At 46.1% G+C, this 123762-nt stretch overlaps 1 protein-coding gene across 3 annotated transcripts; it reads left to right on the forward strand.

The window, feature by feature from the left end:
- Window positions 1–30647: 30647 nt before the first annotated feature.
- Window positions 30648–93432, forward strand: MANF (mesencephalic astrocyte derived neurotrophic factor). Of its 3 annotated transcripts, none has more exons than XM_029599547.1 (4): window positions 30648–30746; window positions 59137–59264; window positions 72927–73068; window positions 92933–93431. In XM_029599547.1, exons 1-4 carry the CDS (start codon window positions 30743–30745, stop codon window positions 93115–93117), a joined length of 459 nt encoding a protein of 152 aa, XP_029455407.1. In that variant the 5' UTR covers window positions 30648–30742; the 3' UTR covers window positions 93118–93431. The 3 variants fall into 3 exon arrangements, with proteins under 3 accessions (XP_029455407.1, XP_029455405.1, XP_029455406.1); XM_029599545.1 differs by lacking the exon at window positions 30648–30746 and adding an exon at window positions 30779–31018 and having other exon boundaries at window positions 92933–93430; XM_029599546.1 differs by lacking the exon at window positions 30648–30746 and adding an exon at window positions 31143–31266 and having other exon boundaries at window positions 92933–93432.
- Window positions 93433–123762: the final 30330 nt, after the last annotated feature.

The following is a 123762-nucleotide window of genomic DNA, read 5'->3' on the forward strand; positions in this document are numbered from 1 at the left end:
AACTTTCTTGAGAATTGCACCACCTTCCGGACCTCTGCTCCTGGCTCAAACAGCAGTCATGATGAAGTAAGCCCTGCCCCCCCCAATTGGAAGCCCAGAGGGGGGGTGGGCGCTCACAAGCCTTGAGCACAGGCTTGGTCCCCACACTTACTTCCCTGGGAGGATTACTACTGGAGCCAGGAGCCAAGCTCTATGGGAACAGTGGCCGCAGGCTTGCGGGATGGCAGGGCATTTATGGGACCCAGCCACCCTCCTCCTCCCAGCGCACACACAAATCCTGCTGGCCTAGGGACAGCCCTAGGAGGCTGGTGCTTAAATCTAGGCCTAAACTTGTGACATACTGTGGCTTCTCCAAGAATCCTGAGGCTTCAGGTCAGTTTCAGATGCCCTATCGGGTTCCCTGCACTGGCTGGGAACCCAAAGGTTCCCTTTATACACCAGACATAGAATCACAGACAAAATGACATTTGCTTTTCTCAGAGTCTGCAAAACAAAAAAAAATTCACATGAGATGTTAAAACTATAAATTGATTTCATTCATCTTATTACTTACTTATTAATTGTTATTCCCCCCACCAAATCTGTCACAGCCATGCGTCTGCTTACTGCTGTTGCTCATATATATCTAGCAGGCCGATGCAATAAAGTGTGCCCAGTCTAGCGTATAGATTAATGAGCATTTGGATGCACATCCATAACCCCCGATGCAGTAAGGGGATCAGCACTTCCAAAACACACGTCCAAACAAAGGCATTGCTAATAGTGCTCGTTACATGTAAATGCCATGTAGATGAGGCTATTAGCTATTACCTCGCTATGCAAAAAATTGCCATGCGCCCAAGATGCACTTTATAGCCCATCAAATGTTATGCAAACAAAAAAAATACTGCTTTTCTGTGGTTCCTCCTACCTAGTATCATTGCGATACAAGTAGGATGATCCACAGAACGCAGCATCCTGAAAAAAATAAAAAGCCTTGATGGAAAAAATACAAATTCCCGGCATACAATAAACATGCACAATATACATGCTCCAGGACATGTATATTGTGCGTGTTTATTGGGCCGGTAAATTCACTGCCGCGGGATAAAACGGATGTTCATAAATTGAGCGTCAGTTTTGGTAACCTGCACACAGCCATGTCGCCTAGGCACCTGATGCCAAGAATGCACTAGGGACACACAATTTATCTCTAGCGCATCTTGTTTTAGTGCGGCAGCTTATTTACCTATTGCATTGGGCGCCCAAGAGAAGTGACTCTGCGTGCGTTAAAAAAACAGGCACCCAGTTTGGATGCATGTTTTATACACACACTTTATTTCATTGGCCTCAAAATGTGCAGACAGCATCTGAGTAGTGCAGTATTACTGACTTGGAGATGGTGAGAGCAGTGCTATGGGCCTTCATCACTTTCCTTTCATACCTGTACTTAAGAAATCCATCAATGGAAGTGCCAGACCTGCAGGTAAGATTTTTCTTAACCTCCAAGACTGGAACTGGTATGGCTAACGCTGCAATCCTGAAGCAGAATTTGTATACACAGATGCCTCCTAAATAAGATAGACCTTCACATTCTCAATCTGGAGACTAAAATTCATGACAACTACCATGCTGGGTCAGACCAATGGTCCATCAAGACCAGGATCCTGCCTCTGACAGTGATCAGTCCAGATCACTAGAAAGTACCCAGCAGATCCTAATGGGGAAATTCCTTCCCTTTTGCAATACCTAAGTCTGCCTAGCTAATAATTGTTAATGGACCTGTCCAAACCTTTTTTAAAGCCATACTACTGACCTTGACCATATCTTCCGGAAATAAATTCCACAATTCTAGTTTTTGCCAACTAACCTCCTTCAACTACTGGGTTTCAGCCTAATCTGAACCTGCTTTAATCCAATTCACTACCATTTACAGCAGACATATCTGAAATTGAGACACTACTGGCTTCTATTCACAGCAGCAAAGGGTTTTCTACCCTCTAGTCTCTCCCCTTCACTTCCTCTTTACTAGCCTGGCATCACAGTGGTGATCCTCTGGCCAGAGATCACCAACCGCAGCATTCTTCAGTGTGCCCTTGAATTGAGATGAGTAGAAATCCTAGCTGTCAGCCAAAACACCCTCCCAGAAGCTATAAGTGTTACCTCTATCACACTTTCAGCCTCTACCATCCCTAGGACTCATGTTAAGAACCGGACTCCTGGATAGAAAGTTCTATCTGTATCAGACCAGAACATGGAAAACCAGACTAAATTTCAATCCATGCAGACTCCAGTTCAGCTTTGTCCGTGACTGACAGGAAGTCAGGTCAGAGATGAACAGAAAAAGTTGTTCAGAATCCTGTGGCTGTTTTTAGATTTTTTTTTTTTAATTTAGAATTTTATATTCTGCTTTTTGCACTTTTTTTCAGCACTTCAAAGCGGATTACAATCAGGTACTGTAGGTATTTCCCTATCCCCAGAGGGCTCAAAATCTAAGTTTGTACCTGGGGCAATGGAGGGTAAAATGACTTATCCAAGGTCACAAGGAGTGACAGTGGGACTTGAACGCTGGTCTCCTAGGTTCATAGCCTGCTGCTCTAACCACTAGGCTACTCCTACACAAGGCCCAAAATCCTATGGCAAACATCAGGACTTTCCAGTAAGTTGAGAGATACTGGCTTTGTTTCATCAACAAAGCTGTAGCCATCAACTCTTAACCTCTGTTATTATATTTATGCCAGTCCCCTCAGCTCCACTCTTACTTTAAACCAGGAAACAGTAGTACATCCATCTTCCAGTGAAGAGCACACCAGTTCAGCTTCATTTACTGTTAGAAACATTTGCTACTGTAAAAAGATTACAAAAAATGGCATTGCCCAGCCTTCCAGCTGCCTTTCACGTTTCTTTGGAAAGACAAGAAGAGGAAGAAGAAAATTCACGATAATTCCTTCACCTTTGGTTGGGGCACTAGGTCTTTAAACAATCATCATGAGAATATTCTACATAAAGACAATTTTTCTGTCCTTTCCTCCTCTCCTGGCAGAGATACACATTGAATATAGTTGTTTGAATCAGGCCGTAATTAGGAACTGCTTTGGCTGAACCATATATGACAAGATGAAAGTACTTAAAAAAAAAAAATCTCTTTGTGTGAAAATTGGAGACCCATTTCTAGGGAAGAATCTTGCCCACTTAGGAACTCCAACTAGATAATTAAGAAGAGAAGGCAAAAATGTGGATTGTTTGACATGCCCATTCAATCATTTTGCTACTGTGTAAATATCCCACCTATGAATGCTGTGTATTTGTACAGGAAACTGAGCAAAAAATGTATAGATTGTGGCGTTCGCCTTGTATTCTCTCCTGTAAAAGGTGTTTTAACCTCTGCTATTATGTGACTATTTAAAAAAAAAAGAGAAAAGGCTAAAACCTAAGCTTCTTTTTTGTGTATCCATGTTTTAAAAGAAGGTATCTTTAAGGCACAGAAAATTTGAAAGAATTTGTACATGTAACCTAAGGGTATTTTATTGTATATATTGTGATAGCATGTTTCTGGCTTACAACAAACAAAAGTAATGTGGATTTTAGATGTAAATATCCGCTGTTTGTTTGGTTTAGGGTTTTCTCCCATTTTCCCATTCACTCATCAACTGTGATGTGGAATTAAAGATTAATACCAGAACAGAAATATCTGACGTGGACACATTTTGATTACCGAGCGGCTTTAGGTCTTCATCATAAGTTAAGAGAACTAGATCAGCTTCTCCTTACTTCCTATTCACAAGGGGAAAGCAATGTTTCACTTAGCCCAGTGCTTCCCAATGTTTTCATGCCCAAGGTACACCTACATTAGCAAAAATGCTGTGTGGCACACCAACTCCATAGAGCAGGCAGTGTGGATATGAAGAGGATCATGTGGCCAAAAGAAGAACTAGGAAAGCACTGAAAGCCCCACCAGTATCTCTTCCAAATTTTGAAACAAAGGAAAAGAAATGTGAAGACATGCATGAATCCATCACAATGCATCAGCTCCCTCCAAGAAGGGAGAAGTCAGTGTGTTGTGATCAGCCAACTCCGTTACCTTGGCTGTCACGTGAAGATGCCAGAGCTCCTACACATCTGCTGCTACCAACACACAGAGTGAGAAACATCCAGTGCTGTACTCTTCTCATTCAAGGGGTATAGCATTGGCTGGAAGGACTCAAAACTGAGGAAGATGAGGAGGTCCTATGTCCACTGTGTGTGCTGCCCAAAGTGGATCTCAGCTATCCATGCTGCCTATTAACTACCTGTAGCTAGGAAGAAGAGGCATGCATGATTACACAAGTTCAAGAGCCATTGTTGGTGTTTTGTTGTTGCAAGATGCTGATAGCAGAGCCCGGGTGTTAGTCTGGATTAAGCATCAGTCAGTGGTGACTTTTCTGTGGCACACCTGACCAGAGCTGAAAGCACACTGGTTGGGAAATACTGGCTTAGCCCATAAGTCAACTATACTCTGCGTGACTTGTCAGTTTTCCAAGGAAATAACTTGTTTAAAAGAAGAACATTTTTCCTGTTGTTTCTTAGTGCTGGGAATCTAGCTGGTAGTTTGGTGTATGCTGCAATCAGTAAGAAAGTAGCTTACAAAATGTGATTTTCTTGATAAGCCACATCAATGACAGCCATATGCTACCCCCTGAAATTACCCAAAAATGCTTTTAATTTTTTTTCTTGTGTATATAGTGTTGTATAATTTTGTAGCACTGCATATCCACTGAGTGAGCTTGTCAACATTCTTGAATCAGTTTTATTCAAATGTTGCTTTAAAATATGCAGCTATGTTGAAATAAAATGATGAGGTTAAAGGTTATGTAATTTCCCAACTGAGAGGAGTCACACTTCCCAACCTGATGAGCCCTGAATTCACTCACAGGGAAGGAAAACATTCTGGGGTTCCATGGAAAGGGGGGAAGAACACTCCTGCAAGGGCACTGAGAATGTAACCAGAAGAAAAAACTTTCCACCCCAGAGTTTGTGCTCCCAACCAAAAAAAAAAAAAAAAGAAATTTCAAATGCAAATTTCAGCAGGCATAAAAAACAGTCCATATGAATCCACAACCAAAAAAAATCTGTTCCTCTAAAACAAGGGCCACAAACCAGTCAGGTTTTCAGAATTTCCAAAATGAATAAGCATGAGATCTATTTGCATGCACTGCATCTACTACAAGCAAATAATTGTTCTAGATGTTCATTATGGTAAACCTGGCTGAGTTGTGGCTCTCAAGGAACAAGTTTGTGGACTCCTGCTGCTCTAAAATCTTCAAACTCACTTTCACATGCACAGGTCTTATGCAGTCTTTTCAATCCCCTAAACTCTACTCTTATTGTGACAGTGTGAACTGCTGGTGATTATAACTGCCTGGAACAGCCACCACCAATTCAGGTTGAGCCCTCAGGTTCTGGTGGCTGGCAGGACTCAGTGGACAAAAGTGCAAGGCAGGACTACAGGGTGTCCACAAAACAAAACAAAACAAATGGTGCACCACAAGATGCATGACAGGCAGGCAAACAGACAAAACAAGAACATGACCAGACTAAATACAAGAAGACCACTGACTTGTGCCAGTACACCCAAGGCTAGAATAAGAACTAGGAGTAGGAGTCACGTGATGTGGTGATCTGGGTAAGACGTTTCTAGCCCAGCTCTAGGTGCCAGTCCCTGCATCCTTGCATTTATTCAGCCAACTGAACTTCATCAGCTGCTTACCGACTCTGGAGGACTTTGCTTATGAATATCAATCAATATATGAATAAATCACCTAGCACGATGCCTGCCAAATTGGCTAAAAAAGATAAAGAGAAAACGAAGCCTACCAAGGACAAAATGGCGGCCGGAACAGCTAAACTTGCATCGAGCCTGCCAGATGGAGTGGCGATCGCAGCTCTTACTGAGGCAGTAACGGCAGCACTCTCTGGTAAGCTAGACAAAATATCAGAGCAAATAACAGATTTAAAGTCCGCATTCGCTGAACTTCACCCCTGCCTGGTTGCTCTGGAAGTGTGTGTCTCTGCAACGGAAGATGAGGCCTTGTTGGTGGAGCGCAGGATTTATAAGTTAGAACAACTGGTCAGCACGCAAGATGATAAATTGGACGAGATGGAAAATCGATCACGGCGCAACAACCTCCGTTTTGTCGGTTTACCGGAGACTATTCCCGATTCTGATCTTACTGACCAAATCACACAGTGGTTGCCTGACGCCCTCGGCTTCGCCAACCAGCTGAGATCCTTGAAAACTGAGCGGGCTCATCGCCTAGGTGCCCGCTCCACACAGAACCAGAGACCGCGGATTGTACTGGCACGCTTTCTTGATTTTGCGGATCGCCAGCGGATCTGGCAGGCGTTGCGGAAAATTCAAACGCTTGCTTTCAAGGACAAACCGGTAAGAGTCTTTCAGGACTTTTTGGCTCGGGTAGCGGCGAAGAGGAAGGAATTCGGGCCATTATGCACTCAATTGGCGGCAAAACAAGTGCGCTTTGTGCTCCAATATCCTGCTAAGTTACGTATATGGCATAACGGGCAGGCACAAGCTTTTGATTCACTACCCAACGCTCAAAAATATGTTCAGGACGCTGTCCTTGCATCAGGGGAGTGAACATTGGGTGGAATCCTCACCGGCGAAATTAGTGTCTGGTGGCACTGCAACCTTCTTGCCTATTTGGCTGACTTTTTCGCTACTGGCTTAAAATCTACAGCTTTTTCGTACAATCTGGTAAATTGGACTTTTAGCACCATATATACCGCTCTCGCGCTGTTTTCTATGGATGGCTGGATCTATTTCCTCACTTGTAAATCGCTTTTTTACTTGCCATCCCTGAACTATGCCATCAAGTCTCTCATTCGAGGACTGACACCTGATCACATCCTTATGGCTCCGGCTCTTCATTGGAGGAGCGCTTTTAGGAGAGAGAATGGACGGATTCGAGGGGTCTGTTTAAGGGATGGGGTTAGGGTGGGGGGAGGGGGAAATTCACCTACGGCATAGATTGAGATAAAAGGTATTTTTCTGAACATGTTTATGTTATGGATGATCTGTATGGGTTGGATATATGCTGACAGCAACTGTAAGGTACTTTCCTGGCAATGCTGCTGTATAAGCGAACACTATTTAGAGTTTTGGATATTACTGCAGATAATTTTTCTATGCTCAATCCTCTGTTTAAGGGTCTGTTGCAGCTGGTTAGCTGTTATCCCAGTGTTGCTAATGGTTTTCCCTCTGCTAGTGTGCAGGGGGCACCCAAACCAGCACTTATTGGGAATCATGGATCCTAAAGTTAAGTACATGACCTGGAATGTAGCAGGTCTGGGATTTCCCGTGAAGCGGGAGAAGGTGCTATCTCACTGTCATCGGTCTAAAGGGGACATTGTGTTTCTACAAGAGACACACATGTTAGATGGTGAACACCTTAAACTGAAAAACAAACGAGGTTACAATCAGGTTTATTTCTCATCCGGTACTCATAAACGTAACGGGGTCACTGTACTAATTCATAAATCTTTCTCTTTCCACCTAGAAACCCAGTGGACAGACACTGAGGGCCGTATTATAATTATTAAAGGTTCTCTTCATGGTACATCTATAATCCTTGCATCTGTGTACTGCCCCAATAAGTATGACCACCCTTTTTTCACTAAACTCATTACCCAACTATCTGAGTTTGGTCCCTTTCCAACTGTGGTAGCTGGGGACTTTAATTGTGTAATGGACCCCACCTTAGATAGATGTCCAAACTCCCTACCACAGATAATGGGACCAGGAAAAGGGGTTTCCCTCTTATGTAAAACATTACAACTCCTAGATGTTTGGCGGGTGTTACACCCGATGGAAAAAGATTACACCCACTATGCGAGGGCTCACCCAGTTAAGTCTAGAATTGACTATATATTTATCTCAGAAGCTCTATTTTTGATGGTAGATGCAGCAGACATTGGGCATTTAGTTGTCTCGGACCACTGCCCAGTGTTTTGCAAATTTGGTTCACCCATACAGTTACCTTCACTCTTTCAATGGCGTCTTCCCGAGTGGTTAACCACTGATCCGGAATTTGGGCCTTTTCTTAGACGGCAATGGAACCAGTACGAAGAGTTTAACAAACAACATTCAGATAACCCAGTATTGTATTGGGAGGCAGCTAAGGCTGTTCTCAAAGGTGATATCCTTAAATATACAATTCAGAAGAAGAGACGGCAGAACCATCAGATTCTGACCCTTGAGAAAAAAATGGCCTATTATAAAGCGCAGTGGAATCAGAACAATGTTGATCTTTGGAAAGATAGATTCCGGAAGACACAAGCAGTGTTGAATAATATTTTGCATCAAAAAGCACTGGGGAATATGTTCTCTTTTCGGCACAAATTATTTCTTCATGGTAACAAATCTGGCAGCTTATTAGCTCATTTATCTAAGCTGAAGCAACCATCTAAATATATTAATCATATCAAAAAAAACGGATGGTACATTTGCTGTTTCTACGTCTGAAATAGGTCAGGTTTTCGCACGGTTTTATGAAACACTATATGCCGCTGATCCCTTACATGAACGAAATCAGCAACAATTTTTTACTGATTTGCATCTTCCTAGGGTTACCCCCCAACAATTAGATGGGCTAAATAAACCGATTCTGCCATTAGAAATTTTATCCGTAATATCAGACCTTAAACCCCATAAATCCCCAGGCCCAGATGGTATGACGTCTCTTTTTTACAAATCATTACAGGATCAAGTGACCCCGATGTTATTAGCACTGTTTAATCATATGATTACTAATGTCATGATCCCTGACACTATGAGAGTGGCAGCTATTACCATTCTACCTAAACCGGGTAAGGACCCTGTGGACCCTGGTTCATATAGACCTATCTCTTTGCTTAATCTTAATCTTTGCACTCCCCTTTGTGCACCCCTTCGTGCATCCCGTAGTATTAGCCATTCCCCATGTTCTTTTACATCCCTTGTTAACAATCCCCATATTTAAATGTTTAATGTATTTGACAAAGGTAACGCATGAGTTCCTGCAAATTTTGGTTAAATGTAAACCGATGTGATATGTAAAATCGAACACCAGTATATAAAAATAAATAAATAAAATAAATAAATAATCTAGATATAAAACTTTACGCCAAAATCTTGGCCAACCAGCTGAAATTTATACTGCCGGATTTAATATCACCAGAACAAACTGGTTTTGTATATGGCCAACGACCAGTTATCAATATTCGGCGGTTACTAGTGGCTTTGGAGAGTTGTCAAGTGCTAACATTCGCTACTACAATGTAGCCTGTTTGTTACCTACTATGAGGGAGTGGCTGGGATATGGCCGTACTTCCTCTGTGTTGCAGCTAGAAAGGGATCTGCTACAACCGAGGAGTCTTACCTTCCTGTTACATGCACCCTGTACCGCTCTTCCATCTCATGTTGGAGATAATATTCTAGTTGTTGCACTAGGGGATGTTGGAGATTTTTTAGACACCACTTGCGGCTCCCATGGGATGTGTCATATTGCTTACCTTTAATGGGGAACCCTGATTTTCCTACAGGCCTTTATGGTACGGCAATTCCTGACTTAATGACGTGAGGCACATTTAACTTAGGACCTTTCATCGATCTGCAGACCGGTAAGATGCATTCTTTCTCTTACTGCTGCCAACATCTCCATATATCACCCCGGGATTATCTAGTTGTTATACTCTGGTGGTTTTAGTGTGCCCTTGGGCCTCAGCCCGGACCCAGACCTTCAGGGCCGAGCCGAGGGTTGACGGTGGCTCTGCATGGCTAACGGTCTTACCCTCTGCCAGGCCGGCAAGCTCCCATGGCCAACATCCAAGGATGTTGGAAGTTGAATGGTCCTCCGACCATTCCAAGCCCTTTTGGACCTGCTGCGAACAGCATGGAGCAGCAGGCCTGGCCTGAGGTTGAGGGCAGAAGGCCTTGACACGAAGACATGACAATGATTGATGTGACGGCATCTAGACAAAGACACGGGGTTGATGCAACGGCATCCTTGGACGAAGACACGGGGTTGATGCGACGGCATCCTTGGACGAAGACACATGGCTGATGCGACGGCATCACGGACATGACGAAGACACTGGGTTGATGCAACAGCATCCATGACAAAGAACTTGACATCCAAATAGGCAAAACACAAGGCATGGACATTGGCACTGTCTCTCAGGGCGCCCTACTCAGGCCACCCGCGGGACTGAGTCGCGGACCACCCTGTCCCACTGTGCGCCCTACACAGCCCTTGCAGGCTGGTCACGGACCACAAGGAGAAGGGTCAGCGCAGGAAAGGTCCAGGCAAGGAGGAACTCCAATGACGGAGCCGGTGTCATCCAAAGCGTCCCCCAAGGCTGGCAGGGACGGAGGCTCAGGAGCACAGGGACACTTCCCACCTGCAAGCCACCTCATTCTCGGTAATACTCCATCCGAGAGCACCGGCTTACAGGAACAGAAGGCTCGAGCGCACCAGACGAAGACACGGGAAGAACATTCTGGAAGGAAGGCACATCAGGAGGTGAAGATCATGACGAGACATCAAAACATGGACTGGGACCTCAGGCAGAACACCAAGACATGAAGACATGGAGAAGGCAGACAAGATGAGGAGCTCCACGAAGACAGAAGACCTTACAACTCTGGCAGGCGGGAGCCTCCAGAGGGAAGACACCACGATGCAAGGCCAAGAACAGACTGACGAAGCAGCCCTTTATAGGGCTGAAGCAGGAAGTCCCATCAAAGGTGGGGCCAGCATACTTCCTGTGCCTGGCCCTTTAAATCTTGCAGAAAGGCGCGCGCCGGCGCCTAAGGGAAGCAAGCAGGAAGTTGTGCAGGACAGCGGCCTACACCGACGCGCAAGACAGAGAGAGGCAGGACTGAGCCTGGACGCAGGCTCAGACGTCAGCAGCGGCTCCAGCCACTGCAGGAGGCCCCGGTGGCGGCTCCAGCCGCTACTCCAGCCCGGGGCTGCGGCCTTAGTGCCGCGAAGGTGAAGAGCAATGTCGGAGGCGGTCCCGGGCTACAAAGAAGGCTGGAAAGTCCGTGGCTCCGGCCGCGGTGAAGAGGAGAAGCACGGGCGGCCTCCAGGCTGCATGAGGAAGGAAGGTCCGCAGCTCCTGCCGCGCGTGCGGGGGGGGGGGCCCCGACATCGGCCGCATCGCGCTGCGAAGAAAAGGCAGCATGGGGTTAGTAAGCGGAGCCTGCTCGCGGGGAGACCCGCGGGCAGTGTGTTCATAACAGTACCCCCTCCTCAAAGCCCCCCTCCTCAAACCTCCTATCAGCAGATCGAGGATAAGGGTATCAGTCCATACCGGATGGAGCTATTCGAGGGTCCAAAAAATGGAAGCTGGTAACTCCGGGGACAGTATGAACAGAACAAGCAACAGGAAACCACAAGAACACAGGAGACATGACGAGAGACCAAGAGAAGACAAGACCGCGCGAATGGTGACCACGCGAACGGTGACCATGCGACCGACAACACAAAAACACAAAAGAGGGAACAAGGGAACGGAGAGCAAGGGAACAGAGAGCGAAGGAGCAGAGAGCAAGGGAACAGAGAGCGAAAGAGCAGAGAGCAAGGGAACAGAGAGCGAAGGAGCAGAGAGCAAGGGAGCTGAAAGAGCCAAGAGCGAGAGAGCGGAAAATGAAAGAGCAAAGGAAGGGAAACGAGGGAACTAGGACGGGGAACACACAAGCGGAAAACAAAACAAACGAAGAACAAACAAACAAGCAACCAACAAAGAACAAGACACAACAAGCAACAGACAAGACCCAGACAAGAAGCACCACGAAACACCAAGAAGACCTGGGGGAGGGAACCCAGGGCGGGCAAAGAAAAACCAGCAAAACCAGTAGGGGTGCAGGCAAGCAGGAAGCTGTGCAGGACCGCGGACAGCGGCCTGCACCGACGCACAAGACAGAGAGAGGCAGGACTGAGCCTGGACGCAGGCTCAGACGTTGGCAGCGGCTCCAGCCGCTGCAGGAGGCCCCGGGGGCAGCTCCAGCCACTACTCCAGCCCAGGGCTGCGGCCTTAGCGCCGCGAAGGTGAAGAGCAATGTCGGAGGCGGTCCCGGGCCGCAAAGAAGGCTGGAAAGTCCGCGGCTCCAGCCACGGTGAAGAGGAGAAGCACGGGCGGCCTCCAGGCCACATGAGGAAGGAAAGTCCGCGGCTCCTGCCGCGCAGGGGGTCCCGACATCGGCGGCATCTCGCCGCGAAGAAAAGGCAGCATGGAGTGAGTAAGCGGAGCCTGCTCGCGGGAGACCCGCGGGCAGTGCGTTCATAACACTAGTCTATTTGCAAATCCGCAGTTACTTAACACTACTACACTCCCTTGGTATAGGGGACTTTACTAATGGGCCCTTTCAGCGGTTTTTACGTCTGGGTTCTAAAGGCGCAGTTACCATCTCTATGTATTATAAGTTTCTGCATTTTACAACCCAATATGCAATATATAAAGCCTTAGCGGCCAACTGGTCGGGGGATTTATCTTGGGACATCACAGAGACTCAGCTAAAAAGGAGCAGTCGCCTTCAGCAGGGAGCAATTGTTAGTGTAGCCTTGTGAGAAACACATTTTAAAATTGTGCATAAAATTGTTATTTGGCCACACAAGGCTTTCTTCGCTGGCATTTCTGACTCCGACACTTGTTTTAAGTGTTCTCAGTCGCATGCCTCATTATTACACTGTCTGTGGGACTGTGTTCCAATTCAACAGTTTTGGTCGCAGATTTTATCATCTAGTACTGGCTATGTATAACTGCATACCCTGTCTATTCACCATCTACAGTCTCTTTGCAGCTAAGCAACATTGGAATCGCAGTTCCAGTGTCTGAGGGACTTCAGCCCTGCCGGGCATACCAGCTCACTACTGCCACCTCTGGTGGTTATACTACTTATCTAATAGCATAATTCACCTAATTACCTTCTGTCCAGCTGAGCACCATCTCCAGTACGCCGCTGGTACAGATTGCCAACTCTGCAGTCTACATCATAACATATTGCCATTCCTTAGCAGACCCATAGGAGGCAGTTCACTACAAATTGCTACTCCTTCCCTTGGGGAGGGGATTCTATCAGACTGCTATTCTCATCTGCTAGCTCCTTCCATCCGCATAGCATATCCCACAATAGATTGCTAACTCCTCCTCTCTGGAGGAGCAGATTCTACAGATTACTAACTCCTCCCCTTACAGGAGTATCCAGCAGCAGATCGTAACAGATTGCTACTCCTATCTGATTGCTCCTCCCACCAGACTGATAACATCTGGCTAGAATTTAGATGAATAAATGCCCAAAGTTCATTTGGCCTGATAACTTCTGAGTTTTCCAGCTAAATTCTTTTGAATATGGACCTCATAGAGTCTCTCTTGAAATTTCTCCAGGTACTCACACCTCAATAAATGGCCCCAAGACCAATCTCCTCATTTTCTTCTGGTGGATAGAAGTTCCTGGTTTACTCCTATCTTCCTGTTCAGTAGGGGTGACCAACCTTTTACTTCCTAGAGCCAAAAATTCAGAATGAAGAGTACTGCATTTTTGTAAATACTTTAACACTTAAAATAACAATGGCATTACCTTTTCCTGTCGATAGCAGGGCTGAATTAGCTATGCTGTCATGGGAATGTCCTCCGGGCGCGCGAGGCAGAGCTTGTCAAAGCTGTTACAGAGCTTAGCTCTGTGCGGCTGTGCATGTGTTCCCGCACAGGAAGACAGCTTCTCCTCAGTCTGTTTTTCCCGCGAGCACAAACACATGCGGAGCTGTCTCCTCAGCAGAGTGAATTTACCTCAGCAGTTAAATAAAAAAAAAGAAGACAAAATAAATCTAAGGAGCAACATTGCACAGGTATGCCCTGACCTTTGTGATTTAAACCGTGCGCGTGTGATAAAATCATGTCCATAACCAATGGACATTCGGCATGCTATGTCTGTCTCGGCCCAAATCACGACCAGGTGACATGCAAACATTGTGGCTGCATGTCGCCTAGGGCCCAATGGCAGAGAGCCCAGAAAATTGAAAATGTAAGGCTCGCGGCTCAGGGCTCATATGCCCCCCCCCCCCCTTCTTCACCGGGGCCAGCACCAAAGCAGGCCCACTTAGAAAAAATGGATTGTCTCAAAAAAGGGGCAACAAATCAAAAAATAAACATAGCTATTGCGATGTGCCTTGACATAAGGACTGCTATGCACACCATGAGTCTTGACGCGATCGTCGGCCTTCCGAAGCGTCGGCGCTGGCATCGACACCGAGGCCTTCGATACCTGGAGACATCAACGTGTGCACTACCGCGCATATGCCCTTGATGCAGCCATCATCGGCGTGCCCGTAGACGCAGACGTCATCAATGCAGCCGCCGAAGCAGGAACCAGCAACGCATGCTGTGACGCAATCTTTGGAGTGTTAGCAGGAACCAAAGTAAATTGAAGAAGAGGGTGATAACCCCCCTGATCACACAGTGGTTCCACAGCCTAGACTGCACAAACGCACATTTGAGCACAGAAGCCCAGTTTCAACCAACAGGACAGATGAGGACTTCATTGACATGTCCTCTCGTTCCAACTCTCAGGATTCCTCATCTTCCTCATCCTTGCAGGTCTACTCAGATCTCTCATCCATTTCCTGACAGCATCGTACCTCCACACAGCTCCAAGAACCCCTACATAAGAGGATCAGGGCTTGAGATGACAAATGCCCTCAGCCACAATGCCCGCAGCACTAAATTCAAATATTCTCCTAGCAGCGATTCCACACAAGCGCAGACGGAATCAACTACTTGCTCTGCCTCCCCCAATACCAGCATGGCCCAACAAGCCATAACACAGATCTCTGACGCCCTCACAGGTTTTTTTCTCCTCTCTCCAGACGGGCTACTCGTATCCACAACTAAACCCTCTCAGCCCACATATCTCTCCAACACAGTCATAAGAACATAAGAAATTGCCATGCTGGGTCAGATCAAGCCCAGCAACCTGTTTCCAACAAAGGCCAAACCAGGCCACAAGAACCTGGCAATTACCCAAACACTAAGAAGATCCCATACTACTGATGCAATTAATAGCAATGGCTATTCCCTAAGTAAACTTCATTAATTGCAGTTAATGGACTTCTCCAAGAACTTATCCAAACCTTTTTTGAACCCAGCTACACTAACTGCACTAACCACATTCTTTGGCAACAAATTCCAGGAACACTCACCCTGTCTCTCACCAACAAAGGCCTCTTCTCTCCCAAGGCAACTACCAGCAGAGGGAAATACCTCCCCCTACCCCCGGCTCTCACCAAAATTGTCTCCACAACCAGACTCCTCGCCTTGCTCACCAGGGTCATCCATGGGATACCCTACCCCCGCCTCCAGAAGATCTCTCATATCCCAAATTTATTGAAAAACTGGGCTCCACCCTGAACCTCGAGATCCACAAGTTCTCGGATCCAAGAACAGAAACTTTAGGCATTTTAAAGATATTTGAACTTCCCTCAGAACCAACGGCTCTCCCATCCCACCATGTGTTGGATGCAGTCCTAGAGAAATCTTGGGAAACACCGTTCGCCATGACACCGGTTTCCTGGAAGACCGACTTAAAGTTCCGCATGAAACAATGACCACTCTACACACTACCACCGCTACCACATGCTTCTATAGTGGTTGAGTTGGCCATGCAATGTACGAAAAAGACAAGGTTTCACTCCAACATGCAACTGGGGAAAGACCATCGCTCCCTAGATGAGATTGCGAGGAGATCCTTCCAATCTGCCATGTTGAGCTCTCGGATCCACCAGCACCAATTTTATATCATGCAATATTTGTACGAATGCCTACAGCTCATAAAGGATCTTATGCCAGATTCTGGTCCTTCAGTTTATTTATTTAAAATTATTTATATACCATTTAGCAATAACATATTGAACAAAACTGTTTACAGTGTGCAGTCCCCCCACCACAACCCATCCAGGATATGGAGGAGGGTATACGCCATCTCCTGCGCACAATATATGAAGCATTTGAAACATTGTCCAGGGCATCGACATCTGCGATAGCTGCACAGCGTTTGGCATGGCTTCGAGCCAGTACTATAGACGAAGATGTTCACGAGAAGCTGGCGAACCTCCCCTGTCGAGGAGATAATCTATTCAGCAGCAGGTTATAGGAAACGGTATCCCAATTAAAAGAACAAAGTGTGGCGGTACAATCCCTGACCAACCCAACGATCCACACTGCATTCACCCCATTCCATAGGCAATCGTACCAGAGACAGCCTTATCGGGCCTACCCTCCGTAACGTCCACCCACCTTTCCACTACAATGCCAGTAATCGCAACAGCAGCAACAAAGACGAGGCAGACCCAGATCCCAGGGGCAGCAACCCCCTGCCAACCTGAAGGCACCACCATCTTTTTGAGCTTCGCGTGGCCACCACCCCCTACAGCAGTGGGAGGCAGGATATCATCTGTCTTCAGCGCCTGGTCAGGAGATCGTGCGACATGGTTATCAACTCCATTTTACATCCAGACCCCCCTACCCAACCACACAACCATCAGGGAAATGCGAAACAATCATCTACAGTTAGTGGAAGAAATCTCAGCTCTTCAGCTTCAACACACAATCAAAGTTCTACCCAAATCTCTCTGGAATACGGGTTTTTACTCCCCCTATTTCCTAATACCCAAGAAATCGGGGGGCATTCGTCCAATCTTGGACCTATGAGAGTTAAACATGTGTCTGGTCTGAGAAAAGTTCAAGATGGTCTCGCTCAAGACCATTCTCCCTCTTCTTCAACCCAACGATTAGATGTGCTCCCTAGACTTGAAGGATGCCTACACGCACATCCCAAGGCACCCTTCCCCATGGCAATACCTGTGCTTCCAATTCAATGGCCAGCACTGCCAATACAAAGTTCTCCCCTTCGGCCTGTCTGCCGTTCCCCGAGTCTTCACAAACTACATGGCAGTGGTGGTGGCCCACCTCAGGAAACAAGGAATCCAGTTGTTTCCTTACCTTGATGACTGGCTCCTGGTAGCCTTGGACCCAAGGACTCTACAACACCACCTTCTCCAAACCATCACCTGTCTCCAAGAACTAGGGCTGATCATCAATTACGAGAAATCGAGCCTACAGCCCTCACAAAACCTACAGTTCATTGGTGCGCAACTAAGCACATCCCGGGGCAGAGCCTTCCTCCCCAGGGATTACAGGTTAGAGCTTCACCGGCTGGCAAAACAACTTCGCTCCAACGCAAAACCCTCCGCCCATCAGGTAGTCACCATCTTGGGTCATATGGCAGCAGCCATTCACACATTTCCCCACACCCGACTACACATGCATCGACTTCAGTGGGGACTGAAAAGACAATAGTCGCAATACCGTCACCCACTATCCCGATTAGTCTCCCTAACTCAAGAAATGGCCAAAGACTTGGACTGGTGGCTAAAAGTTCATACACTCACCAGAGGAGCGCTGTTCCATTTGCTACCCCACAATGCAGTCCTCACAACAGATGCATCACACAAGGGATGGGGTGCCCATCTGAACCACCCGCAAACGCAAGGTCAATGGTCCCCTCGAGAACAATCTTACAAAATCAACCTTCTGGAGTTGAGGGCATTCAGAAATGCCCTCCGGACCTTTGTCACTCACTTACAAGGGAAAGGGGTCATAGTATATACCAACAACCAAGTAGCCATGTTCTACATCAATAAGCAAGGAGGGCCCGGTTCATGGAACCTCTGCAGAGAAGCGATCCTCATCTTAAAATGGACATCCCGCCATTCAATCCTTCTGCAAGCAAAGTACCTACCAGGAATCGACAACAATCAAGCAGACAGATTGAGCCAAATATTTCACCCTCATGAGTGGTCGCTACACCAACAGATGGCCGACGACATCTTTGGCCACTGGAGAGTTCTGACCATAGACCTCTTTGCCATGGAGCAGAAAAGGAAGATGCTACGTTTCCGCTTGGTGTTTCCCAGTCCTCTCCGCACAACGCAAGATGCCTTTCTACTTCCTTGGTCGGAAGGACTACTGTATGCCTTTCCCATGATTCCACTCCTTACTCGGACGATTCAGAAGTGCATACAGGAAGTAGTAGACCTAATCCTAATTGCTCTGGCGTGGCCAGGCAACCCTGGTACGCTTATCTCCTATGTTAGTAGATCATAACACCCATTCCACTAGACTACAGGAACGACCTCCTATTCCAAGAAGAGGGCTCCCTCCTGCACCCAATGCAGGGCTCACTGCATTTAACGGCATGGAGATTGAGCGGTCATTACTAAGGCAACAAGGAATCTCCCAAGGTGCTCAGGACGTCCTAATTGCTGCCAGAAAACCCTCTACCAGTTGAAATGGAAGCGATACTCAATCTAGTGCGTAGATCACCACTTGGACCCATTCAGCTGCTCACCAGAAACCCTCCTGGACTACCTACACACACTGTATATGGCAGGACTGGCGACAGCTTCGGTTAGAGTCTACCTCAGTGCCATTGCAGCCTACCACAAACAACATCAAGGTCACCCAATCTCTAACCACCCACTAGTTACATGATTCATTAGGGGCCTCTGTTGTCTTAGACCTCTGAAGTCTAAACTGCTGGTGGCCTGGGATCTCAATCTCATTTTGGAGCAGCTAATGCTGCCACCTTTTGAATCTATGGAGTCCTCGCACTTAAAATACCTCACATGGAAGGAAGATTTTCTTGTAGCAGTCACGTCTGCAAGACGTGTGAGCGAACTGCAGGCGCTAGTACACTATACACCGTATCTACAGTTCTACCACCACAAAGTGGTGCTGTGGACTTATCCCTCCTTCCTACCGAAGGTGGTTTCTGCCTTCCACCTTAATCAGTCCATTGAATTCCCGACATTCTTTCCAAAACCTCACCAGAATGACAGAAAACATCTATTGCACACATTAGACTGTAAAAGAGCGTTAGCCTACTACAAAAGTCAGACTCACTCTGACACTAGAGCATCACAACTATTTGTCACCTTTAACCTGTATGCCCCTGGCTTTCCAGTAGCAAAGCAAATTATTTCCAGCTGGATTTCCCAATGCATCCAGTACTGCGACGGCAAGTGGAAAACTCCACTCCCGGGTAAACCGAATGCTCATCAATTACGAGCGGTTTCCACTTCTGTTGTCCACCTATGGCATGATACCGCCCATGGACATCTGCAAAGCTGCCACATGGCCGTCTCTTCATACCTTTACAGCTCATTACTGTTTGTACCAGCAGACATCTGAAGATGCCAAACTGGAAAGGGCAGTGTTGCAGCATTATACTATGTAAGCAGTCCAGGCTAGCTGTCCATGGCAACTGGGTTATACTCGAGCAGGTAAAGGCGAAGTACAGAACCCCTCGCGAACCTGGGAGCTAGGAACTCCTATGACAGCATAGCTAATTCAGCCCTGCTATCGATGTAGAAAAAGCAAGTTTGCTTACCGTAAACAGTGTTTCCGTAGATAGCAGGATGAATTAGCCATGCTGACCTACACACCTCCCTGGACAGCTGCGCTAGCACATATTAATGTTTCTTTTCTGCTAAATGCAGACTGAGGAGAAGCTGTTTCCTGCGCGGGAACACACGCTCAGCTGCACAGAGCTAAGCTTTGTAACAGCTTTGACAAGCTCCGCCTCGCACGCCTGGAGGACGTCCCCATGACAGCATGGCTTATTCATCCTGCTATCTACGGAAACACCGTTCACGGTAAGCAAACTTGTTGTTTGTTTTTTTTTGCACACACTGCCTTCCTCTTCTTCTGGATGCCAGTGTTCAGTGAAAATGTCTCTCTCCGTTTCTTGTAGGTGCTATGGGTCTGCCACACTCTGCCTCTCTCCACTTCTTGTGGGTTCCAAGGGTCTGCCACACTCTGCCTCTCTCCTCTGTTGGGTACCAGTTTATACCTCAGGAATGTTACAACATAAAATGTCATTTTACACCAACAGCATCAGAAAGTACTGCTCAGCCTTGCAGTCCTCTTACCCAACAAATGCAAAATGACATTTGTAATACTATAAGAGACATGAATTGCAGTATCTAAAAAATGCAGTGTTTCAATCTTCTTCCCCCATGGCAGAAAATGCCTTTCTAATTTGGGAGCCTGCTTGAAGGTGCCACATTATTAGCAGCTATGTGCCAAGCTCTGCTGGAGGCCAGAAGCTTCCAGTTTTCCAGTATGTATGAAGTTCTGAATGAATCAGTAATCAGGTACCCAGGTATCAGGAAGAAGGAATCCCACCCCCAACCTGGTTCTCCTAGTACTAGGCCAAGAGAAAAGGCAACTTACAATTGGGTTCTGTCCAGCTACTGCCAGCCAGCTTCACCCGCAGGATGCTGAGGAAGATGAGCAACAGTAGCAGAGTGGCGCTGTACAGGAACTGTAAGAGAGTAGCATTCCAGGTGCCAGGGGGTGGTGAGCCACAACTTCCCTGCCCCTCCCCACTTATATATAGGGCAAAACATATTGAAGCCTGTGGCTCTTGCCTACTCAGTACTATCCCAGTGCCTGCTGGCAAATAGCCCTTCTGGGGAGACTTCTTCACTCAGCTACAACCTCTCCTGGGTGGCTCCTCAGTTCAGTCTCATCAGCTTCCAGGAGACCCCCATCGTTCAACCACTGTGTCCCCTCCACTCAAACATGGCCGCTCCTCCATTCAGCCACAATCACTCCCGGGTAGCTCCTTTGCTCAGACATGGCAAAAACTGCAGCCAGCAAGACAGCTCGCGATTCTGCATGTGGTGATCCTTCCCCTTAACAGTAGCCAGCTCACAGGTGGAAGTTGTAAATCCTGCTGCTAGCAGGCTGCTGAGGAGGAGGATCCCTCCATACAGAACCTGTATATCTATGTTTGATCCTGCCACCGGGGAGAATCAACACAGATGGGGGAAGCACTTTACACACGGTAAGATTAGTTCCTAGGCCATATCTAAGAGCCACATTTTGACCGTCCAAGAGCCACATGTGGCTCACAAAACACCAGTTGGTCTCCCCTGCCACAGAGGGATCCTTATCCACCACTGAGATATCATAGAAGCCCAGGTTAAGACAAACAATTCCTTGTTGCCCTTTTCTGTCTCCCAGCTTTTTCAATACAATCCTTTGCTACCAAACCCAACTCTCTTGAACTCCAGACTAGAGACTTCTTCCATGTACCTCATGGAGAAGCACCTTTTATACCCGTTCCCTTGTTCCCTTAGGGGGAAAAACCTTCCTGTTTATCACTAAATTGCATACCCCCTGAACAATTTCTGAACCCTCCACTTCTGGAAAATTCACTTGGTTAAAGATTGGAACACTCTAGTGGCCTAGAAGGGGGTTACATTCTTCTCCACCTGCCAAAATAAATTGGTAATTTACATTGAACAATTTTTTCTTTCAAACATTTCCGTATACATATACACACACAGGACAAAATGCAAAAATATCTTTAGAAAACAACATCCAATATAGAATGGAAATCCCACAGGTGTGGAGAAAGCCAGTGAATAAGCATGTGTGTGTTTGAGAGAGAAAATGAACATGTGTGTTTGAGAGAGAGAGAATAAAAATTTGTGCAGCCTCCCCTTCCCCCACTAATCCAGGATAATCTCAGGGTGACTAGAAATCAAATGTTCTTAAGTATGGAGAGTGGAGGATTATTTTTATTCCTATTTTGGTTATTGGATGTATCTGCTGTTTTGAAATATTGTATTGGTGTTTGGTACATTTAAAAAAATTATAATATGAGTTTTAATTATTGGATGTTATTTTATTCATAAACTGTTATGAAATATTATTTTTATTAGTATGGTTAATGTTTATATTTCTTGATTTTATTTTGTTTTATGATGAATGGTGATTCTGATTTTCTATTGTTGCACTGCATACAGATTTTGGCTTCTTGTGGTTTCCAGTTCAGTTTTTGTATACCCTTTTCTATTTATACTTTCTGCTCTGTTTAGTGTATTTGGTGAGAGCATGTCTGTGTTCTGCATGTGTGACCGAGGTCTGAGGTATTCTGCTACCATGTAGTTTTTGTGTAGTGATCTATAGCAGCCTTTTCTGTTTTCCTAATACGTGCATTGGTGTTTTAGGGCCTGGTGTAGTATTTCCAAGTCTAGTGCTGCCTCTTCATAGGAAGGATTGTTACTGTTTGAATCCTTAAGAGTTAGTGTTGTTAAAGTATGAAAGTTTTGCTATATAGGTTCTAATTGTCTTTTTGCTTAGAATTTGATGCCTGGCAGTGTAAGATGTTTGTGCTGCTGTTACAGAGATGACAACAGAATTTAAAATGTTTTTTTTTTGTATGGTGAATTATAAGGGTTACTACTATTACGGTAATTAATAAGCAATAGTAGCTTGTGTTTTATCTAATGTTTGGATACTTGCCAGGTACTTGTGACTTGGATTGGCCACTGTTGGAAACAGGATACTGGGCTTGATGGACCCTTGATCTGACCCAGTATGGCATATTTTATGTTCGTATGTTCTAATATCATGGGTCCATTGCTGGGGGACTTTATTTGAATGCAAATTGTGTTAAAGAATTGGAAGTGCAGGATTTATAGGAAAATTAGTTCTTACCTGTTAATTTTCGTTCCTGTAGTACCACAGATCAGTCCAGACCGTGGGTTGAGCCTCCTGTCCAGCAGATGGAGACAGACCAAAACTGAAAGGGTATCCTATATCAGGACAAAGCCTACCCTGCAGCCCTTCAGTATAACCATTGTCAAAGCAGATAAGAACTAAGATAACCCAGAAAAGAGATCAAGCAAGTAAACAAGACTCAAATGAGTAACAAACGAAACTATTATCAACAAGGAATGGACTCTGTAGAATAGCGCTCTTGCATATCCTTGGTCATCAATAAAGATGCTGTCCTTAAGATAATGATAGGTGACATTTATCCAGAGACTTGTAGGAAAAGCTTTGAGCAGACGGCAGAAAAGGAAAAAAAACAGGGAAGGGCATCTAGACTGATCCGTGGTACTACAGGAACGAAAATTAACAGGTAAGAACTAATTTTCCTTTCCCTGTACGTACCCGGATCAGTCCAGACTGTGGAATGTACCAAAGCTTCCCTAGTCCGGGTGGGACCGAGTTAGTCCCACTTGAAGCACCTGCTGACCAAAAGAACCAAAAACCGGTGCTTGCACATCAAGATGTTAATGTCGAGCAAAGGTATGCAGGGATGTCCATGTAGCGGACCTGCAGATTTCTTGCAGAAAGACCGATTGATTCTCCGCCCACGAAGTAGCCTGAGAACGCAAAGAGTGAGCCTTCAAGCCCTCAGGAACTGTCCGGCCTTGGCAAAGATAGGCCGAGGAAATTGCCTCCTTCAACCACCGAGCAATAGTAGTCTTAGAAGCTTACTTGCCCCTATTGGGACCACTCCAGAGGACAAAAAGATGATCGGAGATTGAAACTCATTGATGACTTGGAGATAACGAAGTAACACGCGTTTCACATCAAGTCGGCGAAGACAGCCCCCAATGGGACCCGCGACTTCCTCCGGAGAGAACGTGGGAAGCTCCACCGACTGATTTACATGGAAGAAAGAAACGACCTTCAGCAAGAATGAAGGAACCATTTTGAGAGAGACCCCTGAATCAGAAAAACGCAGAAAGAGCTCCCGACAGGACAGCGCTTGAATCTCTGAAACCCGACAAGCAGGTTGACCAGATCCGTGAACCACGGCCTGCGGGGCCATTCGGGTGCTACCAGAATGACCGGCCCCCTATGAAGTTCTATTCTTTGTAGAACTTTTCCCACGAGAGGCCATGGAGGACACACGTAGAGGAGGACGTCCGAGGGCCAAGGGAGCGTGAGAGCATCCACTCCCTCCGAACAATGCTCCCTCCAGCGGCTGAAGAACCTGTTGGCCTTGGAATTGCTCAAGGTCGCCATGAGGTCCAGGTGTGGGGGACCCCACCTGCTCATGATCAATTCCATAGCTTCGTCCAAGAGCTCCCACTCCCCGGGTCGAGGCGCTGGTGACTGAGGAAATCGGCTTGCACATTCTCCTTGCCTGCTATGTTGGAGGCCGCCAGGCGATCCAGATGCCGCTCCACCCAGGCAAGTAGACGGCTGGCTTCCAGGGCCACTAGGCGACTCCGAGTGCCCCCCCTGCTGGTTGATATAAGCTACCGTAGTGGAGTTGTCGGAGAGAACCCTCACCGCCTTGCCGCGGAACAGGGGTAGAAACTCCTGTAGGGCCAGGCGAACCACCTGGGCTTCCAGCCGATTGATGTGCCATCGGGATTGGACTGGGGACCAGTAGCCCTGTGTGGTCTGAGACTGACAGACTGCTCCCCAGCCGGAGAGACTGGCATCCGTAGTGACGATGATCCACTGTGGAGTCTGAAGAGGCATTCCCCTCAGAAGATGGGGAAGCGAAAGCCACCACTGTATGTTAGCAATGATAGAGGCGAAAGTGGAAGAACCATTTGGAACTGCTCTGACACCGGCTGCCAGAGGGATAGCAAAGCTCTCTGTAACGGACGCATATGTGCAAAAGCCCAGGGGACTAGGTTGATGGTGGAAGCCATAGTCCCCAGGACTTGTAGGTAGTCCCATGCCGTCGGGAGCGGGAGCAAGGTGAAGTTGCGCACCTGGTCGATGAGCTTGAAGGCCCGAGCACGGAGCAGAAACACCTTGCCGAGCTGAGTATCGAAGCGTGCCACAAGAAAGTCCACCACCTGGGAAGGCTGTAGATTGCTTTTGGGGAAGTTGACTATCCACCCGAGAGAGGTAAGGAGAGCAAGGACCTGGTCGACCACCTGCCGGCAGAGAGTCTCCGACTTGGCCTGCATGAGCCAGTCGTCCAGATAAGGATGGACCAAGATTCCGTCCCGGTGGAGAGCAGCTGCCACCACCACCATGACCTTGGTGAAGGTGCGTGGTGCGGTGGTGAGACCGAAGGGCAGTGCCCGGAACTGAAAGTGCTGGTCCAGAATGTAGAAACGAAGGTACCTTTGGTGTGCAGGGTGAATCAGAATGTGTAGGTACGCCTCCGTTAGGTCGAGAGAGGCCAAGTATTCGCCAGGATGAACAGCTGCTATGACCGCCCTCAGGATCGCCATACGAAAATGGGGAACTTGAGGGCCCGGTTGACCCTCCTGAGGTCTAAGATCGGGTGAAAGGAACCTTCTTTCTTTGGAACTATGAAGTAGATGGAATACTGGCCGTCACCAAGCTCTTCCGCTGGAACTGGGACAATGGTGCCCAGCTGCAGGAGCCTGGTAAGTGTTTTGGCCACCACATCCCGCTTCAGACATCCGCAAGGAGAGACTACAAATAGGTCCGATAGATCTCGAGAAAATTCTAATGCGTAACCGTCTCGGATAATCTCGAGAACCCACTGGTCCGACATGATTTTGATCCATTCCTCGAAAAATAGGGAAAGACGACCCCCGAGATTGGGAACGGAGGAATGGGTCAACCGTATCTCATTGGGAGTTGGGCTTTGGGGTGGTACGCTGAGATGCCCCCTCTCGGAAGGGTTGGTGACCTCGAAAGGGCTGAGACCAGGATTGAGACCTGGAAGCGTAAGCCCTAGACGAAACACCTCGGCCTCGAGCTGTATATCTACGTTGGCCCCGAAAACAGAAACGGGAAGGCACAAACATTCGGGATTGTTTCGGTCGGTCCTCAGCACTTATGAACCTTGTTCTCACCCAAGGAATTAATGAGCTGCTCAAGAGCCTCGCCAAAAAGCAACTTTCCTTTAAAAGGCAGAGTGCCCAACTGCGCCTTGGATGACGGGTCCGCCAACCAATTGTGTAACCAGAGGAGCCTTCTGGCGGAGACTGCCGAGGCCATCGCTTTCGCCTGGATGCGGAGAAGATCGTAGAGAGCATCTGCCCCATACGCAATGACGCCTTCCAATTGTTCAGCCTGCTCCTCCTCAGCAGACGGGAGGTCCTGGGTGCCGAGTAATTGCTGAACCCACCTAAGGCCTGCCCGCTGCATGAGACTGCTGCAAATAGTCACCCGGACTCCCAAGGCCAGCACCTCAAAGATGCTCTTAAGCTGGAATTCGAGCTTGCGATCCTGTACATCCTTCAAGGCTGTAGCACCCACTACCGGAATGGTGGTGTGCTTGGTAATCGCTGAGACTGAAGAATCCACCGTGGGAATTTTCAGCATTTCCAGGCAGTCCTCCGGGAGCGGATAAAGTTTGTCCATGGCTCTCCTGACACGGAACCCCGCCTCAGGAGATTCCCATTCCCGGATGAGCAGCAATTTGTGCATAGGGTGAAAGGGAAAAGCAGAAGCCGGAGCCCTGAGTCCTGCCAGGACCGGGTCCATGTGCTTTGGCAGCGCGGCAGTAAGAGTATCCGACGGGGGTCCCTCAATCCCTAACTCCTGAAGGACAAAAGGAATGATGGGTTCCAACTCCTCTTTCTGAAACAAACAGAGAACCCTGGGATCATCCCCTTCCAGAGGAGGGAGTGTCTCTGCCAAGTCCAGATTTGAATCCGGATCAGGGGTTCCCAGAGGCGCTGGAGGGTCCGAGAAAGGAGGGGCCCCCGGGACCACCCGCATCCTGACAGACTCTTGCGCATCTGGAGCCGCAGGAGCGAGCGGAGGGTCCAACCGCGAGAGTTTGGCCGGCAGGGGACCTGGTGAGGGGGTCGTCCTCCTCCTCCTGCAAGCTGGCCAGATAGGATTTGTGCATGAGGAGCACAAATTCCGATGAAAAACGAGGCCTAGACTTGCCGGAGGGGGGTCAGGGACCATGTCCTGGGGCCGCACGGGGCTCAAATCAGGGGACGACCCCAAAAAATTTGAATCTTCTGCACCGAGCAGCTCTGAATCGGGAGCTCTTGAAACCCCCAAGATGGCCACCGTTCCGCGGTTTGCCGACCCGGGAACAGCCTGACCATGTGTTGAGCAGAGTGACCCCAGGCTTGCTTTGCTAGTGCTACCGGGGAGGGACCTTCCCCACCCGGCAAACATGAGGAACAGAGTCCCTCGATCGTGGCATAATCAATGAAGAGAAGCCGCAATCTGAAGAGAAAATCAGCTGAGAGAGAAAACTTCGCCACCGGGAGGAGCGGAGGCAGAGGAACGAACCCTGCATGCTCCTCTGTCAATCAGACCATGGCTGCTGGCCGAGAAATGAAAAAAGCGCCCAGAAGTAAAACAGATTGGCTTGGGGCTTTTCTGACAGAGCTGTCTCCTAAGACCCCTAGTTCTACTGCTTGTTTTCCAACAGAAAAGGTTCGAGGAACATGCATGATTAAAACCATTAAGGTTTCTGAAGGGTCTGCATTATATCTCTCTCCTGCACCACCTCTGTTCCAGGGTGTACATATTCAGATCCTACAACCTCTCCTTAGTCTTCCGATACAGACCCCTTGCCATTTTCGTCACCTTTCTCTGTACTGCTTCCGTTCTGTCTCTATCCTTTCAGAACTGATCACAGTACTCCAGGTGAGGCCTCACCAAGGGACCTGTACGAGGATCATCACCTTTTTCTTACTGGTTATTCCTCTCTATACAGTACAACATTCTTCTAGCTTTAGCTATCACCTTGTCACATTGCTTCTCCACCTTCAGATCCCCAGACCCTATCACTCCAAGATACCTCTCTTGGCCCTGTCACATTGATCTTTCACCCCCCATCACATAAAGCTGTTTTGGATTACCGCACCTCAGATGCATGACTCCACACTCCTTGGCATTGAATCCCATCTGCCAAGTCCTTGACCACATTTCCAGCTTTGCTAAATCCCTTTTAATTTTCTCTACTCCTTCAGGCGTGTCCACTCTGTTGCAGATCTTAGTATCATCTGCAAATTGACTAACTTTACCTTCTATCCCTTCCACAATGTCGTTCTCAGATATTGAACAGAACTGGTCCAAATACCAATCCCTCACCATGAGAGAATGGTGCTCCATCCAGATTCTCTCTTCAGAGTAGGTTCCATTTACCATTAAACACTGTCTTCTATCAGTCAACCAGTTTGTAGTCCACTCCCCCACCTTGGCGCCGAGTCCCAAGCTTCTCATTTTATTCACGAGCCTCCTATGCGGGACCGCATCCAAAGCTTTGCTGAAATCCAAGTAAATCAGTTTGAGCGCTCTTCCTTGATCCAATTCTCTAGTCGCCCAATCAAAAAAAATCTATCAGATTTGTTTGACAGGGCCTTCCCCTGGTGACTCCGTGCTGCCTCGGGTCCAGCAACCCATCGGATTGTAGATAGTTCACTGTCCTTTCCTTCAGCAGAGTCTCCATTAACTGTCCCACCACCGAGGTGAGGCTAACTGTCCTCTCTGCTCCCACTCTTGTGATTCGGGACCACCACCACTTGTCATTGCTGAATCATGATTTATTGTCTAGAAAAGGAACTTATTTTGCTTATTTGGAAGAAGATTCTTGCTCTTGAGTAAGTAGTGCACTTGGTCATTGAATAGAAAGAAAAGGAGAAAAATAGTTGAGCGATAAGGATGAACCAAGCTAGAAGTTTTTAGTAACCTACATAAGCACATTAATGTTAAAATCAAACTGCCTAATTTGTGCCTAACAATCAGGTTTAACTTACACACCTAGTTTATTATTTTACATTGTTACCGTACTATGATGGCACACGAGTAATTTGTAATCTATACCACCCATATTTCTCTTTATCGTGCCCTTCTGTAAACCGTTGTGATGGTATTTAACTTAACGACGGTATAAACATTTTTTTAAATAAATAAATATATCTTATTTATCACCACTGGAAGGCGGAGGGCTAGAGCAACTTGACCGGTGTTGTGCTTATATCCAAATAGCATTTTACATCTTGAACAATTTGTATTCTGTAGATTATGGATAAGATGGGGATTTTCTTTCCATATGTAAAGGATAGGGCTGCCAGCATTTTCCAAGTCATCCAGAACAGTCCATCCTGGTTTTACCCCATTAAACATGCTGCTTTAAAAAGAAAAGCTGGACTACAAATTAATAGAGGATTATCAGTCCATGAGACCTGGATCCGTCTGGAGCTCATGCAGCTGACGTTTAAATGTCATTAAAATTGCATTGAAACAGAGTTAGACAGCATTTTAATGTTTATATTCTTTTGATTATTCACCTACATCTTTCAGACTGCAGCATAACAGACTTGAGAATTAGCTGTGTGGGAATAATTAGCCTTTGAGAAAATATTTGTGTTGGGTTTTATTCCCCTTTGTAGCTTGTGGGGTAAAACTGCAGGGGACTGGTGTGTGCCAGGCTCTCTCAGCTCGCTCTCCAGCACGGGGTGCATGCTCGGGTAACACTTTTCTGGAAGGCCTGTTAAGAGTCAGAGAGCATTTGGCACTGCCACAACAGGAAACGGTTCAACAAATCACTTTAAAAATTTTGCTTTTAGTGTAAAATGGATATCCCTATTAGTTCCATGTGACAACTGTAAATACCTGTATATACCCTGGATTATTTATTATTTCCCTTAGTTCAACGACATGCCCAAATTTGTTTACTCATAGCAACATAGTAATATTGTCCCTGCTGTTCACTTAGAGTTACAAGACTGTATTCCCTCTTATCGTTCCATCCCCATGCTGTTTATTCTGTTAAACGCTAAGTTATATGTAAAGCCTGTTGCTGAATTTAATGTTTTACTGTAAACCGATCAGATGTTCCAAACGATGAGCGGTATATAAAAACCACAAATAAATAAATAAATAAATAAATAAATAAAAAAAATCATCAGAGCCAATACCTCAAATCTTTCTTTTTTTTTTTTTTTATATGGAACACAGAACAAATTAAAAGTACTTGCTTGATCCTATTAAGGGAAAAGAAACCCAACCTGGAAGAAGAAAAGGGTACCTAGCCCAAATGAGGGAAACCGCAGGGTGAGCTGTACCATCTGCTGGAGCCAGACAAATACTGAAGGGCTGCAGGGTAGGCTCTGTCCTGATATAGGATACCCTTTCAGTTTTGGTCTGTCTCCATCTGCTGGTCAGGAGGCTCAACCCACGGTCTGGACTGATCCGGGAGCATACAGGGAAATTGAGATTCTGTCCTGTCAACCAATTTTTCTATTTGGATAGGAGAGTGAAGATTCAAGTATAGGCTTTAGTCTTTGCTCTTCTAGTCAAGTAGTCTCATTCTACCAATTTTTGTATCAAATAAGTCTAATGGTTGTTTTAGGGGGAGGTTGAAACTGGCTGTTATTTTGTTTTGTTTTTTTTAATTGCCCAGAAGGACCTTGGAATTTTTTCTTATTGTATCTTTTATAAGCACTTTAATGGCAAGAGAGTATGATGTGTATAATTGTCACTTTGGCTTGCCCCCTCTCCCTCCAGCAACTACTTCTGTCTAGAGACGCCACTGAATCTAGGCCAGTACACAAACAGTAGACTTTTAATGTTATATAATAAATACGTTGATTGCAGTGATTTTTAGGGATGATATATAGAGGAGAAACTGGAGTAATATGAGATATGGAAAAAGCCAGTTGCCACCTAAGCCTTCTGTCAACTGGCACCGACTCAGGTAAGAAAACCGACAACAACCAACTTCGCAGCACGAATTATGAGCCGTTTCGTATTCTTTTTGCCCCTTACAAAGATGGCCGACAAACAGGTTCTCTTCTATGTGTTAATAGGTGGGGGATCCGCCTCATTCCTCTGAATTCTTCATTCAATCAGCGTGCGCCAACTAGACCAGATTCCCTACCAGTGGCTAAACCAACCAATGGAAAAGCACAGCGTGGAGTTCTCTTCCGCCGGACGATGACGTTAACCAATGTGTGAGTGTAGCGTCGAGGTAGCGGGTCCTAACAACCAATGGAAGCGGCGGGGAGGTGTGTGTGGTTGCTAGGGGAAGTGCGGTAGAAGCCGGTGAGTGGGAGTCAGTGGAGCTTGAGGCAGAGCCGGGTGCAGTTAGCGTCCCGAGCCGAAACAGCTTTCCGTGCGCGCGCGCCAGCCATGTGGGGAACCGGCGGCCTGCTCGCGGCCGTGGCCGTATTCTTTGTGCTTGTACCTGACAGCGACGGGGCCCTGAGAGAGGGCGAATGTGAAGGTAAGAGGGGAGGAGATGGCTTGGGGCCGGGAGGCTATGACCCAGGGGCGCCGGCAGTAGTAGAGATACTTTAAGTTTTGTCGTGTGGGCGCAGGGGGAAGGGACGTTCTTTCCCCGTACCGCCGCCGCCGCGGGAAAGGAAGCTGAAGAGAAGTCCTTCGCTGTGCATGCTGTAGACGGGTACAGCATGTATGTAGCGTGTTACAGGCGTCCGTGCCATCCCAGACTTCTCTTCCCACCTGATCCCAGTAAGTAATGTCCTGAAGTTTGTGTGTACACCAGAAATTCTCCCGTAGTTACAACTTTACCTAGCTTCCTCTTAATTACCACGATAAAAATGAGCCAGTCTCTGTCTCCTGTGCTTTATACGCGTCCTCTTGGAGCTTTTATTATATAATATATCTAGGTGATGCTAGGACATTTTTTTTTTATATTATTAAGGCTAGCGTACTTAAGATAGTTGGTTAATTTTGTATTTTTCTGCCACGCTTTAATAATTTTTATTTATTTTCATGAAAATTCAACAAACAGTACAACTTAACAACCTTGAGCCTAGGTACCCATCTAGCTTTACACCCTTACCTGGTTTCTGATTTACATCTTTTAATATTTGATCTTCTCTCTCTCTCTACTTATTATAAAAGTCTGCTACTGTTAGCAAAGCTGCTTTTGTGTAGTTTTTGATTCTTCTAGTGGTATCAGAGTAATGTGTTTTGTAATGGAAGCTCTTTTTGCAGTCTCAGACTCTGTGATAAGTCAGAAAATTGTTATAGGTGTAAATGGGACTTAATCAGGGTAGCTAAGTTGGCCTGGTGGCTCAGTGGTAGTACTGTGCACGTGACATGCGGGAGGCCTGGGTTGGACTTCCAGTCCAGGTTTCTGCTACTTAAGCAGGTTGGGAAGCTATAGTTGTCACTGAATGGTGATGCTTGGAGGCCAGACATAAGGTGCATTAGTTGAGTTCTAGAGTGAGTTGTAATAGCCCCCTGCTGATGCCTGTTACTGCAATGGCTAGGTTGAATTGGGAGAGGCAGCATATAAAAACAGGAGGGGTAGGATGGTAGTTTGAATGAAGGCTTATAGATTAAGCTGAAATTTCAAAGAAGTTTCAAGGAAACTGCCAGGTAAAAAACTTAGGTTAGCTTTCATTACAGGTGTTTTCTTGTTTTATGTATGATCACATCACCCCAGCACTTCAGTCTTTGCACTGGCTACCTGTGGCTTCTAGGATAATTTATAAATCTATGACGCTGATACATAGAGATATGCTCTGGTTCACAGATCAACTACAATTCAAAACTTCTTCCCGCCCAACGAGATTCCAGAATTTAGCCAAACTAAAGATCCCAGCACCCAATCTGACTATTTTTATTTATTTATTTATTTAACAATTTTTATATACCGGCATTCGTAGGACACATCATGTCGGTTCACAATTAACTGAGAAAGGAAATTACAATGAACGAGGATAGAGAGAGTCAACGATATTACAATGAACTAGGAACCAGGATAGAGAGAGTCAACGAGCAGGGATACAACTTTGAAAAACGAACTGGATGATGATTATCCATGTTATGAGTAGGTATGCATCAGGATGTTAAGGATGCATTTACACTTAAATTAACATATGAACTTATTTACAAAATTAAAATTAAATGCAGGGGCAGGGAGAAGGGGAGAGGGGGAGCGAGGGGGGGAAAGGAGAGGAGGGGGTAGGGGTATAGGAGGACGTTAAGGCAGTGGCACTTTCAAGGAAAGGCTGTTTGTAGGAAAAGAGGGGAGGGGTAGGGGAGAGGCAGCAAGGTGCTGGGGAAGGGTGGGGGGAGGGAGCAGGGGAGGGTGAGGGAGCTAGAATGGTGAGGGAGAAGGGGGGAGCTGGGAAGGTAAGGGAGCGGGGGGAGTTGAGATGGCGAAAGGGAGGTTGAGGAGGGGGTGTGTAGGCTGAGCGTGAGCTGAGTAAGATCGAGACATGACAATGCCTAGGATTGGGAGGAGTTGGGGTATGCCTGTTTAAAGAGCCATGTCTTGATTCCTTTTTTGAAATGGCTCAGGGACGGTTCTAGGCGGAGTTTAGCAGGAAGGGAGTTCCAGAGGGTGGGACCCGCAATGGAGAAGGCTCTGTCCCGGGTAGTGGTAAGGTGCCCAATTTTGAGTGAAGGGGTTTGAAGTGTGCCAGCGAGGGTGTTTCTGGTGGGGCGATTAGTTTGACGGAAATGTGGCATGTCCTCAAGCCAGGGGGAGTTGTTTTTGTATAATGTGTTATGGAGGATAGTAAGTGTTTTGTATTGGGAACGGTAGGAAATAGGGAGCCAGTGGAGATCCTGTAGTATGGGAGTGATGTGGTCAGTTTTCCTGGTGTTTGTTAAGATTCTAGCCATAGCATTTTGGAGGATTTGGAGGGGTTTAATAGTGGAGGCAGGGAGACCTATGAGAAGGGACTAAACTCTCTAGTACAAAAGAATGATCTTTCATTATTGCTGGATCAACAATATGGAACACCATGCCCTCTGAATTATGCCAGGAACTTTGTCACAAAAAATTTAAACAAAACCTTAAAACATGGTTATTTTAAAAAAGTCTACTATTAATGAACTAAATCTACTACTCTTCCTAATTTCCACAGTCTCTCATTTATTGTTTATATTCTATTAATACAAAGTTATACATGGTATTGTATTCGTTCAGTTACTAAGTTATATTGTAAAGTGCAATGCTGAATTACTGTTTGAATGTAAACCGAGGTGATGTTACTTACGTACTCCGGTATAAAAAAATCTATAAAAAAAATAAATAAAATAAATGTAATAGTTACAGTATTTAAACATTTGCAGCCAAGTGCACTAAGCATTTTTACTATAGACACAAACCTTAATACATGTGACAAAATAGATCCTTGTCCTCGAAAGCTCATGCCTCTTATTGGTTAGTCTATAAATTGCCTTTCACCTCATGTCATTTTTATTAATCCTTAATACAGCAGCTGCAAATATTAGTGCTACATCATGGGTTGGGGGAATGGGAATATTCATGTTTGGGGTCACTAGAAAGATAAGTTCTTCTTGCAAAGGGAGTTCATAAAGAGGACAGTGCCTAGCAGAATGCAAGCTTTTTTTTTCCCTTGCTTTGAGGATAGCTGAATGGTGGTATAAATAGTGCTTAGCATAAGAAGCAAGGAAATAGTTGATATGGAGCTGAGTTGAGTGACATGTGAAGGCCAAAGGAGAGTCTGGGGATTCCTAATGTAGAGTTCCACCTAGGTAGATAAGTAAAAGTGAGTTTAGCAAGTTCATTCTGGCCACTTGCAGCCTCCTAAGTGTAAGGTTATAGTGTGGCTAAGAATAGTTTATTCTAAATCCCTGAGAGCCATACACAAAATATTCAGTCCTGCTAGGGAAGCCCAAAGTGGAGAAATGGCAGAGAATTGGTGTTTGGGGCATTTACTCTGAAAACCTTGGGGTTTAATACTAAAGCTTAACATCTGAAGAGAAGTTTGACCCCCTTTTTTGGTTGAACTGTATTTCACCTATAAAATGATTCTGGTTTCCCCTGCTCCTGCCAGATTCGATCTACCTTTATATATATATTTTTTTTTTTTACTGGGACTGTATCCTGTGTTTTTTTGGTTTTTTTTTTGTGATTTTGCACTTGGACTCTAAACAAAATTTTCTTTGAAACTACAAACTGAAGTGTGGACCCTTGCTTGGTACCCTTGGGCCTACCAGGGAAGACTTATACCAGCTGGTAAACTATAGTGGACTTTACCCCATTGTGGGGCTGCAAAAGTGTTGCTAAACACCACACTAGCTGCCAAAGGTGACCCCCATCTGTTTGGGGTGTTACAATGACATACATATGTTTTGTGCTTTTGAATTGTCATTTCATTTCTTTTTCTGCTGACCTTACCTTATTTGTTGCTGGATTTAATATCAGATCAGATGTTTTCTAAGGGAAGCACTATAGAAACAATAAACTAAGGGCAACCTTTACTATCTCTGCCCTCCCTATCAGGATCCCCTTACAACCCAAGGATTCACTGGGTAGTCGGGGTACAACTCGACCACAGTCTTACAGTGGAAACCACCTTTATCTGTGTCATATTCACCAACTACACAACTACTCAGAAACACAACCTTCCCACCATGATATTCATTCGTCACAAACTGCACAGGCTTTTGTAACTCTCTATTTAGTGGCATCTCACAATGCAACCTTAAAAGCTTCTGCACAGCTGCTAGACTTCTAGGTGCCAAATCAACTGACCATATAAGGCCAATTTTTCTCCAGTTACATTGGCTTTAAATGTATGAATTAATAAGCCCCTGAGTGTATTTCCCAGTGTTTGCTCTCCTACATTCCAAGGGAATTCTGGTCCTCCAAAATTGCTCATCCCCAGCATTGCCAAGATTAACTTGCACAAGACCATATGCATTCAGCTGATCTGCACCCAAAAATGAAACAAGATATGTCTGCCCCACACCTTGAGACTTGTCACTTCCTACCTTATCTTCCAGAAAAAAATCAGGGTTTGGCTTTTCAGCTAAGCCTTCCCCTAAATTTCACAGCAGAGACTTTCTTTAGTGTTGGAGACCATATCTCAGGATAGAAACAGGTTGGAAGCAGTCTGAGACAGGCAACCAAAATAATTTAAGATGAGATTGGAGGACCTACTTATGTGTACCCTGGAGGAAAAGATATATGGGAAATATCTAAATATTTGAAAGATATCAATGATGCACAAGAATCAAACCTTTTCTGATGGAAAGGAAGCTGTAGAACCTGGGGTCATTATCTGAAACTCCAAGGGGGTAGACTCAGAAATAATATCAGCAAATATTTCGTCATGGAAAGGGAAGTGGATGCATGAAATGCCCTCTCAGAAGAGGTAAAATAATACAAAAATGATGGCATAAATGGACCATCCAGTTTGCCCAGTAAACTTCTTATGATAGTACCTGTTGTGCTGTGCAGGTTATCCCCAATGTTTCTCCCAAGAGCAGTAACCTTCGCTCCATGCAACTACCCCAAAGCCCCACGATAACCCACAAAAAATTTACTTCTAGCAACACTTCTCACTGGGTGATGAGCCTTCTTGAAAATTGACAGTGCTACTTGGCCTTAGAAGCAGTCCTGTGTGGTTTTTCCCTTATGTCTATGCATCAGTACCCCAGACTAAAAAAAAAAAAAAAAGTTAATGCTCCATATTGTCTCTGAATCCAATTCCTCTTTTTCTGCTACCCGCTCCTTTCTGTCAAAGCAGAGAGCGATGTTGCAGTTGCATCAAGAATTATTGGTTAAGGGTGGTAATCCTATGCCTTCTGTTAAAGGCGGTAACTGTTGCTCCATGCAGGTTATCCCCATGTTTATCAGTTCCCCAGACCATAAAAATCTAGGCCCTCATTAGTTTGTCTGAATCCAATTCCCCTTTTTCCCCTGCCACTGAAGCGAAAGCAAAATTGGCCTTGCATCAAAGCTTATTGGTTAAGGGTAGTAATTGCCGTAACAGCAAGTTATCCCCATGCACTCTCTTCTTCATTTCAATTCTCTAGCTTTTAGTGATCCAGTGTTTATCCTATACCCTTTTTGAATTCTTTCATTGTTTTTGTCTTCACCACCTTCTCTGGAAGGGCATTTCAGGCATCTACCACCCTGTCTGTGGAAAAACTAATTCCTGGAGTTTCATTTTATGATCCCTGGTTCTACTGATTTCTTTTCAACAGAAAAGGTTTGACATTTGTGTGTCATTAAAACCCTTTAGGTAAATGTCTCTCTACATTATCTGGTAGCTTCTGTAAGTTGGACTGTGTATACTAAGACTTGTTCTGTTTATTCAGCATGTTTATGCGCCGGAAAGAGGAGTTAGTTTAAAAAAAAACCCAAAAAAACCTTTTGAGGTACTTAAATGCCTACATCATATCTCCCCTGCACTTCCTCTCTTCTAGGATATACATATTCAGATCCTTTAGCTTCTCCTCATAAGTCTTCTGATACTAATCCCACACCATTTTGGTCACCCTTCTCTGGAATGCCTCCATCTGATCTCTATCCTTTTTGAGATAAGGGCTCCAAAACTGAACACTGTGCTCCAGGTGAGACCTGTACAAGGACATCTCCACTCTTTTTTTTTTTTTTTTTTTTTTCCCCCTTATCGGTTATTCTTCTCTCTATACAGCTCAGTATTCTTCTTTCTGGCTTTAGCTATCGCCTTGTCACATTGCTTCACCATCTTCAGATCACCAGATGCTATCGCCCCAAGATCTCTCTTGGTCCGTGCACATCAGTTTTTGACCCCCACCCCCAGACATATACAGTTCTTTTGGATTACCGCATTCCAGATGCATGACTGCACATCTTGGCATTGAATCTCCGCTACCAAATCTTTGACCACTATTCACAATATGACATGTGAACAGGAGCTGCAACCCATAACAAATACATGATATTTAACCAGAACACCCTTTATACATGTATCCAAAACCGGGCATGTATCAGCAAGCGAATTCGTATGGCAGTGTGTAAATAACATTGAAAGAAAAAAAAATTCAGTAAGCCATGTGTCTTGGCCTTTTCATATTATAAAGCATGACCCAAAATATATCCCCTCCTCCTTAAGCTTGTAGTGATACAACGGTGGTTGAGTGATAATTAGTCTTGCTACAGATTGATTTCTGTGAACAGATTTACCTTAGGAGAGGTGATGAGTATACCTCAATGTTCTTTGGTATTGTAGAGATTCTCCTACCATAAACAATACACTTTCCAAATGCCCTGGAATCGCCTAAGTTGCTTCCTGGTCCGTGCTGTAATCTCCACAAGCACATAAATGTGTCCCAATTTATCTTGCACTTCAACAGGTTACGGTAGCTGAGAGGATTTCCATTTCTTTGCAATTTCAATCCTAGTGGCTGTACAAATATAATTTACTAATCTATTATAACTTGCTTTACCCTGAATCATGGGTATGCCAAGTAATGCATGCTGCGGAAGCAGGTCTGCCGTAACACCACACAGCCCTTGAATCCATGATTCGATAGCAGCCCATAACGTACAAAGCATGGGGCATTCCTACCACATGTGGAAGAAACTGCCCGTGTCATGGCATCCCCTCCAACACTGGTCTGAGATTTATCGTCATTCGATGCAAACGGGTTGGATAATAGTGCCAGCAAAATAGCAACTTTAGCAAATTCTCAATTAAGAGGACACAATTAACCCCTTACCCATACATGTGAAAATCCCCTCCCATTCCTGTTGAGAAAATGTGGTATGTAAATCATGTTCCCATGCTAACATAGATTTAGATTTCAAAAATGATTCCTTTCCCAACATGGTATACAGCATGGATAACTATTTAGTAGTAAAATCTGCTTTTTGACAATTTCTCAAACTCAGACTTTCCTTGCTGTAAATGCCCACTAATCGAGGTAAACTGTGCAAAATGATGTAATTGCAAATTATAAAATGAGGTCTGACCCCTCGATTATATTTTAGTTGCAGATCAGTAAAAGAAAGGAGACCTTTAGGCCCCCAAATATGCTTCCATACTCTAATACCCCACCTCTGAAATGCCAAGTTCTCATGTCCAGGGAGAAAGTCCTTATTAGCATATAGGTAAGTACAGTGATGGTATTCCCGATTCTCAAGAAATAGGTATTTCCTGGCTGTCCAGAGCCATAAAGATAGTAACATAGTTGGGGGGAGAACATCCTCAGGGTACACAGTCCAAGTCTTCCTGGGCTGCCAAAGTAGACTAGACAGAGGCAGATCACCAAATTAATCCAGGGTTTCGGAATGGTCCGTCTGTGCCAATCAATGATCGTTTTAAATCGGGCCGCCAAAAAGTATCTTTCTAAATTGGGAACACCGAAGCCGCCCTGCTTTCTAGATTTATAAAGAGTGTGGCGAGCGATTCTTGGTCGTTTTCCTCCCCATATATATGTCAACAGTCTCTTCTGCAATTGAGCTAACCTTTGTCGTGGAATGTCGATCGGTAGTGGCTGAAAGAGGTATAACAATTTGGGTAGGATTGTCATTTTGACAGTAGCAATTCTGCCTAGCCATGATATGCTATACCTGTTCCACTTCTCTAGATCTTTAAGAATCGCAGACCACAATTTATCATAGTTAAATTTAAATAGTCTTGAGATGCATTAATAAACACCCCTAAATATTTTAAGTTATTTTGGGCCCATTTAAAGCGGAAATTTGCTTTAAGTAATAATTCTAAGGAGTGGGAGATATTAATATTTAGGATCTCTGACATTTCCCAGTTAAGTCGAAAGCCTGATACCGAAATGCCATGTATTCTAAAGTGAACCTCTGTACTTACTATCCTGAAAAAGCCATCTGCCAACACAAAACTTCTCAAACTACCGTCCCATATCATCTCTCCCTTTCTTGGAAACAGTGACTGAAAATGCCATGTTAAAACAACTTTGAGTTTGATAATTCAATAAGAACATAAATGCCATACTGGGTCAGACCCAAAGGTCCATTAAGCCCAGTATCCTGTTTCCAACAGTGGCCAATCCAAGTCACAAGTATCTGGCAAGTACACAAACATTAAATAGATCCCATGTGTTAATGCTGGCAACAAGCAGTGGCTATTCTCTATTGATAGTTAATGGACTTCTCCTCCAGGAACTTATCCAAACCTTTTTTAAACCCAGCTACACTAACTGCCTTAACTACATCCTCTGGCTATGAATTCCAGAGCTTAATTATGTGTTGCATGAAAGAACTTTCTATGATTTTGTTTTAAGTGTGCTACTTGCAAACTTCATGCAGTGCCCCCTAGCCCTTGTATTATCCAAAAGAGTAACTGATTCACATTTAATCGTTCAAGTCCTTTTATGATTTTATAGACCTCTCATATCCCCCAGGCATCTCTTCTCCAAGCTGAACCGCACTAACTTCTTTAGTCTTTCTTCATAGGGGAACTGTTCCATGCCCTTTATCATTTTGTTTGCCCGTCTCTGTATTTTCTCCAGTGCAACTTAATCTATTTTTTTTTTTTTTTGAGATGCAGTGACCAGAACTGCACACAGTATTCAAAGTATGGTCTAACTATGGAGAGAGAGGCATTATGACATCCTCTGTTTTATTTGTCCTTCCCTTCCTAATAATTCCTAACATTGTTTGCTTTTTTGACTGCTACAGCATACTGAGCTAACGATTTCAATGTAATAACTGATGCCCAGATCTTTTTTCCTAGGTAGTAACTCCTAATGTGGAACCGGACAACGTGTAACATGAGTTATTTTTCCCTATATGCATCACCTTGCACTTATCCACATTATATTTCATCTGCCATATGGACTCCCAATCTTGCAAGTTCCTCCTGCAATATATGGTCAGCATCAGTTTGGATTCGTGAACACCACAGTACTGAGACACACACACACACTGGGACAAAGTATATGTTAATCTTACTCAACATTTCATCAGCTTTTGATATGGTGAATCATATTTTGCTTTCTTGCCTTTACAAACTAGTCTCTGTAATAGTCCAATAAATCTGAATACACTGAGAAGTTGCATTTTGTTATACTATGTTCATGGAAAACATCTGAGTTCTGCCCTTTCAGCAAAACCTGTTTTAATATCTAATAGCACCCCATGTAGATTATTAACAGTGAATGTTTCTTACAAAGTCTATGCAGATGATATACAATTCTTTTTCCAACTTAAATCATCTTGGCAGATCACATTTTACTTTACTACCGCATACCTATCAGCAATTAGAAGTACGGTAGTTACATCATAATTCTCTCAGTATTGATGATAGGAAATTACTTAGAATCAGAATTTCTATATGTTGGATACCCCTTCAATTGTTATAAACATCTTTTAATCTGTGTGAAATTTAGGTTTTCTACTAGATTCATCACGTTCCAAGAGACCACAAATTAAATCTGTTAAATCTTCTTTTGCTAAACCACGGTTATTACATCTCAAACCAGTGCTTGAGCCTATGAAATTTCACACAGTGTTCCAATCAATAATCACCAGAATAGACTGTAACTCTATAGTGGACTTCTTGATAACACACTATGCCTCTTACAGATTATACAGAACACGTGGCACGTAACTTAAACAGTAATTCTCCCAGGACAAGCAGGATGGTAGTCCTCACATTTGGGTGACATCATCAGGATAGAGCCCTATCACAGAACACTCTTGTCAAAGTTTCTAGAACTTTGACTGGCTCACTGAGCATGCCACCAACCCTGCATCCAGCAGGGGTCCTCCTTCAGTCTCTCTTTTTTTTTTCCCCACGCAGCAGTTGCCTCGTGGTTTTCAGGAGCTCTGTGAGAATTCCTCACAACATTTTTCCTCACGGAACTTTTCAAAACGTTTCCCCATCCCGGGGTCCCCCCATCGACCGACATCCGCTAGCATTGATAAGTTTATACCTCGTTGTTTGCGGTCTGTACCCAACGGTACTCTCATCGATGCCAGACAACTACAGACCGCATACCACGTTTATTTTTCAAAAAATGGCGACCGCTTTTTGGAAGTGCCCTGAGTATCCGAGGACTGTCCATTACGGACCCGCTTGATGTCTGCATTTTATGCTTGGGGCCTTCCCGTGATGTCCAGCTGTGCACCAGTTGCGCCCGAAGGGCCACCGGGTCCGCTTAGAGAAAATGGAACACCTATTTAAATCTAAGCGCTTGACCCCCGTCTACTCCAGCCCAGAGTGCACAGAGTTGAAAGCAGTCTTCATCATTGACTCAGTCGCCATTGATGTCTCAATACCATTGAGACACTGGTGACCGCCAGTCACTGACATCTTCGTGCTGAAAGGCATCGCATCCTCATTCTTTGTGCCGGAGAAGGACCGGGCCGAGCATCGAGAAAAGCACCGGTCCTCTCTTGGTATGCCGATAAAGCTGTCCTAAGGGGGGGGCATCATTTCTTATGTAGTTCATAGGCACAAGGTATTGGACAAGCGTCTTCTGGCCCTGAGCACTCAATTGAGGCATGCTAAGGAACGATTGGCACGTTTTAATTCTATCTCAAACAGAGAATTACCTTACTCTCCAATGGGCCTTAAATTCATTAATCCATCAAAGGGCTAAAAAGAGCATTCTCTATTACCATTACAGATTATACCAGTTTAGCAATAAATCGGGGAAATTATTGGCTAACTTAATTAGAGCGGCTCGTAGCCCACGGCATATTGCGGCTATCTGAACCCCATCTCGACTATTCTGGCCCAGTTCAATTTTACTCTGATCTTTACGCTACTGACGGTTGGGATGAAGCATGTGAACGCTTTTGTGCCCGAATTGACTTACCCTGCCTGTCAGACACAAAGGTGAATGGCTGAATCGTCTACTTGGGGTTGAGGAGGTCCAATTGGCTATCCAGCAGGCTAAGCGTTTTAAAGCCCCGGGTCCCGACGGCTTTATGGCTGAATTTTATAAGTGTCTGGTAGACCCCTTGGGACCCTTACTGGCCCATACTTTTTCAGGGCTAATACGAACAGGCTCCTTCCCAGCACATGTTAATACTGCTCATAATACTCTTATTGCAAAACCAGGGAAGGATCCTCATACCCCGGCCTCGTATCATCCTATATCATTACTTAATTTTGATCAGAAATTACTAGCCAAAATTATGGCAGATCGATTGGTGGCAGTTCTGCCTTCCTTGATGGGCCAGGACAGGTGGGCTTTGTCCGACATCACTATGCCCTGACTAATATTCGGAAGATCCTGGCGGTTATGGCTATGTGTAGGCCAACAGATTTCCCCCTATCTGGTGATCAGTTTTGATGCTGAAAAAGCATTTGAAAGGGTGGAGTGGAAATACCTATTTCATATTTTGCAAGCAATGGGGTTTAATGGCCATTTTTTATGATGCTGTTCAATTGTTATATCATGATCCTTCTGCCCTTATTGTTGCTAATCGCTCACAATCTGAGACATTCTCTGTCTCCCGGGGTACGAGGCAAGGCTGTCCACTATCTCCCCTTTTATTTTTGCTGCAGCTTGAGCCCCTTCTTTTGGCAATACAGTGTGCCCAGGCAATAAGGGGGAGGGGGGGGGGGGTAAAGCTGCAGAAGGATGTTTAAGTATGCGGCCTTTGCAGATGACATTTTTTGGCCTTTTTGATGGACCCCGCTCGTTCCCTCCCAGCTCTGATGCAATTACTTTGGGAGTTTGGACTTTTCTCCGGCCTCCGCCTTAACATGGACAAATCGGAGGCCTTGGCGTTTCCAGACTCTCTTCAGGAGCAATGTGATGAGACCTTTCCTTTGCAGTGGGCTAAGGGGTCCATCCAATATTTGGGGATTATGCTTCCCTGTTCTCCAGATCTTCTATATAAATGTAATGTCCCACCCTTGATTCAGAATTCCCTGGAAAGGCTGCATACTTGGAAGGCTTTGCCTCTCTCATTAGGAGGTCGAGTGAACTTGTTTAAGGTGGTTCTCCTCCCGAAGTGGCTTTACATTTTGCAAAATGTACCCCTTTCTTTTACATGCAAAGATCTGGTAAATTTGGATAAAGCGGTGCACACCTACTTGTGGAAAGGTGGGAAAGCTAGAATACCTCTGTCTGGCTTGCAGGAGAGGTGGGGGGAAGGGGGGCTGGGAATGCCAGATTTGGGTGCATATAACTTGGCTGGGAATTTATGCCTTATTAGAGACTGGCTCGTGAACCAATGGCCCTACGTTAGGGTTGGTCACTCCCTTGGATTTGAAATTTGTACTGCAGTCACCCTCAGACAAACTTCCGACCTTTTTGACTATCTCCCTCGATAGCGTCTCTTCGGAAAACATGGCAAGTGGTCACCAAGATGTTGCAGATACCATGGATGTGTTCTTATCTGCTACCCATTACGGGAAACCTGGATTTTCCACCGGGCTCTCAGACAGCGGGGTTTTGCTTGTGGGAGTCTAAAGGTATTACTTGGTTGGGTCATTTACTTAATGTGGAAGGTCAAATATTGTTCACTGACATGCAAGCAATGTATCAGTTGCAGCTGACCCAGGTATTTCCCTACCTCCAGATTCAACATTATATTAAATCCTTGTCTCCCAAATCCATGCATCCTAGAGTTTTTCACTCTTTGGATGCCTTATTTTTGTTTGACAGGTCGCAGCCTCCCTCCTTTCTTGTTATAAAATTCTCAAAAAACTTATACGATAAGACCCATATTCGATACTTGTGGCTAGATGGAATGGAGATGGGGTGTTTGTTCTTTCTGTCCCTATCCTTAAGGCCTGCTTTAAACGAGCGTCCCAACTAGCAGCTAGTATGTACTATAGGGAAATGCAATACAAACTTTTATGAAGGGCATATGTCGGCTCATATTGTGTACCGCTTGCAAATTTCTTCCTCCGACTTGTGTGTTAGCGTGCCTGTAGCTTGCTTACCTTTATCTCATTCTTTTTTGGCCTGCCCTCTTATCAGACGATTCTGAGGTCTTATTGCAAATTATATCAAAAACTTAATGGGGTTCTCTCTTCCCTTGTTCCCGCTATTTTTTCTGTTTGAACATTTTCCTCCGCTGCTGATTAAAGGCACTGGTTCCTGCTTATTCGTCGTGAAAGCCTGTTTAGTGCGCAAAAAAGTGATATTACATTGGAGGGATCCAGATGCCCCTTCCTATTGGGCCTGGCGGAACCATCTCCACCATATGATGCGCATGGATGATTTGAACGCTCGTTGCTCTCCTCTACAACACCGGATGTTTTTGTCGATATGGGATCCGTACGTCCAGGCCCTACCGCACAGATCCAGGAGTTTGATTCTCAATGACTGACTTACTGGATCCAGACCCTGGCCTAACTTGTATGTGGTGCTAGGACACACAGTATGGACTTATGGGTGGCTGTTCTGGTTTGTACAATGTGGGGGGGGGGGGGAAGGGGTTGAGAACCTATGTCTTTTATTCGTTCTCTTGTCACTTGTCCCATGATGTTAACTGTACCAACATCACTGGGCCGTTATGTTGTAAGCTTTATTCAAATAATAAATGTTTCAAACAAAAATCATGAGCTCTAGAACGGGTAAATGTGAATCGGTTTTTTACTCTTTCAGATAATAGACTAGGGGACCCTCCATGAAGTTAGCATGTGGCACATTTAAAACTAATCGGAGAAAGTTCTTTTTCACTCAACGCACAATTAAACTCTGGAATTTGCGGAAGATATGGTTAGTGCAGTTAGTATAGTTGTGTTTAAAAAAGGATTGGATAAGTTCTTGGAGGAGAAGTCCATTACCTGCTATTAATTAAGTTGACTTAGATAACTGCTATTACTAGCAACGGTAACATGGAATAGACTTAGTTTTTGGGTACTTGCCGGGTTCTTATGGCCTGGATTGGCCACTGTTGGAAACGGGATGCTGGGCTTGATGGACCCTTGGTCTGACCCAGTATGGCATGTTCTTAGGACATCATGGCTAATTCAGCCCTGCTATCGACGGGAAAAAACAAGTTTGCTTACCGAAAAACGGTGTTTCCGTAGATAGGATGAATTAGCCATGCTGACCCACCCACCTCCCTGATCAGTCAACATCAACTCTACGACCACGCTTGCTTTATCACAGACTGAGCAGAGTCGTTAGCGCGGGAAACCACGCACAGCCTCAGAGCAAAGCTCTGATATCAGTTAGGAAGCTCCCAGGCCTGACTGACGGTTCCCATGATAGCATGGCTAATTCATCCTGCTATCTACGGAAACACCGTTTACGGTAAGCAAACTTGCTTCTCTCTGCCTCTCACGCTGGAAGGCTGCTTCTCTTGTACTTCCATCAGCTCTGGTTCTGTTTCCTCTCCATAATCCACCCCTCCCCCCTTCAGCTTCTTCTCAATGTACGTCACACTTGGCCCTCCCTGCTGGTTCTCTAGGACCCCAGAGCCTTTGGGCTTGATTCCTCCCACCTCCATGCCACCCTGCCTCAGCAAAGGGGAACCTAAGACATCTAGTACTGCAGGATTGTTTCTAATACTTTGGTTTCCTCTGTCTTGCTCTCTTACTTTGCCTCAGTAGCTGGGTAGGGACAGCAGGGCCTCCACTACAATACCCCTGCATTGACAGCCTGCCAATATTCTCAGTCTCCAGCAGATGGTGAACGTGCAGCTCCCTACTGGGGGTTGCTAAAAATAAAGTAAGTTTAGAAAGAAAAAGAAGGAAAATTTAATTCACCCCACTCTCCTGTGGTGATATCTTTATGGTCCCTTTCTCCATCGAGTTTTCCTGAGGTGATATCTGTGGATCCTTCCCTCGATAGAGTGCCTCGGTCCGGTAGCTGGTTTTCCAGCATGGACATAGCTGTAGAGAGACCAACTGAGAGGGTAGCGGGTGCAGGAAGGCCTTTGCCCTTTCCCCTCGCAGCCGGCAACTGACTCTGTACTTGGCCAGGACAGGCTGAGCTCAGGTAAAGAGTAAATATAGAAAAAGGAGTTAATTTTAGGGATTCCATTCCCCTTCTCATCTACCAGCTTGGCGCGCCGATTCCGGCATCCATTTCCATCTCCAGGGAGCTTGGGCAGTCATGGCAACTTGGTCTGAGTAGCCTTTTTGCCTAGGCCCAGCTTTTAGGCTTCGCTTAGATGCTGCGTAGTAGGCCGCAATGGTGTTCATGTACTTTTTTTTTTTTTTTAAACATGGATTGTTTATTGAATTAAAGCTTTAAATACAAGAGAACATTTCAACATGTAATATAGGACATTATCCAATACATCTGGTACATATGTAAAAGATGCCATAAATCCCCTCCCCCCCCCCCTCCAAGTCTCCATAAAACATACTTTGTATTATTGATCAGAATCACATAACTGTCTAGGGGACACAAACCCCCAGACATGTACATTAAACTAACCATCACCCATTCAGGGATCAATACCGGAACTCTCATCTTCCATCTTGAAAGCTGGGGAAGTGAGTAACTGACATTACAAATCGCGTGCTTTTTTTTTTTTTTTAATTCACAAATTTGCTACGAAACAGTGTCTGACATCTGTTCGCGCTTGCATGCCTGGTTGGTCGCTCAGGTGGGTGCCTACCTGGACTGCACATTGGATGCCTACATTTGGGTGTCCATAGTGTGCACTTATTGGCCTGAGCTTGTTTTTTGAGATCTCTACCTGGTCTCGCTTGTGGGGGCGTGCAGCTAGGCCCACAGTTGTAAACTGTTGTGATGGCGAAACTGAACGGCAGTATATAAAACTCGATAAGTAAAGATGCTTTTGGTAGCATTCTATCAGGTGTTATCCATGGTGCTGGTAGCGAAAAAAAAAAAAAAAAAAGCCTAAGCGCCTTATCCTTTGTGCTGCTTGCCATATTCGGGCATCACAGCCTGGCATCCCATCTAACTTGTGTCAGTGCTGCTTGGAGGCTCAGAGAGAGTTGTCTCCCAACTGATTTTGCTAAGCCCAGCTCTTCCCAACATGATGCGGGAATGGGACCGGAGAGGGAACCGCCAGAGGCTTCACCAGGTTTTGGGGCTCCCCTAACTGGTTTGTCGTTGGGGGAAGGCAACTTGGGCACAGGACCAATGTCCCCTGGGTTTTTTTTCTGTTTATACATTTTACAAGCATAGTTATCAAGTAACATTACTTGAGTGGAAATACAGGTGGTACAGTTATATATTTTTTCATATAGTTTAACCATATATCAAGGAAAACCCATCTTACACACCTGTCTTAAAAGCCCCCAAAAATCCAAGATTACACAACCTAAAGAAAACTCTTAAAGTAACCCAAGGAAATATAGTTATAGGACAGCTTAACTTTCAGAGATTTAAATTCCATTTGAAGAGCGCGTCATTCAAGGCCTGGTGAAGAACTAAACTGTGGTCTATCCCTGTTAACTAAAATCTAACTGAGATGGCTGAAAAAATACATATGATACTTCTCTGTTTTTATTAGGCATTTACATGGAAATTTTAATATGAAAACATTCCTAATTGGACCAGTTTTGGTTTAAGCAATATAAATTGTCGCCTATGTTTTTGGGACTGCCTAGACAGATCCAGAAACATTTGAATTCTACAATTCAAAAACAACTCTGATCGATTTGAGAAATATTTTTTAAATACCCAGTCTTTATCAGACTCCAATTAAAAAAAAAAAAAAAAAGTCACAATCACTGTTGATGGTCTCGTCAGATTACTGTCAGAACCTTCCAAAACTGCAGAAATATCGATATTCGGTGTTTCCACTGGTTGTAATTCCTGCATGCCTTCATTGTTTTCCCTTAGTATCTGTCTTCATTGGTGGGAAATAGTAGATCTTAAATATAATTGGTAGTATTGACTCAGCTATTTTCAACGCCTCCATTAAATATCTCCGTCACAACTCAGTCGGTGAGGTCATTAGCAACTTTGGAAAATTACTGCAACGGATATTTTTAACCCTAGAAAACTTTTCCATGTTCACAATTTTAAACTGTAGCGAATGATTTTCTTTAATTAGGGCCTGTTGTAAATCAGTAACTTTCCCCAATTCCAATTTTACAGTTCAACTTTTTTTTTTTTTTTCGTTTGACCAGCTTCTTCTATTTTATCCACTCTGACTTTTATTTCTTTCACAGATTTCAACAGCCAGCCGACTTGCATCTCCATGTTTCTATTCATATCATTAATTGCTTCCCTTATAGTTTCCAAGGAGAAAATTTGTGGTCTTTACCAGGGTTTTAAATTATAGGGAAGACACCTCAGTCAAATTCTCTCCAGGCCCTGGCCCTGCCACTCATGGAAGTTTCTCCAGCCCTGTGTGTTAACTTGCTGCACCGCAGGAATCTCCTGCAGGTTTGCGTGCCTTGGGTGGAGTTCCAGCTGATTGCTTTCATCCAGCAACCCTTATCCCCCTCGCTCCTGCTGAAGTCTCACAGCTGGCTGGTGGCGATCTCTCTCCGGGGGAAAGTGATGTCATTAGCTCAAGAGCGGAGGTAGGCTTCTCTTCCGCTCAGCGAGCTCTCACCCCTGTTCTCCGTCCTCGACAGACATGGGCGTCCATCGGGGCGCACAGTCGGAGGAACCGGTGTGGTCTCAGAGGCCAAGCGCTCCTTGGCCCTCCTTTTGTGGGCAGAATGAGGCACTCCGAATAGTAGTAGTATCACCGAGGAACGCTTGAGCCAATCATGCTGCCTGCGCCATCAACGCCCCCTAGTTTTGGTATGGATCCTTCTGCCCTTTCTTGGGTGGAATTTTTTCAAGGGTTGCAGTCCTTTCTTCAAGCATAGTCTGTGGCTCCGGCCAAACACAAAATCAGGATAGCAGGTTGTGGGCAAGTGTCAGTAAGTCTAGACCTGCTGTGGGTCACCCTGATAGGGATACGGATGGCATGGATGATGAAGCCGATCATTACTCCCTGGAGGATGGGAAAATTCCTTTGGGATTGGAACCAGATAGAACAATGTTTCTTTCATAGGGGAGTTACCAGCTCTGATGTCCCAGACACTGAAGATGCTGTGTCAGGTATTGATTCCATGTCTGAGGCATAGAAAAAAAAATCCCATTTTTCCTGGCGTGTAGCCAGATGGACTCAGGACAAATGGGATAGTATCTGCGTGCTAGCAGTTGGAGACGGATCTGACGTCAGCACGAGGGCGTGTATATATCCCCACAGGAAGCGCAGCTGTTCAGTAATTTCCGTCTCCAAAGCAGTTTGGAGTGCCTGCACGCTGGTTCAGCGTGCTTTCCAAGACTACTTTCATTTTTGTTTTCTTCTCTTCTAGATTCTACTTTACCTTTCTTCAACACCTTTTTGAGCCCCGCGCTCCTCAGGGGCCGTTCTGGCCGTGCCCCCCAGTTGAGCTTCCCGGGGTGACTGCCGTGGTCCCCCGGAGGTGAAAGTCCTCGGTCCCGCCGAGGCCCTCGCTCCCGGCGTGGACGAGGTAGCGGGTGCAGTGCCTCAACCGCGGCGGTGAAAGGTATCGGCCCTTTCCCCTCGCAGCCGGAGACCGCCTGTGATCCTGCCCGGCAGCGCTGAAGATTTGGTAAGGCGTACGTCTCTTCACCCAGGTCTCCGCTATCTAGAGGACCGGCGGCGTGGCAAGCCGTGGAGGACGCCATTTGTGGCCTTACTCAGGTATTCCGCGCCTGTAATGGGCGCGGCTTTCTTTCCTCCTTGTTCTTGCTTATTGGCTGCCACTGTGAGTATGTGCCGCATATTGCTGCTGTATGTCTATTGACTGCCATTTAGGTGTATCTTGCTACCTGCTTAGTATTGTGCGCCTATTCTGCTCGGCGCCTATTGCGGCCGCACACTGTTGCTATTGTGTGCCTGTTCTACTCAGCGCCTCTTGCTGCCACAGCCTGTTGCTATTGTGCGCCTGTTATTTTCAGCGCCTATTGCTGTCGCATACTCTTGCTATTGTGCGCCTGTTTCTACTCAGCGCCTATTGCTGCCGCTTACTATTGCTATTGTGCGCTTGTTTTGCTCAGCGCCTATTTCTGCCGCTTACTATTGCTATTGTGCGCTTGTTTTGCTCAGCGCCTATTGCTGCCGCTTGCCTTCCACAAGAAACCTAGGCGTAACAATTGACAGCCAACTCAACTTTAAACGACACATCTCCAATACAATCAAAGATGGATTCTTCAAACTGCAGACACTAAAAAAAACTCAAACCCCTTCTCCAAGAGCACGATTTCAGAACAGTCCTCCAATCAATTATCTTGTCAAGACTCGACTACTGCAACTCCCTCCTCCTCGGACTACCAGAAATACACATCAAACCCCTCCAAGTTCTACAGAACGCTGCCGCCAGAATCATCTCTAACAACAAAAAATCCCCTCACATCACACCCACGCTCAAAGAACTCCACTGGCTACCCATTACACAAAGAATCCAGTATAAAACCCTCACCCTCATGCACAAAAAAATAAACAACAAAATGGACTGGCTAAACAACGGAATACAACCTTACCCCACTCAAAGAACTCTCAGATCCACCAACACTGGACTCCTAGCCGTCCCCAATCTCAAAGCTGCACACCTCAACGTCACCCGCAAACGAGCCATAACAATAGCGGGCCCCACCTTATGGAACACCCTCCCCACCTGTCTCAGAAACGAACCTTCACTGCAAGTCTTCAAAAAACACCTCAAAACATGGCTATTTTTAAAAGCTTTCCCACCCGACACATAACCCGCCCAATCGCACCATCCACTCCATGCCCCCTCCACAAGCATCTCGCCCCACACCTTTCCCTCCCTACACAAGCATCTCCCACCACCCTTTCCCTCCCTATCACTACCTTCCTCCCACACATCCCTTCCTCTCCCCTCCCCCCTCTACACTCCCTGCTCTCCTTACCATAATTTATCCTCATCAACAAGCCATTTATGTACATATGTTATATACTATAGTCTAATGTTCCATGTACTCCTGTTAGTTCTGTTACAACTTGTTATATTTATTACCATGTTATAATGTAAAATATTCTTATATCTATTTAATACCATGTTATAATGTAAAATAGGGCTGTTACCACCCTATTCCTTTAGTTATCTGGAAACCGATGTGATATCTCGATCGAATGTCGGTATACAAAAGAAATAAATAATAAATAAATATTGTGCGCTTGCTCTATTCAGCGCCTATTGCTGCCGCATCCTATTGCTATTGTGCGCCTGTTCTAGCCTGCGCCTATTGCTGTCGCATAAGAAGCGCACGCTTGCTATATTTTGCTCATGGATCAGCTCGCGGCCGCAGCTGCGCCGCCGCTTGCCCTAGACGTTTCAGCTCTGGGCCTCTGCTCTGCATGCCACCTTCGTGCCACGCGCGGTACTGACCCCGACTCCCTGTGTACCCAATGTGCGGCGGCCGGGGGACCCTCCGGCCAGGACAAATCTCAGCCGCAGTTTTTTGACAGTTCACCTGCGGCTACCCCGGATTTGGGAGGCAGTCTCGACCGCTCAGGAATCCCGGGGGATCTTGTACCCCGGCGTTTTGAGGCTGCTTCCATTTCCTGGGTGGATCTTTTTCAGGGAATTCATGCCTTTGTCCAGATGCAGACGGCTTCGCGTCCTGCCCCTACGGTCCTTGCTGCGCCTGTTCTTCCGGCGGTTGCTGCGGTTCCTGCGGTGGCGGCGTCTACGGCGCATGCTGCGGCTGCCGCCATGATGGCAGCCTCTAGGGATCCTGTTCCTGGACCCTCGCAGCCTTCTCGGGAGCGGGAGCTCCCGTTATTGGACAGTCCCGATCACTCGGACCAGGAGGTTTCACCGGACGAGTCCGAACTCCCGGACGAAGGGGACCTCCCCCGGGGATTGCGCCATATAGGACTATGTGGCGCTTTTTCCCTAAGGAGGACCTCTCGGACCTCGTGTCTCAGTGTCTGGCGGAGTTGGATATCACTGGACCCAGTGCTTCGATTCCTTCTGCGCAGAACCCCCTGCTGGAAGGTCTTCGTCCTACAGCCCGCCATTTTCCTTTCTTGCAGGCAGCTCAGCAACTCATTGATTTGGAATGGGCAGCACCAGCGGCCTCATTTCAAGGGGGCCGGGCCCTGAAAGGCATGTACCCATTGGCACCGGCTCTCCAGGACCTCCTGGCATGCCCTCAGGTGGACGCCTTAATTAGCGCTGTGGTCAAGCGCACTACCATTCCTGTGGAAGGGGGTATGGCCCTCAGGGAGCCCCATGACAGGCGGATGGGCGCCATTCTGAAGCAAAATTTTGAGGTGGCAGCTCTTTCTTTGAGGATTGCGGCCTGTTGCACGGTGGTCACTCGTGCCTGCTTGTCTCAGGTCCGGAACAACGCTCCGGCGGCTGACATGGAGCCCGCTCTTTCCTTCCTCACCGATGCCGCATCGGATTTGGTTCGAACCACGGCTAAGGGGATCTCGTCTTCCGTGGCCGCCAGGAGACACCTATGGATCCAGCCATGGTCCGCTGATACACCTTCAAAGTCTCGCCTCATCAAATTGCCTTTTCAGGGCTCGTTTCTGTTTGACAGTGACCTTGATAAGCTAGTCGCTACCTGGGGTGCCTCTCCTGTGCCTCGCCTACCAGAAGACCGGTCCAGGAGGGGACAGCGCTCCGGTCCACGGCCCTCCAGGGGCAGGAGCTCACAGCGATTTGTTCCATATAGAGGGCGCTACCAGACGCCGCGTCCTCCGGCCAGGAATCAGTCCTTTCGGTCCAGGCTGCGCAAACGGGGGAACGGGCCGGGCGGGGGTCCCGGTCGCATCCCACAATGAGAATTTGCCGATTCATCTGGGGGACGAAGCCATAGGGGGCAGGTTGACCCTCTTCTACCCCAGATGGGTCGAGATCACGTCAGACCAGTGGGTCCTTGCAGTTATCCGAGAGGGGTATTATCTGGACTTTCATCATCTTCCTCCGGACAAGTTTGTGGAGTCTTCATGTTCCCCGCTCAAGAAGGCAGCATTGGAGGCCACCCTGACGAGGCTCCTGACCTTGAACGCCATCCTCCCAGTGCCTGCCTGGGAAGTGAATTCTGGACACTATTCCATTTATTTCATAGTACCCAAGAAAGGGGGCACTTTTCGGCCTGTGCTGGACCTCAAATCCCTCAATCGGTACTTACGGGTACCGAGGTTTCGCATGGAAACTCTGCTCTCCGTCAAAGCCGCAGTCCAGCCCGGAGAGTTCCTCACGGCATTAGACCTGTCCGAAGCCTATCTTCATATTCCGATACATCCAGATCATCAGCGCTTCCTACGCTTCAAGGTTCTGGACCGCCACTTCCAGTTTCGAGCTCTCCCCTTCGGGTTGGCCACCTCCCCAAGGACATTCACCAAGGTGATCGTGGTTGTGGCGGCGGCACTCAGGCGGGACGGGATCTTGGTCCATCCCTACCTAGACGACTGGTTGATCAGGGCGAAATCCTGAGTGGAGAGCCTGCGGACAACCGACAGGGTGATCGCCCTTCTGGAAAGCTTGGGCTGGGTCATCAACCTCAGCAAGAGCTGCCTACAGCCTTCCCAGTCCATAGAATATCTGGGGGTACGGTTCGACACTCGGGCGGACACGGTCAGTCTTACGACCAAGAGACAGTTGAAACTTCGGCAGCGTATCCAGTATCTGTTGGGAACCAGTCGGCCGTTAGCTTGGGATTATCTGCAAGTTCTGGGTCTCATGGCCTCCACTCTGGACGTGGTGCCTTGGGCACGAGCCCATATGAGACCACTACAGCATTCCCTGCTCTCTCGCTGGAGCCCCCATCACCGAGCCTATTCCACGCACCTCCCTCTACCGGTCCATGTTCGGACCCAGCTGCGGTGGTGGTTGCGGTCCGACCACCTGAGCAGGTGGTCGCGGATGTCCTCGCCCACGTGGATCTTGCTCACCACGGATGCCAGCCTAAGCGGCTGGGGAGCACATTGCGAAGAACTCACCGCGCAAGGACGCTGGAACAGGGAGGAGTCCACATGGAACATCAATCGCCTGGAAGCCCGGGCAGTCAGACTGGCCTGCCTTCGTTTCGCTCCACGGCTGCGGCACAGAGCTGTCAGAGTGATGTCCGACAACGCCACCACGGTGGCCTACATCAACCGTCAGGGCGGAACCAGAAGCCGAAAGGTATCTCTAGAAATTGCCCCACTCATGGTTTGGGCAGAGGCGAATCTGCGGGACATCTCCGCCGTCCACATTGCCGGGAAGGACAATACCACAGCAGACTTCCTCAGCAGGGGAAGCCTGAATCCAGGCGAGTGGCAGCTGTCCCCCACAGCTTTCCAGATGATTGTCGATCACTGGGGGATCCCGGCCATGGATTTACTGGCAGACAAGTCCAATGCTCAGGTACCCAGATACTTCAGCCGCAGACGCGACCCGTGCTCGCACGGCATCGATGCTCTGGTCCAGCCGTGGCCTCCGGGGACTCTTCTATATGCCTTTCCCCCGTGGCCTCTACTGGGTGCCCTCATCCACAGGATTCGGTCACACCAGGGCCTAGTTCTTCTGGTGGCCCCGGACTGGCCAAGAAGACCCTGGTACGCGGACCTCAGACGCCTGCTGGCAGGGGAGCCTCTCCCCCTGCCTCCTCTCCGGGACCACCTACGTCAAGGTCCCATTCTGCACGAGGATCCAGCTCAGTTCTCTCTTACAGTCTGGCCATTGAGAGGGCTCGACTGAAGAAAAAGGGTTACTCGGGGCCTGTGATTAATACACTCCTCCGGGCTCGCAAGTTTTCCACATCCCTCACCTACGTACGGGTCTGGAGAATTTTTGAAGCATGGTGCGACTCTCATGGCACCAGTCCACATGCCGCCACTATTCCTATTGTGTTGGATTTCCTGCAGGATGGGCTTCAGAAGGGTCTCTCCCTCAGCTCCATCAAGGTTCAGGTAGCGGCACTATCGTGCTATGGGCCCAGGAGAGGTGGCAAGACTATCGCCAAGCACCCTGATGTTTCTCGTTTCCTGCAAGGCGTCAAGCATATTCGTCCGCCACTAAAGTGGCCTATACCCTTATGGAACCTTAATCTGGTTCTGGATTTCCTTGCGGGATCCACCTTCCGACCCCTTCGGGGCTTGTCTCTACGGTCTCTAACCCTGAAGTTGGTATTCCTGCTGGCCGTATGCTCCGCACGCCGCATCTCTGAACTAAAAGCGCTGTCCTGCCGTGATCCCTTTCTACGTATCTCTTCGGAGTCTATCCATCTTCGGACGGTTCCCTCCTTTCTCCCTAAAGTGGTTTCACAATTTCATCTTAACCAAACCATATCCTTGCCTACCACGGTAGGTTTGAAGAAATCTGAAGAAGGCCGTTTATTACGCCATCTCGACATCGGCAGATTGCTGCCCAGGTATCTGACAATGACTCAAGACCTGCGGAAGACAGACCATCTGTTCGTCCTACACAGCGGGAAGAAGCAAGGTGAAGCGGCCTCTCGGCCCACCATTGCCCGCTGGATTAAAGACGTTGTCAGAGCCGCCTACGTGGCGGCTGGGAAGGCTCCGCCTCTACAGGTTAAGGCTCATTCTACCAGAGCCCAAGCGGCGTCTTGGGCTGAATCCCGGATGCTGTCGCCGGCGGACATCTGTAAAGCGGCGACATGGTCCTCCCTCCATACCTTTTCTCGGTTCTACCATCTGGATGTCCAGGCCAGGGAGGACTCTGCTTTTGCGAGGGCGGTACTGCATGGTCCTCAGGCAGCCTCCCGCCCAGGCGGGGTGTAAAGCTTTGGTACATCCCATTTGTCCTGAGTCCATCTGGCTACACGCCAGGAAATGTTGAGATTACTTACCTGGTAATCTTGTTTTCCTTAGTGTAGACAGATGGACTCAGCATCCCGCCCAGCTGCCTGTGTACATGGGTTTTCACTGATTCCAGGTAAGCCTTTGACCTTTGTTTTCCTAAGAGCGTACACTCTGCCAATATCCACGCCTTCCGGTTGGGAAGGCTGGCGGTCTCCAGCCTCTGTCAATCGGTCAGGGGAGGCCTGTTTTCACTTTTTTTTCTTTACCTTTCATTGAGCGTCAGTACACACATCCATAACAGCTTTTGCAAGGAAGATTACTGAACAGCTGCGCTTCCTGTGGGGATATATACACGCCCCCGTGCTGACGTCAGATCCATCTCCAACTGCTAGCACGCGGATACTATCCCATTTGTCCTGAGTCCATCTGTCAACACTAAGGAAAACAAGATTACCAGGTAAGTAATCTCAACATTAATTTTTGTGTAAAGCATAGTTTCTTCCCCATTATGGATGCAATTCAAGAATTGATTGATCTTGAATGGATAGCCCCAGAAGCTAATTTTAAAGATTGATGAGCCTTGGAAACACCGAACCCCTTGGGTTTGGTGGTGCGAGAGCAGTTGCGCTTTCCGAAAGTGGATGCATTGGTGTGTACTGTCACCAAGTGGATAACTATCCTTGTAGAAGGAGGCACAGCATTGAAGGATGCTCAGGATAGGAGAATTGAGACTATCCTTAAGCAGGTCTTTGAGATGATGGCAATTAATTTGCAGATAGCATCTTGCTGCTCTCTGGTGGCTCGCACTTGCCTGCTTCTCTTTCAGGAAGTTGATGAATCTGTTTTGAATTCCAGGACAGTGATGAAACTGGCAGTGAGTGGCCAGGCTTCGGCTATGGCTGAGGAATTGATTGGCCGATACAATGTCAGTCTAATCTTACAAAATTGCCCTTTAAAGGATCACTGTTTGGGAGTGAGTTGGGGGAAAAAATGGCCAATAAGTGGGTGAGTCCCAGGTTCCTCCGTTACCAGAAGATAAAAAGCAGGTGCCTTGTTTGTTTACTTAAAATATTTATATACAGTTTTACCAATACAAAAATTGATCAAAGCGGTTTACAATCATAAATAGATTAAAGTAAAATTAACTAATGGCAATAAAATAAAAAATTAAATGTTGGTAAAAATGAATAAAGTACAGTTAGAAATGAAAAAAAATACAATTCATTATGTGATCAGTATAAAAAATCCTAAGGATTTATAAACTATCGTTAAATACTATAGATTCATTACCATTATTGTAACAAAACTAGGACAGGTAAGAAAATATATAGATATAAACTTAACAGTCAGATAATTATGGAGAATTTTTTTTTTTAATGTCCCTCATGATATGAGAGGTGTTATGAGGAGCCACTACTTCCGAATGCTTCCTTAAAAAAAAATTAGGTTTTTAATGCTTTCTTAAATTCAGACTTATTTGATATTAGTCTTAAAGGATTCAGTAAGGAGTTCCACAAAATAGGGCCAGCAACCGAAAAGGCTCTTTGTCTAGTGACATTTAATGCAGCCATTCTAACAGTTGGTATTTCTAATAAATTTTTTGAGGCAGATCTGAGCTTTCTAGTGGGTTTGTAAAGCCGCAGGGTCGAGCATAACCAGATAGTCTGAGTTATTTAATAACGAGTGTATTATCATGGCTATTTTGTACTGAATCCTAAATTTGACTGGTAGCCAGTGTAATTCTTGCAGAATGGGAGAAATGTGATGTTTCTTAGGAGTACCAGTAAGAAGTCTTGCGGCTAAATTCTGGATCAGCTGCAAGGGTCTAATTACAGTATCACGTAGGCCCAAAAATAATCCATTGCAATAATCTAAACCAGAAAATATCAGTGCTTGGAGCACTGATAGTCACGAAAGAAGAGCAAAGGGCATAGTTGTTGGTTTTAAGACATGTAATTTAAAAAAAGTTCTTAACTACTTTTGATATATGTTGGGTTAATAAGCTGGAATCTATCCAAACACCTAGGTTTCGTGCAAGTTTAGTAATTGTGATATTTGCAGGAGGCGCATTGCTAGGATTTTCTATATAACTGAGGAATATGATTTTGGTTTTCTTTATATTTAATTTTAAACAATTGTGGGCCATCCATTGCTCGATTGCTTTAACAGAGTTGAATCATTGAAAAGGTATCCGACCATGACGATTTATAAGGAATGAATAGCTGTATATCATCCGCATAAACTCTAAATTGTCCGTTTAGTGATGATAGTAATTTGACAAAGTGGTAAAAGTTATATATTGAAGAGTATGGGAGACAATGAGGATCCCTGTGGTATCCCCGTAGTCTGAGTAAAGAATTGTGTTCATTCAGCAGCTTCTTGGAAGGCTCTACTTTTGGGTAGGTCTCAGTCCTTTCGTCCCAGGCAGCCCAGTCAGGGCACAGGTTTGAGCGGCAGTGCCTCCCGACGCCCCCCCCCCCCTCAGTGAGAGGGTACTGACCCACCCCTGGGAACAGGAGATATAGGGGGTCACCTTTCTCTTTTATCAGAGGTGGGTCGAGATCATGTGGGTTCTGGAGGTGATAGACTGCTATGCTCTGGAAAGATTTTGTTGATTCTTTGTGTTGCTTACATCATATGGAAAGAGATTTTACTCATCTTCCTAGAGTGCATGGAAATCCAACAAGAGAAATTTTTTTTTCACAATCTTTTTTTCTAAAGTTTGTATGCTCTCTCTCTATTTTAAGTAGTGTCTTAATATGCGTAAGGCTTTTATGTATAACATGCACAAAAGATCTTCAGCATTTAATGTGATTGCTTAGATCCTTTAAATTCCATGTCTGTAATATTGCAGATATTCTATCCTCTACTCAGGAGGTAGATGGTATTCATAGGGAGCTGATTGGTGTTTCAAATGAGCATTAGTTAACCACCATGATGGGAGCTCTGTGTAGCAATAAAATAATCTGGGTTTTTCTCTGTCTTAGTGTGTGTTTCCTTCTTGGGAAGATTCTACCAGTCCTTAAAAGATGATAAGGTGGAGTTTACTTCAGCCATTGTGGAAAAAGAGCTACTGAAATACTGCAAGGAAGCAAAAGGAAAGGAGAACAGACTGGTGAGTGACACTGAGCCAGGGTCAAGTAATGCAAGAGATTCTTAACATTGCTGCATTCTAACAATCAGATGTTTGCTAGGCATGAATAGTATTTGACAAGCAAATACAACAGAACCACATATTGGGGGTTTAATGACATAATTCTGTCTTATACTGCGATGGAGGATTGACCCAGAGTTTTCTAGGTACGTGTAGTGACTTCCTGTACACTAGTAGACATGCAGCCACTCAGTATCTTTTATATTCTGGTGTCAGAGGAGAGTATTTCACAGACTGTGCTTTAATTGGGAGTGTTTTATTGCCTTGGGCCTTTTTGGCTTGCATGTTATTGGAAAGCAAAAACTGAGTAAACCTCAGTCCAGACGGAGTGCTGACCCACAGAGCATTCATCTGCTAGTTGACTTGCTGGGAAAGAAGGTTTATATTTTGAAGAGAGAATTTTCATCCATGCAGACCAGATAATTGGATGTGCACACCAGGTAGCAGATAGAGATGGAGATTAACATCACTTCCATAATGACAGCCTGCTAGTATTCTCAGTCTCAATCAGATGGTAGGCAAGCATCACATTCCATACAATGAGTCCTGCATAGATGTACGGGTATCTTAGGGCTGCTCCTGAGGTGAAAGTCCAGTACTCCCTCCTTCAATTGAGCTTAGTCCTGGGTCTAGCTGATCAAAATTCAAGCATATTTTTCTCTTTTCAACTTTCTGCCAGCCATATGGCAGGCCTTTTAGTTATTGTGCATCCTGGCAGAGTCTCTAGTTTTATTCATAAATAAGTAATGCATCTGCAGTTTAGTTTGTGTCCTCTCCTTGCTCTGTTTTTGTGCCTTTGTCTAGTACTGACACGACTGATGGAATGCAGTCCATAGGTGATTCATGTAGGCCACTGAGCCTGAGGACTTGTATGAGTACTACCCAGGCATGAGTTCCATGTCATTTCACTGATCGATCGGCATTGATGGAGGTGCAGACAGTGAAGGGATTGAGGACCTGTGGGTGGGAGAGCTCATCTTCCCCCATATTCTAAGGAACTAGTCTCCACGGGCAGGAGCCCTGGATGATGTAACCTCCCCTCTTGCTTGCCAGTGCTGGCAGGGCAGTCTCCTTGTGAGAGAGGGTGAGCAGGAGCCTAGGAAAGCAGCGTTGTTGCTGCACCTTCAGTACCATGCCCAGTATCGCTTGCCCATGAAAATCTGTTCCAGCACACAGATGGTCTGAGGGGTCAGTCAGGACCACGTCGTGACCCAGGACTGCCATCGAGTGCCATGGTTATACTTGATGCTATCAAGGTGTTGGGGTGCCCTCTGTGCCATCAAGGTGCACGAACGCTCTTGATGTTGAAAGGGCCATCAAGAGCTGTGTAGGCTGTCTATTGCTCTGGCTGGGGACGGAAGCCCTTCTGCGCCATAGGTGCCGGCATTCGCAGTAGATGCCATGGAGGAACAGCACCAACCTGAGTGTCATTGAGCACCATGGGCCTTGATGCGGCAGAATAGCGACACCGATCTCTCTCTAGCGTCATAGTCCGGACCGCATCAGGGACCAAGACTGTTTATCAAGTGCCATGGTCACCCTCGACGACATCAGCCACCTACGATGCCATAGCCTCCATAGCACTCTATCAGGCATGTTCGCCAGCTATGCCATTCTTGGGTACTCTCAGCGATGTTGAGCACCATTACTGCTAGGGACAAAAGAGATTGCCATTGAGTGCCTGGTTGCTGTTGACTGCTGAAGCACAAGGGTCCTGACAACTCTTGAGTGCAGTGGAAGTCCTTAGTTGACAAAGGTTTTGGGCCTGGGGCAGTTGTGGCGCCATCGAACCCCAGGGTCCCCATCGACCTGAGGCATCCAGGGTGCACCATGGCCCGTTGCCCTCGTATATCAAGCATTGGGGGTGCCAATGAGCCCCCTTTGAGGTGTCCTGAAGGGACACGGAGATGGCGTAAAGCCATCGGGTGCCATGGGCGCTGATGTTCTCAGAGGGCCAGAGCCACTGTACAGCGCCAAAGGCGCTTGGGGTCATGAGGCATTGGAGGCCCCAAGGGGCTTTGAGTTGTGTTGGTGCTGCCAAGAGCCAGATCTGCTGTTGAGGCTAGCATCAGCCATAGGCACTGGCATGGACGCCGTCAAGCTCACAGCATTGATGCCCATGGGCACATAGCTAAGCCAAGGGGAACCATCAAGGACACTGGCCGTCATATGTTCCTTTGGGCACTGATGCAGTGTGTCTGCTGCAAGGCCTCTGCTTTCAAGCAACATGGGTGTCAGTTACTCTTGGACCATATATGTCTTTGTACATCTGTCTCCATCAGTGCTGGCAAACTTTGGACACTTTTTTGGCCTAGTGTGTTCACGAGTCATCAGTGCCTTTTGGGGGCTATGTACACAATGACCGGCTGTCGTGGTCTATAGGTGCCTGGGGTACCATCAATGGTACTGCATGCCGTCGAGCATGCCAGGTGTCCATGGCACAGTCAAGCACTGTCTGAACTCTAGGCGTGGCATTTGTGCCAGAAATGCAATCCATTACTTGTGAGCGCCAAGGATGCTATTGGCACTGGAGGCACTGTTGCCACTGTGGACACCGGTGGATGCAGTTGGATGCCGCAGAGCACCACCACAAAGTTACCATGGGCTTCCCTTCTGCCACTATGCGACAGGATGGTGAGCCATTTATGACCCCATTTCAAGGGCTGCAATCAGGTACTGTGGGTACCATGGCGACAATACTGCCTACCATCAACCATAGTTGGAACCTCAGTGGCACTGGAGATGCTGTAGTCGCACTGTGCAGGCTGACTCAATTAGGAATTAGTGCAAATGTAGAGCACATTATGCATGGTTGTGTACAGTGGGGGTCGTCTGCTCCTTCAAGTGCCTCAGGTGCTGGTGGGTAGCATTTTCTTTGTTTGCTGTGCACAGCCATTCCAGAGAGAGCAGGACCACCATCGTTGCATCATGCTATTAGCTTCCTTGTCTGTTTTGCACCTTAGGGTGCGATGGGACACTGAGGAGGTTGCCATCTCACACTCTTAGATTGCTTTTTGGCAGTGTGCAGCCGCCAGTTCTATCAGGTGGTGCTCACTCTCTCTTGTGCTGCTATCTGCAAGATGGGGTACTGCTACATGAGTCCCAGTCATCGCTCTTTTTAAAAGTGGAGGGCACTATACTTACAGGTGTGTGTGTGTGTGTGTTTTTCCCTCGTGGCGACCCTGCCCTGGTAACCTTTGGATTGCCAGGTCAGAAAAAGAAATCCTATTTCTACAAGGGTTTGCACTTGCAGCATCCCTTCTTTCTGTCTCTTTGTGGGTTTCTTCCACAGGCGGTTCACTCTTTTGGCTGTTCCTATCATGTTACCTCATTCCCTACTGGAATCAACAGAGTTGTTAAGGGTTGATAAATACAACCTAGCAGCTTTTTCTTATCCCTACAGCTCCCAGAGTCTGCTTCCTTGTGTTCTTTGCTCCTTTCGACTTCCAGTTGGAATGGGGGGGGAGAGGAGAGAAAATCTAGGGCATTTGTGGTGTATCTTAGTGTATACCTGCAGGGATCAGTACACAGTCTTTTTCCCTGTTTCTTTTTCTGCCAAGTTTTGGCCAGTACTGCCTTTAGCTTTTCATACTTCACTGAGTTGACCAAAGTTCCTCTCTGCTCACCTGAACTATCCTGTGAACAGGATGGATAGGCCTACCCTTGACAGGGTGGAGCATGGTGAGCTTCAGCCCTAGCTTAACTCCCTACTCATGGGTGTTTTGGGCTAACTTTCCCATTTCAGGGATTCTTTCATCCCCTGACACTGTTGACGTCTGTCTTGAGTGGTCAGATCTGCCTGGTACTTTGGCAGGTAAGGTCTGCCACAGACCTGGCTGCTGTTGCTGCTTTTTCTTCCAAGTGTTGCTTGAGATTTTCTGCCCATTGTGCCTGTCAGCCAATCATTGGGTGTGCTTTTGTAAATGCATTCTGCCCTTCAGAGGCTAGTGGCCCACAGTTTCTTGCTGGAGGGCTTTCTGGCCCAAGTTGTTTTTTCGGTTGTCTTATGATGCCAAAGACTGCAGAAGAGTTCTTCTTTTGGTTTATTCTCTGGGCCTTTTCCTGTATCCAAGAGAGGGTGTAGGCTGTCTTTGGGGTTTGCTGTTCAAAACCCTGACTGTAATAGTCCCATAATGCAAACTATGCTTCTCATTGGAATTCTCATCATGCCCCTACCTTAGGTGCCTCTGCAATGTATCAGGGTATTTTTGTCTGTCTGTTCTTTGGTTTACTTTTGTAGAACCTAACTCTTCCTGCCTAGACCTTTTTTTTTGGGTCAGCTGCCTCACAGACAAATGGGAGAAAGTTGGTGCTTTCTGTTTTGAGCAGCCTGTAGCTAGGTAATCACCCATGTGTGAGGACTGCCATCCTTGTTAGGAAGAGTTGCTTACCTGTAACAGGTGTTCTTCTAGGTCAGCAGGATGTCAATCCTCATAAAACCCACCCACCTCCCCTGGAAGTTGGTTTCTCCGTGTATTAGCTATATCATGGACTGAGGGACTCTGCCTAGGGGGCAGGGTGATAACCTCAGCTGTACATGCTCAGTAGGGGCATGTGTGAAAGCTCTAGAATCTGAGATCAAAGTTCTGATATCACCCATGTGAGAGGACTGACGTCCTGTTACAGGTAAGGAACTCTGTGTTCCCCTTTTAAAGAACAAGAAGGATAAGTGTTTCTTTTTCTCTGGAGCAGTAATGTGTTTGGGTTTTTTTGTAATAAAAAAAAGGGGATTGGGGGGGGAGTAGAGGTAGCTGAAACACAGCTCAGAAGAGAGCCCCCTCTGGTACAGAACCATTCATGTTATTTCAGAATATGAGTGCACAAAAATCTTTCACTTTTATATCCTTACTGCTGGTGCTCTTAGCAGCTGTAAAGGCCTCCCCCCAGCAGAGCACAGAAAGAAGCTCTCCTCTGTGGCATCAGGAAGCTACACAAGGGAGTGCAGAGAAGCTGTCGCACTTGTCATGAGCAACTGGAAGTAAATTGCACCAACATGGGAGGCCCACTTCAGCAGGTCTGCCTGAAAATGCTAATCCCGATGGGGAGGAGACTTCCATGGGAGCTGCACCAAGATGTTTAAGCACCTTGAGGGACTGACAGGGAATGGATCCCTCCCTCTCTGTCTCCCATTGAGTGGATCTTCAGTGGCTTTGCTCCTATTAGAGTTCCAGGACCGGTTCCTTCTATAGAGGCTTCCTCTCTTGGCTGGGCCTGCCTTTCTTAAAGAATTTTTTTAAGTGATTGCAGTGAGCATTCTCCCAGGACAAGCAGGATGGTAGTCCTCATGGATGGTTGACATCAGATGAAGCCCTGTCACGGAATACTTTTGTCAAAGTTTCTAGAACTTTGACTGGCTTGTGCATGCTCAGCATGCCACCAACCCTGTGGCCACACAGGGTCCCCCTTCAGTCTCTCTCTCTTTTTTTTTTTTTTTTACCTGCGCAGCAGTTGCCTTGCAGTTCTTGGAGCTCTGAGTTTTTCCTCGCGGAAAATTTTTGAAGCTTATCTTTACATTTTACCCCGTTCCAGGATCCCCCATCGTGCATAGACTTCTCCGTTCGGTGAGTTCATTTCATGCTTTTGCGGTCTGTTCCCGGTCATTCACCTCATGGTGACAAATGGTCACCGACTGCTCGCTGCCTCTTTTTACCATGGCGACCGGTTTTAGTCCGTGGGCACTCGGGGCACTTCCTATGTCCATAATGGACCCGCATGGTGGGTGCGTCCTGTGCCTCTGGCTTTCCCATGATGTCCGTTGATGTCCAAGCTGTGCCCAGATGACCCCCCCCCCCCCCCCAAAGGCTGGCACGCCTGTCTGGAGAAGATGGAGCACTTGTGTGGGCCCAAGCAATCTGCTCCATCGACTCCGGTGCCGGGTGCATCGGGTCAAGGGGGTCCATCTGACTCGGGACCCTATCTGTCGAAGCCCTGCCAGGAGGACCAAGGAGCAGGAGACCGACCACCAGCATCGACCCATTTCAAGGCTTCCACATAGTCATCCTCGGCACCGGAGAAAAACAGGGCCGAGCACCGTGGGAAGCATAGACACCGGCACAGATGCGCATCTCAGTCTGCTGCCAGCACAGACACCAGAGTGGCATTGGCCTCGACCAAGCCTTCTCCGGATTGGCCCCAGGGAGAGGAGCCCCCACAGACCCCTGTGGACGCTCCGGTGACACCTATCCTGCCTGCCTCCTCCAGGGTCTGTTCTCTCCGCACCCTTGTTCTGAGAGGAGTTTGACCACATGGTCCAACAGGCAGTGCTAAACGCCCTTCAGGGCTTTCAGTCATACCAGCATTGGAACCGGCACCATCCATGTTGGCACCCCTTCTGGATATACTGGACGTCCTGCTCAGTGCTCTGCTGGCGCAGCTCGTATCAGTGGGACCTTCGGTGCCCAGCCAACCACAGTAACTTCTTTCAGAGCCTTCTCCCCAGAAGACCTCTCCTTTGCTAGCTTTGTCAGGGAGATGGCGGAGACAATACCCTTCCAACTTGCAACAGAGGAAGATGCCTGCCACAAAATGTTTTGGAGGTCCTACGATTTTGTGGCTGCTCCAAAAGAGGTCATGGCTATCCCAGTCCATGAGGTTCTTCTCGACCTCCTGCACCATCTCTGGGAACATCTGGGTACTGTGCTTCCGGTCAATAAAATGACCAATGCCACTTACCTAGTGCAACAGGCCCTAGGTTTCCAAAAAAGCCAGTTGCCCCACCAGTCAGTAGTGATAGTCTGCCCATAAGGCCAAGAGGACCCGCCCTCATTCCTCTGCTCCTCCGGGAAAAGACCAAAAAGCCCTAGGCGCCCTTGGTCGACAAGTTTTCCAGGGTTCTATGCTGGTTGCTCACATAGCGTCATACCAGCTCTATATTTTATTTATTTATTTAACATTTTTTATATACAGACAACAGTTTGCACATCGTATCGGTGTACAATGAAACTCAAAACAGGTAGGCAGAGCCTTTACATGGAACATTAACTATAAAATTTGAATTAAAAAGGTATAACTGGAAGACTTACAGGAAACAAAATGGTAGGCAGGGCAATTCCTAGAACAGTAGCTATAAAATTAGAGATAAAGGTATTTAAAAAAAAAAAAATACAGAAAACACAGGTTTTATAATAGTTATGAACTATATGTACAAGATATTTTACAAGGGAAATCAAACCAATACAATTGAAACCTCTGGAAACAAGACCAGGAGCTCTCAGAAACCCTACCACAGCAGTTTCAGGAGGGCCTGGACTCCATCCTCCAAAAGGGGCTAGAGGCCAGAAAGCCCAAGGTGAGGGTGGCTTATGATGCCTTTGAAACTGCCTCAATCTCAGTAGCAGGCATTAGCATCAGATGCTGGGCCTGGCTTAAGACCTCAGACCTTCGCCCAGAGGTACAAGAGAAATTAGCGGACCTCCCCTGTATAGGAGAGAAACCTGTTGGGGACAAACTCTGTGACGCAGTGGCCCAACTCGAGGATCACCACAACACCCTGCGTCAGCTGTCCACTACCACTGATGCCCCTTCAGGGACCCGTCGAGGTCCACGTAGGGACACCAGTAAACAATTCTACAAGCCACGGAGATACGATCCCCCAGCATCCCGTACTTGTTCAGCTCGGCCCTCCCAAAGATGCCATCTTCGCCAACAAAGGGCACCCAGGGCACAGCCAGCTCCCCAGCCTAGCCCTGCAGCGGGGTTTTGACTCACATCCAGAGAGCAGAGGCCAACCCACTTGTCTGAGATGGTCTTTGCTGCTTTGCCAGGAATTGGTTTCAGAGTCTGGATGATCATACAGCAACCTTCAAGTTAGAGCTCTCGGCCCTGCTACAGTCCTGAGCTGTGGAAACCAGTTCCCCTGGCCCAGCGAGGCCAAGGGTTCTACTCACGCTATTTTTCTCATCCTAAAAAAGACAGGTGGCCTCAGTCCCATCCTCGACCTTCGAGCCTTAAACAGGTTCCTGTGCAGAGAGCGGTTCAGAATGGTGTCCTTGGGCACCCAACTCCTGCTACTGCAGCAGGGGGAATGGCTCTGCTCTCTGGATCTACAGGACGCTTACGCACATATTGCAATTTTCCCACCTCATCGCAAATATCTGCAGTTCATCGTGGGTCACTTTCACTTCTAGTACAGGGTTCTCCCCTTCGGGCTCACCTCCGTGCCCCAGATATTCACAAAGTGCCTGGCCATTGTCGGAGCACAGTTGTGCCAGAATGACGTACATGTATTCCCATATCTGGACGATTGGCTCATCAAAAGCTTGTCCAAGGAGAGAGCCCTTCACTCCCTCCACTTGACCTTACAACTCCTTCAGTCACTGGGTTTCCTGGTCATCTACCCGAAATCCCACGACTCTGTCTCAAAAACTGTCATTCATCGGGGCAGACCTGGACACTACTTTGGCCAAGGCGTTCCTTCCCAATGAACGCGTAGCCACCCTGGCCAACCTGGCTGCCTCCATCCGATGCCAGCAGAATACCACTGCCCACCTGCTCCTCAGGTTGCTAGGACACATGGTATCGTCTGTCCACGTCACGCCAATGGCCCACCTAGCCATGAGTCATGCAGTGGACCCTGAGATCTCAGTGGTGCCAAGCCTCTCAGAAACTCTCAGCACGGGTCCACATAACCACACTACTCCAGCTCTCTCTCGCCTGGTGGATGCAGAAATCCAACTTGAACAAAGGGCTTCCTTTTCAGCCTCTGGCTGCTCAAATAACTTTAACCACCGATTCCTCCAACCTAGGCTGGGGCACCCATGTCAATGACCTGCACACACAAGGGATGCAGTCGAGAGCAGAGGCAACCTACCAGATCAACTTCTGGAACTACGGGCCATGTAATATGCCCTCCTCTGCACTCCAGGATTGCCTGTCCAACAAAGTCATCCTGATCCACGAGGACAACCATGTAACCATGTGGTATCTGAACAAATAGGGGGACACAGGCTCTTACCTTCTCTGCCAAGAGGCGGTGCAGAATTCGGCTCCTGTGAGCCACCTATCTGGCAGGAACACAATGTAGAGGCGGACTGCCTCAGCCAGACATTCCAGCCTCACGAGTGGTCCCTGAATCCCTGTGTAGCGACCAGGATCTTCCGCCAGTGTAGTCAGCCGGACGTTGATCTGTGTCCTTGCAGAACCACAATGTGGCCCAATTCTGCTCCCTACAGGGGACCGAAGGACACCACCCATGGATGCCTTCACCCACTCCTGGAGTGTGGGTCTGTAAGATGCGTACCCTCCGATTCCGTTAACCAAGACTCTCGTGAAGCTACAGCAGGACCGAGGCTCCATGATCCTCATAGCCCCGCGTTGGGCGAGTCAGGTCTGGTTCCCCATCCTTTGCGACCTCTCCATCCAGGAACCCATTCGCCTGGGCACCTCGCCCGACCTCATCATGCAGGATCAGGGCAGGTTATACCACCCGAACCTTCGGTCCCTGTGCTTGACAGCCTAGATGTTGAAAGGTTGTTGGGCTGGAGTATCAGGCTATCGGCCAATGTCTCGCAGGTCCTAGTAGTTTCACGAAAGCCTTCCACGCAGCAGTCATATCGGGCGAAGTGGAAAAGACGGCTGGGGGGGGGGGGGATATGATAGAGGTGTTTAAAAATCATGAGGTCTAGAATGGGTTATTGTGAATCAGTTATTTACTCTTGAAGTTAGCACTCCATGAAGTTAGCATGTGGCACATTTTAAAACTAATCGGAGAAAGTTTTTTTCAATCAACACACACTTAAACTCTGGACTTTGTTGCCAGAGGATGTGATTAGTGCAGTAAGTATAGCTGTGTGTTTAAAAAAGGATTAGATAAGTTCTTACAGTAGCATGGAATAGGCTTAGTTTTTGGGTACTTGCCAGGTTCTTATGGCCTGGATTAGCCACTGTTGGAAACCGGATGCTGGGCTTGATGGACCCTTGGTCTGACCCAGTATGACATGTTCTTATGTTCTCCTGGTGCACGCAAGAAGGCCTTGACCCTTCTCTTGCCCCACACCGACAATTTTGGACAGCCTATGGTGCCTTTTGGAGTCCAGTCTACAGACAGCTCAATTTGGATACATCTGAATGCGATTAGCGCATACCACAGAGGGGTGGGTGATATCCCAATCTCGGTGCAACCCCTAGTGAAGCGCTTCATGAGAGGCTTACTATAACTAAAGCCTCCGCTACGCCCTCCTGTTGTGGCATGGGACCTCAACATAGTGTTGACTTGGCTCATGCGGCCTCCGTTTGAGTCCCTACACTTCTGTGAGTTAAAGCACCTCATTTGGAAAGTACTCTTCCTTGTGGTGGTTACTTCTGCTCGCAGAGTCAGTGAGCTGCAGGCCCTAGTAACCTATCCACGAGGTTCTTCCATGACCTAGTGGTACTGCACACTCACCCCAAGTTCCTGCCTAAGGTAGTGACTGACTTCCACTTAAATCAGTCCATTGTGTTCCCCACTTTTTTCCCCAAGGCCACACTCACACCTAGGTGAGCAGGTTCTGCATACCTTGGACTGCAAGCGTGCTCTCGCCTTTTATTTAGAGCACACCACATTCCACAGGCAGTCTCCTTCAACAAGAATAGACTAGGCATTGTGGTGGGCGAGCAGACCCTCTAATTGGTTGGCAGATGGTATTACTTTCTGCTACCAGCAAGCAGGCCTTCCGCCAGAGGGCCGAGTAAAAGCTCACTCAGTGAGGGCCATGGCAGTGTCAGTGGCACACTTCCGGGCAGTCTGTATTTCTGAAATCTGCAAGACCGCGACGTAGAGTTCCCTTATCACTTTCGCAGCCCATTACTGTATGGATAAGAATGGTCGACAGGACAGTGTCTTTGGCCAGTCTGTCCTCCGTAATCTGCTTCCAGTGTAACAACCCAACTCTTCCTCCTAGGGCCCCGTCTGGTGTTCAGGCTGCCCTGTTGCCAACAGCACCCCTGTTGTGCTTGTTGCACGTTATTAGGTGTCTGTTGGCCCAGGGTATTCTGGGAGCAGCTTGCTATTCTCCCTTCTGTGAGGACTACCATCCTGCTTGTCCTGGGAGAAAACAGAGTTGCTTACCTGTAACAGGTGTTCTCCCAGGACAGCAAGATGTTAGTCCTCACAAAAGCTGCCCGCCACCCTGCAGAATTGGGTTTGCTTTTGTTTTATTTTTCACTCATACTTTTGCTATAAAATGAGACTGAAGGGGGACCCTGTGTGGCCACAGGGTTGGTGGCATGCTGAGCATGCACAGGCCAGTCAGTTCTAGAAACTTTTGACAAAAGTATTCCATGATAGGGCTCCATCTGATGTCACCCATCTGTAAGCAGATTTGACTACCACAGATTGGTAGTCTGTGGAGTCCTAGTTAAGCCCCCAAGAGTACTTAAAGTGCGACTCACCCCAGTCTGCTGGTGGTGGGACTTGTCAGTGCTTAAACCCCAGTACCTCTCCGGTCATCCGCATTACATCCAGCACAGATGCAAGTGCCTTGCTACTGAGCACCCATAAGGAATCGAGCAGAAGCTTGAGGGATAGTCAGTGTCTTCGATGCTGCAGCATCAAGACCTTTTGGATCTTTCTACCCAACTCCTCCTCTAAGACATCCAATGCCAACATTGACTGGGAGGCAGAAGGGGTGACTTTATCCTCTCTAGAATAAAGAGGTGGATTGGTAGTAGACGCTTGGACTGGTGGAAACTGTCACAAGTCCCTGGCCACCTTAGAAGATGAATTCACCTCCTTGCTTTGGTACTGCTTGAGGAAGTTCTCTGCATGTGCTGGACCATCCACTCTTCTAGTTTTGGGCACCAATGGAGACCAATGCTGATGCTACTCTGGCTTCCCGTGATACTCTGCATAGATCTCCTCAATGCCAGTGTCAGAGGTGGAACCTGATGTCTTTGATTGGGAAGAATCAGACAAAGGCCTGTCTCCAGTTCCCAGTCTGCTGGCGGAACAAAGGGAACTGATGCTTCCTCTATCAATTCAGCGCAGAGGTCCTTTGTCAATGGTGCCCAAAATGCTTTTCCATGAGTTCGTCAGGACCAGTGTCCTTTTGGGGTCATGGTTGCACATTTGCCACAACTTTTGGATATCATGTAATGCCTCCATACACAGGATATATATATCATAGGGATTTGTGATAGACTTAGTTCTTGCATACTGGAGGCATTGCTGGAACCCACTAGATGTTTGGATGAAACAAAAGGGAAGCAAACTCGATGGTGGTGGTAACTTGGCTGGTGGGCACACAGTGCACCACCACAGTACAGTGTATAGGAAGGAACAAAACTTAGAAAAATGAACAAAAAAAACCTTACCTAGGGAAACTACAAGGAACAAAACCGCAAGACTCCAACAAATGATCCTGCGAATCTAGCAAAAACCTGAAGACCCAGAAGCAGGCAAATGAGGCAAGAAAACCGAAATACATTGCATAATAGCATGATGGGCCTGCTCAGTGAGGCACAAATTCTAGAGACATTGACATTTTCTGTGCTGGGCTCCATTGGATGATGTCATCCTCATGTGAGAACTGCCATCTTATCCTACATGTTCTCGGAGAAAAATACTGGTTATATTCCTCTTGGGACCCTCCACAGTATCTCCTGAAAATGCAAAACCAAAATAAATTATATGCATATGTTCATGGAATATGTGGATTCCCAAAAAAAAATACCTCCATTACCCTCCGATACCTTAACATGTCCTGAAAATGTTGTTTTGGGTCGGATACAAAACCAAAAACTTATTGGGTGGCATAATTGTGCACAAACTTTGTGGATCTCCAGAAAAATCCCCTTGTCTTGATTCTTATCTACAGGTTAGTGCATGGCCTGTGACCCAGGTAAGTCGGGGTTCAATTCCGCTGCAGTAGTGACCTTGGGCAAGTCACTTCACTCTCCATTGCGTCAGGTACAAACTTAGATTGCGAGTCTTCTGGGGCTACAGTATTTTGAAAAAGTTGTCTATAAATCACATGTATAAAAGCAAAAAAAAAAATTAGGTGGCTCAGTTTTGTGCATTTTTGTGAAATACAAGGATCCCCCAAATATACACTCAACATTAATGAAAATTTGGTGTGAATTGGATGCAAAACCAATAAGATATTTGGGGGGGTCGGGGACAGTTTGTGTGCATGTATTCATTGAATGTGGATCTAAAAAAATGCCGTCAATTGTAATATGGTGTGCAAAAGATGGAAAACTATCATTAGGTTGCATAACATTGTGTTCATATTAATGGAATGCATGGTTCCCTTTGAAATTTTTTTTTAGGGTACCCACAAGGATCATATCTTTAAATATTTTTTGGTGTAGTCTGGAAGAAAAAGTTTTTATGGGATGACAGTTGCATACATCTATTTATGGTTAAAAAAAAAAATCCTTTTATAATCCTCAGGTTATCCCTGATTAGTCCTGAAAATTTGGTATTGATAGGACACAGAATGGGAAAGTTCTTTGAGTGGGACAAAAGTACACGTTTGATCCAGATAATTTTGTGGATGTGTATCCTGCTGTGATATCCAAGTAATTCATCTCATCTCCAGCCTTGATACTTACATCTTTATCAGAGACCTTGCTTCAACATTAGTGTAGCCTTTATTTCTGTAGACACACAAATTTGCTTTTTTTCTATTTTTTTTTTCCTTTCAGTGCTATTACATAGGGGCAACTAGTGATGCAGCCACCAAAATCACCAATGAGGTGTCTAAGCCACTGAGTCACCACATCCCTGTGGAAAAAATCTGTGAGAAACTGAAGAAGAAAGATAATCAGATCTGTGAGCTCAAGTATGGTAAGTGGCTAGGGATAGTGTACATGTGCATCTGACAAGGGCTTTAGAAAGGTTATATGCACAACAGAAATTAACACCAATAATTGGTAAAGTGCTGATAATCTGTTCTTCAGCATGATTTTCTTCCATTTTTCAAATTTGAAATTCTCAGGAAGGATACCATTTGGAATTGAGTGCTCTTAATCATTCATTGCTTATTGCAACAAATGCTGAACTGATCTTCCCCTGCCACCTTTTATAGATTTGTATTTTAGATGTGGTTATTCATCTTTCCAAACCCAAGCTTGAGGTGAGTTACATTCACATACAGTTGAGAGTATAGTAACATTGTCAGACGATAGGCCAAAAATGTCCATCTAGTCTGCCCAGCCATTTTTTGTTTAAATGAGGGTGATAGCAGCTGCCACTCCATGTAGGTTACCCCCAAGCAGTAATATAAATTTTTAGGTGTAATTAAAAAAAAAAAAAAAAAAAGGGATTTTTCAATTTCCCATCTCTAGACAAGGCTCCTCTTTGACCCATGCCTTTTTGAATTAAATTACCATGCTCATTTTGTTCATCTCGTTCAGGAGGGTCTTTACATGCATCTACCACCTTTTTCTATGAAGAAATATTTCTGATAGTTTGTGTCTTCCCCCTTGGAGTTTCATATTGAGACCCTAGTTTTACAGCTTCCTTTCCATCGGAAGAGATTTGATTTTTGTGCATTAATTCCTTTAAAGTAACTGAAAGACGGCAACTCCTCCTCTGTTTCTTCTTTCTTCCAAGGTATACATTTTAAGGTCCTTCAGTCTCATCTCATATGGCTTTTCATACAGACCCCACACCATTTTGGCCTCCTTTTGCTGGACCGCTTCCATTCTGTCCTTACCCTTTTTGAGATGAGGCATCCAGAACTGAACAAAGTATTCTAGGCGAGGCCTCACCAAGATTTTGTACAGGGGCATTATCACCACCTTCTTCCTGCTAGTTAGGTTGCTTTCAAAGCAGTCTGCATCTCTCTGGCCTTAGTCACCACACTGTCACATTGCTTCGCTGCCTTCAGGAGATCATACTATCACCCCAAGGTGTCTTCCCTCCCAGTTCGTGCACATCAGTCTCTCGCCCTCAACACATACAATTCCTTTGGACTGCCATACCCCAGATGGATGTCTCTGCATTTCATGGCATTGAATATCAGCTGCTAAATCTTCAACACCCCTTCAGCTTTCCTAGATCACTTCTCATTCTTTGTACTCCTTCACGTGTGTCCATTCTGTTGCAGATCTTGGTCTCATCTACAAAAAGAAAAACTTTTTACCTTCTAATCCCACCACAAAAATATTAAACAGAACCGATCCTTGAGGCACTCCACTTATCACCTGCCGCAGAAGGATTACAATCTAAGGCCCTGATTTACTAAGCATTTTTCCCATTGACATATAATGGAAGAAAAGCCTTAGTAAACCAGACCCTAAGTAAAATAACATGCCCACAGTCAAAAGAGCATCAGTGGAAGAAGTAGGATTCGAACCTTGGCTTCCTTGTACAGTCCACTGCTCTAACCCTAAGCTACTCTTGCCCTTGCATGTTAAAGCAGAGCAATCATTCTGAGCTCACTACAAGAGATGTTTTATGGGGAGGAAGCATAAAGTATCCAAGAATATTAAGGCTCTCATTGTGTAGCAATTTGACTTGCTCCATCTTTTGTCTTATTCTAACTTAATTTTATCCCACGTTTTTCTTCTTTCAGAGCCCTTCTGCCCAGTTAGTATGCACAGAAAAGAATGCTCTCACCAATCTAAAGGGAGGTCTTCCTTTCCTTCCTGCCTGATATCAAGTGTATTGACTTGGTTATACCTGCCTGACAGCCCTAGTATTTATTTATTTATTTAACACTTTTCTATACCGACCTTCATGGTTAAAAAACCATATCAGATCGGTTTACATCGAACTGGGGGACTGAACCAAATCATTTGTTTCTCACAGGACAAGCAGGATGGTAGTCCTCACATATGGGTGACATCACAGGATGGAGCCCAATCATGGAACATTTTTGTCAAAGTTTCCAGAACTTGGGCATGGCACTAACCCTGCAGCCAGCAGGGTACCCCTTCAGTCTTCTTTTTTCCACGCAGCAGTAGCCACGCGGTTAAAGAGCTCTGCAGAGATTCCTGACAGGAATTTTCCTCACAGAATTACTAAAATTTAATTTACCCCACAGGGGTCCCTCCTTCAACTTTTTCAAGCCACGGTACCCCGGTAAGTGTTTTTTTACCCGTTTTCAGTCTATTACAGTCTAGTTTGGCCCTCACGGCCTACTGGCCGTCGACCGTACTGCAGCTCAATATTTTTTCATGGCCATGGCGTCAGGGTTCTGCCGGTGCCCGGACTGTAATTGCACCATGTCCATCATAGACCTCCACAAAGTCTGTGTAATATGTCTCGGATGTGAGCACAATGTCCTAACCTGCACCAAATGTGCCCTAATGACACCAAAAGTCACAAGGCCAGAATGGAGAAGATGGAACTTCTCTTCTGTGCTCAAGCATAGACGTCGTCAGAACCGGCACCGTCAACTTTACGCCAGTATCGACCTCCGGACGGTGACCGTCCGGCATCGACGACTTCGCGGCCTTTAAGCACCCTCTACTCCCCCCTCAGGATCATGTGAATCGTAGAGATGAACATCGCCACTGGCATCAAAAGTCTCTGGCCATCGAGGGAGCAAAATCATCGACCTCGCCATCGTCCAAGCCGCCGTCGAAGCAACCCCGTCCAGAAAAGGCACCAACCTTTTCGGCAACTGGGTCACCGAGGCAACCCTCACCCGACAGGGTATCGGGAGCTGCGACTCCGCCTTTAACTGTGGTCCCTCTGGCTATGCCTCTGCCTCCTTCTGTTCCGGAGCCGGGCTGCTTGCTCCAGGTTTCCGAGAAGAACTGGACCGGATGGTTCAGGAGGCCATCGACAAGGCGATGCATCAACTTCAAGTTCCTCGGACACCAGTACTGATTGCAGAACCGACCTGATTCCAGCAGCGTTGGCACCGCTGCTCTTGAGGATGGAAGCACTCATGGCCGCTTTTCCACCGATGGACCCTGGGTCACCTATGGCTCCGGTGCTCTCCCCGCTTACTTTGTCATTGGGAGGAGAAACACAGTTCCGCATCCCTTCATCGGGAGTTCTGCCGATTGCCTCTGCCATCAATGCCGCCGATCCGTCAGTCAGTGCCTCAAGTTATTCCTTCGGAACCTAGACCAGGACCTTCAGGGATCCTACCACCCCGTCCTCCTCTAGTTCCTAGAGGAGCAGGTGCTGATCCCTATGATACCTGGACTGATGATTCTTCACCAGACACCAATGATTTGCCTTCACCACCTTCACCTACTGAAAGCAGAAAGCATTCTCCTCCAGAGGAACTTTCCTTTATAAATTTTGTGAAGGAGATGTCTGAATTGGTTTCCTTCTAATTACAGACTGAACAGGACGATAGGTATCAAATGATGGAGTTGCTACAATTCCTGGATGCTCCCAAGGAAATAACCTCCATCCCTTTCCACCAGGTTCTTCTGGATCTCCTCAAAGAACTGGGAACATAAGAACATGCCATACTGGGTCAGACCAAGGGTCCATCAAGCCCAGCTTCCTGTTTCCAACAGTGGCCAAACCTGGCAAGTACCCAAAAACTAAGTCTATTCCATGTTACCATTGCTAATGGCAGTGGCTATTCTCTAAGTGAACTTAATAGCAGGTAATGGACTTCTCCTCCAAGAACTTATCCAATCCTTTTTTAAACACAGATATACTAACTGCACTAACCACATCCTCTGGCAACAAATTCCAGAGTTTAATTGTGCATTGAGTAAAAAAGAACTTTCTCCGATTTTTAGTTTTAAATGTGCCCCATGCTAACTTCATGGAGTGCCCCCTAGTCTTTCTACTATCCGAAAGAGTAAATAACCGATTCACATCTACCTGTTCTAGACCTCTCATGATTTTAAACATTTCTATCATATCCTGGCTCTATTGCTCCAGTCAACAGGAAAGCTGACACTACCTATCTCGTACAGTCAGCTCCAGGCTTTCACAAACCTCAATTGGATCACCAATCTGTGATTGTAGAATCTGCCCAGAAAAGAGCAAGGAGATCAAAACCTCACTTTCCTCCAGGCAAGGAACAGAAATTTCTAGATGTCATTGGTTGCCGTGTTTTCCAGGGATCAATGCTCATCTCCAGAATTGCCTCTTATCAGCTCTATATGACCCAATACAACAGGGTCTTATTTGAGCAGATACAAGACTTCAGACTCCATGCCTCAGCAATTTCAAGATCAACTCCAAACCCTAGTAAACAAGGGTTTTGAGGCAGGCAAGCATGAGATCAGATCATCTTACGATATCTTCGACACCAGGGTATCTGCAGCTGCTATCTCGGCAAGACGATGGGCCTGGCTCAAGTCTTCCGACCTTCGCCCTGAAGTACAAGACAGATTATCCGACCTGCCTTGTGTAGGAGATAATCTGTTTGGCTAGCAGATTCAACAAACTGTGGTGGAACTCAAGGACCATCATGAGACCCTAAGACAGCTCTCTCTGATGCCTTCTGAGTATTCTGCAAAACAGCCCTTCCGAAAGGACTCTTAAGTCATTCTTCCACCCGAAGAAATCCTACCCGCCACCAGCTAGAACCCGTTCTATGAGACCGTTTCAAGCCGCGCTGCACAGTCTTCTTTTCGTCGGACCGACGCTGACCACACTAGCGTGCTCTCTTCTTCCCGCGCACGCACCCGATGCTTACCACTTCCACTTCCGGGTCACGGGGAGGGGCGGGAAGAAAACATGCCGGTGCCGCTGACTCCAGCTATTCTGCCGCTTCCTCTTCCGGGCCACGCGGGGGGCTGGAAGAAGAGAGCATGCCGATGCCGCCGACTCCAGCTATTCTGCAGCGTTCCGCCCAGGCTGACAGCATTATAAGACCGGGCGGAGGAGGGCTGGGTCAGTGGGGGACTGGAAAGTGTGGCGACACACTGATTTAGATTTGTCTGCGAGCCAGATGCAGCCATCAAAAGAGCCATATCTGGCTCGCGAGCCATGGGTTCCCGACCCCTGCCTTAGTTGCACCAAGTTCAGCTTAAAGTACACCAAATCAGGTATTCTACAAGTGGGGAACCCCCATGGTAGATCTGTTTGCATCTCCTTTGAATAGAATGGTCCTTAACTTCTGCTCCAGAAGGACTTGAGGTAAACTAGCTTCAGATGCCTTTCCCTAGGTTGGTTAGATGGTCTTCTGTACACTTATCCTCCAATTACTCTAGTGGAAAAAAACCTTGCTAAAACTGAAACCAGAGAACCATGAACATCATAGCCCCCTGTTGACTGACGCAAATATGGTTTCCTCTGCTCTGGGAGTTGTCTATCAGAGAATCAAACAGATTGGGGAATCGCTCAGGATCAAGGAACATTGCATCAACCCTTAGAGCCTGGATGTTGAAGGTAGCATTCAATTATTTTATTACTAAATTCAATAAACGACATAAAGGATACAACTAAGTGGTTTTGTCACAGATGTGAGCTCTTGTGCTGTGGCGTGGTTCATGCGTCCTAGCAGAAGAACCCGCTAGGCCTGTGCTGACAGCTGGTGGACTTGCTCTTACTGGGACTGGAGCTGGAGCTTCACCTATACTAGCCCTGTTCCTCACAAGTTGAGCCCTTGTGTTCCAGGAGCCTGCAGGGCTTAGGCAAAAGTCATGTAAGGAACGGTCTAGATTCGGGCAATGCTCAGGGCTGGCAGCGAGCAGACAGTGTCCAGGCCAAGGGCAGGCAGCAATCCAGAAGAATAGTCCGTATCCAAGCAGGGATCAGAACCGGGAATCAGGCAAAGTCAGACAAGGCAAGACAAAACACTGAGGACCAGAACAAGGCAAGACAACAGGACAAAGAGGCATAGGAAGCCAGCAACATGCATTGCAAGGTAGGAGGACTTGTTGCTAAGGCAAAGATCCAGGGGTGCAGCTGGGTTTTAAATGGTTGAGGGCCTGCCATAGACACAAAGACAATTCATGCCACACTGCCTATAAAGTTCTGTGCGCACACCTATGCCTATGGGCGCATGCAACAGCAGTGGCGTCCAGGCCGTGAAGAGAGGAGCGTGGTGTCCCATAGCATGTGCAGCTGGTTGCTGGACTGTTCCACAGTCCAGCAACCAGCAAATGTTACAGGTTTAAATTCTTTATCTGAGGATATCTTTTGGATTCTTCTGGCACCTACAAAGGATTCCATAAGGAAACAATATGGTTTCAAATGGAGAAGGTTTCCTTTCTGCTGTGAGGGAAAGGCCTTGGAACCTGTCTCCTGCTCCACATACAAACTGTCATGAATACCTTCTGTGTCTGAGATCTGTAGGGTTCATGTTTCATTTGCATTTATAAATTCTTTCCATAAAATACAAAGCAATGTAAAACAGCGATGATGAAAAAAAAAAAAAAGTTAAAATCACAAAATTGCAAGTGGTGCTGATCACCACCATGTAGAAGATAAACCCATCTCTGTACAGCCTTTAGTTGTCAGATTTCATGCAGGGCTTGCTTCAGTTGTAGCCTTCCATCAGGTCTTCTGCTGTGTCTTGGGACCTTGATACTTTTCTTATCCAGTTGATGAAAAACTCCCTTTGAGGCATAAAACTCTTATGAGCTAAAGTGCCTAATTTTGTATTTTTTTTTCACTTTATCATGCAGTCAGTGAGCTCCAGGCCCTAGTGACTTACCCACTTATACTAAGGTTTGTTTCATAATAGGGTAGTTCTCTGCACGCATCCCAAGTTCTTGTCTACATTAGTTTCAGACTACCACCTTAAGCAGTCTGTCACCAGGCCACATATCCACAATCGTGAACAATCCTTCCACAGTTTGGATTGCAAAAGAGCCTTAGCCTACTATCTGGAATGGACTGAAGTCCTTAAAGTCCACCCAGCTTTGTTTGTTTCCTTTGGCTATAGCAATTCAAAGGGGTTTTTTTGGGATCAAATGCACCATTTCTGATCAGATAGTGAATTGGATCTTTGTTTGCGCGGGCAGGTCAGACTCTGGATGAGCATGTCGAAGGCTCATAGTACTAGAGCCACGGTGGTGTCAATGGCCTACTTGAGATTAGCTTCCATGGAAGAGATTTGCAAGGCTGTGAAATGAAGCTCCACCCACACATTCACATTCCATTACTGTTTAAAAAGGCTCCCAATGCAACAGTAGATTTGGTCAGTCTGTCTTATGGAGTCTAGTTAAGGTTTAGAATCCATCCAGGCTTCTCCCTACAAAACAAAATAGCAAAACTGACTCATTGTCACGAAAAATAATTTTGCCAGTTGCCAGTGTTCATGTTGGTGGTAGTGGGGTTTCTAGTTTTATTTTCCTCTTTTTTTTCGTTAGGGGAGGGTTCTCAACCTATGAGGACTGTTACATCCTGGTTGTCCTTGAAGAAAGCAAAAGTTGCTTTTCTGTAATGGGTGTTAGAAAACAGCAGGGGATGTATGTCAGACCAAGGTACTTCAAGCCCAGCATCCTCGCTCCAACAGTGGCCAGTCTGGACCCCAAGTATCCAGCAGATCCCAAATAGTTGATTTTGTTTCTTGTACCTCACTACCAGGGATAAGTGCTGGCTTTCCCAAGTCTACCTGGCTAATAGCTATTTATAGACCTTTCTTTCAGGAGCTTGTTCAATTCTCTTTTGAGCCCTATGTTAGGTGCCTCTGGCAACAGATTCCATAGCTTGATTGTGTGCCAAGTGAAAATATACTTCCTAAGATTTATTTTAAATCTGCCAGTTGCTAGTCCTAGTGCTATTTACCCATTTCACCCGACTCATGAGTTTATAAATCTCAATCGTATCTCCTCTGGTTTTCGCTTTTCCAAGCTAAAGAACCCTAGTCTGTTTGCCTTTCTGCATAAGGGAGCTTTTTCATCCCATTTATCATGTGTTCCCTTTCTTTTATACCTTTTCTGTCTGCTGTATTTATTTTTTTTTAAATTTGGTGATTAACTGCATGCAGTACTCAAGGTGTATAGATGCATGGTGTGACCACAAAGGCATAATACTATTTTGTTCTCTATTGCTTTCCAAATAATTTTTTTTAATTGTTTGCTTTTTTGACCGCTACCGCACATTAAGGGAAAAATTTCAAGGTATTGTCCACAAGGATTCTGAAGTACTTTTCTTGGGCTGTGACTCCTAACACAGAACCCAGCATCATGTACCTGCAGTTGGGATTATTTTTCTCTGTGTGCATTACTTTGCACTTGTTGACATTAAATTGCATCTGCAATTAAGTTGCCTAGTCCCTCAAAGTCCTTCTGCAATTCTTCACAATCTGTTGCAGTTGTAATGACTCAACAATTTTGTCATCTGCAAATTTGGTTGTCCTCACAGAACTTACTGGCCTCCCATTGGAGTTGGATCATTTGTGCAGTCTTAGCTATATTACGAAGTGATGAGGCCATGTGGAAAAGCACACACATGCTCTTTGGAGCATGTCAAAGCTTCTAAGAACTTTATAGTAATTTTCAGTGGCTGGACTCTGTTGGATGATGCCCTTCTATAAGGACCTTAGTTTTTATTGATAAAGCAGGCTTATTTAGCCATGCTGTCTGGGTGACCTCATCCAGGTGTCATGGGGTGGAACTGTCTCTCCAAGCTTGCAGAGTTTTCTGCTGTGTGGTCCTTCCTGTGTACATTCTGCAAGTGTCCTCAGTTGATTTATTTATTTATTTTATTTATTTTCCTTGCTCACGGCAGTGCGGCACATCTATTTTTTTTTCCCCCTCAAATTTTTTCTCCTTCACTTGTGAAGCCCTCAAAAGCATTTTTAAGTGCTATTGTTAGTATTATGCCGAAAATGCCTGGATTTAAATTCTGCCATAATTACTGTTACCTGTGCCTCAGTCTCAAACATGATTAAGCAGCCTGTAGGGTCTGGCTGGATGTCCCCTCGTGCCCAGTGCCAAACAGCTGCCAAAATTTCAAAGCTCAGAGGAATTGTTGAACAGTAACTATGTGCCCTCACTTGCGCACGAAAGCCACTCCACGTATTCATCTATGGGATAAATCTCATCCGGACCTGGTAAGGTGATCATCATCCATGCCTAATGGTATTCAGATGAAGAAAAGTCCCGGCATGCTACCACTGCAGAAAAAGGCAAAAACTGTTCGACACAATATGAAGTGTTGCAGTCAACAAGGGAGAAGTCGATGCAACACAGCACGTCAGACGACACGAGAAGACCGCATCAAGACCATAAAAACAACCATCAACACATTGTGATGGCAACGACACACAGACACCCCAGGAAGCACCAGCAAGGTGCATCAGTGCACCATTCAACAGCAAATCAATGAAAGCCTCTCTATGCTGCATTGAAGCATATGACCCGAACTGAACACTTGGTAAAGGTGGCAAAGCCAGCATATCTGACTGTCACAAAGTAGGTTCCACCTAGAAAGGAAGCATCCCTGTCACCAAGACCACATGAAGATCTTTAGCTCTCAGACCTGGAGGAGAGAGAGTACTCTCCAGTTCAAGTATCTTCATTTGCCTCCTCTAAATTGTCCCAATCAACAGTCCATGCAGGTCTTTCCCTATAAGAACATAATTGTCATACTGGGTCAGACCAAGGGTCCATCAAACCCAGTATCCTGTTTCAACAGTGGCCAATCCAAGTCACAAGTACTTGGAAAGTACCCAAACAAATCTCAAGCTACTATTGCTTAATAATTAATAGTTTATGGATTTTTCCTCTAGGAACTTATCCAGGGCTCATAAATGCCATCACTGTCTTACTCTTCAGAAATCATTGCAGAAGAGGCCCAGGTTCCTGGTGAAGGAACCTCCATTATTCAGAGCTAGGGTCCTGGACGCAAGCATACTATTGGTGGTAATACCCCCATCATGAGGTTGAGGTCGTAAACCTCACTTCCATCTCCTGATAAGCTTTGAGAGGAGTATCTCAAATGGGAGGAAGATGTCCAGCAGCTCCAGCTATATCAGCTTCACATACAATGTATTAAATTACCTCCATTCTGAAATATCTTTTCGTGAATCTCCCTATGGAGCACCTTTCTCAGCCACCTCATTCACCCAGCCTATGTGAAGGGGATCACACTCCGGAGTATCCCCCATCTCCTAGGGAGGAAGAGGTCTGTCCAGAGCTTTACACGCGTTCTCTCTTTCCCCTCAGCCAGATGAGCAGCTTCAAGGATCATCACCAACCTCACCAGGGAGCTCCACAGGCATTTTCTTAGACCAGCTAGAGGAGCCCCTGGAGCTTTCTTTGCTGCCTGAAGACCTCGCACTTCAAATTTGTGAACAAATTTGGCTCCCTTCTAAAGGTTCAGATTCGCAAAATTCCTGATCCTAGAATGAAAATACGCTGTTGGAATCGGTCATGGATAGAGCCTGGGAGTCCCCCTCGCACTACTGTTACAGTATCAAGGAAGTTGGATCTTAAATTCAGGATGCAGAAGTTGGCTCACTATGGCATGATTCAAATCCCACATGCCTATGTAGTGGTCTAATCAGCCATAAAGAAGTCAAAGAAAAAAAGTCTATATTTGAACAATCCCCACCCCACCCCCCGGGAAAGACAATAAGGTATTCGATGACTCTGAATGCAAAGCTTTTCAAGGATCCATGCTTAATGCATGTATCCAGCAGCACCAATCCAGCATGTATCCAGCAGCACACTATCTCTGAGCGCGTCCAGAACTTGAAATCCTTTGTGTCGACGTGCAAAGGGGATGATCAACAAACACCTCAGCCCTTAATTGACCTAGAGGAGGGTCTGATGTCTCCTATGAAGCCTTTGACGCTGCTGCACTCTGCGGTTTCCATTGCTGTGAGAAGGGTAGCTTAGTTGTGAGCCAGCGCAATTCGTGAAGATGTCCATGACAAGCTGGCAGACTTGCCTTGCAGGGGAGACAACCTCTTCGGAGAGAGGCTGAGAGTGAGTCTCTCTCTCAGACAAAAGAACAAAATGTGGCAGTACGATCACTAACTTCTCCTGGGGATCACCAAACTACCACCAGGAAATATTTTTCCCCATATAAAAGAACCTTTTACAAAGGAGGCCCAGCAACAATATCAGCCTTACAGGGTGCCATCCTATCAGCAGCCTCAACAAAGGGGCCAGCAAAGAGATCAAAGGCTTCAAAATCTGCAAAACCACAACAGGGTTTTTGAGACATACTCAGCTACAGCCCCCCCTTGCATGTTGGGGGCAGACTAACCTTCCCCCCCCCACCCAAGCCTGGTCCACAGTCACATCAGATCACTGGGTCTGAGTATCATCTTTCAAGGTTACAGACTAGACTTCAATCAACTTCCACAGATGCCTCATCTAGTGGTGCCCACATGGGTCCCCTCCCAGATCCCCTTGTTACAGCAGGAAGCGCAGGCTTTGCCACATTGAGCGATTTGCAGTCTCCCATGCTCTCAGGTCAACGAGGTCTTCTACTCCCAATGCTTCCTCATTCCAAAAAAGACTGGGGGTCTTTGAGAGAAGCAGGTCTAAAATCAGGCAAATATATCAAAAATTGAAAAGGACTTCCCTAAAATTCAACTTTCTTCAACCCAATGATTGGATGTGTTCTGGACCTGAAGGATGATTATACTCACACACCCATCCACAGTTCCTCTTAGCACTACCTTTGCTTCCGAGTGGGCAATCAGCATTACCAATACAAAATTCTCCCATTTGGACACTCTTCTGCACAGAAAGTCTTCACAAAGTGTCTTGCAGTGGTTGTAGCTCACTTATGGAGATGGGAATCCGAATCTTCCTCTTATCTCGACAATTGGCTCATTGTCTCTCTGAATCCACAAACCCTAAGGGATCACCTAATCAAGACAATTTGATGCCTAGAAAGCCTGGGATTTCTTATAACTAGCAAAAAGTCGCATCTCAATCCTTGCCAAACTCTTCAGCTCATAGGAGTAAAGATTCATATGCCCTTATGCAGGGCGTTTCTGCCTGACAGAGCTCAGTCTATTCACTATGCCTGTTTCTTCAATAGCAGTCTCAAGTGCCAGTACGCCGGGTTCTGGTGGTGTTTGGTCACATGGCAGCGGCAATACACGTGGTTCCTCATACCCATCTACATATGAGGCAAGTACCAACTGGGTTTGAAATCACAATGGAATCGGCACAGGCAGCCCATGTTGGAGGATTCACATCACAGCCTCCATGAAAAGGGACATATCTTGGTGGCTGACTCCCTCAATCATGACAGGAGGAGCATCTTTGAGAAATCCGCCTCATCAGTGATACAACTGACGCCTCAACAAAAGGTCGGGGAGCTCATCTACTTCACTTGAAAACACAAGGCCTATGGACACCAACAGAGTGCAGTTTTCAAATAAACGTGTTGAAATGCAATGCATACGGTCGCATCAACATTTCAAGGGAAGTGTGTGATTCACACAGACAATCAAGTAGCAATGTTTTATATAAACAAGAGGGCCCAGTTCCAGAGCTCTGTGCAGGGAAGTGGTTATGGATTTGGGAATGGGCAGAAAGACACACTCACCCTACAAGCTGCTTACTTACCGGGACTGACAAACATGGAAGCAGAATCTTTAATCCACATGAATGGTCCCTGAACCACAGGGTAGTGGATGATCTTTCCAAACCCTGGGGACTTCCTTGCATAGATCTGTTCACATCAGAGCACAACACAAACCTGGATATGTTTTTGCTCCATTCTTCCCAGCAGATGGATATCCCAGGACGCTTTCCTGATCCCTTGGTCAACCAGCCTCCTGTATGCATACCTACAGATTCTCTTAACAGCTTGAACGGTACAGAAATGTATAACAGATTGAACATGATACTTATTATTGTGGCGTGGCCAAGACAGCTTGGTATGCCTATCTAGTACAACTCTCCAATCATGTACTAGTATTCCTGGGGGACAGCAAAAAGCTGCTAACACAAGAGAATGGGATACCCCTTTATCTTATGCACTCCTCCCTCCAACTGACAGCATGGAGACTGAATGGTCGATCCTAGAATATTTCCACCTCCCATTTTAAATTGAGGTATTAGTGGCTAGGAAGCCTTCAACAAGAAAAAATGCTTTCAAATGGAAAAAACATTCAGAATGGTGTCTCGCACAAGGGATTGACCCTTTCACTTCTTCCCTAAATACTTGCTAGAATATCTACATGCGCTTTCCAGCTCTGGATTAGTGACAACATCCATACAAGTCCACTTAAGCGCAATATTGGCATCAAGGGAGGGTCCCTCCATATAGTCTCTCTGTCATGCTTTATGAAGGGCCTGCTATGTCTTTGCCCATCAATACAGAAGCTTTCGGTTCCATTGGACAAAAAACATTGTCTTAAAGTCTGATTCACCCTCCTTTTGAGCCTTTGGAGTTGGCATCCATGAAGTACCTAACATGGAAAGGACTCTTCCTTGTTGCGGTAACCTCTGCAAGAAGAGTGAGTGAACTTTAGGCTTTAGTAAACTATTCCCCATACTTGCAATTCCACATAACAAGGTCTTACTGAATGCACATCTGTCCTTGCCAAAGATATTATCAGCGTTTCATTTAAATGAGACTATTTCTCTGCCCATATTTTTCCCTAAATCACGAAAATGAAAGGGAAAAAGTACTCCACATATTAGTCTGTAAGAGGGCCTTGGCCTATTTCAAGAAAAGAATTTGGGAGATTAGACATACGTCTCGACTTTGTCTTTTAACCCAAATGAACTGGGAAAAGCAGTGACAAAAAGGACATTATCAAATTGGATAACTCATTGTATTCAGTTCTGTTATGCATCTCATTCAAACAAACTACCTAACACAGTTATGGCACATCAAGTCAGAGTGATGGCGACTTCACTGGCACACCTATATAATGTTCCAATTCAGGACATTTTGTAAAGTAGCCATGTGGTCATCAACTTATACTTTCATATCCCACTATTGTCTTTACCAACAATCAGTGACTGACAGTGCACTGGGATCTGCAGTTTTGCGCCACGTCGAAAGAACTTAAGGGCTGTCCACAGGAAACTTGGGTTGCAGGAAAGAGTATTGCATTTCAAATCAAATTAGCTATGTTTTTTCACATAAGCAGCCCTTAACTTGGGATTCCCAGACAGAATGTCTAAAGTCTGCTTATCAATGGAAAAAGCAGATTTGCTCACCATAAATGGTGGTTCCATAGGATAATTTAGCCATGCAAACCTGCCTTTCTCCCCGGACAGCCGAGTTACTTTGCTCTGCATAGAGGAGTTTAATCATCAACTGAAGACACTCACAGATTATGCGTGGGAAGGACTGCGCGGGCGCAGAGCTGGAAAACTCTGCAAGCTTTGAGAGATGGATCTGCGCCGAGACGCCCGGAGGATGTCACCCAGACAGCATGAGTAAATCATCCTATCTATGGAAAATGCTGTCTACTGTAAGCAAACTTACTTTATCCTGCTGTCCTTGGGACACCTATTTACAAGTAAGCAACTTTTGCTTTATTTGTATAGTGCTTATAAAAAAATATATATTTCTTGTTAGAATGACATCTCAAGGCATGAAATAATGGATCATTTATAACGCCTGGAATGGTGGAGCAAGTTAATGAGCTTCCAAACATCAATTGGGTCACATCTGTCTACGGTCCAGTTTTTAAAATTTTGTGCTATGCAAATAAAAGCAATAAATTCCCTTGTGATTGAGTGCTTGAATTGCACCAACTACAAAGGGAAACCCAACCCGACGTAACGTTTTATATTTTTAGACTAGACAGGCTCTGCATCAGGGGTTCAGAAATGCCACAATATTCCACGTTTACCTGAATAAGGGAAAAAAATGTTTTCAAAACACGGTTAAAGACAACTCATATCGCAAGTAATATACAAAACTTACCGGCATCCATAGACCTTTTTTTGTTAAGGTACATTAGCATAGAGTAGAGAATGCTACATGGTGCTGCTGTAAGAAAGCATTTTTAAAAGTGTATATACATATAATGTGACAACGTTAGCGTGGCCAAGTAGAGCGTGTATGATTGGGCTAGTGTTGGCTGTCACGGACTTCAGATGAAATAAATGTCGGTGGGATGTGATTGAGCTAATGACAGCTGTCCTGAACCATTGAAAGGTGGATCAAAAACAATGGCTTCACTAGATATCCATGTTTAGTCCTTTAAGCATAAGTGTCCTTGTGAAAAATCCAATATTGCTTGCGTTGCAATAAAATTTTGGCCTGGTTTTCCACCCCCACCTCCCCCCAATCATTTTCAACAACATATAGAATTGCCTGTCATCAAATATCCTTTTACCTAAAAAGACACTAAGGACTTTTTTTTTTGTCTTTAGACAGCTCTTATGTAGAGATCGTGTAGCTTGTTCGATTTGCAATCCAGAGACATTATTGTAAATACACCACAAAGCATAGCTTACAGGTTGCCGCGGGATAAGTCGTAAAGGTCTTCCCTTCAGGGGACATAATGTAATTGGTATGCCTCTTAATGCAAATAGCACAATTTGTGCATACTTTATCAGCCTCAACAGTGGTCAGAGATTCATCAAATGGAAGGCTAGACCACATTACCATCTCTTTGATATTGCAGCCTCTTGTGTATTCATATCTCACTGGAGGCCGGGATCAGGCAAATGCATCTAAAATGGGCCAATGGAAGTAAATAACTTGGCATATTTGTGCAGAAAGAGGAATGTGTTAAGACAGAGGTTTGTCAGTCTGTTCTCTCTAGTAGTAGATGTCAGTAGTAGATCTGTTATTGTATAAAGACCTGTGGTAAGCCCATCAAATGGTTGAGCATTGATAACCTCTTTGAATAAATCTATTAGCCATAACCACTGCTTGATGTTTATACTCTTGGACATCAGAGAAAATCCTTCGTAGGCGAAGGATGATGTTACTTATTGTTGAGTAGGCAGGAAAATGGTGAGGGAGCTACATGAATAGTCAACTATTCTATTGGACACTATAAAAAAAGACTTCATCCTGGAAATATTCAACACCTTCCATGCAGACTTTCAGTGCTCAATGGTGAAATTTCAGGCAGACAGTAAAGCCTTTAAAAATAAGAAATTCCGACAGGATGAAGGTGATTGTTTAAATCTGTTTTATTGGTTTTCCAAGTATACAATGATACAACTGAAGAGCACTTGGGTTATCCTGACCAGTGTCCCAATCAATCCCCAACTTCCCACAGCAACCCCCCCCCCCCCCCCCCCCCCCCCAAGAAGGCTGTTCATCATGAAGTCCTTAGGTGAGTTCCAATGGGACTGTCCCATTAGTCATTCAAGAGCATACTCTGCTTTTGAGGGAGCGACTGGATATAAGGTTCCCAAATCCGAAGAAAGAAAGGCTTTTTGTCTTCTGGATGAAGGTGATTATAAAAGAGGTCCAATCTATTCTTGGCTCTCGGACCAACATCTATAAAACTAAGAGAGGATTCTTAATCGTGGACTATCCTTTTGTCCCCACAAATTTGCATGATCTGTTTTGCTTTTGGTGCCAATTTTTTAGAATTCATTTGTCAGTTACATCAAACTATTTTTTGAAAAAAATCCTGCTTCTTTCAATTTATCAATAATCAAAAACCCTTCCACTTGGACTCCTCCAGGACCTATGGATCCCATGTTCAACACTTTCCAAGAAAAAGTGTTGAGACATAGGGTGGAATCATCACATTCAAGCAGATACATTAATATCTCCAAACTGAAAGACAAGCACCTACAGAACTGCGACAACGTGATACTGTTAAAGCTGCAGGTAAGGGAGGTGCGATTGTAATCATGGGCAACATGGAATATGAGGCTGAAATTAACCACCAGTTAAGTGACATGCAGTTTTATAAATCTCTAGAGGAAGATCTGACACCTTTGGTATAAGCTTCAATAGCTGAGCTTGTGCGACAGGGGTTCGAGGCTGGCTTTTTGACTGAGAAAAAAAAACTTTTCTTGTAAAGGAACATCTGTGCGTACCAGTGCTGGCTTACCTCAAATACACAAGACTGGTAAACCTGCCCGGAAAACCCATTGTTTCATCTCTTGACACAGTCCTTGAACCTGTGTGCATCTTTTTAGATCTTCTCTTAAAACCATTGATCCCCTCTACTTAATATTCCATTAAAGACAGTTACTTTTTGCAATTTTTGAGATGTACAGGTGGATGATGAATCTCTACTTGTAGATTTTGGCATTGAATCTTTATATAGTCATCCCTCAACATCATGTGTTGGATGAAATGAGAGATGTTTTGGCTAAATGACCTTTACCACAAAGGATCCCAACTTGAGTTTATCATTGAATTCCCCCAAATAGCTTTGACAAAGTTTTTGGCATTAAAGGCCAGCTCTTTATGCAAACTAGGGGTACTGCTATGGGTGCTGAAATGGACCCAGACATTGCTAACGTTTTTGTAGCCGCCTTTGAAACAAATGTTTATGGGAAGATCTTATCTATTGGAAATTTTATATAGCTGTCCTTGTGATATGGAAGGGGGGGCTGTTGAATTGCTGTTGGAGTTCCATCAGTGGTTGAACTCTCTTAATAGCCATTTGAAATTTACTCTCAACTATTCTGTTCCTCTCATGAGGCTTTCTATATAGTGGCCTTCAATCATCTCACCTACTAGAGTTTCCATCCAACTCATCTGAAATAAAATCTTCCTGTAGGCCAATTCCTTTGCCTCCAAAGGATTTTCTCTGATGTCCAAGAGTATAAATGTCAAGCTGTTATTATGGCTGAAAGATTTATACAAGAGGTTATCCATGCTCATCCATTAGATGTGCTTACCACAGGACTTTATATAGTAGCAGGGATCTACTACTGACACCTATCACTAGAAAGAACTAGACCAACAAACCTGTGTCTTAACATATTCCTCTTTCTGCATAATATGCCAAGTTATTCACTTCCATTTGCCCGTTTTTAGATCTATTTGCCAGTACCAGTCTTCCAGTGAGATTTGCATACATGAGGCCCCTATTTCAAATATTTATGGTAGTGCAGTTTAGCCTTCCATTTGATAAATCTGGCCACTGTTGAGGCTGATGAAGTATGCACAAATTGTGCCATTTGCACTATGAGGTATACCAATCACATTATGTCTCCTGAAGGGAGAAGACATTTACGACTAATCTTATGGCAAACTGTAAGTTACGCTTTGCAGTGTATTTGCTACAATGTCCCTGTGTATTGCAATACATCTGAGAAACCACGCAACCACTATGAACCCATCTCTTGGAACATAAGAGCTGTCTCAAGACTAAAAAAAAATCCATGCCCCTATGGTGTCTTCTTTTTTTGGGAAAAAGGACACTTGTTTGAGATTAGATGGGCAATTTTGGAGTGACTGGGGGGCATCTGGCCAAAATTTTATTGTGACGGGAGCAATATTGGATTTTTCGCATGAACACTGTTATGCCTAAAGGACTGAACGTGCCTATTGAGAGGAACCATTGTTTCTGATCCATCTTTCAGTGGGTCTTTGACAGCTGTCATTAGGTCAAACATCCCACTGACATTTATTTCGTTTGGGCTAGTGTCAGCTGTCACAGACATTAATCATACTCTTTCTGTAGTTGCACTAACATGGTTGTTATACACCTATACTCCTTTTAAAAATTATTTCTTAAAGCTGCACCATGTAGCATTCTCTATTCTGTGCTAATGCACCTTCTTAACAAAAGTCTATGGATGCCAGTAAACTTTGTATATAAATTGTGATAAGTTAGCTTTCAAAACAATGTTAAGGACAATTCTTTTTCTCTTAATCAGCTAAATGTGGGACATCTCAGTGTTTTTGAACCCCTAGAACAGAGCCTGTCTTGTCTCGAAACATAACGTTATGTTGGGTTTTCCTTTCAAGTTGGTGTAATTCAAGCACTCACAAGGGAAGTTATTGCTTTTATTTGCATAGCACAAAATTTAAAAAAAATTGGACTGCAGACAGATATGTGACAGCTCCAACATTTGGGCTGTTATGATGGTCTATTATATCATGCATTGAGATGTCATTCTAAGAAGAAATATATATTTTTCATGAATGTTTGAACTGTGTAATTTTCATTAAGTGCATTCATTCTGTTAACTGCTATTCTTCATGATTTGCAATTTGTATAGTACTACCAGGCATGCACAGCACTTTATAGACGTATGAGTCCTGTTCTTTGGAGATTATAGTCTAGTCAAGACAGAGGGACAAGATACGCAGGCCATCTTTGGGAAAAACTAAAAAGGGTAGGCATTAGGTGGAATTGAGGAAAGGATAATTGAGTAAAACTGCAAAGAATGAGGCCTCTTAAAATCTGAAATTATTCCCATCCTTCCATTTTATTCATATAGCCTTAACATTTTCCCCAATTTTTGAAACAAAAGTGTAAAATTTCAGAAAAGCATGCAAGTAAACCCTAAAGTGCCTTCCTTTCACACACCGCTCAAACATAGTTATATTGAGAAAGCAAAGAGGCACCATCCTTAGTCAGATACATTACTAGAGATAATGCAAAAAAAAAAAGGCAAGTATGGGTTTAAGGAAGAAATGCTTGCTAGGAGCTTTCTCTCCCAGACCACACCCACCATTTACTGGATAGGCCCAGCAAGAAGTTAGAGGGCAGCAGTATGCAGAAGAGAACCCTGAAATTACAGGGACAATAACTTTTATGAAGGACTATGTTAAATGTGTACACCCACAAAAGTATTTTGTCTTAATCTACTATTGGGTCACAAGGAGGCAAAAATACTTTAATATAATGCGTGGATTACCCAAATTCCACTCTGTTCTCAGCAGGTCCACTTGTGCCCTGTAGGCATACATTTTAACAGTACTTTAGTTGTTTTCTCATGATTTTCTTCTTCCTCAGATAAGCAGATAGATCTGACCACTGTGGACCTAAAGAAACTGCGTGTGAAAGAACTGAAGAAAATTCTTGATGAATGGGGTGAATCGTGCAAGGGTTGCGTTGAAAAATCTGACTATATTCGCAAAATCAATGAACTCATGCCAAAATATGCACCAAAGGCAGCCAATGCACGGACTGACCTTTGACCTTTCCCCATCAGCACTTGACATGGGGACCTAGCTCACACAGCCAACTTTGGACATTACTTTGGATTTTTTTTTTATCCTCTTGGTGTCTTGGTGTTACTTTTTATTGTAACTTATTTTTAAGGAGACCTCAGACCACATTGGACTTAAATCTAGCAGCTGCACTTTCTGTCATCAAATGGTATTTTTACAGTCAGTTTCTACCTGTGATTTTCGTTTTGTTTTCTGAGTACTTAATACAGCTGAGACACATGGGATTTTTTTTAAAAATTACAATAAAAAATGCTCATAAAAAAAATGTCACTTGCGATATTTTGGGAGTCAGTCCACTGGGAAGTGCGATGCTTTATTCATGCCGGTTTTGTTTTTTTTGTTTGTTTTTAATTTTTAGTTTTCAAAACATACAAGTTAGAAAAAACTGTGTGCATTGGAAACCTAAAGAAAAACCAAAATTATAAGACAAAATACCGAAGTTACCAGTTTAAGAAATGTCATATTATATTTTCTTTATAGTCTCAAACAACATAATAAAGGGGAAAAAAAGCAGAAAAGAATAACAAAGCATTAAATGGAAAAAAGGCATACCATAAGAGAAGCCACCTTACACAATTCTGGTTAAGACTTAATACAGACTATGTGGGACCAATCAAATCAACTAACAGCTTTGGAGTCCAGAAAGGATTTCAATTGTGCAGGAATAAACAAAACTATCATCAGATTTGACAATGCACTTACATTCACTTTGTTACCCATGTGACTCCCAATGCAAGAGTATCCTGTCAAGATGATAAACCTCTCCTTTTTTTCTTGAGTGATTTTTTTTTTATATATATCTGGAAAAACCCTTTGACTGTGAAAACTTAAATTACAAAAATATAATCACATAACCTTACTAATGTCCTGCTCAGAAATAAATATAACTAAGAGTACAATCCTGAATTTTCCAAGAATTAGATTAAGTTCCACACATCAAAGAAATATTTTTTAAGAGTAACAAATAGTAATTCTCCCATTACTTCAGCAAAATTCACGAACCTAAGGCTCAAGTTTCTATTTTCAGTTTTCAAACATTTCAGGCCTCCTAGAAAGAAGTTCTGATTTTTTTTTTTAACCACCAAAGCATTAAAGCTCAGTATATTTAACAGTTTGTATAGCTTGATTTTATTTATTAGCTTCTATTATAAGATGGTCATGCCTCTTCACCATAGGTTCTAGATTCATTGAAACACTCCAGTTTTTATTTATTTTTTTTGGAACATTAATTCTCTAAATCCAGCCATTAGTTCCCACAATGAGTCTAAAGTCACTAGTGCTGGGTTTAGAGAAGGACTCACCAGTGCAAGGAAACTATTCTAAGGGAGACTAAGGTTCCTGCTGTATTTTTGGCTTCACCAGTGCCCATCCTAAACTGCGTCAGACCCGGAGAGAAACTCACACTTCCTCCCTCAGCAAATTGTGCCTTTTCCCCCAATACATTGGCACTATGCTTGGAAGAGCACCCTCCTCCACCGTTCCAATTACCTCATCAGACAGTGCTGCAAGCAGTTCACATGATGAGCCTTCCCTCTCAGCCGACGGGAGCCACAGATCCAGAGGGCTAAGAGAGACTTCCTCCCCTAACAAACCAAGTGCTCCTTTGCCAAGATTCACAATGGGGATGTAGCCCCCGGAGATAGTGGCTCTGAGGACATGAAGGTTGAAATGAGCTGCTGGCCATTGAGGTGAGTTGGCACGGAGGGAAATACCCTCACCTTCCCCTTTCTCTGGGATGGCATATTGAAAAAGTTTACAAAGCATTAGTGGCAATGCACAGCAGCTAAAACATGTCATCCCTCAGGTGGCCATCTTTTCCTTCAGTATAGTATATGTGAGCTCTTCAACTATAGTACTGTCCCAGGAGGTCTAGGCATTGTAGATGCTTTTGGTATAGGATATGGCAAGGGTTCTAGATTGAATTTAGTGAATTTTCTACTATACAGAATACTTCCAGAGCAAGGAACCAGTTCTGGAAACATGTAAATGCAATGTGTCACGGAAGTGTGTGGGATGAGTATATCTTAATATGATTACATACAGCGACAGCTTGTTCCCCTATTATGGGAAATTTCCTCTGTATCCCATCCAGGCCAGTAGGTTGTCTCTTCCACCTACCGTAGCAGCAGATGGAGAAAGAGAAGGCTTTTCTATGCTGCATTTCCTCTCTTAAAGGCTGGAGCACTAGGGTATTTCTCTGTATCCAGCAAGTAGAGCAACAGGAGGAGCAAAAATGCCCTATGAACAGGGCTTATTGAGAGTTCAGTTTCCCTACAGAGGATTTTTTATTGTAGAACGGGAGCTTCAAGGTGAAGGCTGCAAAGGTTTCTTCCCCTTGAGGAACCAACCCAGAAAAAGGGTTAGGTCTTCAAACTATTCCTGAATACTGAGAGAGGCAAAAGGGGGAACTGGCTCTGGAATGCAGCAGTTGTCTTGAACAGGATGCAAATTTTTCCAAAAAAAAGCAAGTTTTCAGCACCACTCTTTAGGGGGGAAACACCTGCCCAATACAGTAAATACTGAATCAATAGTTGGTACTCTGTCTACTTAACAGTACTTAGTTCTCACCCTCAATATTAATGGGAGAAGGGGCCTGATATTCAGTATGGTTTTATCAAAATTTACAAACTGTTCTGGGATTCTTTCATAAAAATGTACATCCAAGAAAATTGCTTCCTAGTGCAATCCCAAAACATTTTTCAACTTAGATTAAGGTCATCTCTGTTGTATGAAAAGCAACCCAAACTATTGGCTGAAAAAACAATTTTTATGCTGGAAAAACACTTCAGTCTAGTCTTTAACAGGTAACAAAATACAGAAGACCACCAAGGTGCTCTTGGATTATAGCCTGGATATTAAACATTTTTTGGCATACTCAAGGCAGTATCTAGGGTCAACTGTCACTTGCAGTTGCTTCCTGCTTTCCTTTGCTGTGCTTAGCTAATTGGAAGATGGTAATTTCAAGGTTGGTGGTATAACTTTCTCTATCATTTTAAGGCAGGTATTCCCAAACCTTTAGCCAATGTGATCCCATTTTAACACTTAAATTCTGATGCCCCCAGAGAACAACCAAAATAAATTAGCAGGAGTGGGATCTATCTACAATATCACCGCATTCCAGCAGATCCTCTCTCTCAACCTCTACCCCATCCAGTAGACTCCTCTATTAACCTGCAGCTGCTCTCATTTTATGTCCTCCCCAGCCCACCCCTTCAGCCCTTTTTACAGTCCCACAGCTGATCCTCTGCCTTCCTCATTCCATTCTCCATATCCTATCACTTTCCAGCCTCACCACCTCCTGTCATCCCTCTAGCTGATCTCCAATCACCTCCCACCTCATCTCACATCCTCCAGTCAATCTTCTTTCCCCATCTCTCACCCTCTACAGTCAATGTCTCCAGCTGAACCAAACTTCAAACCTCTCCTGCAGCTGATTCCTCTCTTCAATAGCACCTTCTCTAAACATCTGCCAAGGCCAGTGGTAATATTTTCCTTTTGGTCCTGACCAAAAGGTGGATGTCAACTGGTGGGAAGAGAGGGTAGGCAGGTGCAAGGGCAACATTTTCTTTTTGGGCAGCTTCGGTGGTGGGTGAGGAGACAGGCTGTGGTAATCTTCACTGGCCCATGCGCACTCAGTCTTCTCCTCCCCTCATGATGGTCCCAAGCCCGATGGTCATCTGCAAGTGGCAGCAGCATGAGGCCTATGAGCTGGTGAAAGCTCACAGGCTCTGCAATGGCCCTAATTCCTCCTCCCGCAGAGCTTCGTGTTACTGCAGAAACTTGTGAAGATGGGGCCACTGTAGGGCATGTGAATGTGTTCTGGCTTGCAGGCCCCAAGCTGCCTTTCACTACTGCTGCTGCTTCTGAGGCCTGAAGATCACTGTCATTTGAGGTACTTGGGATTCCAGTAGAAAGTTGTGTGAAATGGGTCCTGACCTAGAGTTTGGGAAGCCCTGCCCTAGATCCTTTTACCTGCTCCACAGAAAAACTGCATGATTACTTTCTATGTTTGTCTTGTCTGGTTCAAGTCTAACTCTGTGAGAGTTCACCTTTGTACAGAGATGGGTCTACTTTCTACATGTTGGTGATTAGCACCAATTGCACTGCCTTTAGTTGTCTGGTGAATCCAGGGCTTGCTTCATTTGAAGCCTCCCATCAGGCCTCCAGCTTTGTCTTGGGACTTCAACATAGTTTTGTTCCAGCTGTTGAAAGTTCCCTTTGAGCCATTGTGCTCCTGTGCCCTAAAGAACCTAACCTGGAAGGTTCTATTTGTGGTGGTGGTGGTCACTTCAGCACGCAGGGTTAGTGAGCACCGGGCTCTGATATACAAGACCCTATACAAGCCTTTTTCATATTAGGGTAGTTCTGCTCACCCATCTAAGTTCTTGATTAAGTATGTGTCTGAATTCCATCTTAACCAGTTAAGCGTCCTTCCAGTGTTTTATTTTTTCGTGAGGTGCACAAGTGTTGCACAGTTTTAACTGTAAGAGAGCCTTGGACTTTATCTGGAGCAGAATGAAGCCCATAAAATGTCCCCTCAGCTTTTTGTTTCTTTTGACATCAACAAATTGGGGATTGCCATTGCCAAACAGACTTTTTATTCAATTGGCTAGCAGATTGCATTTCCTTCTATTAGGCCCAGGCAGGCAGGCTTAAATCTGGTTCCCGTTGTTAAGGCTCTCTGTCCAAGCCAAGGCAGCATCTATGGCTCACCTATGATCATTCCCCATGGAGGAAATCTGCAAAGTTGTGCCATGGATGTCTCTCCACGTGTTCACATTTCAATACTACTTGGATACACGTGGCTGATGCAGCAATAGATTTGGCTAGTCTGTCCTGTGGAATGTTTGAAGTGTTGAACCCAACTCCATTTCATCCTAGGGCCTGTTGTTTTTGTTCTATGCTGACCCTCATATATAAGATAAAATGGAATAAAAAAGCTTTCCTAGTGTATAGCAGATGGACTCAGGACCAATGGGTATAGTGTACTCCTGATAGCAGTTGGAGACGGATCAGATTTCAATCTGACATCAGCCCTAGTACATATACACCTGCAGGAAGTGCAGCTCTTCAATATTTTCCGTCTCCATAGCAGTTCGGGACTCTAGGCACGCTAGCGCAGCGTTAGAGTAATTTAGCAAAGAAAACCAAAACAAGAAGAAATCTTACCTCTATAGACAAGCCCCGCTCTCCTGTGGTGACACCCATTGGGTCCCTCCCCCAGTTTAGAATTCCGAGGTGATTTCCGCGATCCCTCGGAGGTAAGCCTCAGTCCGGTGGCCGACCCTCGGTGGGGACCTAGCCCCCGACATCGGGTGAGGCTGAGAGGCAGCGGGTGCAACTTCAAGCACAGCGGTGAAGGTATTTCCCTCCCCCCCCCCCCCCCCCCACACAGCCGGAGACTGCCTGGAACGAGACCGGGAAGTGCCGAGGCAAGGTAGAAATCTATTTAAGGGTCTCCGAAGCTCGAGGAGTCGCACAGGTTGCCAGCCAGGAACAGTGCCACCGGGTTGATCTGCCCTAGCAGGGCTAGACCCCGGTCAGATCCGAGGGTCCTCCCACGTGGAGACCCTCTGAGGTGGTCGTCATATTGTCTGCGTGGTCGCCGTCACCATTTTGACCTGTTCGCCGCCCTGTCCACTGTCCCGATCAGTGCACACAGAGGCGAGCCGTGCACACAAATACCTTGTGCGCACAACGTCGCGCGCCTAAATACCATGCGCACAAGCGACGCGCATAGCCACGTGCTTACTGTGCCGGGCGCATAACTTTGATCTGTGCACACAACAGCGCGCACGTCTCCCTGAGCGTGTACCAATCCTACGCGCACAACTTCAATGCACCGGAGTGCATAACTGTATTTTACATGCACAAGCCATGGCACCACCGGAAAAGAAGCTCAAGGCTCAGGGCCTTTGCCCAGCATGCCACATTAGAGTTCCACAGCTCTATACAGTGCGAGGAGGCTCTTGGGGATCCAGCCCATGGCCATCCCCAGCCGGTACCGGCTTCCAGCTTCTCGAACAGTATGCCGGACCTAGGGGGCTCCCCAGGAACACAGCGCCTCTTAATTTAGACCCAGCATCTATCTCCTGGGTGGAATTCTTCAAAGGCCTGCATACCTTCGTCCACATACAACCGGGGCTTCCAATAATACAGCCACAGCCTGCGCCAGAGGACCTCAACATTCCGGGACCCTCTGCCCAGGGAAGCGATTCCAACGCCCAGAAGCCCCACCTTCGGGGACACGGACAGTTCAGATGAGGAATCAGAACCCCTGGAAGAAGGGGAACTCCCTCCGGGGACAGAGCCACACTGAACCATGAGGCGCTTCTTCACCAAGGACAAGCTTCCAGACCTGGTCACAAAAAGCTTGAAAGAGCTCGCTATCCCGGGCACAAGTGCCTCGGGGGAACCTAAGACGAATCCCCTACTAAAGGGATTCCGTCGACCTCCCATCATTTCCCACTATTACAAGCCGTCCAGCAGCTAATTGACCTGGAATGGGATGCCTCTGAGACTACATTCAAAGGGGGACATGCCCTGGCAGCCATGTACCCTCTGGACCCAGCTGCAAAAGATCTCCTGGCATGTCCAAAAGTGGATGCCATGGTCTGAAGCGCACTACTATCCCAGTTGAGGGAGGAGCAGCACTCAAGGATGCTTAAGACAGACGTCTGGAATCCATCCTCAAACAGTCTTTTGATGTCTCTGCTATGTCTCTACAGATCACGGCCTGCTGTGCCGTGGTGACACGTGCCTGCTTATCACAGACCAGGAACACCATTCCTGGGGAAGCCCTGGAACCAGCAGTATCATTCCTCATGGATGCCGCTTCTGATCTGGTGCGCACCGCAGCTAGGGGAGTGTCGTCAACTGTGGCAGCCAGAAGACAACTCTGGCTCCGAAGTTGGTCGGCCGACACATCCTCCAAAACGAGACTCACAAGGATGCCCTTCAAGGGAACCCTCCTGATAGGAAGTGAACTAGAGAAACTAGCCAACAAATGGGGCAAATCCCTACTGCTGCGGCACCGGAAGACAGGAATAAGAGAAACCAGCGACCCTTCCCCTGAACTTCCAGGGGCAGAGGATCACAGCGCTTCAACCCAAACAGAAGCACATATCAAGCGGCTTGCCCCGCAGGCAGGAGCCAGTCCTTTCGGAACAAGCACAACAAAAGGGGAGCCAGCTTGGGCACAGGCCCCAGCCGCACCCCACAATGAAAATCAGCCGACCCGTCCAAAGGAAGAAGCCATAGGGGGCAGACTTGTCCTATTCTACCAAAGATGGGTCGAGATAACTTCAGACAAATGGGTCCTAGCCATCATTCGAGAGGGATATTACCTGGATTTCCACCACCTCCCTCCGGACATGTTTGTGGAATTCCCCTGCCACAACCCTTCCAAGAGGATGGCAGTGGAAGCTACACTGACCAGATTGCTAGCCTTAGGCTATAACACCGGTGCCCGCACAACAAATAAATACTGGACATTATTACATCTATTTTATCATTCCCAAGAAAGAAGGAAGGTTCAGGCCCATCCTGGACCTCAAGTCTGTCAACCGCCACCTGAAGATTCCTCGCTTCCGCATGGAAACCCTACCCTCAGTAATAAGGGCGATGCAACCGGGAGAGTTCCTTACATCCCTGGATCTGTCAGAAGCCTACCTACACATTCCGATCCATCAAGAGCATCACCATTTTCTACACTTCACAATCCTGGACCGTCGCTACCAGTTCCAGGCACTACCATTTGGGTTAGCCACAGCACCCCCGGACGTTCACCAAAATCATGGTGGTAGTGGCAGCAACACTGAGGAAGGAAGGAATCCTCGTACACTCTTATCTAGATGATTGGCTGATCAGGGTGACATCCCCAGAGGAAAGCCACCAGGCGACCAACAGTCAAAACTCTACTGGAGAGCCTCGGGGGGGGTGGTCAACACAAACAAGAACTGTCTGCAACCCTCCCAATCTCTAGAATACTTGGGAGTCCGGTTTGACACCAAACAAGACAAGGTCATCCTGACACCGACAAGGAGATCAAAACTGATGACCCAGTTGCGAACCCTATTGAGCGAGCTTCGCCCCACAGCATGGGACTACCTCCAAGTCCTTGGCCTCATGGCATCCACACTGGAAGTAGTGCCATGGGCAAGAGCTCACATGAGACCCCTACAGCACTCACTACTATCACGATGGAATCCGCTGTCCCAGAACTACACCGTATGTCTTCAGCTCCCGGACAAAGTGTGGACCCAACTACGATGGTGGCTACAAGAAGGCCATCTGAGCCAGTGAGCGAGACTATCCTCAACAACCTGGATCCTGCTCACCACGGACACCAGCCTACGAGGATGGGGAGCACACTGCCAGGAGCTAACCGCCCAGGGACAATGAAACAAAAGAGTCGGGATGGAACATCAATCACCTAGAAGCCTGGGCAGTCAGACTAGCCTGCCTACGGTTCGGTCACAGACTCCGAGACAAATCAGAGTAATGTCGGACAACGCCAAAACAGTGGCCTACATACAACTGTCAGGGAGGAACCAGAAGCCAACAGGTGTCTCTGGAAATAGACCCCCTAATGACCTGGGTGGAAGCGAACCTTCAAGAGATCTCGGCCGTTCATATCACGGAGAAAGACAACATCGCTGCGGATTAGCTCAGCAGAGAAAGTCTAGACCCAGGAGAATGGAGGCTGTCGACCACAGCATTCCAATTATAGTAAACCGTTGGGGAACACCTCCATAGACCTCCTGGCAAACCAGTCCAACGTCCAAGTGCCCAGCTTCTTCAGCCACAGGCGGGAGCCCCAGTCCCAGGGAATAGATACCCTGGTACAGACCTGGCCACAGGAAACTCTATTATACAACTTCCTACCGTGGCCCCTATTGGGCGCAATCATCCTCAAGAGAGAACACCACAAGGGACCAGTACTTCTAGTGGCCCTGGACTGGCCAAGAAGACCTTGGTACGCAGACATGCAAAGGCTGCTGACAGGGAGCCCCCTCCCGCTGCCTCCACACAGAGACCTGCTCCAACAAGGACCGATCCTCCACGAGGGTCCAGCTCGATTCTCTCTTATGGTCTGTCCATTGAGAGGACTCGCCTGAGGAAGAGAGGATACTCGGGGACAGTAATTGACACCCTGCTCCGAGCACGCAAGTTCTCCACTTCCCTAACATACATATGGATTTGGAAAGTATTCGAAGCCTGGTGTGAGGACCATGACATCATTCCACGCTCAGTCAAAATTCCTGCGATTTTGGAATTCCTGCAGAACGGCCTACAGAAGGGATTGTCTCTCAACTCCATCAAGGTACAGGTGGCCGCATTGTCATGCTACGGAACCAAGAGCGAGAGCGGCAGCATAGCCTCTCACCCGGATGTCTCCTACTTTCTGAAAGGAGTCAAGCAGATCCGACCACCCCTAAAGTGGCCGGTGCCTCTTTGGAACCTCAACCTGGTCCTAGATTTCTTAGCAGGAGCCTCCTTCAGACCTCTTCACGGCCTGCTTTTCCGACTATTAACATTGAAGACAGCCTTCCTGATGGCAGTCTGTTCGGCCCGTCATATCTCCGAGCTACAAGCACTATCCTGCCGGGAGCCGTTCCTCAGACTCACCCTGGGAACCATCCAGTTACGCACAGTCCTGTCCTTCCTCCCCAAAGTGGTTTCTCACTTCCATTTGAACCAAACCATCTCGCTACCGTCTCCAGATGAGCATAAGAATTCGGAAGAGTCTAGCAGTCTACGCCACCTCAATGTCGGCAGACTCCTAATTAGATACCTGGAAAGGTCGGAATCCGTATGAAAGACGGACCATCTATTTGTCCTTCACAGCGGGAAGAAGCAAGGGAAAGTGGCCTCGCGAGCAACCATAGCCCGCTGGATCAAAGAAGTCATCAAGGTGGCCTACGTAGAAGCAGGCAAGCCACTGCCTTTACAAGTCAAGCCCATTCCACTAGAACCCAGGCACTGTCCTGGGCAGAAACCAAGATGCTGTCGGGCGGCGACATGGTCCTCCATCCATACCTGGATGTTCAGGCTCGGAATGACACAGCATTTGCAAGAGCAGTACTAAGTGGGCCACGGGCAGCCTCCCACCCGGTTCAGGAGTAGCTTTTATACACCCCTTAGGTCCTGAGTCCATCTGCTACACGCTAGGAAATGGAGAAATTACTTACCTGATAATTTTGTTTTCCTTGGTGTAGACAGATGGACTCAGCATACCACCCACGGCTGCCGTTATTCATGGAATCCTCGAATGACATCCTCGAGAGCGAGTGATTCATGGGTAAGCCATGCTTACCTCCAACTAGGACACCCATCCTACCGGGTGTCGACGTTTCTCGGTTGAGAGCACTGGCGGTCTCCGCTATAACCAATTCAACCAATTCAAATGAATCAAGTTAACCAAGTTATAAAGATAACCAAGTTATTCAAATTATTCAGTCATACATATATCTACAATAGCTTTTCGAGGAGAATACGAAGAGCTGCACTTCCTGCAGGGGTATATGTACTAGGGCTGACGTCAGATTGAAATCTGATCCGTCTCCAACTGCTAACAGGAGTACACTATACCCATTGGTCCTGAGTCCATCTGTCTACACTAAGGAAAACAAAATTATCAGGTAAGTAATTTCTCCATTGCCGCCACAAAAAATATTGTTTTTCCCTTTTTTTTTTTTTCATTCAGAGCTAAGGATTCCCCACCTGTAAGGACTGCCATCCTGCTTGTTCTTGGAGAAAGCAGAGTTGGTTATCTGTAACAAGCGTTTTCTGAGGACAGCAGGATGTTGGTCCTCATGAAATCCCCCTCCTCCCCTTATAGTTGGCTTCAGTTGTATATGCTTAGGTACATGACTGAAGGGCCCTCTGTGTGAATATATGGCATGCAGGGCCTGCTCAGTGTGTCAGTCAAAATTTGAGAAACTTTAACGTATAAGTTCTGGGTTGGACTCCATCAGATGATGTCACCCACTTTTGAGGATTGATATCCTGCTGTCCTTGGAGAACCCCTGTTAGAAGTAAGAAAATAGGCTGACATCAAGCCTAGTATCCTGTTTTCAACAGTGGCCAATCCAGGATACAAGTACTGGACAACTACCCAAACAGTAAATAAATCCCATACTGATAATACCAGTAATAAGCATTTCCTAGCGTGTAGCAGATGGACTCAGAACCAATGGGTATAGTGTACTCGTGCTAGCAGTTGGAGACGGATCAGATTTCAATCTGACGTCAGCCCCTAGTACATATACCCCTGCAAGAAGTGCAGATCCTCAGTATTTTCCATCTCCATAGCAGTTAGGAGCTATCTGCATGCTCTCCGAGCGTTGGAACCAAATTTAAAGAAGAAAATTCTATTGAAGACTAGCCCCGCTCTCCTGCGGTGATACCCTCGGGTCCCTCCCCCAGTCGAGATTCCCGAGGTGATTTCCGTGATCCCTCGGAGGTGAGCCTCGGTCCGGCAGCCGAATCGTGGCGGGACCTAGCCCCCGAAGGATCGGGCGCGGCATAGAGGCAGTCTCGGTCCAGCGGCCGAATCGCGGCGAGGATTTACAGCCCCCGAGCGAGAGGAGTTCGGGCGTGGCTGAGAGGCAGCGGGTGCACCCTCAAAAGCGGCAGTGAAGGTAGTTGCCCTCTCCCACCGCAGCCAGAGACCGCCCAGGTCGAGACCGGGAAGCGCCGAAGGTAAGGTAGAAATCTTTACTTGTGCTGGTCTCCAAGGATTGAGGACGAGCGCAGGCCATCGGCCGAAGCCAGCACCACCGGGTTGATTCGCCCTAGCAGGGCCAGACCCCGGCATTTCCAAGGGCCTTCCCACGTGGAGACCCTCCGAGGTAGTCGCCATCTTGGCCTTATTCTCGCCGTTCACATCGCCGCCCGGCCGAGCGCACAAAATTTACCTGTGCGCATAAACCTACTTCGGCGCGCAAGTTATACGCACAAGAACCCTTGGACGCATAAGCGGCGCGCGCAAGTCCCGGTCGCACGGACTACGCGCACTCTACTACCCCTGCGCACATCCCGGGTTAAGCGCTCAGATACACGCACAAACCCCGGCTAAGCGCACAGATACGCGCACAAGCGGCCAGGCGCTCCGGAGTGAAACATGTACGCGCAGGCAACCTCGATACCTCCAATAACGGAAGTAAAATCCCTAGGCCTCTGCTCAGCATGCCACCTCAGGGCCGCCCAGAGCCAGGAAGCCGATGCCTTATGCACCCAATGCGAGGAGGCCCTGGGAGATCCACCACAGGCTCAGTCTCGCCCAGGGCCGGGGACTAGCTCTTCAGGGGGCTCCCTGGAGCTAGCAACCCCCAGCGGGACTCCCTCTCAGCCAGAGGCTCCCAGGGAAGCAGCGCCACTCAATGTGGACCCCTTGTCTATTTCTTGGGTGGAACTCTTCAAGGGGATTCACGCCTTTGTCCGAATGCAAACTGATTCCCGGGCAGACCAACCACATACGTCGCAGGAGGACCCCTATGCTCCAGGCCCCTCAAGACCTAGGCATAGGCTTTTACCACCAAGTAGTCCCACCTTCGGGGGTACGGACATCTCAGAAGAAGAAGTCGAACCCCTAGAAGAAGGAGAACTTCCCCCCCCCCCCCCCCGGGGACAGAACCCCACCGAACCATGAGACAGTTCTTCACAAGGGAGGAGCTCCCGGATCTGGTCTCCCAATGCCTGGCGGAACTGGCGATTCCGGATTCAGAAACCCAGGGGGATCCCGAGGAGAACCCATTTCTGGAAGGCCTTCGACAGACCTCCCGTCATTTCCCGCTCTTGCGAGCCGCTCAACAGCTAATTGACCTGGAATGGAACACCCCAGAGTTTGCTTTTAAAGGGGGGGCGGGCCTTGGCCAGCTTGTACCCCCTGGATCCAGCAACCAAAGACATGCTCGCTTGCCCTAGAGTGGATGCCATGGTCTGCGCAGTCTCCAAGCGCACCACCATTCCGGTAGAGGGAGGAGCAGCACTCAAGGACACGCATGACCGGCAGCTAGAAGCCATGCTTAAACAGTCATTTGACGTGGCCGCTATGTCTCTTCAGATTGCGGCCTGCTGCACCGTGGTGACACGTACCTGCTTATCCCAGGCCAGGAACGGCACCCCAGGAGATATTCTGGACCCAGCGCTATCCTTTCTAACGGATGCAGCCTCAGACCTCGTACGCACAGCGGCCAGAGGAGTATCATCGGCGGTGGCGGCCAGGAGACAGCTCTGGCTCAGAAGCTGGTCGGCCGACCCATCTTCCAAAACACGCCTCACAAGGATGCCCTTCAAAGGAACACTTCTGTTCGGCAGCGATTTAGAAAATGGGGCGAATCCCCAGTTCCGCGCCTTCTGAAAGACAAGTCAAGGAGAGCCCAGCGACAGCCTTCCAGGGCCTCCAGGGGCAGAAGCTCGCAGCACTTCAACCCATACAGGAGCAGCTACCAGGCGCCCCGCCCTCCGGGCAGGAACTAGTCCTTTTGGAACAAGCACAACAAGAGGAGAAACAGCTCGGGCTCAGGGCCCGGCCCCGCTCCACAATGAGAATCGGCCGACCCATCCAAGGGAAGCCATAGGGGGCAGACTGGCCCTATTCTACCAAAGATGGGTCGAGATAACTTCGGACAAGTGGGTCCTAGCCATCATCCGGGAAGGGTATTACCTGAACGTCATACGCACCCCCAGGACAAGTTTGTGGAGTCCCCCTGCCCCACCCCACCAAAAAGACAGCAGTGGAAGTTACACTGGCCAGGCTACTGAACCTTGAGGCCATAACTCCGGTACCTCCTCAGGAGATAAACTCTGGTCATTATTCCATATATTTTCTCGTTCCCAAGAAAGAGGGAACGTTCCGACCAATCCTGGACCTCAAATCCGTAAACCGATACCTGAAGGTCCCCCGCTTCCGCATGGAAACCCTGAGATCCGTAATAAAGGCAATACAGCCGGGAGAGTTCCTCACCTCCCTGGACCTGTCAGAGGCGTACCTGCACATCCCAATTCATCAGGAACACCAGCGTTACCTACGTTTCAAGATCCTGGGCCATCACTACCAGTTCCAGGCCCTACCCTTCGGGCTAGCCACAGCACCACGGACGTTCACCAAGGTGATAGTGGTAGTGGTGGCAATACTGCGGAAGGAAGGAGTCCTCGTACATCCTTACTTGGACGACTGGCTGATCAGGGCAAAGTCACCAGAGGAAAGCATCCAATCAACCAACAGTCAAGTCTCTACTGAAGAGCCTCGGATGGGTGGTCAACATGAACAAGAGTTCCCTGCAGCCCTCACAATCATTGGAGTACCTGGGGGTCCACTTCGACACCAAGGAAGACAAAGTCAGCCTGACTCCCACAAGGAGATCAAAACTGTGGAACCGGTTGCAATCCTTGATGAGCGACCCTCGCCCCACGGCATGGGATTACCTGCAGGCCCTAGGGCTGATGGCATCCACACTGGAAGTGGTCCCCTGGGCGAGGGCCCACATGAGGCCTCTACAACACTCACTGCTGTCCCGTTGGAACCCACGGTCGTACAACTATACCGTACGCTTAGCCCTCCCGGGTACAGTTCGGACCAGACTACACTGGTGGCTGCAGCCCAGCCACATGAACAGAGGCTCAAGACTATCATCCCCAACCTGGACTCTGCTAACTACAGATGCCAGCCTATGGGGATGGGGAGCACACTGCGAGGAATTAACCGCCCAAGGGCAGTGGAACACAGAGGCAGGATGGAACATCAATCACCTAGAAGCACGGGCAGTCAGACTCGCCTGCCTGCGGTTCGCCCAAAGACTCCAAGGCAAAGCAGTCAGGGTGATGTCCGACAACGCCACAACGGTTGCCTACACCAACAGACAAGGGGGAACCAGAAGCCAACAGGTGTCACTGGAGATAAACCCACTGATGGCATGGGCAGAAGCAAATTTTACTTTTATTGTAAACCGTTTTGACAAGATACCCTGTTTTGAAAAACGGTATATAAATACTTTTTAAATAAATAAATCTACAGGAGATCTCCGCCCACATCGCCGGGAAGGACAACATCACGGCGGACTTCCTCAGCAGAGAAAGTCTAGACCCAGGAGAATGGAAGCTGTCTCCCGCAGCCTTCCGAATGATAGTAAACCGGTGGGGAACACTGGAAATGGACGTTCTGGCGAACAGAACCAACGCCCAAGTACCCAGGTATTTCAGCCGCAAGCGGGATCTACAATCCCAAGGGATCGATGCCCTGGTGCAGGCCTGGCCACAGGGGACCCTACTATACGCCTTCCCGCCGTCGCCCCTCTTGGGCGCAATCATTCACAAGATACAGCTACACAAGGGAGTAGTTCTTCTGGTGGCCCCGGATTGGCCAAGAAGACCGTGGTACGCAGACATGGAGAAGACTGCTGGCAGGGAATCCTCTACCCCTGCCCCCTCTCAGGGACCTGCTACAACAGGGTCCGATCTTCCACGAGGGCCCAGCTCAATTCTCTCTTACGGTCTGGCCATTGAGAGGGCTCGCCTGAAGAAGAGCGGATACTCGGGGGTGGTAATAGACACCCTCCTCCGAGCACGCAAGTTCTCCACATCATTAACATACATAAGGATCTGGAGAATATTTGAAGCCTGGTGCGAAGATCACGCCATCAAGACATGTTCACTTAAAGTTCCCGTGATGCTGGAGTTCCTACAGAGCGGACTCCAAAAAGGATTGTCCCTCAACTCCATCAAGGTACAGGTGGCAGCACTGGCATGCTTCGGCACCAGGGGCGAGAGCAATAGCCTAGCCTCTCACCCGGATGTGTCACGTTTCCTGAAAGGAGTCAAACACATTCGTCCACCTCTGAAGTGGCCGGTACCTCTGTGGAATCTCAACCTCGTCTTGGACTTCCTATCGGGAACCACCTTCAGACCTCTTCGAGGGCTATCACTCCATCAGCTGACCCTGAAGATTGTCTTCCTAGTGGCAGTTTGTTCAGCGCGACGCATATCTGAACTACAAGCGCTGTCTTGCCGTGAACCCTTTCTTAGGTTCACTCCGGGATCCATCCAGCTGCGCACGGTACAGTCATTACTTCCCAAAGTGGTCTCCCACTTCCATCTGAACCAGACCATCTCGCTCCCGTCAGCGGGAGCTCTGAAGAATTCGGAAGAAGCCCGTAGTCTGCGTCACCTCAACGTTGGCAGAATCCTTTCCAGATACCTGGAAATGTCAGAACCTGTATGGAAGACGGACCACCTTTTCGTCCTTCACAGCGGGAAAAGACTAGGGGAAGCAGCCTCGCGGGCAACCATAGCCCGATGGATCAAGGAAGTCATCAAGGCGGCCTACGTAGAAGCAGGGAAACCTCCGCCTCTACAGATCAAGGCCCATTCGACCAGAGCCCAGGCAGCATCCTTGGCAGAAACAAGAATGATTTATTTTATTTATAACTTTTTATATACCGAGGTTCAATTAACAAGATTAATTATCACTTCGGTTTACATTACAACCAGCAAAAAATAAGAGACAAAGTCTTGTTTTACAATGAACAGGGTAGAAGTAACCTGGATTAAAACAATGAACAGGATAGAAGTAACCTGGATAAACATAAAATGGGTGAAGCAAGTATAGAGAATTGGGTCTGTATAACTTGGGCGAAAAGCAGGGACATTAAATAGGGGAGGACTATGAAGGCCTCAAGTTGGATAGAGTACTCATGATGCGGATAAGAACCAAGGCTGAAGTGAGTAGTTATGGGAAGGCTTGTTCGAATAACAAAGTCTTAAGTCTCTTCTTAAAGGTGATTGGACATCGTTCCAGCCTCAGTTCAGGAGGGAGCAGGTTCCATTGCTTGGGGCCCGAGGCGGATATAGCTCTCTTACTGAGGGAGGTCTTGATGGAGGGTGCTTGAAGAGTGCCTTTCTGGGCCCGTCTAATTGGACGGACCGAGATGTGGAGTTGCAAAGGTATTGTAAGATCCAGAGGAGTAATGTTGTGTATGGCTTTGTGAGTGATTGTTAATAGTTTATGAAGGATTCTAAACTTAATTGGTAGCCAATGTAGATTCTTTAAAATTGGAGTTATATGGTCCCTCTTGTTGGATTTTGTGAGGATCCTGGCCGTAGCGTTCTGTAGTAGCTGGAGAGGTTTGAGTGAAATATTAGGCAGGCCGTGAAGGAGTGAATTACAATAGTCAGTTTTGGAAAATATGATGGCTTATAAGACTGACCTAAAATCATGGAAATGGAGGAGGGGTCTTAGGCGTTTTAGAACTTGGAGTTTAAAATAACACTCCTTTACTGTGTTGTTGATGAAGCCTGTGAAGGTCATTTGGCTGTCTATCATTACCCCGAGGTTTCTTACCTTGGGTGAGAAAGTAGGGGACATTGACCGTTGAACGTTATTTATTGGTACGCTGCCATCTTGTGTGATTAGGATGTATTCTGTTTTGTCGGTGTTGAGTAGCAAATTAAGCTTTGAGAGGAGGTTGTTGATGTGGATGAGACAAGCATTCCAATGGAGAAGGGTTTTTTGCAGCGAGTCGGTGATCGGTATCAGGATTTGGACATCGTCTGCATAAAGGTAATATGTAAGTTTCAGATCGGAGAGTAGATTGCAAAGGGGGAGAAGATAGATATTGAATAGTGTCGGGGATAAAGATGAACCTTGAGGAACTCCTAGGGAAGAGATGAAAGGGGGGGATTCTTTGCTGTTAATCTTGACTTTGTATTGCCTATTTTGAAGGAAGGACTTGAACCAGTTTAGTGCGGTATTTTTGATGCCGATCTCCACTAGCCTGTCCATGAGACACTGATGGTTCACTGTGTCGAATGCAGCCGATAAATCTAGGAGGATGAGAAGACAGGGCCGTTTCTTTTCCAGGTTCATGAGGATGATATCTGACAGAGAAATAAGGAGAGATTCTGTATTTCTAGCTTTACAAAATCCTAGTTGGGCTGGGGAGAGGATATTGTTATTGTCCAGAAACTCGGAGAGTTGTTTGACAATTCTTTCTAGGATCTTGGCGATGATAGGAAGGTTTGCAATAGGACGAAAGTTTGCTGGGTTGTCGGTGGAGAGGTTAGTTTTTTTTTAGAAGGGGTTTTAAGATAGCCAGTTTAAGAGGGTCGGGGACATGACCTTGTGCTAAGGAGGCATTGATAAGTGAGATGGGCTTAGAAACTTCTGTGGCGCTTGAGATGAGAAGATTGGCAGGAATCGCATCGAAAGGGTGGGAGGCTGGTTTTAGTTTCCTCAGTAGTGATTCTATTTCTAGTGAAGAAGTTGATTCGAATTCTTCCAGGAATGCTGTATGAGGCTTTGAAAGGTTGATTAGTCATAGAGATGAGAGGGGGTGCCGTGAGAAGAGGACATGATTGGCTCGGGGATGTTAATGTTGTTCGGGCGGCCAGTAAGTTAGTTATTTTGTCTTTGAAGTAGTTGGCAAGCTCAATGGATTTGAGAGCTGCTTTGTCATCTGGGATAGCCGGAACTGGAGGTTTAGTAAGAGAAGAAACCAGTGAGAAAAGGGCTTTTGGATCAAAGATGAAATTGTGGATTTTCTGGGAGTAGAAATCTTTTTTTTTTGTCTGAAGCATTTTGATCCTGTAATGGTGCATGAACGATTTGAAAGATGCTAGGTTTGAGGAGGAAGGATTCCTGCGCCAGCTCTGTTCCCTTTTTCTAAGTTTGCGTTTAATGGATTATAATTCTGGAGAGAACCAAGGTTTTTTCATGTCCTTGTTAGAGGAGATAACCTTAGTTTTTAGGGGGCAGGTCGTCTGCCACTTTACTCGTTATTTTAGACCATGAGGATAAGGCAGTGTCTACGTCTATGAGGTCCAAAAGGTTAAGCTCTGGAGAGAGGTGAGAGATTAAGGTTTCCTGCTTGCATAATTTTCTGAGTTGAATTGTGGCTTTCTGTGAAGAGGAGGGCGTAGAGAGTTGGTTAAGGAGTGACGTGGAGATAAGTTTATGGTCAGACCAGGGAATTAGCTGACAGACAATGTGGGATGCTTGGGCTAGGCTTTGATTGATAAAAATTAAATCCAAGGTGTGCCCTGCTTTGTGAGTGGGCTCCTTTATAAGTTGTTTGAAGCCCATGCAGGAAAGAGTATTAAGGAAGGATTCGCAGTTAGAGGGAAGCGGAGTGGCGTCCACATGGAGATTGAAGTCACCTAACAAGATGGCCGGGGCGTCAGAGTTGATGTGTTTAGCTATAATTTCTATCAGGGGAGATGGGTCAGAATCTAGGCATCCAGGTGGGGCATAAGTGAGACCTATTTGAAGTTGAGCCGATTTGAATACTGCAAATTCAAGGGAGCTGGATGAGGTAGTTGATTGAAGTGTTAGCCCCAGATTTTTTTTTTGCAGCAAGGAGCAGACCACCTCCTCTTTTCCTCTTTCTGGGAATGGAGAATATGTCGTATATGTGGATAGGTAATTGATTCAGCAGAACAGTGTCTTCTGGTTTGAGCCAGGTTTCTGTAACTGCACATAGGTCTGGCGATTCGTCCAGAAGGTGGTCATATAGAAGATGGGGGTTTTTTGTGAGTGATTGGGCATTTAAAAGAGTTAGGGAGAAAAGGGTACGACCTAGTACTTGGTTAAGTGGTGAAAGCATGAGGGGGAAGATTCTTTTTTGTTGTTGTTGATGTTTGGTGATTGTTTGGCATGTAATAGTTGCTGCTGGTCTTCTGTGATAAGGAATGATCGGAATGGTGGGAAAGGGCATGGTGGAGGGAGGGAGTTTGGGCAGGATGGGAGGCAGGGAAGAGCAGAATGCGCTTAGCTATGGAGGGAGGCTGACAGTGAGAGCTAAGAATGCTGGAGAAGGACAAATTTTGCAAAACAGCCAGTTAGGACTGCAGGGTATGTGTCTCGGTCAGTGTTGCGTGTAGCACTGCTGTGGTGGGGTAGTGTAGCGAAAGGAGGGCCTTTCGTCTGAATCCTCACAAAGGGGTGCACTAAGGGGCAGGCCCCTTAGGTCGCGCGACGCCCCAGGGAGCGCCTGCAGTTTAAGGGCCTGAAAACAGTGCTGGGCTAGACCGGCTGGGTTGGGGGTGGGAGCAGTAACACTCACCACGTGGTCCTGCTGCTTCTCTTTATTTTGCAGGTTTCTGAGCCCTCTTCTCCCTTTTTTTCTCTTAATTTCCCGGTTCACTGTTCACTGCTGACTCACAGAAGGGAGGGGTGAGCGGGCTCTTGCCCCGACTGGGCTGTGCCGACCGCATGAGCCCCTGTAGTGGAGGAGGAGAGAGACTGAGAAAGGATCGCGGCAGAAAGAGGGACGCCCAGGGAAGCGTCTGTTACCATCCAGGAAAAAGATCTGGGTGTCATAATGGATAATATATTTAAATTTCTCAGCTCAAGGTGCAGCAGTCAAAAAAAAAAAAGCAAATAGACTGTTAGGAATTATTAGGAAAAGGAATATTGAATAAAATGGAGGTAGTCATAGTATCTCTATAGTGCTCCATGATGAGAATGCACCTTGAGTACTGAGTATAGTTCTGGTCGCTGCATCTCAAGAAAGATAGAACTGCACTCGGCGGGTGAATGATGTCACCCGCCGAGATTTGCAGGGCGGCGACATGGTCCTCCATCCATACCTTCTCCAGATTCTACCGTCTGGATGTTCAGGCCCGGGAGGACACGGCATTTGCAAGGGCAATACTGAGTAGGTCACAGGCAGCCTCCCACCCAGTTCAGAAGTAGCTTTTATACATCCCATTGGTTCTGAGTCCATCTGCTACATGCTAGGAAATGGAGAAATTACTTACCTGATAATTTCGTTTTCCTTAGTGTAGACAGATGGACTCAGCAGCCCGCCCTTGGCTGCCGTCACGCATAGTATTGCAAATGATTCAAGGGTAAGCCTCCTTTTCGTTTACCTAGGTCTCCACCTGGCTGGGTGTCGACGCTTTCCGGTTGAGCTCCCTGGTGGTCTCCAGCTATACTCAATCGACCAGTTCAAATTAATCCAGTTAAGTTATAACGTTTATATAGTTACGAAGTTATACAAGTTAATCAAATTAACCAATCGGTCAGTCAAACATATATCCACAATGCTTTGCAAGGAAGAATACTGAGGATCTGCACTTCCTGCAGGGGTATATGTACTAGGGGCTGGCATCAGATTGAAATCTGATCCATCTCCAACTGCTAGCACGAGTACACTATACCCATTGGTTCTGAGTCCATCTGTCTACACTAAGGAAAAAGAAATTATCAGGTAAGTAATTTCTCCAGTGGTTATTCCCTAAGTCAGTTTGATTAATAGCTGTTTTTGGACTTGTCAGAGAATTTATCCAAACTTCTTTAAACTCAGCTATGCTAACTGCCTTAACCACATCCTTTGGCAATGAATTCCAGAGCTTAACTGTGAATGAGAATTTTCTCATTTGTTTTAAATGTGCTACTTGCTAACTTCAGGGAGTACCCCCTTGTCCTTGTATTATCTGAAAGAGTAAATAACCGATTCACATTTACCCATTCTATTCGTCTAATGATTTTATAGACCTCAATCATACTCCCTCAGCTGTCTTTTCTCCAAGCTGAACAGCCCTAACTTCTTTAGCCTTTCCTCATAGAGGAGTAGTTCCATGCTGTTCCAGTGCCGTTCTATCTTTCTTGAGATGCGGCGACCAGAACTATACACAGTACTCAAGGTGCATTCTCATCATGGAGCACTATAGAGATACTATGACTACCTCCATTTTATTCAATATTCCTTTTCCTAATAATTCCTAACAGTTTATTTGCTTTTTTTTGACTGCTGCACCTTGAGCTGAGAAATTTAAATATATTATCCATTATGACACCCAGATCTTTTTCCTGGATGGTAACTTCTATTATGGAACCTAACATCATGTAACTACAATGTGGTTTACTTTTCCCTATGTGTATCACTTTACACACAATCTACATTAAATTTCATCTGCCATTTGGATGCCCAGTCTTCCAGTCTCACAAAGTCCTCCAGCAATTTATCATAATCTGCTTGTGATTTAACAACTCTAAATAATTTTGTGTCATCTGCAAATGTGATCACCTCACTTGTCATTCCCCTTTCCAGATTATTTATTAATATATTAAAAAGCACCAGTCCAAGTATAGATCCCAGAGGCGCTCCACTGTTTACCTTTTTCCACTGAGAAAACTGATTAATCCTACTCTCTGTTTCTGATCTTTGGCCAGTTTATAATCCATAAAAGGACAACTCCTATCCCTTGAAATTTTTAATTTCACAGAACTCTCTCGTGGGGAACTTTGACAATCCAAATACACTAAATCTACTAGCTCTCCTTTATCCACATGTGTATTAACTAAAAAAAGTTGCAGATTTGTGAGGCAAGACTGGTTGTGTCCCATTAAACCATGTTTATCTACATGTTCTGTGGTTTTTTTTTTTGTTTTTTTTTTTAAGAATAGTTTTCATGATTTTTCCCAGCACTGGTCAAGCTCACTGATCTATAGTTTCCTGGATCACCTTAGGTTATTAGTAATAGACCTTAAATTTCATTTTTTAGTTCTTTCAGAATCCTGTCATATTGCGTCCAGGAGATTTGCTACTTTTCAGTTTGTCAATCTGGCCTACTCCATCCTCCAGGTTTTTATAGTGATTTGGTTCAATTCATTTGAATAATCACCCTTGAAAATAGTTTCCAGAACGGGTATCTCCCCAAGCAACTCTGCTTTCCTTATATTACACCTGACTTGTATTAATTAAAAAATGTTTTTACAAAGCACCCTACTGCACACCAACCCACAAAAAAGAAGCGGTGAAAAATACTTGCAAAAAATGTAGATAGGGGCATAAACCAGATCCATGTCAGACATCTATCACAAGCCAAGGAGTCTTTGACCAAGTTCCCCTTTAGTCCGAATTTTTATTACATCATTTTTTTAAACAGATTAAAATGTAAGATCAGTTGCAGAAGAGGAGATATCTCACTGGCAGCAACTCTGTGGTCAAATCAGCATCCTGCTTTCTCAACGGCATTAATCTGTCTAATGAGTTTCAAAACCAGCTGCAATACAGCAATTTGTGATGCCAGATGACCCAATGAGATGTGAATTTACCTGGGGCGTTTCATTTTTGAACACTTAAAACAGACTGGCTGCAGTTTTGAAACATTCATTTGACTGACCTTCTGAATTTTGAAATACCCCATGCTTGCATCCTCTTTACTGAAATTTTTCCATGTACATAAGAACATAAGATTTGCCATACTGGATCAGAGCAAAGGACCATCAAACCCAGTATCCTGTTTCCAACAGTGGCTAATCCACGTCACAAGTACCTGGCAGGAGCCCAAGGCATAGACATATTCCAAGCTGCTTATCCCAAGAATATGCAGTGGTTGATGGATGTTTCCTCTGGGAGCTTGTCCAAACCTTTTTTAAGCACAGCTACATTTAACAGTTTTCACCAGATCCTCTGGCAATGAATTCCAACTTAGTAAAAAAAAAATATTTTCTCTTATTAATTCTAAATGTATCACCTAGTAACTTCATTGTGTGCCCCTGGCTTTTGTACTCTTTTTGAAAGAGTAAACAACCAATTAACATGTACTCGTTCCATTCCACTCCATATTTTATAGACCTCTATACCTCCCCTCAGCCATCTCTTCTCCAAGCTGAAGAGTTTCTTTATACCAATATCCCTCAATCGCAGGCCTATCTGATAGTTCAAACATTATTGAAAGAAGTTGATATGTCCAGTGGAAAATATTGTTTGTTGATGAAATTGGTAAAATTAGTGTTAACAGAGAGCTATTTTCGATTTAATAATGTTATCTATAAACAAGTGAGAGGCATTCCCATGGGATCCCCATTGGCGCCCACAGTTGCAGGATTATATGTAGCCCAGTATGAAAACCAGTTTATATACCCTTCTAAGTTTTTTGATTACATCACTATCTGGAAGCGTTATATAGACGATTTATTCTTCCTGTGGACAGGTGATGAAGAGGTGTTATCAGATTTTCAAACATATATGAATCAATGTGATACTCATTTACACTTCACTTTTGTCAAGGACGTCACCTCTGTTGCCTTTTGGACATAAAAGTCATTAAAGGCGACACTCAGTTTGATACTACTGTGTTCAGAAAGCCCACAGACAGAAACGCACTGTTTCATGCTACTAGCTTTCATCCCAGAAAGTTGAAGGAAAATATTCCGTGTGGCTAGTTCCTGAGATACAGAAGATTGTGCTCTACTGTTGAAGAATATAGATTTAAGGCTCAGGAACTTTCAGAAAGGTTTGTGGAATGTGGGTACAATAAACGCCTTGTAAAAAAAAGCATTTGAGAGGCCTTTATGCAAACAGTGATAATTTGTTGAGGGTACAGCGTAAAGAGAGCATTTCGAGAATAGTCTGTACATTACCTTATTCCTCTAAGACTTTGGCTATTAAGCAAGGCATAATGAAACACTGGACTATTATATCAGCTTTACCTAGTTTTTCGGAGTTACCTATTTTTGCCACCAAGAAAGGTAAAAATCTAAGAGATAGATTGAAGAGAAAAAGGCAGAAAATGATTGAGGAGTCACCTTTAGGCCAATTTCAATGTGGCCATTGCTCAGTATGTATCAACGTATTGCAAATACAACAGTTTCAATTTAAAAAATCTATGCGTCCATATACATTGTTAGGACATTATACTTGCTCGTCTGAGCGTGTTGTATATGCAATAGTGTGTCCGTGTGCACTGGTATATATTGGTCATACTAATAGGTCCATAAGACAGAGAATTGTGGAACATAAGAGCTGTGTAAGAACGAAAAAAGAATCAGCTCCATTGGTGAGCCATTGGTTGCAGCATGCACATACCATCAACGATATAAAATTCTTTGTAGTCAGGCAGTGTTTGAACCCTGAGGGGGACACTCAACGTTTACTGACGCAATGGGAACAGTAGTGTATTTTTTTTTTTTTTTAATTTAAAGATTTTTATTGAAACAACAACATAAAGCAACCTACAGACCGGACCATATAATCAGGAGAACAACATGCTTAAGAAACAGCCCGGATATGAAAACAAAACCGTTATCTGCTGTAGGTTATACATCAAAGGTTTGCAACGAAGTTGTTCACATTGAATTTATATAATCCACCCCACCCCCCACCCCCCCCATGCTTCACAGTTACAATGTCAAAATTTGCACAAACATAGTATAAATGGTGTCACACCAGAGAGAATAGATATGCCTATAGGGTTACCCCCAAGAGGATTAAAGGAGCCAAAGGATTTCCGCTACACATTCACTATTTAAGTCGGAATACCCAGGGATACACTAGAAAGCCAAGTGTGATAGGGATGCCAAATTGATGTAAAGCGAGAGACTTTCTTATGTTTAAATGCTGTGATTTTGGATAATAAAAAGATTTTACGCACTCTGTGTTGAATGTCCTCTAACTTGGGAATACTAGTAGCCTTCCATAAGCGCGCTATCTCACAACGACTAGCAGTGGAGATATACTGAACTAACTGATTGGAGTCCTGCGACAGCCCTGGGGGTGCCTGACCCAGCAATGCCTGTGCCGGTGTGAGAGATGGCAGCCCTGGAAAAAGAATACTCAGCCATTGAAAGACCTGCCTCCAAACCACCTGAATTTGGGAACAGGTCCACCACATATGATAAAACGTGCCCTCCTCTATACAGCCTCGCCAACAAACATCTGGATAGAGAGGCATGAATTTGTGTATCTGTGAAGGACACTTGTACCAGCGGTATAACATCTTGTAAGAGTTCTCAATAAGAGAAGCAGCAATATGCCCCTTACCCATACTTTGAAAAATAGACTTCCATATCCAGGGCGACCAGCTTACCCGAAGGTCCTGCTCCCAAGCTTTCTGAAAGGTATAACTGGGGGGGGTCTTGTACCAATAACAATTGATAAAGTCTGGATAATATTTTAGGGTAGCTGTGAGCCCTCTCACATAACTTCTCAAAGTCGGATTGTTCCTGAGCAAAGTGAGATGAAAGCATATTGGCCTTGGCAAAATGGGCTAGTTGCATATAAGAGTATATTGCTGATTCAGGTAAGTCATAAGTTCGTTTAAGATCAGCAAAAGGACGTAAAGCTGCAGAACCCCAAATATGTCCCCATGTTGTAATGCCCCGTTTCCTCCAAGCTAAAAAAGCCGAGCTCTCATAGCCTGGACGAAAAGCTTTATTGTGGAATAAGTGTGTACTGAGATGGTATTCCCTATTTCCCACCAGGAATGTACCATAATGCTGCCACAAATAAAGCAGCAGAAGCGTAGAGGGAGGGAACACCGCACCCAGGTCTACCACCCAGGTGTGCTTGGGCTGCCATATAAGACTACCAAGAGGAACAGTACCTAGAAGTTCCTGATTAATAAGAACCCATGGCTTCTGTCTGCGAGACGAGTTCAGGTCAACCAGTTTTTTAAACTGAGCAGCACGGTAGTAACGGATCAAATCCGGTACGCCCAGTCCACCTCTACTTTTAGGTTGTGTGAGTGCCCTGCGGGCTACCCGGGGCCGCCTTCCTGCCCAAATAAAAGCCATACACCGTCTTTGCCACTGTTTTAACATAGACACAGAAACCAGTACTGGGAGTGTCTGAAAAAGATACAATAATTTTGGAAGTATAGTCATCTTAAAGACAGCCATTCTACCCAGCCAGGATATCTGATAGCGATTCCACTCTTCCATATCCTTGGATAATTTGTTCCAAAGCGGAGTATAGTTAATGGGAAGCAAATCGTGCGTAGCGCTGAGCTGAATGCCCAAATATTTAATTTGAGTTTTGGCCCACTTAAAGGGAAACAGCTCTTGAAGTAGACGGACCGTACGGGAGTGTAAATTGATATTGAAAACTTCTGATTTATCCCAATTTACTGTGAAACCAGAGACCTTACCGAAAGTCTCCATCTCAGCAATAACTGATTCAAGGGAATTGGCTGGGTCGGAGAGCGTAAACAAAATGTCATCAGCATAGAGGGATATCTTAGTAGAAATATTACCTATAGTCACTCCGGAGATATCAGCATTTCCACGAATAGAAATAGCAAACGGTTCAAGAAATAAAGCAAAGAGTAGAGGGGACAGCGGGCAACCCTGTCTAGTCCCCCTTCCCACCTCAAAAGGAGCTGAATAGCCTCCATTTACCTTCAAGCAGGCCCTGGGGGAATGATAAAGCTGCCCCAGCCACTGTAGATAGGAGGAGCCAAATCCCATATACTCCAAGGTTTGAAAAAGATAAGGCCAGTGCACTCGATCAAATGCTTTGTCCGCATCGATCGACAATGCCACGGCAGGGATTATGTGTTTTTGGGCATACCAGATAGTGTCCATAATTTTGTGAACATTATCAGCCGTAGTTCTCCCAGGGATAAAACCTGCCTGATCTACCCCCACCAATTGGGTTATAAAACAATTTAAACGGTTCGCCAAAATTTTGGCCAGTAATTTAACATCAATGTTCAACAAAGAAATGGGCCTGTATGAACCACAGACTGAGGGGTCCCGGCCAGGTTTAAGTAAGAGCGTAATCCCCGCTAAATTGGCCTGTGTAGACAAGGTAGACCCCGCCTTCAAAGAGTTAAAGTAATTCAACAGCAAGGGGGGTAAGGGTTGTAGCAAATAATTTGTAAAACCGTGGAGTATACCCATCGAGGCCTGGTGATTTTCCCAGTTTAAGTGAGGCGATAGCTTCCTGTACTTCTACAGCGGTAATGTCCCTGTCTAAAAATTGTCTCTGAGCCGTCGTCAGAGTAGGGAGGGGAATCCGAGAAAGATAGGCCTCTATCGAAGCTATCGGTATGTCAGCGTCCCCACAATATAGATCAGAATAAAACTTTTGAAAGCAACTCCTAATGGAGGTATTATCTGTGAGGAGCCCCCCAGAAGAATCCTTAATTTTTGAAATAGTAGCCTGTGCCTGCTTCCGTCTGAGGCTATGAGCTAGATACCGTCCTGCCTTATTCCCACCCTCAAAAAATCGCTGTTGGGCTAATTCCAAGTGGTGAGCAATACGAGCTGAATCTAACGCCATGATCTTATCCCTCAACTCCTGAATGGGGCCCCGGGACGTAGAACTAGTTCCATCCCTCATATGGGCTCGCTCCAACTTAGATAAAGACATCAAAAGCTTCTGGCGTTCTCGCTCTCGTTGTCGCTTAACATATGAAGCCCGCGCAATACAGGAACCTCGGATTACACATTTTAAACAGTCCCATAAGGTCCCAGCTCCCACCTCCCCGGTATCATTATGACGGATGTAATCTTGAATTTCCTGAGTCAGCTGCTTCTGGAAGGTATCATCCTCCAGCAGTGAATCATTCAGCCGCCAATAACGTTGACCTGAGTCAGCGAGGCCAGTAGTTAGTTTAAACCAGATAGGTGCGTGATCGGACCAAACTATGGGCTCAATATCTACCGCAGTAACTGTATTAAGTTTAGTCCGATCAAGCAAAAACATATCTAAGCGAGAATAGCTGTTATGCGGGGATGAGAAATAGGTATAGCTACGAGAGGTAGGAAAGCGAGAACGCCAGATATCCACCCCGGCAATAAGCGTGATCACCTGTTTAAACGCCCTCCGAGCCAAAGCCGGGTCAGAACTGGATCCCGCCGAATTATCAATCCGAGGATTGAGCGTCAAATTAAAGTCCCCACCCAGGATAACACTGCCTTCCATGTGGTCTGCTAATATCTTATGCAATTTAGTATAAAAAGCTTCCTTCTGAGAAGTAGGACCATACACGGAACAAAGTGTATAAGACTCCCCACCCAAAACCACATGAAGGAGAAGGTATCTGCCTTGTGGGTCAGATAGTATATTCTGTACCTCAAATTGAATATCTTTGTGTATTAAAATACCCACACCCGAATATTTAGAGGCAGGTGTTGCTGCCGCCCAGAATTGATTCGGATATTTGTCAGAACGTAATAGGCCCTCATAGCGCTTAAGAAGGTGAGTTTCTTGTACATAAACCACGTGTGCTGATAGCCTTTCCATTTCCTGAAATAAAAGTTTCCTTTTCCTACCAGAGTTTAAACCCTTAACATTAAGGGAGAGGAAAGTAATTGTGGCCATATTCTTAGTATCCCAACTCCTCCCCTCTACCCAACCCATAACCCAATGCCAGGAACCAAAGAGGCCAGCATGTTTTGTGCCAAAAAAGAAAATTCAAACCCTGCGGTGCCATAAAAAGGCTCTTAACTCCATCCAATATAAGGGGAACCCCAGACCATACCACCCACCTAACAACTCTCCATATATGTGCGAAACCGTTCAATGTGAAGCCCAACTCCTCCCTCCCCCTCCCCCCCTCCCACCAAGTATCCTGGAGGGTTTCTCTCCCTCCAGAGAGGAATATGGAGGAAGAAACCATGCCGGGTAGCGGATTCTACCCCTCCCCCGGAGCGGTCACCAAATGATCCAATAACAATAGCAAACATAACAGTAACTGAATGTACCCACCATATGGTATAACTGACCATATATGCTAAAGCAAAACTGAATAAGCAACCAGTTTTTGAAACAGTCATAAAGACCCTCAACAAACAAACTGTCTAGTTATATCAGGTGAGAGTCTCCGCCACCCCGATGTCGCTGGCATTCCGTCGAAGTCTGCGGCCTCCCTTGGTAACACGTTGCCAGCGTGGCGCTGCTGGTCTGGAACTGGAAGAAGCCACCTCTTTTGGCACAGGTAGGTCCGCTGTGATGCCCGCTGCCTTCAGGGCTTGCACCGCTGCATCCAAACTACGGACCTTATAAGATTTCCCATCCACTTGGAACCAAAGGTTGAAAGGAAACAGCCATCTATAGCGAATGGATGCCTGAGCCAAAGCAGTGGTAACCGGTCGAAGAGTCATTCGCTTGCGTAGAGTGCTGGAAGCTAAATCTGCATAGATAGAAACTTCATTCCCTTCCCAACTCCAGACCCGCTGCTTCCTAGCCGCTGCTGCAAGCTTTTCCTTATAAGCATAGGAATGAAAGCAGACGACAATGTCACGTGCCTTATTGCCAGGTTTAGGTCCCAGTGACCGATGGGCACGCTCTATCCCAGGGTCAGATGTAGTGTCCCCAGGTCCACTCTCAGGAGTCCCCAGAATCCAAAGACAAATTTTTTGAATAATTAATGTACAGTCCTGATATTCCTCTGTTTCTGGAATACCCTTAAATCTTAAGTTACAGCGCCTGGATCTGTTCTCCAGATCTTCAAGTTTGTCCTCCAATTCCGTTTGTGTTAATTTTAGGGCTTTGACCTCCTGCTGTTGCTACTGCCATCGCTCCTCGTGTTCATCCAAGCGAAGGTCTGCTTCGTCCACTCTGCGGCCCAGGGCTGCGTTATCCTCCCTCATTTCCTGGAGTGTTTCTGTGATCTCTGTTTTGAACCCCTTAATATCACGCCGCAGCTCCATAAACCACGCTCGCATCTCTGAGCGAAGGGGGCGCTCCGAGTCCGGGAAGTCCGGATCGGAATCCACACGCTCCGTGTCTTCCATCGCGGCCGCCGCCGACATTTTAGGGTCCTGGAGCTCCGAGGCATCTCCCCCTTTCATGTAGGAGAACTTAGCAAAATCCACGGGTTGTTTTTTTTGCGCCATGGTCCTGGTTGCTGTCCGCTTGCAGAGCGCGAAGAAAC

Source organism: Rhinatrema bivittatum, chromosome 4 (genome assembly GCF_901001135.1).
Source record: "Rhinatrema bivittatum chromosome 4, aRhiBiv1.1, whole genome shotgun sequence".
NCBI lineage: Eukaryota > Metazoa > Chordata > Amphibia > Gymnophiona > Rhinatrematidae > Rhinatrema > Rhinatrema bivittatum.

Coding starts and splice junctions, on each gene's coding strand:
- MANF (XM_029599545.1), top strand. CDS start 30,925: ATGTGGGGAACCGGCGGCCTGCTCGCGGCCGTGGCCGTATTCTTTGTG. Junction 31,019..59,136: donor GAGAGAGGGCGAATGTGAAG/GTAAGAGGGGAG, acceptor TCTCTGTCTTAG/TGTGTGTTTCCTTCTTGGGA. Junction 73,069..92,932: donor GATCTGTGAGCTCAAGTATG/GTAAGTGGCTAG, acceptor CTTCTTCCTCAG/ATAAGCAGATAGATCTGACC.